General features: G+C 37.9%; 17 protein-coding genes across 17 annotated transcripts; 8 read left to right on the top strand and 9 right to left on the bottom strand.

Annotated features, from left to right (window-relative positions):
* The first annotated feature begins 59,429 nt into the window (after positions 1 to 59,429).
* HER10_EVM0000189 (pentafunctional AROM polypeptide) lies at positions 59,430 to 64,616 on the top strand. Its single transcript, XM_035469983.1, has 2 exons — positions 59,430 to 64,290; positions 64,374 to 64,616. The coding sequence occupies exons 1-2, from the start codon at positions 59,650 to 59,652 to the stop codon at positions 64,446 to 64,448; spliced, it is 4,716 nt and encodes a 1,571-aa protein (XP_035328729.1). The 5' UTR covers positions 59,430 to 59,649; the 3' UTR covers positions 64,449 to 64,616.
* Positions 64,617 to 64,803: 187 nt separating this feature from the next.
* Positions 64,804 to 68,177, bottom strand: HER10_EVM0000114 (uncharacterized protein). The gene is made up of 2 exons (XM_035469909.1): positions 66,914 to 68,177; positions 64,804 to 66,853 (listed from the first exon to the last, which is right to left on the bottom strand). Exons 1-2 carry the CDS (start codon positions 67,830 to 67,832, stop codon positions 65,676 to 65,678), a joined length of 2,097 nt encoding a protein of 698 aa, XP_035328720.1. The 5' UTR covers positions 67,833 to 68,177; the 3' UTR covers positions 64,804 to 65,675.
* A 10,941-nt stretch (positions 68,178 to 79,118) lies between these two features.
* HER10_EVM0007984 (uncharacterized protein) lies at positions 79,119 to 79,974 on the bottom strand. Its single transcript, XM_035477522.1, has 3 exons — positions 79,781 to 79,974; positions 79,579 to 79,716; positions 79,119 to 79,520 (listed from the first exon to the last, which is right to left on the bottom strand). The coding sequence occupies exons 1-3, from the start codon at positions 79,788 to 79,790 to the stop codon at positions 79,357 to 79,359; spliced, it is 312 nt and encodes a 103-aa protein (XP_035329679.1). The 5' UTR covers positions 79,791 to 79,974; the 3' UTR covers positions 79,119 to 79,356.
* Positions 79,975 to 81,617: 1,643 nt separating this feature from the next.
* On the top strand, positions 81,618 to 82,744 carry HER10_EVM0008536 (histone H3). The gene is made up of 3 exons (XM_035478053.1): positions 81,618 to 81,837; positions 81,900 to 82,093; positions 82,152 to 82,744. The coding sequence occupies exons 1-3, from the start codon at positions 81,819 to 81,821 to the stop codon at positions 82,347 to 82,349; spliced, it is 411 nt and encodes a 136-aa protein (XP_035329746.1). The 5' UTR covers positions 81,618 to 81,818; the 3' UTR covers positions 82,350 to 82,744.
* Positions 82,745 to 83,622: 878 nt separating this feature from the next.
* Positions 83,623 to 85,523, bottom strand: HER10_EVM0001871 (pre-mRNA processing factor 3; the record flags this gene model as incomplete). Its single annotated transcript, XM_035471606.1, has 1 exon — positions 83,623 to 85,523. Exon 1 carries the CDS (start codon positions 85,078 to 85,080, stop codon positions 83,623 to 83,625), a length of 1,458 nt encoding a protein of 485 aa, XP_035328921.1. The 5' UTR covers positions 85,081 to 85,523.
* Positions 85,524 to 85,773: 250 nt separating this feature from the next.
* On the top strand, positions 85,774 to 91,102 carry HER10_EVM0006688 (RNA polymerase Rpb1; the record flags this gene model as incomplete). Its single annotated transcript, XM_035476267.1, has 2 exons — positions 85,774 to 86,108; positions 86,170 to 91,102. Exons 1-2 carry the CDS (start codon positions 85,927 to 85,929, stop codon positions 91,100 to 91,102), a joined length of 5,115 nt encoding a protein of 1,704 aa, XP_035329511.1. The 5' UTR covers positions 85,774 to 85,926.
* A 3,917-nt stretch (positions 91,103 to 95,019) lies between these two features.
* On the bottom strand, positions 95,020 to 97,406 carry HER10_EVM0013040 (uncharacterized protein). The gene is made up of 2 exons (XM_035482412.1): positions 95,603 to 97,406; positions 95,020 to 95,532 (listed from the first exon to the last, which is right to left on the bottom strand). The coding sequence occupies exons 1-2, from the start codon at positions 96,643 to 96,645 to the stop codon at positions 95,268 to 95,270; spliced, it is 1,308 nt and encodes a 435-aa protein (XP_035330283.1). The 5' UTR covers positions 96,646 to 97,406; the 3' UTR covers positions 95,020 to 95,267.
* A 6,831-nt stretch (positions 97,407 to 104,237) lies between these two features.
* Positions 104,238 to 108,268, top strand: HER10_EVM0003801 (DNA repair helicase). Its single transcript, XM_035473465.1, has 9 exons — positions 104,238 to 105,294; positions 105,355 to 105,405; positions 105,477 to 105,496; positions 105,563 to 105,694; positions 105,752 to 106,005; positions 106,068 to 106,184; positions 106,247 to 106,577; positions 106,637 to 106,734; positions 106,796 to 108,268. Exons 1-9 carry the CDS (start codon positions 105,278 to 105,280, stop codon positions 108,149 to 108,151), a joined length of 2,376 nt encoding a protein of 791 aa, XP_035329137.1. The 5' UTR covers positions 104,238 to 105,277; the 3' UTR covers positions 108,152 to 108,268.
* Positions 108,269 to 108,430: 162 nt separating this feature from the next.
* Positions 108,431 to 111,550, bottom strand: HER10_EVM0005770 (DDHD domain-containing protein; the record flags this gene model as incomplete). Its single annotated transcript, XM_035475374.1, has 2 exons — positions 108,431 to 110,291; positions 110,343 to 111,550. The coding sequence occupies 2 exons, from the start codon at positions 111,548 to 111,550 to the stop codon at positions 108,431 to 108,433; spliced, it is 3,069 nt and encodes a 1,022-aa protein (XP_035329386.1).
* A 4,026-nt stretch (positions 111,551 to 115,576) lies between these two features.
* On the top strand, positions 115,577 to 119,168 carry HER10_EVM0001543 (dual specificity phosphatase). Its single transcript, XM_035471287.1, has 2 exons — positions 115,577 to 118,332; positions 118,393 to 119,168. Exons 1-2 carry the CDS (start codon positions 116,562 to 116,564, stop codon positions 118,698 to 118,700), a joined length of 2,079 nt encoding a protein of 692 aa, XP_035328885.1. The 5' UTR covers positions 115,577 to 116,561; the 3' UTR covers positions 118,701 to 119,168.
* Positions 119,169 to 119,363: 195 nt separating this feature from the next.
* On the bottom strand, positions 119,364 to 122,336 carry HER10_EVM0008765 (protein-vacuolar targeting protein Atg18). The gene is made up of 4 exons (XM_035478274.1): positions 121,338 to 122,336; positions 121,097 to 121,251; positions 119,895 to 121,030; positions 119,364 to 119,818 (listed from the first exon to the last, which is right to left on the bottom strand). The coding sequence occupies exons 1-4, from the start codon at positions 121,396 to 121,398 to the stop codon at positions 119,770 to 119,772; spliced, it is 1,401 nt and encodes a 466-aa protein (XP_035329772.1). The 5' UTR covers positions 121,399 to 122,336; the 3' UTR covers positions 119,364 to 119,769.
* Positions 122,337 to 123,466: 1,130 nt separating this feature from the next.
* Positions 123,467 to 125,901, top strand: HER10_EVM0000658 (leucine carboxyl methyltransferase; the record flags this gene model as incomplete). The annotated part of the gene is made up of 6 exons (XM_035470430.1): positions 123,467 to 123,526; positions 123,600 to 123,635; positions 123,690 to 123,874; positions 123,939 to 124,300; positions 124,350 to 125,374; positions 125,434 to 125,901. 6 exons carry the CDS (start codon positions 123,467 to 123,469, stop codon positions 125,899 to 125,901), a joined length of 2,136 nt encoding a protein of 711 aa, XP_035328782.1.
* A 177-nt stretch (positions 125,902 to 126,078) lies between these two features.
* On the bottom strand, positions 126,079 to 127,923 carry HER10_EVM0003617 (major facilitator superfamily transporter; the record flags this gene model as incomplete). Its single annotated transcript, XM_035473286.1, has 4 exons — positions 127,460 to 127,923; positions 127,385 to 127,399; positions 126,650 to 127,323; positions 126,079 to 126,583 (listed from the first exon to the last, which is right to left on the bottom strand). The coding sequence occupies exons 1-4, from the start codon at positions 127,637 to 127,639 to the stop codon at positions 126,079 to 126,081; spliced, it is 1,374 nt and encodes a 457-aa protein (XP_035329111.1). The 5' UTR covers positions 127,640 to 127,923.
* A 1,238-nt stretch (positions 127,924 to 129,161) lies between these two features.
* Positions 129,162 to 130,681, top strand: HER10_EVM0012563 (uncharacterized protein; the record flags this gene model as incomplete). Its single annotated transcript, XM_035481956.1, has 1 exon — positions 129,162 to 130,681. The coding sequence occupies exon 1, from the start codon at positions 129,833 to 129,835 to the stop codon at positions 130,679 to 130,681; it is 849 nt and encodes a 282-aa protein (XP_035330225.1). The 5' UTR covers positions 129,162 to 129,832.
* A 746-nt stretch (positions 130,682 to 131,427) lies between these two features.
* Positions 131,428 to 133,296, bottom strand: HER10_EVM0006934 (uncharacterized protein; the record flags this gene model as incomplete). Its single annotated transcript, XM_035476505.1, has 3 exons — positions 131,428 to 132,135; positions 132,195 to 133,053; positions 133,109 to 133,296. 3 exons carry the CDS (start codon positions 133,294 to 133,296, stop codon positions 131,428 to 131,430), a joined length of 1,755 nt encoding a protein of 584 aa, XP_035329547.1.
* A 2,068-nt stretch (positions 133,297 to 135,364) lies between these two features.
* Positions 135,365 to 136,676, bottom strand: HER10_EVM0007180 (uncharacterized protein; the record flags this gene model as incomplete). Its single annotated transcript, XM_035476745.1, has 4 exons — positions 135,365 to 136,129; positions 136,186 to 136,335; positions 136,401 to 136,474; positions 136,529 to 136,676. 4 exons carry the CDS (start codon positions 136,674 to 136,676, stop codon positions 135,365 to 135,367), a joined length of 1,137 nt encoding a protein of 378 aa, XP_035329576.1.
* Positions 136,677 to 138,851: 2,175 nt separating this feature from the next.
* On the top strand, positions 138,852 to 141,693 carry HER10_EVM0007070 (FAD binding domain-containing protein). Its single transcript, XM_035476636.1, has 4 exons — positions 138,852 to 139,519; positions 139,577 to 140,199; positions 140,255 to 140,548; positions 140,603 to 141,693. The coding sequence occupies exons 1-4, from the start codon at positions 139,474 to 139,476 to the stop codon at positions 141,557 to 141,559; spliced, it is 1,920 nt and encodes a 639-aa protein (XP_035329561.1). The 5' UTR covers positions 138,852 to 139,473; the 3' UTR covers positions 141,560 to 141,693.
* Positions 141,694 to 144,179: the final 2,486 nt, after the last annotated feature.

Genomic DNA, 144,179 nt, shown 5'->3' with positions numbered 1-144,179 from the left:
ATACTAAATATTTTCTTTTTTTACTAACTTTTATATTTTTAAACTTTATTATTATTCTTATACTTCTATATTTCCTTTTTTTAATAACTTTCTAGCTATTATTTACTAATTCTTTATTATAAATATAATTTCTATATTATAGCTCTAATTAACTATAAATACTCCTTAAAAAGGGCTTTATTAGCCTTTAAATAAGTACTCTTTATATAAAATATATTATTTAAACTTATTATAATATTACTAAGTTTATTTATTATATTAATAAATATATTAATATTTATATTAGTTACGTAGTTTTAAAAAATATTACTTTAAATCTAATAATAGCTTATCAAAATATTAGTTATTAACCTTATATTTATAAATTCTTATTAAGTTTTATAAAATTATTTAAACTTATTAAAATATATTTATCAACTTTTACTAAGTAAATATTTATAATAAGTACTTATTATACGGTTATAATATTATTTTAAATACTCTTAATAAAACTAATATAGCTTAAAACGTAATAAATAAGCTTTACTAACTCTATATATACTAAAATATAAAGGGTACCCTAAATTAGATCTAAGTATAGGAGCTTATCATAATTTATAAATATTTTTATTTTTAAGTCTTAGTTTCTATATATTTATTAATCCCTTACTATATATCTTTTTATTAATTATTATATTTAAATTAATCTATTTATTAACTCTATTATTATTATTAATTACCTAATTAGCTTGAGCCTCTATATCTATACTATAATAACTTTTATCTACTTTTATAATATTATTAACTAACTATATTATAATAATATAACTATTTTTATCCTTACTTCTAAAAAAATAAAATTAAAACTATTACTAAGTTCTCTTTATAAAATTACTTTTATTAAAAGCTACTAATTCTAAAAAAATAAAATTAAAACTATTACTAAGTTCTCTTTATAAAATTACTTTTATTAAAAAGCTACTAAGTATATTAATAATAATATTCCTTAGTATATTATTAATCTTACTAATATAGTACTAATTAAGTGATTTATTATATTATTAACCCCTATTAAAAAGCTCTTAATACTATAACTAATCCTAATATTAATAATAAAAATAATAGTTTAAACTCTAAGTTTAATAATAATTATCCTTTTAATAATAATTTAATAACTAATAATCTTAATAATAATAGTCTTATTAATAATAAATCTAAAAACAAGAATTTATATAAACTCTTTATTACCCTATTTTATTTTAATAATAATAATAAAAATAGTTTTAAAAATAATAATAAACTAAGTAATCGTTTTTAAATATTATTATAAAATTACTAATAATAATCTTTTTCTTAGTAATTTTTATAACCTTAAAATTATTATAATTTCTTTTATATTAATAATATTACTTATTTTAAAATTAATAATAATATTAATAAATACTTATTAAAATATTACTAATTTACCCATTTTATTCAAGACCCTCTTATTATTTTTAAAAAATAAAGCCTTATTTAATAATAATTAAAAGGTTATTAAAAGAGTTTATTAAAAACTTATTATTTATAGTTCTTTTATTTATTTATTTTTAAGCTTTAATAATCTCTTTTTTAATTAATTTAAAATATAAATACTTTATTATTTATTTTATTTTTAATAATAACTCCCTTAATTTATTAATTAACCTTACTATTAATTTACTAAATATTCTCTTTATTAATACCCTAATTCTTTTATTATTCTTAATTTTAATACTCTTACTCTTCCTTCTAAGAATATACTTATTAAAAAAAAATTTAATTTTAAAATAAAAAGTACTTTTAAAAGTAATTAAAAAAGCTAAATAAGCTAAAAAAAAAAAACTCAATTTAATAATAATAATTTATAAAAGTATATTTATTTTGAAAATATTTAGCCTTATTAAGTTAATAAGGTTTATAAATATAATAATATATTCTTAAATTATAACTTATTTATTAGCTTTTAAATAACTTTTAACCTTATTAATATTACCTTTTAAATTATAAAATAATATCTTCTTACTAATTAACTCCTTATTTACTAATCTAACTTAATAATAAGATTTTAAAAAGTATATTTATTAATACGTTTATAATTCTTTATTTATTTATTAATATTTTAATAATCCTTAGTTTTATTATTTATATTCCCTTTATATACTTAATAATATCCCTTATTATAAAAACTCCTAAAAAAGTTTTTAATTAAATTTATACTTAGGTTATTTATAATATTATTTATTAAATAATTACTTATACTTATTAAGAAAATCTCCTTATATTTATCTTTCCTTTTTAATAATAAATATATTATTATATATTTTAATAACCCCGATGGAGTAATCTGCCGGGCTATATTATATATTACGTATTAAGGAAAACTAGGTATATTATGCTCCGTATTTAATTACTAATTAAAATAGTTAACTAACTTAACTATTATCTCCCTTTTATTAATAGCTCTTAACCTTTTATTACCCGTTTATAGAGCGACTTTACCTATTTTAATACGTATAGAACCTCCTAGTATTAGCATATAAGTAGCTAGGTTTAATACGATCTTTTTTTATAAAATTATTATTATTAGGGGGCTTATAAAAACTATTTAAAATACTAGTTTATTATTTTAATTTTATACTCTTTTAGCTTATTTATTATAATTATTATAATTAAACTAATATTAATATATTAAATCTTAATATTTATATTAGCTTAGCTATTTATAGTATTTATAATATTACCTAACTAAATTCTATATTATTAAAAAGTACTTTATTACTTTTTAAGTATACTTATTAGTTATAATAATTATAATATTAAGCTAGTTAAAGTAAATACTTAGCCGAGAGGGTAAACTTATTTAATATTTTTAAATTCTTATTAAGGTAATAGTTTATATATTAATAAGTTTATTTAGTAAATTTATTTAATTTAAATAAAGTAGCTTTAAGTAATATTAAAAGTAATAAGGATAAAAAGAATTTTTATAAGCTTTAATATAAGTAATAAATATTAGCCTTTTTAGCCTTTTTTAAAAACCTTTATATTATTATTAAAGTTTAGAACTTTTATAATTAAGGGCTATTTCTAACCTTTATAATTAATTATTACGGCTAACTATTATAACTAACCTCTATTATTAACTTTTCTAACTAGTACCATACATAAGTATATTACTTAGCTTATTATTAATAAGTAGTAACTTATTTATCCTAAATTAAATAGTAGTTTTTATATTAAAATTATTATATTATATTAAGTACGTACTTAGGGTATATTATATATATTATATAGTTAAAAGTATATTATATTATATAATTTCTTTTAAAAATATAATCCCGTTAAGGTCGATCTTTTATACTTATAAAGCTAGAAAAAACCACTATATATATTTTAATAACCTCTTTATATATTATTTTATTATATATTATTAAATTTAAAACGAAATTAATAATCGTTTTTTAAAAAATTAAAATAATAAGTACTCTCTAAACTTAATTAAGGTTTTTATTAATAAGCTTTTACTAAATATTCTCTATTTAATTACTTTTTATTTTTAATATTAAAAGATATTATAGCTTAGGTTTATAAAAATATTAATTATTTTTAAAAATATAAAGTTATAAAATTAAGGACTTATATACTTAGATATTTAATTATTTTTTATCCTTACTTTATAATAACTAGTTTTTATTATTTAGTTATTTTATTTATTATAAGACTTTTTAATTATATTTTAAGTTATTTAATTTTATTTTATATATTTTATAAATAGTTTTTAGTTCTTATATATTATATTTAACTAGTTATTTTACTTATTTAACGAAATAATATAATTATTTATTATTTTTTATTATATAATTATCTTTTTACTTTTTATTTATCTAATTTATTTTTAATTTTAATAATAAGGGTAATTATTTATTAATATTATCCTTTAGGTTTTAAAATTTAATTAGTACTATAAAGAAAATATTATATATTTTATAATATTATTTTAATAAGTATACTTAATAAGCTTAAAAACTAACTTTTTATAATAATTATTTTAATAAATTAAAGTATTAGTTTCTTATTTTTAAACCTAAAGTTCTTTATTAATAACTTAATAACTTATCCTTAATAAAAATCTTTAGTTAATATTTGTTATTATATTTTTTAACCTAGGCTTTTATAGCTTTTTATTAATATTTTTAAGCTTTTTTTTATAATAATAATAAATAAATATTTCTTTGTTTTTAAACTAAGACTTTTAATATTATAAATATATATTAAATATATTTAGGTAATAACTATATATTATTTCTATTAATAATATACTCATTATAAAATATTTATTATTATTATATATAAATTTTATTTTTATAAATTAAATAGCCCCTTTAGGGTCGGGCCTGCCTTATTAGGGGCTAACTTCGCCCTATAAGTAAGCTAGTTCACGAGGGTTAATATCGAGTTTTTATTACGTATATTACTTAATAAACTTTATAACTAATAATAACTAGCCGTAATATATAACTTAAACTATTATTAATAACGTAATATATTAATTACTTTTAAATAGCTAAAAACTACTTTTTATTTTTAACTTATTTAATAACTTTAGAATATCCTTTTTTATTTTTTTAATTTACTTTTGTATTACGATTTTAAAATATTAATAATACTTTAGAGTTAATTAAGTATTTTAAGGCTATATTATATAAATTAAGTATTAATAAGGGTAATATTTATATTAATATACTTATTTTAGATTTTTAAATTAATAATATTTAGGTCGTATTTCTTAAAACGGCCTTATTATAGTTTGGGGTTTTTATAATAATACTTATAAGATTAAATTTCTAGTTATTAAAAAGCCCTAGGGGTTAGAGTTTTAATAATAATAATATATATTTAAAAATAAGTAAACGATTTAATAATATAATAATAATAAATAGCGAGGAAGTAGTATTTTTAATTTTAATAAAGGAAACGAGGTAACGAATATATAGTATATAAGTTAATATATATTAAATATTAATAAGGTTAGTATTATTTTTAATAAATTATTTTTAATAATAATAATAAGATATTTTAGTATTATATTATTATAAACTATTGTTAATTTAGAGGATAGCGAACTTAGCTAGGTACGAGGGTTTATAAAGTAGCCGTTTATTTAATATTATTATTAATCCGTAATTATAAACTTTATAAGAAAAAAGTTAAAAGTAAAAAAATTATAAAAATAGTTTAATAAGATAATAGAGTATTTATTAATACTATATATTTATATTATATAACTAATACTAAGAACTACTTAAGTAATTAATAAAAGTAAAATAGAAAATAAATAAATTAAATAGCTTATTAATTTAATAAGCCTTTAATATATATTTAAAAATATTTTTTAAAATTTAATATACTTTTATTTATTTATTTATTTATAAGTAATATATAATAAATAGTTAGTAACGAATTACTCTTTTCTTTATAAATTCTTTTTAAAAAGGCTAATAAAGAGCTTATCTTTATTATTTATAATATTTTTAAATATCCTAAATTTATATTTTATTTATTTATAAAAGTACTTAGCTAGTTATATTACTATAAGGTCTTTTTTATTAATTAAAAAGAGTAAACTTTATTATTTAGTAAATAATAATTAGAATATTATTATATTTTACCCCGTTATTTTATATATTTAGTAATAATTTAGTAATAAAGTTTAAACTAATTTTTAAAATAGGTAAATTAATAATAATAATAATTATAACTATTTATATAGCTTATATTCAAAGACTTTAATATTTTAATAAGTATTATAGTTACTTATATAATCCTTTATATTTCCTAAAAGTTTAGTTAATAAATTTTTTAATATTAACTTAGTTATTTTATTTATATTTATATACCCCAATTTTAAATTATTATAATATTAATAAAGGATCTTATTATAAGCCTCTTTTAAAATTATTAATTATTTTTATGAAATAGTATATTTTTATTATTTTAATAATATCCTCTCTTTTTATAATAGTTCTATAATACTTTTTAACTAAGATTAATTTATTATTAAAGTTTTAAAGCTTTCTAATCAATAACTTTAATATATTTATTAATTTTTTAAAATTTTTTTTTTAAATGATTATGTTATAACTTCTTTTAAATTCGCCCTTTAATATTATTACTTATTCTTTTAAATTACCGCTCTAACTTTTTCTAATTCTTTATTATTATTATAAAAATATTTATTATAATACTATTATTTATAATTATTTTAGTAATTATTATAAAACTTTTATAGATTTATTTTTTTAAAAAATTATTATACTCTCTTATACCTTTATTAAGAGTTCGCTAATTAAATTAAGTTTACTTATTAATATAAGTAATATATTTTTATAATTAATTTCTCTTCTTATATAATTTAACTTTTAAATAGCCCGTTTATTAAATTTATTAATCTTAAATAGTACTAAATATCGAAAAAAACTAATAATTTATATACTTAGTATATAAAACGTTCTTTTAGGTCCCTTATTAATATATTAATAACCTCTTTTAGTACTTAATAATTAATAAATATTATACATAATATTATTAATCCTTAAAAATATTTAACTTAATAATCTAAATTCTTAATAATAATTAGAAGTTTTTATTACCTTATAGCCTATTTCTACTTTATTTGAATGAAAATTTAACTAAAATAAGCTATTAAGTACTATTCTATATCTACGAATTAAGATAATATACTTAAAATCGCTTTTAAAAAGCGTTTATTTCTATTCTTAATTATTTTATTAAGTCCTAATAATATAATATTATAATTAATATAAAAGCCTTTTAACTTATTAAATATAACTTAGGCTTTATCTAACTAAATAAACTTATTATTTTTTATTCTAACTCGTTTTTGTTAAAAACGCTTATTGTTAATAAGATTATACTAAAATACTTAAATATAAACTTATAATAAAATTATAAAATTTTAAAAATACTTAGATTTTTTAGAATATAATTAAAAATTATTATTATTTAATAATAAATCAGACCCGGTTTTTATTTTTATTTATTAATACTCTTTTAAGGTAATTATTTATTTTTATTCTACCTCTACTACTCGCTCAGGCAGTTCTTAATATTAATTATATAGTATTAATATATAGTATTAATAAATACCCTACTATTTTGTTAAATTATTTTTATAATTTTCTTTTACTTTTTAACTTTCCTCTTATAAAGTTTATAATTATAAATTAATAATAATATTAAGTATAAGACGTTATTACTTTATAAACTTATTTACGTACTTAGCTAAGTTTGCGGCTTAATTAAGTAATAATAACTTATAATAGTAGTATTAGAAATACCCTCGTTATTATTATTAAGAATAATACTAACCTTATTAATATTTAATATATATTAACTTATATATTATATATTTATTACCTCGTTTTTTTATTAAAGTTAAAAACGTTATTTCCTTATTATTTATTATTATTATACTATTATTATTATTATTATTATTAAATTATTTATTTTAAATATATATTATTAATATACTAAGACTTATTAACCCCTAGGGCTTTCTTAATAACTAGAAGTTCGATCTTATAAATATTATATTAAAAACCCGAACTATAATAAGGTCGTTTTAAAAATATAGCCTAGATATTATTAACTTAAAGATTTAAAATAAGTATATTAATATAAGTATTACCTTTATTAATACCTAATTTATATAATACGGCCTTAAAATACTTAATTAACTTAGGAATATTATTAATATTTTAAAATTATAGCGTAAGAATAAATTAAGAAAAATTAAAAAAAGATTTAAAGTTATTAAAAAGCAAAATATAAGAAGTAGTTTTTAGCTATTTAAAAGTAATTAATATATTATAATAGGGTTATTAGTATTTTAAGTTAATTTAGTATTAATAACTATAGCCGGCTATTATTAATTATAAAATTTATTAAGTAATATACGTAATAAAAACTCAATATTAACCCTTATAAACTAGCTTACTTATAGGGCGAAGTTGGCCCCTAATGAGGCGGGCCGGACCCCAAAGGGTTTAAAGTAATTATATATCCTAAAAATTCTACTTTTTATTAATAAAAACTATGTTTACTTAACTTAATATATAAATAAAATACCCTTAACTTATTAAAAACCTTTTAAAATCTTTTATATATTAGTTCTTATATATTAAATAAACAAAAATATTATTTATATACGCTATATAATAAATATTTAATAAATTAATAAATACTTAATAAATATATATTTAAAAAAATATAAGAGCGTTTATTAAACTAAATAGTATTATTATATATTTAAAATAACTATATTTTATTCTAAACGCCGTTTTCTACTTATTTAATAACTTAGTTACGATATAATAATATATATTTTTAATATTTACTTTTGAGATTTACTAAGCTCTTTTAAGCCTATTTAAAATTTACTAATTAAAAAAGGGGTACCTATTTTTAATATAATTTTATTTAAGCCCTTATAATCTATATATAACTTTAAAAGCTATCTTTTAAAAATAAATATAACTAGGGCTCTTACTTGCTTATTAAAAATTATTTTCTTATTTTCTAAATTCTTAATAATATATCTCCTTAATTTATTAAATTATTATTTATTTAATAAATATATAGGCCTATATAATAGTTTCGTTCCCTTAAAAATTAATTTTATACTTAACTATTTCAAAAATTAATAAATTTATTATTATATTTTTATTAAAAATAGCCTTTTTTTTAAAGTTCTATAAAAATTGTTATTATTAGACCTTTATTTATTTTTTTAATAATATTATTAAGGTTCTATATTTATTATAGCCTTTATAGCCTTATAAATATAAAATATATATATTTTCTCTCTATTTTTAATAATCTTTTATATAAATATAAGTAGTTTAGTAATTAAAATTTAAATATAATACTAAGTTTTTATTTTTATATTAATTATTATACCTTTTATTTTATAAAATATTAAAATAAAAATAAGTCTTTTATTCTTTTTAAGTATAAAGCTTTAGTAAATAATTACTAAATCTTCTTAAGTTAGCTTTTAAATTTATAAATAAGAATATTAATTAAAAACTAGTCTTATTTTTCACCCTTTATTATTAAATCTATATAAAGAGGGACTTTAATAAATATTAATTAAAAACCTAGTTTTTATTAATCTTATATTAATTAAGTTTATTTAAAAATAGCTATTTATATCTATAAGAACTTTTTTAATAAGTCCTTAAATTATTAAAATATATCCTTTTATAATAGCTTTAATAAATACTAATTTTTAAAAATATAAATAATATTAATAATATATTTATATTTCTTTATTTTCTAAGCTATTTATTTCTATTATTTAGCCTTTTAAATAGCGTTTATTATATTAAAACTTTTAATATATCTAGCCTTTATCTTATTTGAATATTATTTAATAAACTATAATATTACTAAACTAAATATTTAGTTTTATTATAAGAATAATATATAATAAAACTCTTTCTTAATTAATTACTTATTAATAATTACTTAGTATTATAACCCTTTAATTATAAAAACCTTTATATTATTAAATATAACTCTATTATCCCTTTAGGGTCCGGCCCGCCTTATTAAGGGCTAACTTCGCCCTACGGGTAAGCTAGTTTATAAGGGTTAATATCGAGTTTTTATTACGTATATTACTTAATAAACTTTATATTTAATAATAGCTAGCTATAAGATTAACGAAATATAGCTACTATATTAATTTAATTTAATAAGTATATCGAACTATACTAATTACTTTTTAAATAGCTAAAAATTATTCTTTAAATTTATCCTTTTAAATCCTCTAACCTTTTAAATAACTACTCCTTAGCCTAAACTTAGCTATATAATTCCTTAATTATATTAAGGAATTAATTTTTATTTTAACGTTAATATTATTAAAGGCTATTTATAAAACTAATACTTTAATAATAATAACGCCGATTTACTCTTTTCTTAACTATTTAAAGTTTTTTTAAATCTAGTTATTTAAAGCCGTACTTATAGATTTCTATTTTTAAAAAGTAATATTAATTAATATTATAGCCTTAGGGTCGAATTTCTTCTTATAAAAACGGCACTATAAATTAATAATAATTTATCTTAATATCTTAAGTATTAATTATATATATTTAAAAAGAATTAATAATAATAGCTTATAATAGTTTTTAACTTTAATAAAGAAAATAAGATAATAATCGTATAATATATATATATATATATAGGAGTTAAAAATATATATTAATAAGGTTAGTATTATTTTTAATAATAATAATGAAAGTATTTCTAGTACTATATTATTACAAATTACCGTTATTTAAATAGCCATGAACTTAACTTAGTATATAAATAGGCTTATAAGGTAATATTATCCCGCACTTAATATTATTATTAATCTATAATTATAAATTTTATAAAAAAAGTTAAAAAGTAAAAACAAATTATAAAAATAGTTTACTAAGATAATAAGAGTATTTACTAATATTATATATTAATATTATATAACTAATATTAAGAACTGCTCGAGCGATTAATAGAGGTAGAATAAATAAATAAATAACTTTATTATAATAAATATTATATTAGGTCTTAATAGAGCTGGCCTTTTAAGAATACTAGTTTTATATTTAAATACTTCTTATTTTTTATATAAGTATTATTAATATCGCCGTTAATCCGTGGTTATGAACTTTATAAGAGGAAAGTTAAAAGGTAGAAGAAAACTAAAAAATAGTTTAACGAGATAATAGAGTATCTACTAATACTGTGTATTAATATTATATAATTGATATTAAGAACTGCCTGAGCGAGTAGTAGAGGTAGAATATAAAATAAATATAAGTATTATTAATTAAATAATTTAAATAAAATATATAAAAGTATTTTACCTCTTAAGCTACGATTTTTAACTTATTAATAATAATCTTATACTAAATTTTTTTAAACTTAATAAGGAGGCTAAAGAAATAATTATAAACTTTTTTTATTATTTTAAAAATAAACCTAAGTTATTATAAATCGTACTCTATTTAATAATAAACTATAATAATATTTTTATTTTTTATATTTTTAGAATACTTTTTCATATTCTCTTTTTATACCTCGAGGTTAATATATTTTCTAATAAATAAAAAAATACTTCTTAATTTACGCTTTTTATAAAGCTTATTTAATGTTTTTATTATATTTAAATTACTAAGGCTACTTTAAAAGTACTTATTCTATTTTATACTTATCTAAACCCTAATTAGAAATCGTTTATTTTTTTAACTACTTTAATCTAATTATTTATTTAAATTATTACTATATCTTTACCTAAAGTTTAGTAATTATAATTTAGGGGTTTATATTTTTAAGTCCTATTTACCCTTATTAGCTTTTAATAAAAAAGTAAATAATCTTTTTAATAATTATATTACTTTATATAAAGTAATTTTATAAAATTATTAAAATAATTATTATTACTAAGTTAAGTCTCTTATTTATTATACTTAATTAATTATTTCTTTATTAAAATAATAATATATATACCCCTTTACCCCCTAACGGAGTAATCCGCTGGGGCCGTACCGTATATTACGTATTAAGGAAAACTAAGTATATTATACTCCATACTTAATTACTAACTAAAATAGCTTAGCTCCCGACCTTTTATTATAATCCTCTTAAGTTCTAGCCGTTTATAAGGCAAGCTATACTTACTTTAATCTATATAATACTTCTTAATACTAGCTTATATAAATAATTAGATCTTATATTATATACTCCTTTTATTAAGTTAGGGGACCCCTTATATAATCTTTTATATTTATAATATAACCCGTATTAAAAGTTTTTAATTCTATAAAATATGATTTTTAAACTAGTATTAATATATTAAATTTTAATATCCGTATTAGCTTAGCTATTTATAATATTTATATTATTACTTAGCTAGATTCCGTATTACTAAAAAGTACTATACTATTTTTAAAGTATATTTATATTAACTATAATAATTAGGGTATTAAGGGGCTAAGAATTTATTAAGCCTAAAAGGGGCCTATTAAAGTATCTTTAATAAAATAGTTTTTATAAAAGTAATAATTTATATATTAATAAGTTCGTTTAATAAGTTTATTTAATAAGTTTATTTAGTAAATTTATTTAGTTTAGATTAAAAGTAGCTTGAAGTAATAAAAATAATAAAAATAAAAAAAATTTTTATAAGCTCTAATACGATAAAAAAGTAGTAAATATTAACCTTTTTAGCCCTTTTTCTAAAAACCTCTATATTATTTAAAGTTTAGAACCTTTATAATTAAGGGCCGCTTCTAATTTTTATAACTAATTATTATAGCTAACTATATACCAACCTCTATTATTAACCTTTTTAACTAGCGCTATTATTAAAGTAAGTAACCTACTTATCCTAAATTAAATAGTAGTTTTTATGTTAAAATTATTATATTATATTAAGTACGTATTTAGGGTATATTACGTATATTATATAATTAAAAAGTATATTATATTATATAATTTCCTTTAAAAGTATAATCCTATTAAAGTCGATCTTTTGCCTATAAAGCCGAAAAAAACCACTATATATACCCCTTTACTTTCTTTTTATTTATTTTTATATCTTAATTCATAAATCCTTAGCTTATTATTAACTACTCTTATTATTTAGTACTAAAATTTAATCTTTTATTATTTTGATTTAAATATAGTATGGGATAAAGTATATTTTTAATAAATAAAATAAAAACTCTAATTATTTTAATACTAACTAATTATCTATAACCTTTATAACCTTAATTAATAAAAATACTTCTAGCTTATTTATATTAATATTTATTATTTTAAAAACGTTGATATATTATTAATATATTACTTCTTACCCTAGTTATTTATATTTTATTAATTCTATATTCTATTCTATACTAATTAAACTAAATTTATAAAAGCTTAAGAATTATAATAATATAATTAAATATTATAGTTAAGAAAAATATAAAAATAACTATAATATAATATATAGACTTAAACTTAGTATTTTTACGAGGCTATTATAAGAATTTAGCCTTTTATTTTAATAAGGTTTTACTAAAGATCTGTTAAGAGCCTAGCTATAATCTCGTAATTAAGTTAGGCCTAGCTAGGTAGCCGTGTATTAGCCCCCTTATAATTATATTATATAATTTCTTTTAAAAGCGTAATCCTATTAAAGTCGATCTTTTATACTTATAAAACTAAAAGAAAACCACTATATAACTAATTATTATAATTAACCCCTATTATAAACTTTTCTAGCCAGTACTATTATATAAATATATTACTCAGCTTATTATTAATAAGTAGTAGTAGCTTACCTTTCCTAAATTAAATAATAGTTTTCGTATAGAAATCACTATATTACGTTAAGTACGTACTTAGGATATATTACGTATATTATATAATTAAAAATATACCTATTATATAATTTTTTAAAAAATATAATCTTATTAAGGTCGTTTTCTTATGCTTATAAAGTTAGAAAAGAATACTACTATATTACTATTAAGTTATAAATATAATTAACAAGTATAATATAATAATTTAAACTTTTATTAAATCCTTTGTATTAAAAAACGAGCTTTAGGGGTAGTTACAAATTAAAAAGTATTAAAACTAAATTATAATCTAATAATAATACTACTTATATTGAAAAAACTAATAACTAAGGGCTATCAATATTAAAAAATTAAAATAATAAATTATTCATAATAAACTATTTATAATCAATAAAAGGCTTACTATACTTAAAAAAGGCCTCTAGCTATTATAGTAATTTATTAAGAGCGATTATTAATAAAAGCATAGCTATTTTCTTATAATAGCCTACTTTCCTACTATTATGTTATTAATAACCTTTTAAAGTTATATATTAATAATAGCCGACTTTTAACTTTTAAATAATCATTATATTATTACTAAGTACTAAGTACTTTATTCCTTAACTTTTAATAATCCCTAAACTTTATTTCTAACGAACCCGATTTCATAATAATACCTTCCTCTCTAGCCCTATTTATTATCAATATAGTTTAACTTCAATAGTTTAACTTCAATAATAATTACTTAACTACGTACTATATACTAGTTTATTAAATACTTAGGCCCTTATAAAGTAAGTAGCCGTTATTATAATATTAATAAAAATATTATTATTAATAACCTAGTTTTTAATTGAAATAAAAACTTTGATTAATTCTAAGTTATTTAAATATATTTTAGAATACTTAATATAAATACTACTTATTCTTAATATAATAAAAAATAATAAAAGGTTTATTTTTAGGAAGTATAAAAAGAGAAATAGGTATTATTTAATGAAATATACCCTTAAGAATATAATAAAAGTCGAAGTTAATAATAGAGCTATTTAAATATAAGTAAATTAAAGTAATAATATTAAAACTAAGAGTTATAAATAAGTTTAGTAAGTTATTTATTATATTAAAATAATTTAAAAATAAATAATTCGAGGACTTAAAAATATAAAAAAAGGATTAATTTTTATTTAATAGCTTAATAAATTTTTATATTTATTCGAGAGTATTAAGGTTTTATAAATAAGGAGATTTATAATATATTAATTATATTATAAATAATTTAATATAACGTAAGTTAAAAGTTTCAAAAGCTATAATAATATGACCTTAATTAGCTCCGACTTTAAGTATTTTAATACTCTTTACTTTAAGCTAAGAAGCTATTATTATTTAATATATTATACTATTATTTTATTAAACTTTACTTTCAACTAACTTAATCTAATAATAATACTTTCTCTCGTTCTAACCCTATTTACTATTAATATAGTTTAGTTTTAATAATATAATAACTTAATTACGTATTATATATTAGTTCATTAAATACTTAAGGCCCTTATAAAGGAGTGATTATTATTATAATATTAAGAAAAAATAATATTATTATTAATAGTTTAGTTTTTAATTAAAATAAAGATTTTTATTAATTTTGATTTATTTAAATATATTTTAGAATATTTAATATAAATATTATTTATTTTAATATAATTAAGGTAAATGATAAAAAGAAAAAATATAAAAGGGAAGGCCTCTAGTTATTATAATAATTTACTCAGAGCAATTATTAATAAAGCGTAGCTGTTTTCTTATAGCGGTCTATAAGCTTATTATTACTTTATTAAGAACTTTTGGGTTATATATTATAGCTAACTTTTAACTTTTAATTTTTTAAATAGTAATTATATTATTACTAAGTACTAAGCGCTTTATTATTCGATTTTTAATAATTGTTTTAAACTTTATTTTTAATTAACCCGATTTAGTAATAACGCCTTCTTTTTATTAAAATCCTCGTAATAGTCTTATTTACTATTAATAGAATTTAGCTTTAATAATACTTAATTATATATTATATACTAGTTTATTAAATACCTAAGGCCTTTATAAAGAGTAGCAATTATTATAATATTAAAAAAATTAATATTACTATTAATAACCTAGTTTTTAATTAAAACAAAAACTTTTATTAATTTAAACTTATTTAAGTATATTTTAATGCGTTTAATATAAATACTATTTATTTTTAATATAATTAAAGTAAATAATAAAAGGCCTTTTTAAAAAAGTATAAAAAAAGAAATAAAGCGTTATTAAATAAAATATATCCCTAAAAATATAATAAAAGTTGAGGTTAATAATTAAGCTATTTAAATATAAATAAATTAGAATAATAACGTTAAACCTAGGAGCTATAAGTTAATTTATTAAATTATTTATTTAAAACTAACGATATAAGGAACTTACATATTTAAATAGCGATTATTATTATTTAATTTATTAGATTTTTATATTTATTTAATTAATAAGGTTTATTTTTTATACTTTAATATTAACCTTTTTATTATTTATAATTATATTAATAATAAATAGTATTTATATTAAACATTATATATTCTTAAATAAGTTTAAATTAATAAATTTTTGTTTAATTATAATTTATTTTATAACCTATTAATATATTTTACGTTACTTATTTTTTATTTTTATATTATTTCCGTATTACTCTTTAATTATAGTTTTATTTTATATGATACGTCTTGGTCGTATAATTACCTAATTAGGCTATAGTTTTACTCCCTTTATTGAAGTACTTTTATTAAGGAGACTATATTAAGTAGTAATATAATTACTTTATAATTTAGGAAAGTTTTTATTTATTTATGTTAGTATAAGCGTATAGAACCCTAAAATACCCTATTTAATACGATTTTTATACTAAATAGTATTCAGGCAGGCTATATTAAAGCTTATTAATAATTCATATTATATTTTTATAAATACCTAGATATTATACCGTATTACTTATTAATAAATGAATTTTATAAAGTTAATTTCGAGATTTTATATCGTACTAATTAGTATAATAATATTTTTTATTATAATAATAAGTAACTTAAAATTTTAAAAAGTTATTTATATTATTAGGACGAAAACCGTATAATACTATAATATAAAATCTATAATATAGTAAAGGTAATTAATAGAGTATAGGATATACTTATATTTATAAAACAGCTCTATAATACTTTTTTAAAACCTTTATTTATAGCTTTAATTTATCCCCCCGACAGAGCAATCTACCGGGGCCGTATTATATATTACGTATTAAGGAAAACTAGGTATATTACGCTCCGTACCTAATTACTAACTAAAATAATTAACTAACTTAACTATTATTTCCTTTTTATTAATAGCTCTTAACCTTCTACTACTTCTAGCTATTTATAAAGCGAGCTTTACTTACTCTAACGTATATAAAACCTCTTAGTACTAGCCTACGTAAGTAGCTAGGTTTAGTACGATTTTTTCTTTTATATAAGTATTATTATTACTTAAGGGGGCCTATAGGAGCTATTTAAGGTACTAGTTTATTATTTTAACCCTATACTTTTTTAGCTTATTTATTATAATTATTATAATTAGGTTAGTATTAATATATTAGATCTTAGTATCCGTATTAACCTAGCTATTTATAATATTTATAATATTACTTAGCTAAATTCTGTATTATTAGAAGGTATTTTGTTACTTTTTGGGCGTGCTTATGTTAGCTACGATGGCTATAGTGTTAAGCTAGCTGAAGTGGGTGCTTAGCCCGAGAGGGGTAGACTTATCGATAGGTATCTTTAGAGAGTTCTAGCCTACTAATTACTAACTATATACTAGGAGTAGAGTAGTAGTTTATGTATTAATAGGTTTATTTAGTAGGTTTATTTAGTAGATTTATTTAGTTTAAATAGAGAGTAGCTTTAGGTAATATTAGAAGTGATAAGGATAAAAAGAATTTTTATAAGCTCTAGTACGAAAAGTAGTAAATATTAGCCCTTTTAGCCCTTTTTCTAAAAACCTTTATATTACTATTAAAGTTTAAAACCTTTATAATTAAGGGCCGCTTCTAACCTTTATAACTAATTATTATAACTAATTATTATAGCTAACCTCTACTATTAACTTTTTAGCTAGTACTATTACGTAAATATATTACTTAGCTTATTATTAATAAGTAATAAGGTAGCTTATTTATCCTAAATTAAATAGTAGTTTTTATATTAAAATTATTATATTATATTAAGCGCGTACTTAGGGTATATTATGCGTATTATATAGTTAAAAAGTATATCGTATTATATAATTTCCTTTAAAAGCGTGATCCCGTTAAGGTCGATCTTTTGTACCTATAAAGCCGGAAAAAAAAACTACTATATAGCTTTAATTTAGAGCTAAGACCTAATTATACTACTAATAATTTTAAAAATAATATTATTAAAACTACTATATAAACCTTTAATAGTACTAGATATTATTATAATAATATTATATTATATACTAAATAAGTACTGAATATAATAAAAGTAGAAGTTTAAAAAGGAAGTAAGTAGTAAGGATTAAATATTTATATTATTAACGATTTATTATAATTTTTCCCTATTTTTTATTAAAAATTCTAGTATTTATAAATTAAATACTTAGAAATTATATAGTAATAATAAATAATAATATATATTATAACTATATTAAGTTCGTTTTTATAAACCTTTTATTTATTAGACCTAAGGGGAATAAACCTAGCTTATTAAGTTACTAGGCTATTACTTAGGTTTATAAATTAATAGAATAATATTATTAAATAGCTTTATAACGTTAATACCCCTAGGAGTACTGCTAGGATTAAGCTAGTACCTAGGCTAGTTACCCTTTATTTATATTAGCTAGGACTCTATTCCTCTTTTTATAGACGAATTTATATAGCTAATTACCTTATTAACCCTATTAATAATAATAACTATAATAGTATTTTTTAGTATATAATATACCTATTATAATACTTCTCTTTCCTATTTAATTACTTAATAGGACTAAGTTTTTAATATATACTTATCCCTAATATTAACTATAAGTTACTATTTAGAAATAATAATAATTATTAATTTTATTAGAGCTTTAATATAAGCTAAATAATATAAAGAATATATAATATAATACCCTAATTACGTAGTTATTATTAAAGAATATAAGCCTCTTTTAGTTAGATCTTTTAAAAATAAAGTATAGTTTAGAGCTTATTTTTAGTAAAGTTTAAATCACTTTTTATTATAATATTAAAATATAAATTTAAGTTATAAAAGATTTAAACTAACTTATATATTATAAAGTTAATCGTATTAAGTTTTTATTTTAGTTTATAAAAAGTAATACAGAGTTAATAAAATTATTAGTTTTTAAACTAAAAAAATAGTACTATAAAATACTAAATAAATAGTTATTTATAAAAGCTTTATAAACGGTTAAGAGCTATTTTAATAAAAGCTAAAAATAGTTTAATTATAATTATGTTATTTTTATAAAAGTCCGTAGTATTAATAAGATCCGTTCTTATACTTAGGGTTATTTTAATATACTAGAGTATAAAAGTATGTAATTATAATAATAGTTTACTCGATTTTATAAGAACCTCCTTTAAAATTACGAACTTTTTTATAAGCTTATAGAAATTAATATATTCAAAAGGTATATAGCGCTTATTAAAAAAACATAAAATACTATAAAATCCTCGAATACTATAATAAAAGTTAGGTATACTTATAACGTATATATTAAGTATTAATATACTAATAAAGAAGAAAAAGTAAAGATTTAGCTTATTAGGGGTTAGTTATTAAATATAGGATTATATAAATTAACCCTTATAATTATTTAAGGATAATTACTAATAATATAATTAGTTTATTTAAAGTAAAATAGATACTAGATACCCTAAGAGGGACGGGTTATATAATTATAATAACTCTTATTATTAAATAAAAGCTTAGTAACTATTTTAAGGCTTAATTTAGGTAATAAAAGGCGTTATAGAGGTTATTATTTTAAATAAAGACTTAACGATTTTATAAATATTTAATTTATTTAAAAGATAAAGAAGATATAAAGGCCTATATTAATAAGTTAATTATAAGGGATATTTTTTTAATTATATATTTATATATAAATAAAAAAAACGATTATTATAGTAATTACTTAGATAGTACCGTTATCTAAGTATATATAGAGGAATATAAGTTAAGAGGGGACTAATTTAGTTTAAAAAGAAATAAATATTATTATAATTATAGTACTTAATTTAATAATATAATAGAACGATATTATTATAGTACTAGGCGCTAAGCCCTTGTGCGCTCGAGCTTTAAATACTAAGCGGACCCCCTACGGGTTACATAATTACTAAACTACTAACCTTAAAAACCTAGCGCCTTAGATTTTATTTATTAATTTATTTTTTTCCTTTTTACGTTAAGTTATATTTATTAAGTTAATATAATAACGTTCTAACCTATTTTAAGTTCCTTTTATAATACTACTTAATATTATTTATAACTTTTATTCTTTAAAGATAGAATAATAATATTTTAACTTATTAAACTTACTATAATAAATAGTTATCTTTATTAAAAAAGTACGACGTTAAATAATAGTTAATTAATTAATTATATAGAGTAATTAATATTTTTAAATATATATATATCCTCTTTATTAAATATTATAATTTAAAATAAGAACTAAGGAGAATAAATACTTTTATATTAATAACTTTTAATAAGGCTATTATTTATATAAATAATATTAAAATATAAGAAGCGTTAATAAGATTATTAAGCTTTTTATATTTAATTTTAAAATCGACTTTATTAATTAACTTATTAAATAGTTCTTACCCTTTATTATATAAAATAATTACTCTGATTTTTTTTATATTATTAATAAATATATAACCCTTATTTAGATTTATAATAAAGGATTTTTAATAATATTAAATAATACTTTATTAATTTTAAGTTTATTTAAGATTTATATATAAAAATAATAGTATTATTTTTGATATTTAGATTAAGAGCTAGCTAAAGATATATATTACTTAGTATTAGCTTAAATAAGTATTAGTTTTTATAATTAGTTAACTAAATAATAATACTAAATAGTTTTATAAAATAATTAAAAAAATATTAAATTTTTAATAAAGCTAATATAGAGTTTCGAGGTATTTAAAAATAGTTAAAAAGGCTTTTATATTAATATTATACTTAACGAGCGTACTTAATAATTAAAAATAGCTCTATATTTAATATTAATAACGATAATAGCGAGGCTTATTATATGCTTAAATAGCGCCTTATTTACCTCGAAATATAAAATAGCCATAAGATTATCCTAGCTTTAATTTATTAACCTTTATTAAATTAAATAAAATACTTAACGTCCCTATTTTTATTAATAATAATAATAATAAGGGCTTAAAGTTCTCTTATTAGCTTTAGTATATTATAAAGCGTTTTAAAAATACGAATTATAATACTTATAGCTATTATTTAGAATATATTATTAATAAAATTAGTAATAGTGCGGCTAAGTTTATTTATTTTATATTAATTATATTAAAATCCGAATTATTAATTAGTTATTATATAAGCTAAAGTCGGTTTATATTAGCCTAATTACTATAAATAATACTAATTAAAACTAAATACTTTTATTATTACCCTTAAAAATATTTATTAAAAGCGCTCTATATTTATTAAGCTCGTTTATATTAATGAGCTCTTTAAGTCCTAATAAAAACGCTATTTTTATATAAACTCTCTATATACTTTTAAAACTAAACTATTTTTAAATATTTAAATAAGGATATTACTTTTAAAAGTATATTAAGTACGTTATTTAGCTTATTAATGCTATATAGCCTTTAATAATTAATAATAAAGTTTAAAAATATTATACTTATTTATATTATCCTTATTAAAAATAGAGGTAAAGGAAGTAATATTATTAAATAATATATTTATAATTAAATTATTAATTATAAAATTATTTTTAAAGCCCTATATTAAAACTTAAGGATAATAATACTTATTTTATTTATAATAAGTTTAGCTATATTTTTCAGGATTACCTTAAGAAATTAGTTATTATTATAATTATTATAAATATTATTAATAAGTAATATACTTTAAATTTAAAAACTAGGCCTTAATATAAATAACTTTCTAGTTAGGGAAGTATAAAAATAGAAAATTAGTAATTTATTTAATAAACTTATAGAACTTTATAAAAAGTAACTTTTAAAATTAAGCATAATAGTATTTAATAAATATAGAATTTATTTAAAACTTTATTTAATACGGAGTTAATAAGTATAAATTTATAAATAACTACGTAACCCTATTATTATAAGATTTTTATATAACTTTATTTAGTAAATTATTATATTTTATTTTTATTATTAAATTTAATAATAAGTAATTAAAAATATTAATATAATATAGATTACTAACTGATATATTAATTATTAAGTCTTTTAAAAAATACCTATTTTAACTTAATATAAGGCGTTATAACTTAGTTTTTAAATAGAAATAGTTTAAATATTATAAAGTTAACTTAAATATACGCTATAAGTACTTAATATAGCCGAGGATTTATTATTATAAAATATACTTTTATTATTATTAGAAATATAAAAACTTATATACCCCTAAAGTTATTAAATATATAGTACTAAATTAATACTAAATAATAATAAGAAATATTTAAGATAAATATAATATAGTATAATAAGTACTTATAAAGAAAGTAAATAATATTTAAACTTATTAAAATACTTTATTAATTATAAAGTTTATAAAACTAATATATATAGCGGTTTAATAATATTAAAAATATTTTAAAAATAAACCACGCACTTATTAATACTACGTTAATATTTATAAAAAAATAAGACCTATATAAACTTTTATTTAATAAAAATAATAATAATAGTACCTAAATATCGCTTTTATTAATACGCCCGTATTTAAAATTAATTTAAAACATAGGATATAAAACTAGGCTTTATATTATATATAAATTAAATTATATAATTAAAAATAAAAAGACCCTAAAGAGTAATAATTAAGAGACTTATAATTTTATTATTACGAAGTTTTTAAAATACTAAGGCCCTAAATAGACGTATTTAATAAAATAGTTAATAATATAGCGCTATATTATAATTATAATTATAAAATAGAGCTTATAAAAGAAATAAAAAAGCTTACTTATTACTCTTTATAAATAATTAATACTTATATTAAAAGTAATTAGAGCTTATTTCTTAAAATATTTTTATAAAGGATTTATTAAGCTTAATAACGCCCTTTTATATTATTTATATTATTTATTAAGAAATATAATAATAGTTTATAATTTTATATTAATTTTAAGAAGCTAAATAAGATTTTAAAAAACTAATACTTTTTTTTTTTTATTAATAAAATATTAATATAGCTAAGTTAAGCTAAAATATTTACTAAACTTAATATTAAATAAGCTTTTTATTATATTCGCTTTAACCTTATTTTAAAGGACCTTATAACGTTCTATACTTATTATAGGGTATATAAATATAAAATATTATTTTTAGCTTTTATAATAAGCTAGTTATATATTAATAATATATAAATAATATATTAATAAAGTATTTAAACGATTTTTATATTATATATATAAATAATATTCTAATTTTCTTAAATAACCCTTTATAATATTATAAATATATTAGAAAAGTATTAAACTATTTATAAAAAGCTAAATTATCAACTAATATTAAAAATACGAATTTAGTATTAATATTATAAAGTACTTAAGCTTTATAATTAGTATTAATAATATATAACTTAATAAGGATAAAGTTTTTATTATATAAAACTAAAAACTACTTATATTATTTAAAAATATTTAGTTATTCCTTAATTTTTATAATTTTTATAAGAGGTTTATAAAAGATTATAAATACTTAGCTAGATTATTAATAAAGGTAATTAATAAGGGCGTATTTTTTAATTTGATATTAATTATAATAGCGCGTTTAAAACATTAAAATTATCCTTTATAATAGTATTTATATTTTATTATTTTAAGCTTAAATTTCTTATATACTAAAGATTAATATATTAAACTTAATATATATTAGTACCCTAATTTGATAATAAATAAATAATAACTTATAGTACTTAGTAATATTTTATTCGAAAATAATAAATAATATAGAACTTAATTATACTATATATAATAAAGATATTAATAATAATAATTATTTATTTAAAAAATAGTATACTAAGCTTATTAATTATTATTAAAAGTTCGATATTATTATAAATTATTCTCTTTGGGTCAGCCACCTTATTAAGGTATTTTTACCTATAAGTAAGTTAGTTTACGAGGGTTAATATTAAGTTTTTATTATATATATTATTTAATAAACTTTATAATTAATAATAACTAGCTATAGCTATTAATATAACTTAAACTATTACTAACGATATAATATATTAATTATTCTTTAAATAACTAAAACTACTTTTTATTTTTAGTTTTTTAATAACTTTAAATTTCTTTTTTAATCTTTTTAAACTTCTTATTTTATTATTATAATATTAAGGTATTAATTATATTTTAAAATTAATTAAGTATTTTATTAAGGTTATATAGTGGTTTTTTTGGCTTTATAAGTATAAAAGATCGACCTTAATAGGATTACGCTTTTAAAGGAAATTATATAATATAGTATACTTTTTAATTATATAATACGCGTAATATGCCCTAAGTATACGCTTAACGTAATATAATAATTTTAATATAAAAACTACTATTTAATTTAGGATAAGTAAGCTACCCTTTACGTAGTAGCGCTAGCTAGAAAGGTTAATAGTAGAGGTTAGTTATAATAATTAGTTATAATAGTCGGCTATAAAGGTTAGAGGCGGCCCTTAACCATAAAGGTTTTGAACTTTAATAGTAATATAAAGGTTTTTAGAGAAAGGGCTAAAAGGGCTAATATTTACGTACTAGAGCTCACAAAGATTCTTTCTATCCTTATTATTTCTAATATTACTTAAAGCTCTATTTAAATTAAATAAATCTACTAAATAAACCTACTTAATAAACCTATTAATATATAAACTACTACTCTACCAAAGATGCCCGTTAATAAGTCTGCCCCTCTTAGGCTAGGCGCCCACGGCTAGCTCGACGCTATGGCTATCGTAGCTAATATAAGTATACTTAAGAAGTAGTAAAGTACTTTTTAATAGTACGGAATTTAGCTAAGTAATATTATAAGTACTATAAATAACTAGGCTAGTACGGATACTAAGATTTAATATATTAATACTAACTTAGTTATAATAATTATAATAAGCGAGCTAGAGGAGTATAGGGTTAGGGTAATAAGTTAGTATTTTAAATAGCTCTTACGGGCCCCCCTAGGTAATAATAATACTTATATAAAAAAAAAGATCGTACTAAACCTAGCTACTTATACGGGCTAATACTAAGAGGTCCTATGTGTATTAAAGTAAGTAAAACTTGCCCTATAAATAGGTAGTAGAAGGTCGGGAGCTACTTTTGATAAAAAGGAGATAATAATTAAGTTAGTTAATTACTATTTTAGTTAGTAATTAAGTACGGAGCGCAATATACCCAGTTTTCTTAGATCCATAATAGGTCAGTGAGGTGATTATAGAATACAAGGACTACAAGGTCACCAAAGATCTCACCCCAATACGTAATACACAGTACGGCCCCGGCGGATTGCTCCGTCGGGGGGATTGATTAAGGTTATATTATATAAGTTTAGTACTAATAATAATAATAGTTATAAGGGTATTTATGTTTTAGATTTTTAAGTTAATAATAATTAATTTATATTCTTTTAAACAATTTTTATAAATTAGGATTATTAAGTATAATATTAATAAAATCGAATTACTAAATATACTTTAAAGTATTTTTATAAATTAATAAGTTATTAGTATTTTAGTATTTTAGGTTTTAAAGTAAATAGTTCGATAGTAATAATAATAATAATAATAATAATAATAATAATATAATAATAATAATAATAATAATAATAATAATAATAATAATAATAATAATAATAATAATAATAATAATAATAATAATAATAATAATAATAATAATAATAATAATAATAATAATAATAATAAATAAATAATAATAATAATAATAATAAATAAATAAAAGAAGTAGCGTTTTTAATTTTAATAAAGGAAATAAAATAATAAATATATAATATATAAAAATTAATGTATATTAAATGTTAATAAAGTTAATATTATTTTTAATAATAATAACGAGGGTATTTCTAATACTACTATTATAAGCCATTATTATTCAGAGGGTAGTAAACTTAGCTAAATAAGTAATTTATAAAATAGTAGCGTTATACCTAATATTATTATTAATCTATAGTTATAAACTTTATAAGAAGGAAAGTTTAAAAATAGAAAAAATTATTAAAAATAATCTAACGAAATAATAGGAGTATTTACTAATACTATGTATTAATACTATATAACTAATATCGAGAACTACCTGAGTAGCTAGTAAAAATAGAAATATAAAATAAATTATAAATTATTAGCTACTTCTATTCTTTATAATAAAGCGCTTATTTAATTTATAATAAGCCCGCTAAGTTAGTTCCTAGTTAATTTTAATTTTTAAATTTAGTATTATTTAAAATAAAAAATATATTTATTAACGTATTATTAAAAAGAATAAAGATATTAAGACTTAATAAGTATTAGAAGAAGCTAACTAGACCTAAGTCTTATTATTATTAAAGCTATTATTATTAAATATTATTATTAAGTTATAAGTATTATTAAAAATATAATATAATAGCCTAAGCTCGTTATTAACCTTATACTAAAAAAACTTTAAGGGTACTTATTAATCAAAAAGTACTAAGGTTTAATTATAATTTTATAATAGCGTCATTAATACTAATATAAATACTAATAATTAAAAATTATAAGTACTAAAAATTTAAAATAATAGATTACTTATAATAAATAATAAGCTTATTATACTTAAAGAGGATAATTAATATATTATAATAATCTATAAAGCTTATAAATAAAAGCTCTTTATATACTTAGAGTATAATAAAGTAATCAAAATAATTAAGTAATAGTATTATTAACTTAGTTTTATAGTAAATATATATTAGTATATTAAAAATTATTATACGTATTATTATTCTTAAAACCTTTAATAAGCCCCTAGGGAGCTAAGGCTTCTATTTATACCTAATTATTTATAATAATATATCTTAATAAATTTTATAATAATACCCTTAATTAAAAGGGCTATAATATAATATATATAGTAATTAATAAGTTAAATAAAAAGTAATTTTAGTACCTTATTATAAAATTATTATAGTAAGATATAAGTTAAATATTTTATAAATAGGTATTATTAATTTTTAAATTACCTAAAATTATTATTTTTAATTATAGCCCTTAATTTATATTAAACTTTAGAAAAAACTTTATACGCTTTATAATATTAAATTATAGTTATTAATAATGAACTATTTATAAATAAACGGTTAGATTAAGATCTTAAATTAATATATCCTCTAATAGTTATAGCCCTTAGTTAATTAAAGGTATATTATTAAACTAGGGTACTATTCTAGGTACTATTCTTATATAATTAGGGATTATTATAAGAAATTATTAGTAATAAGGACTTTAAATTTATTTTTATAATTTAAGAAGGAATATTTTAAGTAGTGTTAAGTTATTTATTTTAATTATATACTATTTTTAAATAAATAGGTAGAGCGAACGGAGTAATTAAATAGTAAAAATAGTAATCTGTTTTTATATTTTTATTTCCCTAGAGATCCTATAGATTAATATTTTTTCCTAGAGATCCTATAGATTAATATTTTATTAGAATTATAATATATATTTAATAATTTATTAATAATTATAATTAATTACTTATTAAACGAGTTAATATTCGGGTTTAAATTATATTTAATATATAATTATATTAAAACCGTAATGTTATTAATGGAATTAGTTAACGTATTTTAAGATATTTATTAATAAGAAGCCGTGATATTTATTAATATTATTAGGCTATTCAAAATAATAATATAATAATAAGTACTAAAACGTAATATTTTATAAAAGCAATAAAGTATTTTTAAAGCTAGGTAATAGATATTATTTTTAAGTAAACTTAAAAAGAAATAGTCCCTAGATAAGCTTTTTTATATAATTTATATAATTAACTTATTCGTTTACGAATTAGACTTTTATTTTAATAAAATATATACCCTATAGTTTTGAATATATAGTTTTAGAAAGTACTCTAAGATTAAGACTTATTTAAAAGAATTTAATTATTACCTAATCCCGTAATTATTAATAATATTAATAAGTATAAGATTAAGCTTATATAATATAGGATTATATAAAAAAAAATACTTATTAATTAAGTATTTTATTAAATAAAGGTTAAACCTTAGTTTATAATATATAAAAATTATATAAAAATTTTTACTAAATACTAGCGACTTTATTAAGGAATTTAAAACTACGAACCTTTTAATTAAAGAGAGTATTATAAAAAGAATAAGTAGTTATTTAACGTAATTATATAACCTTAATATTAATAAAAAACCCTTTTATTTATTATAAAACTTTAATTTTTTTATAAATAATCTTAATATATTATGAAATATAAAATATTCCTTCGGGACCTAATTTTAATTTAATAAAAGGCTTTTAATTTCTTTATAAATAAAATAATTTTTTTTTTAATATACTCTTTTATATTTTTTTATATTTATAAGGACTATAATTTAATAAAATATAAAGGAAGGTACTTATTAGGGTACCTACTATTTTTATATTACTAGCTTTAATATTTATATTTACGTATTCTTATTACTTATATTTATACTTATCTACCTATTTAATTACTTATAGCCCTTAACTTTTTACTTATAATAACGTAATATACTCTTTTATAATAATTTAAATAAATTATTTATAATAACTAGCTAACCCTTCTCTTATTAATTATTTAAATTTATTATATAGCTCTTTATTAAATTATATATACTTATTAATTATAATAAATCTGATAATATTTATAAGTTATAAATACTTATTATACTGCTTTATTTTATATAAAACTTAAAATAAATAAGACCTAAAATATATAGTTAGTTTATTATTAGTATACCTAATTTTATAATATACTAACTTATTTTTTTATAATTAGAGGATTTTTAAGTTTAGTATTAATAGATTTAAGATACTTTTTGTTATTTATAGATAAACGAATAATAATAAACTTATAATTTTTTATTCATATAGGCCTTTAATATTAATAATTTTAATAATAGTAATTTTAATAGCTTTAATAAGATTATACGTAACTTTTTATATAAATTTTTAATAATTCTAATATTAAGCTTAATAAATATACTTTATATATAGATATTATAGGCCCTGAGGTTTTTATATTAAAATTATAATTATTATCCTTTTTAATAATTATATTACGTTTTACGAAATTATAAATAATAGTAATATTATTATAAAATATTATAATATTAAATAGTACCTCGTATTATATTATAAAAATAATAATAAGATCAAGTTATATTTTAGTTCTTTTTTTTTAATAAGGAAGCTCTTTTAGTTTATAAAGGACCTTATTAAAATTATTATATACGAATTTAAAGTTATTAAATATATTAAAAAAAGTCCTTTAGTAGTTCTAAGAGTATTTTAATAATAAAGATAAATTTATTAATATAAAAATAATTTTAAGCTTATAATAATAACGAGTATAATTATTAAAACTATAATAATTTTTTAAGTTTATTAATATTTTTAAAAAGTAAAAAATATTTGAAAAGGATATATTCTTTTTATAAGTATTAATTATAAAGAGTTTATATACTTTATACCCCCGAACGGAGTAATCCGCTGGGGCTATATTATATATTACGTATTAAAGAAAACTAAATATATTACGCTCCGTATTTAATTACTAACTAAAATTTTTAACTTTCCGCTACCTATCTAAAGGGCGAGCTATACCTACTCTAACGTATATAATACCTCTTAGTACTAGCCCGCATAGGTAGCTAGATCTTATATAATACGTTCTTTCTCTTTAATTATTTATAAACTTCTTAAATAGTACTTTTAGTTCTTAATTATTATTATTTCTTAATTACTAGCTCTATAAAATATAATCCTTAGCTTAATATTAATTTATTAGATCTTAGTATCCGTATTAGCCCGGTTATTAATAATATTTATATTATTACTTAGCCGGATTTTATATTATTAAAAAGTATTATATTACTCTTTAAGTATACTTATATTAGTTACGATAGCTAGGGTATTAAGTTAGTTAAAGAGGGCGCCTAGCCTAGAAGAGGTAGACTTATTAATAGGTATCTTAGCTTACTAATTACTAATTATATACTAGGAGTAGAGTAATAGTTTATATATTAATAAGTTTATTTAGTAAGTTTATTTAGTAAATTTATTTAATAAATTTGTTTAGTTAGAATAGAGAGTAGCTTTTAGTAATATTAGAAATAATAAAATAAAAAGGATCTTTATAAGCTCTAGTACGAATAATAAATATTAGCTCTTTTAGCCCTTTTTTAAAACCTCTACGTTATTATTAAAGTTTAGAACTTTTATAGTTAAGGAAGGCTATTTTTAACCTTTATAGCTAATTATTATAACTAATTATTATAACTAACCTTTATTATTAACTTTTTAACTAGTATTACTACGTAAAAAGTAGCTTACTTATTTTAAATTAAATAATAATTTTCGTATTAAAATTATTATATTACGTTAAGCGTATTTAGGTTATATTATACGTATTATATAATTAATAAGTATATTATATTATATGATTTTTTAAAAACGTAATCCTATTAAGGTCGATCTTTTGTGCCTATAAAGCTAGAAAAAACCTATATATGCCTTATATTTTGAAAAAATTCTATATTCTTTAATAATATTTATAAAGAACTTTATAAGGCCGTAAACGTAAACGTAAACGTAAATATTTATAATAAAGTTTTAAAGTACGTTAAATATAAGTTTAAGAGTATATTAAACTTTATTTTTAAGCTAAAGTTTATATATAAATTAGACTTTATTATAAAGATATATAAGTTAAAATAAGCTTTAAAAGTAAATAGGCTCTTATTTTGAATATAGTATATTATAAGGTTACTAAGGCCTATATTAAGGCTTATAAGGTATAAGAGGTAAAGAAGACCTAGACTAAATACTTCCTTTTATATATTAATTTTTAATAATATTAATATAGGTAATAAGAATTATATTAATAGTATTATTATAAGTACTTTTATAGCGCTAGGACGCTTTAATTTACTTATATTTTATAAAATTAAGTATATTAATAAAAATAAGGCGTCCGTTACGATAGTTAAGTACTTTTATTACTATATTAAGGATTATATTATTAAGGTTATTAAGCTTAAAGTCTGTTTTAATAAGATTAAGTTTAATATAATTAATATACGTATAAAAAGTTATATTTTAAGATATAATTAATATAATTAGTAACGTTAAAATAATAGAGGCTATTACTTTATATATTATAATTAAGATTTAAAAAAATACTATTTATATAATATATAACGTAAATATAGCCCTTTAGGGTCGGCCCGCCTTATTAAGGGCTATTTTCGCCCTATAGGTAAGCTAGTTTACGAGGGTTAATATCGAGTTTTTATTATATATATTACTTAATAAACTTTATAATTAATAATAGCTAGCCGTAGCTTAACTATTACTAATAATATAATATATTAATCGCTTTCTAAATAACTAAAAACTACTTCCTATTTTTACCCTAAAATATTTTTTTATCTTTTCTAATTTATTCTTACGTTACGATTTTAAAATATAAATAATATTTTTAAATTAGTTAAGTATTTTAAAGTTCTAATTATAATATATGTTAGGTATTAATAAGGGTAATACTTATATTAATATATTTATTTCGATTTTTATCCGTGGTTGTGAACTTTGCAGGAGGGAAAGTTCAAAAGGTGGAAGAAAATTATAAAAAATAGTCTAACGAGATAGTGGGAGTATCTACTGATACTGTGTATTAATACCGTGTAACCGATATCGAGAACCGCCCGAGCAGCCAGCAAAGGTAGAAATACAAAACAAATTTCGGATTTTTAAGTTAATAATATTTAGTCCGTATTTTTTAAAACGACTTTATTATAATTCGGGGTTTTTTAAGATAATATTTATAAAATCGAACTTTTAGTTATTAAAGAAGCCCTAGGGGTCGATAATTTCTAAGTATTTTAGTATTTTAATAATATATATTTAAAATAAACGATTTAATAATAATAGTAATACATAATAAGGAAATAGCGTTTTTAATTTTAATAAAAACGAAGTAACGAATATATAGTATATAAAAACTAACGTATACTAGATATTAGTATTTATAGAGGTTGGTATTATTCTTAATAATAATAACGAGGGTATCTCTAGTACTATTAAATACTATTATAAGCTACTACTTAGAGAGTAATAAACTTAGCTAAATAGGCGGCTTATAAAGTAGTAGTATTAAGTACCTAATATTACTATTAATCCGTAATTATAAACTTTATAAGAAGGAAAGTTAAAAATAAAAAAATTATAAAAATAGTTTAACGACATAGTAGGAGTATTTATTAATACTATATATAAATACTATATAATTAATATTAAGAACCGCCTGAGTAGTTAGTAAAAGTAAAAGTATAAAATAAATAATATAAATATAGTAATTACTCTTTATTAGGGATTTATAATAAGTTTATTATTTTTAACGTTTATTTTTAGGATTCATTTATTATTATAAAGGAGTTTAAAGACGATTATATAAAAGAATTATAATTAAAGCTAAGTTTATAAATAAGCTTTTAGTTTAAAGGAAAAGGTTAGTAAAATAACTACTATTAAATCCCCGCTTAGTACCTTAGTTAAGATAATTACCTAAGCTTAAGGTTATTTTTAAGTACTTAATTATAGTTAATATAAGTTCTTTTAAAGTTAAGTAAAAACTAGTACTTATTTAAATTTATTAAATAATAATAAATAAGGAGTACATTATAGAGTTTTAAGGTTAGAATATAAGAATAAAGAAAGGTTAGGATAAAAAGATATTAGTTTTTGATATAATTAAGATAGTTATTTTTATATAGGGGTACTTATAATATTTTTCTTAGTCATTTTATAATAATTATATATAATATATAACCCTATATATTTAAATAGTTTAACTATATCCCTCTTTATAAAGAGGGATAATTATTAAAATATACGTTTTATATTATTTATTTTTACTTTTATATTACTTCTATATTACTCTTTAATCGTAATCTTATTTTATATAATACGTCCTGGTTATATAATTACCTAATTAGGCTATAGTCTTACCCCCTCTATTAAAGTGCCCTCTGCTAGGGAGACTGTATTAATAACGTAAGCTAAAAAAGTTTAAAAATTATAGTAGTATAACTTTAAGCGGCTCCGATTTTAATAATCTCGCTACATACTATTTATAACCGTAATTAAGTAAATAACTTATTCCTTACCCGCTTAGGTATTATATTATATAACTATAATTTAGGATAAGTAGCTAGTAGTACGGCTTGACGTCCTATAAAGGTGCCTTTTTAATAAAAGCTCTATATATATTACAGGGTACTATTATACTTTTAACTTAATAAAATACGTATATACTAATATATACTATTAAAAGGAAACTATATATAGAGATATACTTATATAGGTGCTTTTTACGTACGTGATATATAAAATTAAATAAAACTAAATAATAATTAATAAATTAAATAATTTTAATACCTTATTATAAGACTATTATAATAAAAGTATAAGCTAAATATTTTATAAGTAAATATTATCAGTTTTAAGCTATTTAAAACTATTATTTTTAATTATAATCTTTAATTTATATTGAATTTTTAAAAAGAGCTCTATATATTTTATAATATTAAGTTATGATTTTTAATAATAAACTACCTATAAATAAGTAATTAAACTAAGATTTTAACTTTATATATTTTTAATAATTACGGCCTATAGTTAATTACTATTAAAATAATTAAAATAATATATTATTTATAATAAACTTTATTTATATAGCCTAACTTAACGAGACTATCAAGTTATTATTTTTAAATTAAATTTAATTATTAATTTTAACTATTTTTAATTAAGCTATCAAAACTTAGTATTTTAATTTAATTAAACTTTTTCTTAATTATGTAGAGGTTTAATAAATAGCCTAGCGTATTTATAAAACTTAAGAGATTATTTAGGTAATATAGAGGTTATTTAAATAAAAGATTAAAAGTATACTAACTATTACTAATAATTAAATAATTTAAAAGTTAATAATAAAGTATTTATAAATATTTCTTATTTAAAAACTAATAATATTAATAAGTTATAATAGCCCTAAGCTAGCTTATAGCCTATTATAAGTACTAGTTTAAGTAGTATATAAATTATAAAGCTACTTATAAAAAAAACTTACCTAATCTTCTATTTAAATAAGTTATAAAAAGCTATAAAAATCCCTTATTTAAATCATACTAAAACCCTCCTACTCGTTTATTATAATATGAATAAGCATAAGTATAAAATCTTATAGCTATTTTAATCCCTAATGGAGTAATTTACCAGGGCGGTATTATATATTATCGTATCAAGGAAAACTAAGTATATTATGCTTCGTACTTAAGTACTAACTAAAATAATAATTAACTAATTTAGTTATTATTTTCTTTTTATTAATAGCTCCTGACTTTTTACTACTTATTTAAAGGGGCAAGCTATATTTATTTTAAAATATATAATACCTCTTAATACTAGCCTATATAAGTAGCTAGATCCTATATAATACGCTCTTTTTCTTTTAATTACTTATAAACTCTTTAAATAGTAATTTTAGTTCTTAATTATTACTACTTTTTAATTACTAGTTTTATAAAGTATAACCTTTAGCTTAGTATTGATTGATTAGATTTTAATATTTATATTAACTTAATTATCCCCCCGACGGAGTATTCCGCTGGGGCCGTACTGTGTGTTATATATTAAGGAAAACTAGGTATATTACGCTCCGTACTTAATTATTAGTATCCCGAATTAAATAGCGGTTTCTATATTAAAATCACTATATTACGTTAAGCACGTACTTAGGGTATATTATACGTATTATACAATTAAAAGTATACTATATTGTGTGATTTTTTTAAGCGTGATCTTATTAAGGTCGATCTTTTATACTTATAAAGCTAGGAAAAACTATTATACTAATTTAATTATTAATAGCGTTTATATTATTACTTAGTTAGATTTTATTTATTTTTATTCTACCTTTATTAATCACTCAGCAGTTCTTAATATTAGTTATATAGTATTAATATATAGTATTAATAAATACTCTTACTATTTTATTAAATAATTTTTATAATTTTCTTTTACTTTTTTTAACTTTCCTTTTATAAAGTTTATAACTACGGATTAATAGTATTAAGTGTAATTACTTTATAAGCCCTCGTATAACTAAGTTTATAATTTTAAATAATAATAGCTTATAATAATAATATTAAAAATACCTCGTTACTATTATTAAAAATAATACTAACTACTATATATTAACTTATACTTATATTATATATTTACTACCTCGTTTTTATTATTATTATTACTATTATTATTATTATTACTATTATTATTATTATTACTATTATTATTATTACTATTATTATTATTATTATTACTATTATTATTATTATTATTATATTATTATTATTACTATTATTATTATTATTATTACTATTATTATTATTATTATTACTATTATTATTATTACTATTATTATTATTATTATTACTATTATTATTATTATTATATTATTATTATTATTATTATTATTATTATTATTATTATTATTATTATTATTATTATTACTATCGAACTATTTACGTTAAAAATACCTAAAATACTAAAATACTAATAACTTATTAATTTATAAAGATACTTTAAGTATATTTAGTAATTCGATTTTATTAATATTATACTTAATAATCCTAATTTATCAAAAAATCGTTTAAAAGAATATAAATTAATTATTATTAACTTAAAATCTAAAACATAAATACCCTTATAACTATTATTATTATTAGTACTAAACTTATATAACATAACTTTAATAAAATACTTTAAAACATAATTAATACCTAATATTATAATAGTAAAATAAGAGGTTTAAAAATTAAAAAGAGAAATCTAAAATTATTTAAAACGTTAGAAAATAAAAAATAGTTTTAATTATTTAAAAATTAATTAATATATTATAATAAGATTATGAATATTTTAAATTTAGTTAGTATTTATAACTAGCTATCATTAATTATAAAGTTTATTAAGTAATTTGTTCTATAGTTCTACCTCTGCGAATCGCTCGGGCGGTTCTCGATATCGGTTACACGGTATTAATACACAGTATCAGTGGATACTCCCACTGTCTCGTTAGACTATTTTTTATGATTTTCTTCCACCTTTTTTTTTTTGGAACTTTCCCTCCTGCAAAGTTCACAACCACGGATTGACGGCGATGTTTATTAAGTAATATATATAATAAAAACTTAATATTAATCCTTATAAACTAGCTTACTTATAGGGCGAAATTAGCCCTTAATAAAGCGGGCCGGACCCTAAAAGGTAGCTAGATTTTATATTATTAAAAAGTATTACGCTACTTCTTAAATATGCTTATATTAATTATAATAATTAAGGTATTAAGCTATTTAAAAAGGGCGCTTAGCCCGAAAGGGGTAGACTTATTAATAAGTATTTTTAATAAAATAATAGTTTATATATTAATAAGTTCGTTTAATAAGTTTATTTAGTTTAAATAGAGCTTTAAATAATATTTAGAATAGTAAAAATAATAAGATTTTTATAAGTTCTAAGTAATAAATATTAGCTCTTTTAGCCCTTTTCTTAAAAACCTTTATATTATTATAAAAGTTTAGAACCTTTATAATTAAAAAGGCCGCTTTTAATTTTTATAACTAATTAATATAGTTAGTTATTATAGCTAGCCTTTATTATTAACTTTTTAACTAGTACTATTACGTAATAAATAGTTTATTTATTCTAAATTAAATAATAGTTTTTATATTAAAATTATTATATTACGTTAAGTGTGCTTAGGATATATTATGCGTATTATATAATTAAAAATATATTATATAATATAATTTTAAAAACGTAATCTTATTAAAGTCGATTTTTTGTGCCTATAAAGCCGGAAAAAAACCACTATATAATATATATAATTCGCTATTAATCCGTAGTTATGAACTTTATAGGAGGGAAAGTTAAAAAGGTAGAAGAAAATTATAAAAAATAGTCTAACGAGATAGTAGGAGTATTTACTAATACTATACATTAATACCGTATAACCGATATTAAGAACCGCCCGAGCGATTAGCAGAGGTAGAATTCAAAAACAAATAATATATATAATAATTAAAAAACTAAGTAAAAGAAACATTTTAGTATTTTATTATAAAATTATTATAATATAAAATATAAGCTAAATATTTATAAATAGGTATTACTAATTTCTAAGCTATTGAAAGTTATTCTTTTAACTATAGCCCCTATTTAAATTAAACTTTTAAAGAGCTTTATATACTTTATATAATACTTTTTTTAGCTTTATAAATATAAAAATCGATATTAATAAGATTATATTTTCAAAAGAAATTATATAATACGGTATATTTTTCAATTATATATATATATTACGTACTTAACGTAATATAATAACTTTAACATAAAAAACTCGCTATTTGATTTAGAATAAGTAAGTTACCTCTTTAGCTACTTATTAATAATAAGCTAATATCGCTAGTTTTTATAATATATAATATATAATATAGCCTTAGTAAATTGCTCTATTAGGGGCAATATTAACTATATATATTTATTTTTAATTCTACCTCTACTAGTTACTCGGGTAATTCTTAATCTTAGTTATATAATATTAATATATAATATTAATACATACTCTTACTATTTTATTACATTATTTTTATAATCTTTTTAATAAAGTTTATAGTTAAGTTTTATTATTTAGGTAGTATTATTTATCTATTTAGGTAACAACCTACTTTTTAGTTAATAAGGGTCCTTTATTTAAAAGCTTAGATCTTACTTTATACTTAATTATTAGCGCTATATTTATCCAAAATACCCGCGTACATAAGTTATATAAAGTAATTACTTACAGTTATAATTACCTATTTTTAATTAAAATTACTTATTTCTAACTAGTATAACTTAATAATAAATCTAAATATTAATTAAAATATAAAATAGTAATTAGAATTATAAGTAATTACGCAGTTATTTTATATAGCTCGTATATATATAGCTATTTTACGTAAGTATTATTAAATAAAAAGAAAGTATATTAAATAGCTTATAAGTAGGTATAATAAGGTAAGTAAATTTAAAATTAAAGTAATAAGTTCTAATTAATTAGAAAAGTAAGTTATTACTTAGATAGCTAAATAATACTACCTAGATAATAAAACTCTTATAATTATAAGTTAATAATTATATCAAGTATATAATTAGTCTATAAATATTTTATACTTAGCTAAGTTTACTACCCATTTAAATAATAATAATTATAATATCCCTAATAAAGTAATTTACAGGGCCGTACTATATATTACGTATTAAAGAAAACTAAGTATATTATACTCCGTATTTAATTATTAACTAAAATACCTAACTTTTCATTACCTATTTATAAAGCGAGTTTTATTTATTTTAATATATATAAATCCTTTTAGTATTAGTTTATATAAATAACTAGGTTTAAAACGATCTCTTTTTTTATATAAATATTCTTATTATTTAAGGACTTATAAAAACTATTAAAAATACTAGCTTATTATTCTAACTCTATACTTTTTAACCTACTTATTATAATTATTATAATTAAGTTAATATTAATATATTAAATCTTAGTATTTATATTAATTTAGCTATTTATAGTATTTATAATATTATTTTTTAAATTCTATATTATTAGAACGTATTTTGTTATTTTTAGGTATATTTATATTAGTTATAATAACTATAGTATTAAACTAGCCGGAATAAGTACTTAGCCCGAGAGGGTAAACTTATTAATAGGTATTTTTAACTTACTAATTATTAACTATATATTAAAAAGTAGGTTTTTATTAGGGTAGTAATTTATATATTAATAAGTTTATTTAGTAAGTTTATTTAGTTTAAATAGAGAATAGTTTCAGGTAATATTAGAAATAATAAGGATAAAAGAATTTTTATAAGCTCTATAAATATTAACCCTTTTAACCCTTTTTTTAAAAAACCTCTACGTTATTATTTAAATTTAGAACTTTTATAGTTAAAAAAAGCCGCCTCTAACCTTTATGACTAATTATTATAATTAATTATTATAATTAACTTCTACTATCGACTTTTCTAGCTAGTATTATTACGTAACGAAGCGGGTAGCTTACCTATCCTAGTTACATAGCGGTTTTTATATCGAAATTATCATATTATATTAAGTACGTATTTAGGGTATATTATACGTATTATATAGTTAAAAAGTATACTATATTATATAATTTCTCTTAAAAGCAAGCGTAATCCCGTTAAGATTAATCTTTTATCCTTATAAAGCCGGAAAAAACTACTATATAATAATAGTATTAGAAATACTTTGTTATTATTATTAAGAATAATATTAACCTTATTAATATTCAGTATATATTAACTTATACTTATATTATATATTTATTACTCTATTTCTTTCTTTAAAATTAAAAATATTATTTCTTTTACTATTTATTATTATTATTATTAAATCGTTGACTTATTTTTAAATATATATTATTTATATATTAAGACTTATTAATTTCTAAGGCTTTTTAATAATTAAAAGTTCGGTTTTATAAATATTATATTAAAAACCCTAAACTATAATAAAGTTGTTTAATAAAATATAAATTAAAAACTATTAACTTAAAGATTTAAAATAAGTATATTAATATAAGTATTATTATTATTAATACTTAACTTATATAATATTAATATCCCCTTTGGGGTCGGCCCGCCTTATTAGGGGCTATCTTCGCCCTATAGGTAAGCTAGTTTATGAGGGTTAATATTAAGTTTTTATTATGTATATTATTTAATAAACTTTATAATTAATAATAGCTAGCCGTAGTTATTAATACTAAATTAATTTAAAATATTAATAACCCTACCGTAATATATTAATTACTTTTTAAATAGCTAAAAACTACCTCTTATATTCTGCTTTTTTAATAATTTTAGATTTTCTTTTAGTCTTTTTAATTTATTTTTATACTACGATTTTAAAATATTAATAATATTCTGAGTTAGTTAAGTATTTTGAGGCTATATTATATAAATTAAGTACTAATAAGGGTAATACTTATATTAATATATTTATTTTAAATTTTTAAATCGATAGTATTTAGGCTATATTTTTAAAATAGCCTTATTATAGTTCGGGGTTTTTAATATAATATTTATAGGATCGAACTTTTAGTTATTAAAAAGCTTTAGGGGTTAATAAGTCTTAGTATATTAATAATATATATTTAAGAATAAATAAATAATTTAATAATATAATAACGATAAATAATAAGGAAATAGCGTTTTTAATTTTAATAAAAGAAAAAGTAATAAATATATAGTATATAAGTTAATATATACTAAATATTAGTAAGGTTAGTATTATTTTAATAATAGTAACGAGGGTATTTTTATTATTATTATAAGCTATTATTATTTAGATAGGCCGCGAACTTAGCTAAGTACGTAAGTTTATAAAGTAGTAGCGTTTTGCGCTTAATATTATTATTAATCCGTAATTATAAACTTTATTAGAGGAAAAATTAAAAAGTAAAAGAAAATTATAAAAATAGTTTAACGAGATAGTAGGGGTATTTATTAATATTATATATTAATACTATATAACCGATATTAAGAACTATTTAAGCGAGTAATAGAGGTAGAATAAAAATAAATAATATTAATATCCCTAACGGAGTAATTTACTGGGGCGGTATTATATATTATGTATTAAGGAAAACTAAGTATATTATATTTCGTACTTAATTATTAATTAAAATAGCTCTTAGCTTTTATTATTAGTTCATAGAGCGAGTTTTACTTATTTTAATATATATAAAACTTCTTAATATTAGCCTATAAATAATTAAGTTTAGTATAATTTTTTTATATAAGTATTATTATTATTAGGGGTTTATAAAAGTTATTAAAAATACTAACTTATTATTTTGATTTTATATTTTTTAACTTATTTATTATAATTATTATAACTAAACTAATATTAATATATTAAATCTTAGTATTTATGTTAGTCTAGCTATTTATAATATTTATAATATTATTTAGTTAAACTTTATATTATTAAAAGTACTTTATTACTTAAGTATACTTATATTAATTATAATAGTATAGTATTAAGCTGACTATAAGTACCTAGCCCAAGGTAAATTTATTAACGGATATTTTTAAAATAAGTTTTTATTAAAGTAGTATTTTAACTAGCTAACTTTTAATTAGTAATTTAATTAATTATCTAAGTAGTAGCTTATATATTAATAAGTCTATTTAGTAGGTTTATTTAATGAGTTTATTTAGTAAATTTATTTAGTTTAAATAGAGTTTTAAATAACCTAAAAATAATAAAAAAAAAAACAGTCTTTATAAGTTTTAAAATAATAAATATTAACCTTTTAACTCTTTTTTAAAAACTTTTGTATTATTATTAAAGTTTAGAACTTTGATAATTAAGGGCCGTTTTAATTTTTAAAACTAATTATTATAACTAAATATTATAACCGACCTCTATTATTAAATTTTTAATTAGTATTATTATTAAAATGAGTAGTTTATTTATTTTATATTAAATAGTAGTTTTGTATTAAGATTATTATATTATATTAAGTGCGTATTTAAGGTGTAGTATATATATTATATAATTAAAAATATATTATATTATATTTTTTTAAAAGTATAATCCCGTTAATGTCTATCTTTGACGCTTATAAAGCCGGAAAAATCTACCATATACTAACAAAATTAATAATATTATTAATAATAACGAGGGTATTTTTAGTATTATATTTTTATAAGCTATTAGCTATTATTATTCTAAAAACGTTATAAATTCAATTAAGTACGTAATGCTTATAAACTAGTAGTATTATATTTTAATAGAACGTAGTTAATTAAGAATAGAAAAGGTATTTATTATATAAGTAGGTCTTATATTATATAGAAGCTAAACTTTACCCTACTGTTTATAAATAAAAAGTAGCTAAAAAGTAGCCCTATTTTATAAAATAATAGCCTAATAAGCTATAGTTTTTAGCACTATAATTACCCTATAATAACTATACCTTAATCAAGTAAATATCCTAATCTAACGTATAGACTATTAGGGCTAGCCGATTTACTTCTAATTTACTACTTATAAGCTACTTGATTAATCTTGAAAAGGCGCTATTACTTAGTAATTCGAATAAATAATTATAATTACCCTTCGTAACTATATCTCTAATTCTATTTATTTTTATTATTACTAATTAACCTTCCTCTAAAAATATTTTTGATACTTTAATAAGTAGGTTTTCTTGTTTTATTTATATATAATTTACTTATAAAAACTTTTCTTTTCTAATAATTTATTAGTTCGTTCTATTTCTTTTTTTCTTTTCGTATATAATAATTCCTCTTTTTTAAATTAATTTACTAAATTTATAATATTTTACTAAAAGAAATAATAATTTTAATAATTCTTTAATACTAAGGATAACGATTTTATTAGTTCGAGTATTAACCCTTTCCTTATTAATAATTTTACTTAGCTTTATAAAAGAAATTTACTTGAATATTAGCCGTATAAGCTTAATAATAATACTATAAATAAAGAATTTTAAATTAATAAGTACCTAATAATATAACTAACTGAAATAATAATAATAATTACTAACCATTTTTAATAATAAGAATAACTAAAATATTAATAGCTATTTTAATAATAATCCCTAATAATTCTAATAGCTCTTTTAGTTCTAGCTCTAGCTCTAAATTTAACGATTCTAAATCTTTTTTGAAAAGATCTTAGAAATTCTCAAATATATTTATATTATTTATAATTATTATAAAGGGCTTCTGGCTATTATAATAATTTATTAATAGCGATTATTAATAAAAGCGTATAAGCCGTTTATTTACTTAGGTATTATATTATATAATTAATAAGTAGCTAGTAATACGTCTAGACGTATAAGAGTACTTTTTTAATAAAAGCTCTATATGTATTATAGGTATTATTATACTTTTAACTTAACAAAATACGTATATACTGATATATATTATTAAAAGAAAACTATATATAAAAATATACTTATATAGGGTGAGCTTTTTACGTACGTAGTATATAAAATTAAATAAAACTGAATAATTATTATAAAGTTAGCTGAATCTTAATAACTAAGTACTTTACTTAAATTATTAATTTACTTTTACTAAGGCTAATTATTATATATAATATATAAAAGAAATAATTAATATAAAATAGTATATAACTTTTTAGTTTATTCTCCTTAAGCTTTTATTAACTTTTCTTAAATTACTCCCTTTTTTGAGTAATTTTCGAATTATATTGTAAATTTATTATAACCTTAACTAGTTAGCTTAGTATAATAAATTTATTATAATTTATAAATATCTTATTAACGTTTCTTAAGCTCTATAAAAATACTTTACTTAACTTAATATTAATTACTAAAAATGTTTTTAACCTATTTCTAAAGCTCTAAAATAAGTTAAACTCCCCCTTATATTTAGTTTTATTAAATTTTTATAAATTTAACAAAAATATTAAACTTTATACTTTTTCTAAAAAGACATTAATATATAATATAATTTTATATAGTTTATAATAGCCTAATTATTTAAACTATATTAATTAAATAAGTCGGGCTTTTAAATAGCTTTTTTATTTATTTTATTAATTTCTCTTTTATTTAAAAACTATTATATAAACCCGTACTTCTTTTTTAATTAAAGTTAATAAACCTAAGAATTATTTAAAAATACTAAGTTTATAATCAAGTCATCTACTTAATTTATTATAACTTACTTAATAAAATTTATAACCCTTATATTTTTTACTTTTTAATAGGTATTTATAAATATATTAAGCCTTAACTTAAATCCTCCCCTTCTACTTACTAAGTTATTAATGTAATAGGTTTTTTTATTTTTATATTATAATTAAGAATTACGTTTTATAATAATCTAAGTTAGTTCTTAGTTGATAAGCTTAATAATTTAGGCTAAGTTTTAATTATAATATATTTATTATATATTTAGTTTTAAATTATTTCATTATTTTATTAGGAAAAACCTTCCCTAGTTTTATAATTATGAAAGTTTTTTACTTTTTATTTATTAAGCCCCTTTTAGCCTTCTTTTATAATCTTTTATTATTTTTATAACATTTTATATATTTCCTTTACTAACTTAGGAATTCTATTTTAAAACTAACTTATTTACTTAATTAAATAAAAATAACTATTTTTAATATTATAATAACTAATTATTTAGTTTAATTCTTATCAAGTATTCTTGTTTTCTAAGTTTAATATTAATAAGGGTTCGCTATTTTTTAATTTAGTTATTTTTAAAAAGCTTATTAAAAATACTTTATAAAGTGTAAAATACTTTTAGGAAAAATAAAGTAATATACTTATTTATTTTCCGTAGTTATGAACTTTATAAGAGGAAAAAAAAAGGTAGAAGAAAATTATAAAAATAGTCTACCGAGATAGTAGGAGTATCTACTAATACTATATATTATTATTATATAACCGATATTAAGAACCACCGAGTGATTCGCAAAGGTAAAATATAAAACAAATACTTATTTATTTACTTACTTAAAGATTTAAAATAACTTAATAAATTTAAATAAAAGTTTTTAAATTTCAAGTTTTAAATAAATAAAAAAATCACTAGCCCTTTAATACTCCGGGTTTATAATAGGTATTATACTTTTTATTATTTTTATAGCTTTCTATTATAAGTCTCTTATATTATTTTTATCTAATCAAGTTTCTATAATTAATTTTAGACTTTTTAAGTTTCCTTTTAAAAGTTTATTCTTAAAATTATATTAAAACTCTAAGTAATATTTTATAAGTACTTTAATTAGCGCTTCTCTTATTATTATATTTTTATATTATTATAAATAAACAAGGCTATAAATAATAAAACTACTTAATTATCCTAATTAGCGTTAGTATAATAACGTAGGTATTATTCTAGGGTTTTATTTATAGCCTCTATTTACTTATTTATTTATAAGTAAAAAGCTATTAAAAGCCTATATTTAATCTTATTATAATAATATATATCTAACTATATTTACCTAGTAAATAATAGCTATTTATTACTTATAATACTTTTTAATAATCTATATACTAATTTTACTTTATTATAAAATAATTTTATAAAGTTAATTATAATTATTATATTACTAATAATAAAGAATAAGTAATACTTAGTAAACCTATTTATAACTACTAAGATCTCGTTATATATTTAGTTTTTATTTTATAATAAAGAGAAACTAGTAATTATATTTATAAAGACTTTTTTAAAAAGTCTTATCAAAATAAGTAGGGATTATAATTATTTATAGGGCTTATATTATTTAATCTTTATAAAATAATAAACTTTATATTTATTAATATACTTATTTATATCTCGGATAAAATTCGTTTATTAAAACTTTTTTAAAATAAGTTTTATAATCTTATTCTTACTAAAATATTTTATAGAAGAATTATTATAATAGAGGATATAATTTTTATTTTTAATAATACCTCTTTTAATATAAATAGTTTACTTCTATAACATAATAAGTCGCTTTTAATAGCTTATTATAATAGTCCCTAACCGAGCTTTATTTATACTTTAATCCTTTTATAAAGTCTTATTTTTATAAATTTATAATTATAATTTATAAAGTTTTATTTATATTAAAATTATAAACCCTCTCTTTTTGAAACCTTTCTCGCTTAATTACGTATTAGGGATTATATTTAAACTCCTAAACTTTAAATTATTATACTTAGTATTTTTCAAAAAATAAACTTTTTAATTATATTTAATAAAAAGCTAGGGTTAAGAGCTATTTAGTTTTATTTTATTTTATATACTATATATATAGAAAGCTTACTTTATATAAGTATACTTTTATATATAGTTCTCTTTTAAATATATTAGTATATACGTATTTTATTAAGTCAAAAGTATAATAATACCTTATAATATATATAAAGCTTTTATTAGAAAAGGCACTCTTATAGCCGTACTATTAGCTACTTATTTTAAAAATTACGTAACATAATACTTAGGTAAATAAATAACTAGCGATATTATTAAAGTTAGAGCTACTTAAGGTTACGTTATTATAGCTTTTAAACTTTTAGGCCGTATTATACTAAGTTATATATAATATAACTAACGTATTATAAATATCTTTAAATATAATATTAAATACCCCGATATATTAATATATTTTATAAAACCTTAGTACTTTTAAAATAAATATAAAAATCTATTTATAAGTTATTAAATAATAAATAGATCTCTTTTTTATATCCTCTTATATTTTTATATCTTCTTATATCCTTAAGTCTTTAAATTCTTAAATTACTTATAATAACTCTAATTATAATATAAACTATCCTACTTAACTTAATAAGCCTAGTTCTACTTATTAAGTTTTATACCTAAATCTAGCTTATTACTACTTAAATAAAAAGTTATTATTTTAAGTTTATATTATAAATTTAGGAGTACTTTACTTAATAATACCTATTTCTTATTTTTATACTCTTTAAGAAATAGGCCTTTTTTATTTATTATAAATATATTAAATTTGAATAAATATCATATTATATTTTTAAAATACTTTTAAATATATTATTATTAAATACGAACTTTATTTAGATTAGGGCTAGTTTATTAATAATAATATTGCCTTTTTATTAATATTATAATAATAATTACCCGCTTTATAAGGGCCCTTAATATTTAATAAACTAATATATAGTACGTAGTTAAGTTATTATTATAATTATTATTAAGGCTAAACTATATTACTAATAAATAAGGTTATTATAAGGATCGTAATAAATAAAGAAAAGGCGTTATTATTAAATTAAGTTAGTTAGAAATAAAGTAAATAACTATTAAAAATTAATAAATAAAAAAGTACTTAGTATTGTTATAGTACTAGGCACTAGGCCCTTATACGCTCGGGCCTTAAGTACTAAGTAGATCCCCTACGGGTTATATAACCTCTAAACTACTAAGCTTAAAAACCTAGCGCCCTAAATTCTCTTTATTAATTTATTTTTTCCCTTTTTATATTAAATTATATTTATTAAATTAATATAATAGCGTTCTAACTTATCTTAAGTTCTTTTTTATAATATTATTTAATATTATTTATAAATTTTTATTTTTTAAGAATTAAATAATAATATTTCAATTTATTAAACTTATTATAATAAGAATTATTTTTGTTAGAAAGAAGCATAATATTAAGTAATAATTAATTAATTAATTATATAAAGTAATTAATATTCTTTAAATATATATACCTTTATTGCTGGTAATCCGTAGTTATAAACTTTATAGGAGGGAAAGTTAAAAAGGTAGAAGAAAATTAAAAAATAGTCTAACGAGATAGTAGGGGTATCTAATAATACTATATATTAATACTATGTAATTAATATCGAGAACTACCGAGCAATTAGTAGAGGTAAAATTAAAAATAAATATATATACCCTTTTTATTAAATATTATAATTTAAAATAAGAACTAAGGAAAATAAATATCTTTTCGTATTAATAATTTTTAATAAGGCCGTTATTTATATAAATAGTATTAGAATATAATAAGTATTAATAAGATTATTAAGCTTTTAAAATTAACCTGAGGTTAACTTTATTAATTAACTTATTAAATAGTTATTACTTTTTATTATATAGAATAATTACTTTAATTCTTTTTATTATATTATTAACAGTATATAACCTCTATATTTATAATAAAGGACTTTTTAATAATATTATTAGTATTTTATTAGTTTTAAGTTTATTTCAGTTTATATAAAAAAATAATAACGTTATTTTTATACTTAGATTAAGAATTAACTAAAAATATATATTACTTAGTACTAGTTTAAATAAGTATTAGTTTTATAATTAATTAATTAAATAATAATACTAAATAACTTTATAAAATAAGTAAGGAAAATATTAAGGTTTTTAATATAATTATTATAAAGTTTTAAAATATTAAAAATAATTAAAAAGGCCCTTTATACTAACGCTATGCTTAATAAGTACGTTTAGTAACTAAAACCGGTTTTATAATTAATAATTAATAATAATAAGTATAATAATAATAATAAAGCTTATTACGTATTTAAATAACGTTTTATTTATTTTAAAATATAAAATAATTATAAGGTTATTTTAATTTTAGCTTATTAACCCTTTATTAAATTAAATAAAATACTTAACGTCCCTATTTTTATAAATAATAATAATAAGAGTTTAAAGTTCTTTTATTAGCTCTAATATATTATAAAGCGTTTCAAAAATACGAATTATAATACTAATAGCTATTATTTAAAGTATATTATTAATAAAATTAGTAATAATATAGCTAAGTTTATTTATTTTATACTAATTATTAATAAGATTTAGATTATTAACTAGCTATTATATAAGCTTAAATCGGCTTATATTAACCTAATTATTATAAATAATATTAATTAAAAACTAAATACCCTTATTATTATTTAAAGATATTTATTAAAAGCGCTTTATATTTACTACGCTTATTTATATTAATAAGCTCCTAAATCTTAATAAAAGCACCGTTTTTATAATAAGCTCTTTATATATTTTAAAACTAAACTATTTTTAAATACTTAAATAAAGATATTATTTTTAAAAATATACTAAGTATGTTACTTAGCTTATTAATATATATAGCCCTTAATAGCTAGTAATAGAGTTTAAAAAATACTATGAGTTTAAAAAATACTATATTTACTTATATTACCTTTATTAAAATTAAAAGAAGTAATATTACTAAGTAATATACTTATAGCCGAACTATTAATTATAAAACTATTTTTAAACCTTATATTAAAAACTTAAAAATAATAATACTTATTTTATTTATAATAAATTTAGTTATATTTCTTAGGACTACTTTAAAAGCTAATTATTATTATAACTACTATAAATATTATTATTAATAAGTAGTATATTTTAAATTTAAAGAACTAAGCCCCTTAATATTAATAATTTTTAATTAGGAATAGATATAAAAAAACGGAAAATTAGTAATTTATTTAATAAATTTATAAAACTTTATAAAGTAACCTTTTAAAAGCGAGCTTATAATAATATTTAATAAATATAAAATTTATTTAAAAGCTTTATTTAATATAGGAGTTAATAAATACGGATTTATAAATAATTACGTAACCTTATTATTATAAGACTTCTATATAGCTTTATTTAATAAATTATTATACTTTATCCTTATTATTAAATTTAATAATAAGTAATTTAAAAATATTAATATAATATAAATTATTAATTTATATATTAATTATTAAGTTTTTTAAAAATACCCTATTTTAGCTTAATATAAAGTATTATAACTTAATTTTTAACTAGAAATAATTTAAATATTATAAAGTAAACTTAAATATATACTATAAGTACTTAATATAGCTTAAAGAATTATTATTATAAAATACCCCCTTTATTATTATAAAAATTTAAAAGACTTATATACCCTAAAGTTATTAATATATAGTACTAAATTAATACTAAATGATAATAAGAGATATTTAAAATAAATATAGTATAGTATAATAAATAATTATAAAAAAGGGTAGTACTTAGGCTTATTAAAATATTTTATTAATTATAGGCTACAAAACTAATATATATAGCGGTTTAATAATACTAAAAATACTTAGAAAATAAATTATATACTTATTAATATATTATTAATACTTATAAAAAAATAAAACTTATTTAGGCCTTTACTTAATAAGAAAAATAATATAACTTTGAATATTATTTTTATTAGCGCCTAATATTTAAAATTAATTTAAAATATAAAAATATAAAACTAAGCTTTATTTATTTTTATATACTACTCGACTTATTACTCAGGTAGTTCTTAATATAAGTTATATAATATTAATATATAGTATTAGTAAATACTCTTACTATTTTATTAAATTATTTTTATATTTTCTTTTTTCTTTCCTTTTATAAAATTTATAACTATAGATTAATGGCAATAAACTAAGCTTTATATTATTATATAAATTGAATTATATAATTAAAGATAAGTAAAAGAAAACTCTTTAAATAATAATAATTAAAACCCGAGACTTTATTATTATAAAACTTTTAAAAATACTAAAGCCTTAAATAGATATATTTAATAAAATGGTTAGTAATATATAATAGTTTTTCTAGCTTTATAAGTATAAAAGATTAACCTTAACGGGATTACGCTTTTAAAAGAAATTATATAATATAATATATTTTTAATTATATAATACGTATAATATACCTTAAATATACGCTTAATATAATATAATAATTTTAATACGAAAACTATTATTTAATTTGGGATAAATAAGCTACCTTTTACGTAATAGCGCTAGTTAAAAAAGTTAATAATAGAGGTTAGTTATAATAATTAGCTATAATAATCGGCTATAAAGGTTAAAAGCGGCCCTTAATTATAGAGGTTCTAAACTTTAGTAATAACGTAAAGGTTTTTAAAAAAAAAGGGCTAAAAGGGCTAATATTTACTACTTAGAGCTCGTAAAGATTTTTTTTATTTTTATTACTTTTAATATTACCTAAAACTACTCTCTATTTAAACTAAATAAATTTATTAAATAAACCTATTAAATAAACTTATTAATATATAAACTACTACCTTAACGAGAACTTAAAAATACTTATTAATAAGTTTACCCTCTTAGGCTAGGTGCTTATAGCTAGCTTAATATTATAGCTATTATAGCTAATATAAGTATATTTAAAAAATAATAAAGTATTTTTAATAATATGGAATTTAGCTAAGCGATATTATAAATATTATAAATAGGGCTAATATAAATACTAAAATTTAATATATTAATATTAATTTGATTATAATAATTATAATAAGTAGGTTAGAGGAGTATAGGGTTAGGGTAATAAATTAGTATTTTAAATAGCTCTTATAGGCCCCTTTGGGTAATAATAATACTTATATAAAAGAAGAGATCGTACTAGACTTAGCTATTTATATAGGTTAGTATTAAGAAGTCCTATATATATTAAAGTAGGTAAAGCTTGCCTTATAAATAGCTAAAAGTGGTAAAAAGTTAAGAGTTTTAGTTAGTAATTAGGTACGGAGTGTAATATACCTAGTTTTCCTTAATATATAATATACGGTACGGCCCTAGTAGACTACTTTATTAGGGGGACGGTTAGTAATATATTAGTATTATATTATAATTATAATTATAAAATAGAGTTTATAAAAGAGGTTAAAAAAACTTATTTATTATCCTTTTATAAATAATTAATAAGCTAAAGTAACTAAAGCTTATATTTTTTAAATATTTTTATAAAGGGTTTATTAAGCTTAATAATACCCCTTCTATATTATTAATATTATTTATTAAAAAAATAGCTTATAATTCTATATTAATTTTTAAAAATTAAATAAAATTATAAAAAGATTAATACTTTCTATTTTTAATTAATAAAATATTAACATAACTAAGCTAAGTTAAAGTATTTACTAAACTTAATATTAAATAAGCTTTTATTATATTTACCTCGATTTTATTTTAAAACCTTATAATATTTTATATTTATTATAATATATATAAATATAAAATATTACCTTTAGCTTTTATAATAAACTAATTATATATTAGTAATATATAAATAACGTACTAATAAAATACTTAAATAATTTTAATACTACGTATATAAATAATATCTTAATTTTTAAATAACCTTTTATAATATTATAAGTACGTTATAAAAATATTAAATTATTTATAAAAGCTAGATTATAAACTAATATTAAAAATACGAACTTAGTATTATTATTATAAAGTACTTAGGTTTTATAATTAGTATTAATAATATATAATTTAATAAAAATAAGGTTTTATTATATAAAATTAAAAGCTACTTATTTTATTAAAAGGTATTTAGTTATTCTTTAGTTTTTATATTTTTTAAAAAGGGTTATAAAAATTATAACTACTTAGCTAGGCTATTAACGAAGCTAATTAGTAAGGGCGTACTTTTTAATTATTATTAGTTATAATACTATATTTAAAGTATTAAAACTAGCCTTTATAATAGTGCTTATATTTTATTATTTTAAGCAAATTACTTATATATTTAGGAATTAAGATATTAAACTTAATATATATTAAAGCCTTAGTTTAATAATAAATAGATAATAGCTTATAGTACTTAACAATATTTTATTTAAAAGTTATAAATAGTATAGAGCTTAATTATATTATATATAATAAAGAGATATTTATAATAATTATTTATTTAAAAAGTAGCGTACTAAGCTTATTATTATTATTAAAACTTCGATATTATTATAAATCATTAACTACTTCTATTTTTATAATAAAATACTTATTTAATTTATAATAAGCTTATTAAATTAGCGCCTAACTAATTTTAATTTTTAAATTTAATATTATTTAGGGTAGAAAATATACTTATTAACGTATTATTAGAAAAGAACGAGGATATTAAGATTTAATAAATATTAAAAAGGCTAATTAAACCTAAGCTTTATTATTATTAGAGTTATTATTATTAAATATTATTATTAAGTTATAAGTATTATTAAAAATATAACATAATAGCCCGAGCTTATTATTAAGTCCTTTATATTAAAAATAAGCTCTAAAGGTACTTATTAACAAAAAATATTAAAGCTTAATTATAATTTTATAATAATATTACTAATATTAATATAAATATTAGTAATTAAGGGTTATAAATATTAGAAAATCTAAAATAATAGATTATTTATAATAAATAATAAGCTTATTATACTTAAAAAGGATAACTTATATATTATAATAACCCTTTAGAGTCGGCCCGCCTTATTAAGGGCTAACTTTGCCCTATAGGTAAGCTAGTTTACGAGGGTTAATATCGAGTTTTTATTACGTATATTATTTAATAAACTTTATAATTAAATATAATTAGTTATAATATATAGCTTAAATTATTATTAAAATTATTATTAATAACGTAATATATTAATCGCTTTTAAATAACTAAATACTACTTCTTACTTCTCTTTTAATTTTTAATAATAGTTTTTTAATATTCTTATTTAATATGCTTATTTATATTTTTTTAAGTTTTTAATTATATTATTAAGTCTAAGCTTATTTATATTATTATATTATATTAAAAGGTACTATTAGGGCGATACTTATTATAATATGTTTATTCGTTTTTATAAATTAATATTATAAAAGTAGTATTTATTAAAATAGTTTTTTATAGTTCAGTTATTTAATATAATAGTTATAAGATCGAATTTTTAGTTATTAAGGAAGCTTTAGGTTAACTAGTTATTAATATTTTAGTATTTTAATAAAATAAGTTTAAAATAAACGATTTAATAGTGATAGTAATAGTAATAACGGTAGTAATAATAATAGTAATAAATAGTAGGGAAGCGTTTTTAACTTTAATAAAAAAACGAGGTAACGAATATATAATATATATATATATATATAAGTTAAAATATATATTAATAAGGTCAGTATTATTATTAATAATAGTAATAAGGGTATCTCTAATATTATTATTATAAGCTACTATTACTTAGAAAGGTAACGAATTTAATTAAGTATAAAATAAGCTTATAAAGTAGCCGCGCGCTTAATATCGCTATTAATTTATAATTATAAACTTTATAAGAGGAAAGTTAAAAATAAGTAAAAGAAAATTATAAAAATAGTTTAATAAGATAATAAGAGTATTTATTAATATTATATATTAATACTATATAACTGATATTAAGAACTACCTAAGCGATTAGTAGAGGTAGAATTAAAAATAAATATATTATAATAATCTACGAGGCTTATAAATAAAAACTTTATATATTTAAAACGTGATAAAATAATTAAAATAATTAAATAATAATATTACTAGCCGGGCCTTATAATAAATATATATTAATATATTAAAAACTATTATATATGTTATTATTTTAAAACCCCGGGGCCCTAAGGGAGCTAAGGCCTCTATTTATACCTAATTATTTATAATAATATATTTTAATAAACTTTATAATAATACCCCTAATTAAAAAGCTATAATATAATATATATATAATAATTAATTAAAAATAAGAGAGCTATTTTAGTATTTTATTATAAGATTATTATTATAGGATATAAACCAAATATTTTATAAATAAATATTACTAAATTTTAAGCTACTTAAGATTATTATTTTAAATCGTAATCCTTAGTTTATATTAAATTTTTAAAAAGCTTTATATACTTTATAATATCAAATTATAATTATTAATAATAAACGACTTATAAATAAATAATTAAACTGAGATTTTAAATTAATATATTTTTAAATAACTAAGGTTTTGATTAACTATTATTAAGATAACTAGAGTAATATACTACTTATAATAAACTTTATTTATATAACTTAATTTAATAAAATTATAAGGCTATTATCTTTTAAGTTAAATTTAGTTATTAATTTTAATTATTTTTAATTAAATTATTAGAACTTAATATTTTAATTTAATTAAAAGAAGCTTAATTATATTAAAATTTAGTAAATAGCTTAGGTTATTTATAAAGCTTAGGAAATTATTAAAAGTAATATAAAAGTTATATAAGCAAGATATTAAAAATATACTAATTATTATTAATAACTTAATAATTTAAAAGTTAATAATAAAGTATTTATAAACGTATTTTATTAAAAACTAATAATATTAATAAGTTATAATAGCTCTAAGTTAGCTAGCTTATTATAAGTACTAGCTTAGGTAACATATAAATTATAAAGCTATTTATAAAAATAAAGCTTACTTAGTTTTTATTTAAATAAATTATAAAAGGCTATAGGGATCCCTTATTTAAATAATATTAAGACCTCTTATTATTAATTTATTATAATACTAACGAGCTTAAGTATGAAATTTTATAAATAATTTAGTTATAAGTATAGTATAATAAATTATAATATATAATACTAAGCTAATTAAAAGGGTATAATAATAATTTAATATAATATAATATTAAGAGCTTTTATTACGTACTAATAGTACTATAAGTTTTTATAAATAATACCCTATAGCTATAGGACTATTATAGAATTCTTTATTATAAATAAAAGTAGTAGCTAATAATAGCTTAGCTTTATTATAAGTTAATAATAACGCCGTAATAACCCTTATTATAGTAAATTTATTAATAAATATAAATACCTAAGGAAATTTTTTATAGCTCTATTAAAAGCTATTATTAATAAATCTAAAATTATTATTTAGAAGCTAACTTTTTTATAATATTATATATTTTACTAATAATTTAATTAATCCTAGAATTAATAAAGAATTTCTTTATTTTAGTAATTAATTATAACTACTACGGCCTACTTCGATTTATTATTATTAATACTAAATATGTTTAATTACTTTAAAGCCCTTTAATATAATAGAGGCCTTATATTTATTATTAAAAATACTATTTATTAATAATAAGATTTATAATTTATATTATAATTACTTAGTTAATATTAATAATTATAATATCCTTATTATTTTTTAAACTTTAATATTTAATAATTATAAGATTATATTATTTAGTACCCCGTTTAAAAATTAAATTAAAATAAAGATTTAAAAATAATAATTAAAAAGTATAATAAAGAATTAATATACCTAAGCCGTAATAATAATTAAAAATACTTAGTAAAGCTAGTACTTCTTTATTTATAATAGTAATATAAAAACGTTAATAATAATACCTAGATTATTAATATTTTATAAAGCTTATAATAAACCCTTTAAAAATAGGCTTTAACTTATAATAATTTTACTATTTAATACTTAAATAATTAGAACTATATTAATACTAACTTTTATTTTATTAATATTTATAAAAAGCTAAGTACTAAGTTTTATTAATAAAAAAACGATAGACGTTTAGTTAGGTTTTAATAGTTTATAAAAAATAATTATAAAAATTAAATACTATAAATAGCGCTTTTTATTTTTTTGGGGGTAATATTATAATATTAATCACTAAGCTTTTATATATTTATACTTTAAGTACTAAGTAGATCTTTTATAAATTATATAACCTCTAGATTACTAAGTTTACAAACTTAGTACCTAAATTTTACTTATTAATTATTATTTTTATATTAAGTTATGTTTATTAAGTTAATATAATAGCGTTCTAACTTACCTCGAGTTCCCTCTTATAATAATACTTCATAGTAATATAATTATTCTTTAGAAAATTAAAAAATTAAAAAGTTAGTTATAATATATAACCTAAAAGGTTATTAATAAAATAATAATAAGTAAGCGGGCCCTATAACAAAACAGCTATACTTTTATTAATAATTATTTTTAATAAATTATCGTAATAACTAGAGGCCGGGTTAAGAATTATATTATTATAATAATTAAGTTTTCTAAATAACTTATTAGCTAAGTTTTACTTTTAAGTTAGTATTTAATAATAAAACTATTAAAAGCGAAATGTATATATTATCTCGCTTATTTCATAATACGGGTATAATTTATAAATAAATAAAATTTTTAATAATTAATTAAAACCTTTATAAAAGTTATAAATTTCTTTATATAATATTACTAGGTCTTAAAATCTTTTATAATAGTATATATTTTTAATTTAAGATACCTAATTAAGTTTAATATCTTTAAACTTCTTAGATTGAAAAGCTATTAAATACTATTTATTATTTGAATATTTTTAAAAGGATTTTCAAAATAGCGTAATTCGAAGCGTTTATTTCGATTTTAATAAGTAAATTATTAATAAAATATATTAAAAGGCGCTAATTAAAGGCTTATTTAAAAATTAAAAGCTAAGATTATATTATAATTTAAATAAAAAAAATTTATTTTTATTTTTACTACCCTTAAAAAGATTTATAAAAGTTTAATAATTTTAAAATATTTATAAATAAATTTTTAATAATAATTATAAAATAAAATCCTAAGAATACTTAAACTTTTCTATAAATAATAAGTAAAAACTATTTTAAAATAGCTTTTATTTTATTAAGGGCTATAAAAACTTCTTTTATTAATAAAATAAACCCTAAGAATTTAACTTCTTTTTATAAAAGTATACTTAAAAATATTAGTATAGAACTACGTTTTTGTAACTTATTTATAATTTATAAAAACTATTTAATATAAAAACTCTATTTTAAAAAATTTAGGATATTATCTAAATACATTATATAAAAACTATTTATAATCTTTTTTTAATAGTTTAACGAGATAGTGGGAGTACCTACTAGTACTATATACTAATACTATATAACCGATATCGAGAACTGCCCGAGCGAGTAGTAAAGGTAGAATAAAAAGTAAATAATCTTTTTAAGCACCGTATTAATATAGTTTTAAAGGTTATTAAAGTATTAATAAAACCAAATAGTATTATTAAGTACTTATTTAGTTTTATTTTATTTTACATACTACGTATATAAAAAGCTTACTCTATATAAGTATATTTTTATATATAGTTTTTAGTAGTATATACTAATATATACGTATTTTATTAAATTAAAAATTATAATAATACTTTATAATATCTATAAAGCTTTTATTAAAAAGGCACCCTATATATCCAGCCGTATTATTAACTACTTATTTTAAAAGTTATATAATATAATACTTAAGTAAGTAAACGGCTTATAAAGTTAATTATTTAGTTATAATTATAAACAGTATATAATAATATTATTAAAATTAGAGCTATTTAAAATTATACTACTATAGTTTTAAACTTTTAACCACGTTATATTAGATTATTTATAGTATAACTAATATACTATAAATATCTTTAAATATAATATTAAATACCCCGACGTATTAATATACTTTATAAAACCTTAATACCTTTAAAATAAATATAAGAGATCTATTTATTAACGAGATCGAGTTATTAAATAATAAATGAATCCTTTTTTATATCCTCCTCTTATCTTATATCTCTCTATATCTTAAGTCTTTAAATTTTAAATTATTTATTTTATTATAATAATTCTATTATTTAATATTATAAATAATATATATTATAATATAAATTATCTTACTTAACTTAATAAGCTTAGCTCTATTTATTAAGTTTTATATTTTAAATGTAACCTATTATCATTTAAATATAAAAGCTATTATTTTAGGTTTATATTATAAACTTAGGGCGCTTTATACTTAATAGCGCCCTATTTTTAGTTATTAATAAAGTAGTAATAAGTAGGCGGTTATTATAAAAAAGATAATTATACTTTTATTAATAATTGCTCCTAGTAAATTATTATAATAGCTAGAGGCCTTTTATACTTATAAAATTAAAAAAATCTATTATATAATATATTATAAATACGTACTTAATATAATATAATAATTTTAATTTTAGTTAGGTATAAAATAAGTTTATAAAGTAGTAGTATTAGTGCTTAATATCGCTATTAACTTATAGTTATAAACTTTATAAAAAAGTTAAAAAAATAAAAACAAATTATAAAAAATAGTTTAATAAAATAATAAGAGTATTTATTAATATTATATATTAATACTATATAACTAATATTAAGAACTACCTGAGCGATTATAAAAACAGAATTAAAAATAAATAAATAATTTCAATTTAAAAACTGTTATTTAATTTAAAAAAATAAGCTACTCTTTAGTTACTTATTAATAATAAGCTAAGTAATATAAAAAATACTTATAAAATCGAACTTCTAATTATTAAAAAAGCCCTAAAAGTTAATAGTTTTTAAATATCTTAGTATCTTAATAATATAAATTTAAAGTAAATAATTTAATAATAATAATAAATAATAAAAAAAGCGTTTTTTAACTAAATAAATATAATATATAGTACGGCCCTGGCGGATTGCTTCGTTGGGGGAGGCCCTTATTTATTTTATAAAGGTTTTTTTATCTCTTAAATAAATATCTCTTTTTAAGTAACCTGCCCTCGCTTATTAAGGTCGCTGAAAAGCGCCACAGACAGGTCCGGGCCAGCCACACGTGGCTGGCCACTTCGGCAAAATGCACACCAGCGACTTCTGTGGACCCTGTCGTCTCCGTGCTCTGAGGAAGTCTGAGTGCTCAGACCCCGGGGCTTCAAAAATACCATCCAAGGAGAACCACCGCAGAGTCATACTCTTTCGGCAGCTCCGGTATAGGCGGCATCTGAATCCACTAAGCCGCAATAAAAGAGCCGTTCCTGATCCCTGCTCGTGCCATCCCCGCCCCCGCCAATTGTCCTTGTCCGATGTCGTAAAAAAAAAAAAAAAAAAAAAGGTGAGTCTTCTTGGGAAGAGTCACTGGCTCCATGCACCGCCCTACGCCCACATGAGGTAGGCGCACCCGCGAGTCTTTGCACATTTAACGTATTCAATTCACTTACCGTTGCAAACTCCACGACAGAGACCAACCCGATGTGCAAGAGCTCTAAGTAAATAACGACTTTCCACCCTCACATCTGCTGCCATCGATCATGGGCTTGGTCAATGGCCCAGATTCGGGCTCAGGCCCGACCCGGATCACGATCCTGGGCAAAGACGATATTGTCGTTGATCACGGCATCTGGCTTGACTTCGTGACTCAGGATCTCCTCCATCATCTCAAATCATCGACCTACGCCCTTATAACCGACACGAACCTCTTCGATACTTACGTCCCGCCTTTTCAGAAGGTCTTTGAAGCCGCCGCGCCTGCTTCGGCAAGACTGCTCACGTACGCAATCCCGCCCGGCGAAGCTTCAAAGAGCCGCCAGACCAAGGCAGACATTGAAGATTGGATGTTGTTGCAAAAATGCACGAGGGACACGGTTATCATTGCTCTGGGCGGCGGTGTCATTGGCGACATGATCGGCTATGTCGCTGCCACTTTCATGCGGGGCATTCGCTTTGTACAGGTGCCGACGACGCTGTTGTCTATGGTTGACTCATCCATTGGTGGCAAGACTGCCATTGACACTCCAATGGGCAAGAACCTTATCGGTGCTTTCTGGCAACCGTTCCGTATTTATATCGACCTGAGCTTCCTCGAGACGCTGCCAGCGAGGGAGTTCATCAATGGCATGGCCGAGGTCATCAAGACGGCCGCCATCTGGAGCGAGGATGAGTTCACCGCACTCGAGACCAACGCACCCGCTATACTGGCTGCTGTCAAGTCCCAGGGAGAAAAGAGACTTTCACCCATTCGAGACATTCTCAAGCGAATTGTCCTTGGCTCTGCTTCAGTCAAAGCTGAAGTTGTCTCCAGCGATGAAAGAGAAGGTGGCTTAAGAAATCTGCTCAACTTCGGACATTCTATTGGTCACGCCTACGAAGCCCTGTTGACACCTCAGCTTCTTCATGGAGAGGCTGTCGCTATTGGCATGGTCAAGGAGGCAGAACTGGCCCGCTTCCTTGGCGTGCTTCGTCCTGGCGCTGTAGCACGACTTGTCAAGTGCATTGCGAGCTACGAGCTTCCCATCTCGGTACACGACAAGAAGGTTATCAAGCTGACAGCAGGCAAGAAGTGCCCCGTTGACGTGCTGTTGGAGAAAATGGCGGTTGACAAGAAGAATGATGGAGCCAAAAAGAAGATTGTGCTCCTCTCCGCCATCGGAAAGACCCACGAACTAAAAGCCAGCGTAGTCCAAGACCACGTCATCAGGGTAGTCCTATCATCGGCAACTCAGGTCATACCTGGCATGCCGAAGTCTCACAGCACCATAGTCACGCCCCCCGGCTCCAAGTCTATTTCCAACCGCGCCCTCGTTCTCGCCGCTCTCGGGCAGGGAACGTGCCGGATCACGAACCTGCTGCATTCTGACGATACAGAGTACATGTTGTCAGCCATTGCTCAGCTTGGGGGAGCAACATACGCCTGGGAAGATGCCGGGGAGGTGCTGGCTGTCAAAGGCAAAGGCGGCGAGCTCAATGCTAGCAAAGAGGCGTTGTACCTTGGCAACGCTGGTACCGCATCTCGATTCCTGACGACTGTTGTGGCTCTTTGTGCGCCGTCCGGAGTGTCTTCCACAGTACTTACCGGCAACGCTCGCATGAAAGTTCGTCCAATTGGTCCTCTGGTCGATGCTCTCAGGGCCAATGGGTTGGGAATCAAGTACCTCGGGCAAGAGAAGAGCCTTCCTCTCCAGGTGGATGCTGCCAATGGCTTTGAGGGCGGTGTCATAGAATTGGCCGCTACTATCTCATCGCAGTATGTGTCGTCAATTCTGATGGCTGCACCTTACGCGAAAAATCCAGTCACCCTGCGACTCGTAGGCGGAAAGCCCATATCACAATTTTACATTGATATGACCGTCTCGATGATGCGGACCTTCGGCGTGAACGTCACGAAATCGACAACGGAGCCCAATACTTACCACATTCCGAAGGCGGTGTACCAAAACCCAGCCGAGTACGTCGTGGAGAGTGATGCCAGTTCCGCAACATACCCCCTGGCTATTGCAGCCATTACCGGCACCACCTGTACTGTGCCCAACATTGGTTCAGAGTCACTTCAGGGCGACTCTCGGTTTGCTGTTGACGTGCTGAGACCTATGGGATGCACGGTCGAGCAGACTGGAACTTCGACAACTGTCACAGGCCCGCCCATTGGCGGTCTCAAGGCGATTGAGCATGTCGATATGGAACCTATGACAGACGCTTTTCTCACAGCCTCCGTCCTAGCAGCTGCGGCATCCGGAACAACCAAGATAAGCGGCATCGCCAATCAACGCGTGAAAGAATGCAATCGCATCGGAGCAATGCGCGAGCAACTAGCCAAGTTTGGCGTTGAGACCGACGAATTTGACGACGGGATCATCGTCACCGGCCGCGCCGTGCAGGGGCTTCAGCAGCCTACCGAAAGTATTTATTGCTACGACGATCACCGCGTCGCCATGAGCTTCAGCGTTCTTTCAGTGGTATCCCCCAAGCCTGTGACGATTCTTGAGAGGGAATGCACTGGCAAGACATGGCCAGGTTGGTGGGACACCATGTCGCAGTTCTTCAACATTGAGCTTGACGGCATTGACGAGCACCCCAAGTCAGTGGCTACGGGACTTCCCACAAGATCTCGTAAGGATAAGTCTGTTGTCATTATTGGTATGCGTGGCGCAGGCAAGACGACTGCGGGAAGATGGATGGCCGCGACACTCAAGAGGCCTTTTATCGACTTAGACGAGGAGCTGGAACGGCGGTCAGGCATGACAATTCCGGAGATGATCAGAGGTTCCAAAGGATGGGCAGGCTTCAGAAGCGACGAGCTTGAGCTTCTCCGGGATGTCCTGGAGAAACAGAGCCACGGGTATATTTTCTCATGCGGCGGCGGCATTGTAGAGACTCCTGAAGCTCGGAAACTGCTTGTTGCTCATTGCCAGAACAACGGCACTGTGTTACTCGTCCACCGTAATACCAAGGAAGTCGTCGACTACCTTCTACAGGACAAATCAAGACCGGCCTACAGAGAAGACATTGAAGATGTCTACTGGCGCCGGAAGCCCTTCTTCGAGCAGTGCAGCAACTTTGAGTACTTCAGCCCTCATCCTCCAGGAACATTGGCCACACGGGAGCCGCCGCTAGACTTTCGCCGCTTCGTCAATGTTCTGTGCGGAGAGCAGATACAAGTCAATAAGGCACTGGCGAAGAATCCCAGTTTCTTTGTTTCCCTTACGATACCAGAGGTTGCGTCAGCTCTCACTCTGATACCGGCTGTTGTGGTCGGTTCTGACGCCGTGGAGCTCCGCGTGGACTTGCTCCAGGACTATTCTGAGGAGTTCGTTGCACACCAGGTTGCGCTTCTTAGATCGGTGGCAGACGTGCCCATTATCTTCACTCTGCGCACACTGTCTCAGGGCGGAAAGTTCCCTGATGACGCCCATGATCAAGCCCTTGGTCTGTACCAAAAGGCAATTCGCATGGGGGTTGAGTTCATCGATGTCGAGATGACTCTTCCAGAGCGAGTCATTCGAGCAGTTGTGGAGAACAAGGGACCTGCGCGTATCATTGCCTCCCACCATGATCCCCAGGGCAACTTATCTTGGAAGAATGGTTCTTGGATCCCCTTCTACAACAAGGCCCTTCAATGGGGTGACGTGATCAAGTTGGTCGGTGTCGCCAAACGAATCGAAGACAACTATGACCTAGCCCAATTCAAGTTGGAGATGTTGTCTTCGCACAAAGTCCCGATCATTGCGCTGAACATGGGGCAAGCTGGAAAGCTCAGCCGTGTCCTGAACGGCTGCCTCACCCCCGTCTCCCATCCCAGTTTGCCATTCAAAGCAGCCCCGGGGCAGTTGTCCGCGGCTGAGATCCGGCAAGCTTTGGCGTTGCTTGGTGACATCAACCCGCAAACCTACTATCTTTTCGGTAGCCCCATCGCAGCATCGAGATCACCTGCTCTGCACAATACTCTGTTCGATCTGGTCGGATTGCCGCACCATTACCTGCGCAAAGAAACGACTGACACAGCCGATGTACGCGAGTTGATCCGAGCTCCCGACTTTGGCGGCGCTTCCGTCACAATCCCGCTCAAGCTCGACATCATGAAAGAAATTGACGAAGTCTCGGAGGCTGCTCGCATCATTGGCGCTGTCAACACCATCATCCCAGTATCAACCGGCGGAGACACGGCTAAGCTCATCGGTGACAATACTGACTGGTCAGGTATGGTTCACTCTCTTCAGTCGGCAGGTGTTTCGTCCCAATCGACAGAAGACGTTCAGTCTTCTGCCATCGTTATTGGCTCAGGTGGAACAACAAGAGCTGCCATCTTCGCATTGCACGCACTTGGCTTCGGGCCTATCTACGCTCTAGCACGCAACAGTGGCAATCTGGAAGCCCTGAAGGCGTCGTTCCCCTCAGATTATCGCATCGAAGCTCTCAAGAATGCCAGCGAAGTTCCTGCACTAGCATCCTCGCCTACCGTTATGATCAGCACGATCCCTGCCGACAAGCCAGTTGATCCCTCGCTCCGAGAAACTCTCATGGCGGTATTGCGTCAAGACACGACAGTCGCTAGGAAACGCGTCCTTCTTGAGATGGCCTACCAGCCTCGTCATACACCACTGATGCAATTGGCCGAGGACGCCGGGTGGGAGACCATCCCTGGCCTCGAGGTGCTCTCAGCTCAGGGCTGGTATCAGGTAAGTGGATATTTGTGGACGGTGGAAACGTGGCACCCAAGTAGATGAATGTGACATAGGCAGCTAACTTGGATTCAATTTAGTTCCAGAAATGGACGGATATCACCCCTCTCTACCAGACCGCTCGCGCAGCCGTCTTGGGCGAGGAAGCGGCGTAAGATGGCTAGGGCACACAGCAGGAGCCGACCATTGAACATGCGTGCCAGATATCATTGGTGCCTTGTCTGTCTACCTATGGGTACTGGAGTAAAAGAAGGAGCTGTAGGGACTAGCATCAACCATATAGACCTAGTTGCTGAATAGATAACTAGACTTTGAAACTTCACCTTAGAGCTGGCGAATTGATGTTCAAGTTGTAAAACACAGTGCATGCCTTTATAGAAAGTGTATATCTGAGCTGAGCATCGTCGTGAAGGAACATAGTCTGCAATCCATCTCTGATATTTTCAACCAATTAGCGGCCGTTTATACCGTAACACTCACTGGTGAGGTCAAAGAGGGGCACGGAATCATCGTGGGGATGGTGTTGTACATATTAATACTTCTATAATGCATCATTCCTCCCTCATCATCACATTCGTAAAAACCAACGACGCCTGCGTGCCCTTGGGCGTCCCATTCCCTTCCCACCCTTTTTTTTTATCTAGCCTTGCGGTCTCGACTTGGACCATGATACCATAATGTACAATATTTCATGCGTAATCGCCTTCTAGGAGAATGAGAGATGTGAAAAACTTGCTCCTTATCCGCCAATCCCAAAATCATCGCAAGAATCAAGTAAATTAAAAGTTGAAAAAGGAACGCTACTGCTCGAGACGGTCAAGATGCACAAGTCCCGGACAGATCCATACTCAAGTGCCATAGATTGCATCATATGGGTAGAGTACCACAAGTTTTGAATCGGGGCTGGTCGGGGCCGTCCATATCGCTCAAATGGGAAGAAGCCTGTGGCAGGGACGTAGGTGATGTAGCGTCATGATCATCCATCCTTCCCAGCACGTCCCATCAATTCCCGATTTGACGGACTCAGGCGAAGGTGGATGATGATGCCAAGGCTCATGATGATGTCGTTGAGTGGAGTCGGGCAAGTTGCACGACGTCTGGCAATATGAACCTAGTTGGGAATGAGAGCGGAAAATGATGTCATTGCGGGTCATATGGATCGTCAGGGTCGCTGTGCACGGACTATGTGATGTCATGTTGCACGACCCTTACTGCACCATCGAGGACCCTGAATTTCCACCCTTGTTGATTCGCCCGACCTCCCCGCATCCCTGACTTGCTCCTCATGTTCGGAGACGACGCATGCTGTTGCCGGTGCAAAGACACCGCGAAGAAGAAACCATCCGAGCTATGTGTTATTGCCAGTGTACGACGTGGCGCATTCAGACATTATGCCCTCGGCGTCGGTGCTTGCCTGGGAATTCAACATCCGGATGACAGACTCGGTAGTGTCGCGTGAGCGCATCGGCACGGCTAAACGTCTTCTCCTCGGTGCAAAGATTACAGCGCACCTTTTGCTTCCGCGCATTGTGAATAGTATCCTCGTGACGAGTCAAGTCGTACGGGCGTGAAAAGATTGTGTGGCACGGTTTGCCCGTGCTAGGATTGATGCGATCGCAGCGGTGAGGTCCGGCTTGACTGTTAAGCATGCTGTCGGGGGATGTGGCAACTGCTTCAGGCCTTCTAGGCCCCCCAATACCCTGAGTCTGCCGATGCCCCTCGCGCTTGTGCTTTTGCAGCAAAGCAGGGGTTTCGAATCGCATGGTGCAGCCGTGGTATGTGCAAGTGTAAGTGCCGCCGTCAGCGGTAGCACCCACAGGCTTGGATATCGGTGCCGCATTTGAAGTCGAAGTAGCATCAGATCCCCCAGTGCTTGACTCGGCAGAGCTAAGTCGAGGAATCTGCTCATGAGACTGTCGTGGATGGGCAATGAACGGGTACTGCTGCGGAATGTGGACAGCGGTCTGAAGCTGAGCGGGCATATAAGGGAACGTTGCCCCATTTTGTATAGCAGACCTGGCAAAATTGACCTGCTGGTCTTGCGTGACCACTGCCTTTGCAATGTCTTCAAAATCCACCGTCTCCTGGGATGGAAAGAGTGAAAATGATGATTCAGCATCGCCGTCGTGGAACTCGAGCATGGCGTCCTTTGGGGAGATGGTTTTAGGGGTCTCCGGCTCCGACTTTACGGACATTTGTTGTCGCATGATTTGTGCATCTTGCTCCGCCTTCTTCTGTTCCCGAATTTGGTGGGCCGAGTTGAATCGTAGGCGAGAGGCCTGGACACCTCCACCAAAGTCATGACTAGGCATCGGTGCCAACGGTGAGCCCTGACGGAATGGCGAACGGTCGCGTGACACACTAGAGACTGGCGACTGTGCTGCACTCAGGTGCTGATTGTTTGCAGCGCTAAGTCGTTGCGCGAACACGTCATTGCTAGGGGATACAGCCATCTGGTTTTGGGCCGGAGCTGCCGAGGTAATGGTGAAGTTGGGGCTATATAGTTCATCATTATAGATGTCTGTCATTGTGCGGTCTAGCTTGGGTACGTTGCTGAAGACTGTGTCGAAAGTATTGAGTAAGCCTATATTCAATGGCATTTGTATGGAAGATTGCTTACCAGCTTTCCGCCGCCTATCATCTTCGTGCTCGAGATGTGATGGTGTTGCGGGTGAGTCCCCAGCAATGGAGCTTGCCACAGAATTTGGGTGGGATCTGCTACCAGCCATAGAGAGTTCAGGCGCAGGTAATAACCCACGGTCAGATCGTGGTCTTTGAACATTCAAAGCTGAGGCGTAGCCAGCCATATCCGACGATATATTCTGCAATCCGTTGTAGTTGGGATACATGTTGTCGTGAGACACCGCCATTGACTTGTTGGACAGCTGGTAGAAAGCATTACCGTCGTGGGTCTGCATGTCGTACAGACCGTCGGGTGTTGAATCTGTAACCGCGATTTGGGGATTCGTTGTGCTGTGACTGAAGGGTGACGCGGGACCGGCTGAACCGAGCGAAGACAAAGATGACTCCCGCTGATGAGGTAGTCGACCAACGGTCTTGGGAGCGTACTGATTCCCGAGAATCCAAGCGTCTGACTGCATGAGGTTATGCTGATTATTGTGGTTCAAGGCAGAGTCTTCGAAGCCTGAAGTGCTTGTCGCCGATCGTCTTGGGACGGCCAGGTGGGACGAGTCGTAGCTTGCAAGGCTTGCCGAGTTATTTGCCAGAGAATAATGGGAGGGGAGGAAAGATTGAGTCGAGAGCGGAGACGAGGTAATACTCGACGAGGTGAGGTCGGGAGCAGTGTCGTCAAAGGAGGCTTCGAGGTCAAAATCGATCGAGTGAGGATAGAATTGCTGTGATTGTGTCTGATACTGGTGGTGTAAGTCGGAGTGATGTTGTTGGTATTGTTGCTGTTGCTGATGTTGCTGGATTGATTGTGAAGCAGTGGGTCGAGTCAACAGCATGGTGTGGTAGTTAAGAAGTTTGGATATTTTGTAGGTGTGATGGTAGGAGAGGTAAAGTGAGTGGCAAACCATGGAGGGACGATGACTTATAAGGATGGAAAGACTAAGGTAAAGAGAGGCAGCGGGTTGGTAGCTACGTAGGGGACTTGCAATGAGGTAGCTGGCCAGGTACGTACACCAGAGGGTTATGGGGCTTAGGTACCTTAGAATGGAGGGGCCAGGGTGTGCGGTAAGGTAGCGCGCTGTAGGTACGTACCGCTCCTCGCAACGCGGACGAAGAGCGGAGGTACCGGGTGGAGGACCCGAGGCTTGGACAAGTTGTGTTGGCGGTCCCGGGGATGGGATCAGTGTGGTAAGTAGAGCAGGGTTACAGGGGGACCTAGGGATCGGGACCGGGGAGAACACCTTAAGGTCTGGATGCAGGAAGGGGAGGGCCCGGAAGGGGGGGGGGGGACAGGGAGAAATTTTTTTTAGGCGTGTGGGATGATGACCAAGTCGACCAAGAACATGCGGTATGAGTCCTTGCATTTTTTTTTTCCTCGATTCCATTTGCTAGAAGGTCGAGGAACCCTCAAGACCGACAACAGCCCAACCGGGGGTTTTGAGTTTTTGTCTCCATTAAGCAGCCTAGCGAGCAAGCAGTTGCTTGAATAATGCACTTGCAATGTGACACGCATGGGGCAAGCAAAAAGCGCGAGAAAGGCTCTCTCGGCATTGCCCTCGAATCTAGGCAAGGCGTATATTCGTAATTCATACCTAGGTACTGGCTGACATTTCCCTACCTTGGCCTTTGGATGCACATCATGTGAGCAATGCACGGAGTAGTAAAAGGCAGCAAAGGAAGTGCGCCGAGGTCGACAACCGAATCATCCGGAGTTAACGCAGAAGGAACCAGCGGGACGTCGCTGAATTGGCCGCAGGCAGACGGAATAGTGTGCTCCCAACAACGGACTACTAAACAGCTGACGCGGATGTAAACTGAGTCACATGATGGAAAGACAGATCGAGAACAGCCATGGCCCAGTGTGGTGCGCACGCAGTAAGGCGGAGCAAGGTAGGTAAGGTAGATACGCAGAAAGCGAGTGTGGGCAATAGACCACCAATTTGCATTTGCAATGCAGCGTGAGGCAGCGTAAGGTAGGTACAGCGGTGCAATGGAGGTGACGAGGGCCCTGCTCGAAACCTCTGGAAGTTTCTTGGGGTTGGGATCATTGTCATTCACCCAACAAGTATATTGTCCGCAGCACCGCATACGATTGATTTCGCCAGCTTGGACCCTCAACTTAACAAATGATGAGTGAGCATACTCCGTACCATAGACAAACATTGGTCGTGGCACTCACGCACAGTGGGTTGAGCGAGACGGACAAGGCGGGAAGATGCGAGGCGGGAGATAGCACGGAAGTAAAATCGATGAGACAGACTTTGCTCTCGTTCGATTTCACCCCCAAGGACCCCTTCGCAGGCTCGCAGACAGGACACTCAAGACTAGGCAGGTTGTTGGCTAGGCTTGCGCTTGATGCTGCGCTGAGCGGGTGGTTGCACTCAAAGGGTCATGAGAAACAGCGATCAAGACGTAGGTGGACTCCATTCTGGCGACGGAACGACATCGATAATCCCGTCGATGGCTGGTGGAGTGACGTAGGGCGAAGTGTCGGGACCACTGAGGTCTCAAAGCTCCCCGCCATGGCACATACCTTACCTTAGTAAGAACCGGTATCTAATCACCTAAGCCACCTAACTCTGTATCCTGTCACTCCTGTGCAGGTATGGATTTGAGAGAACCGAACCTACCTTATTGTATCGGAGAGGCTTACCTACGTAACCTACCTACCTCACAGGCTCATACTTACGCAGTGGCAGTATTAGGTATGGTACTCTCCGTACCCAAGGCGCAGGACCTTAGTCGATACCTCCCACATTTGGTCGTAGATTCCCGCGGTGCAGAACTTACTGTGTCACTGTGAGGAGAGTGGAAAGGGTCGATGGGGTGCCCGGTGGGCCCACCCGATGACATGCTGGAACGCACACAATGCGTAGGTATGCACACCTTTACCACGTTACAACTATGCATTACATATCCCAGAGTCCCTCGATGATGCCACACGGATGCATCTTATTCCTGGACCAACACGGGCCATCCGTCACTGTGCTTGCAGGCTTTATCTCTCACAGGCGATTGATCGTCAGCGACCATTTCCTCGTTCAAGGTGACCGACACAAGGTGGGGAGAATTTAGATAAGAATCTCCAGTTCCAAGCTCCTTTCCCAAGTAGTGTATGCATATCCGGACGGAGTATACATCTTACCTAGTACCATATCTTGTAGGCACCTACCTGAGGTAGACATGCCCACACCTGGTTGCGATAACCTGACCTCTACACAGTATGTGATCAAGCACTGACACTTATAACATGCAATGGCAATGACTATTATCCGAGATTTTGGCCTGCCAGCGATGGATGTCATCCAAGAACCCACAGCAGCATCCTTACCGAAGCTCCTTCACTACGTGACTGCGCAGTTTCCGGCTGTGCCAGCCCACCCGGGCGGGCAAACGCCGATGGTCAAGGGTGGGCGGACCGGTTCAGGGAAGAGTGAGGGGGGACGAAGATCGCTTCCATGCTCGCTGCACCGGTCGCTTGTACCATGCCGTGGCCCCACGAAGGCTGCATGTTTGGAAGGGTCCTGTCGGGCTGGATCATGGTTGTTCATGTGGGTGTGATGGGAGTGTTTGGTGGGCGCGGCCAGACAGGGAACAAGGGTTCGAGGCGAAAATGCCATGACCTCAGTCTGTGCCGGTTTTTCTAAAATGCAATGGGTGAGGGGGAAGGGACGGCAAAAAAACATTTCTTGGGATTTCTCTTCGGCGAAGCCTCGGAGGACGGAGGGAGAATGTCGCTCGTGCCCCGCGGTCCAAAGGGGAGAACCCCGCGAAGCGAGGGCCCGCGAGACAAGAGTGCAGAAAAAAAAGAGCGAGACCACCTGTGCGGATAGGTACTTCCATCCTACAGGTGCACTGCACTCATTGGTCAAAGGCATCGGGCTCAGCCACACTGCCACACCAGCGGTTCAGCGCGCAACTGTCCGTCTTGTTCAAGCCGAGATAAGCCACCCAATCACGAAACGTGTCGATGTGTCAATTCACTTGTCCGTAGGGACTGGCGCTTTCTAATTATGCAGTGCACCTCCTCTCTGGCCTCGGCCTCGTGGTTGTTGTCTGCAGGTACACGCTGTCGACAAACGAAGCGGAGATTCCATACCTGGGTAGAACGAATGCCCGATCGGCCCCCCTGTCGATGCGCCATCTCCCATTCGCGCACTTCGAGCGCACTCCAGTGCGGCAGTGCTCTACGAGAAAGCTGGGGGAATAGGCAAGTAAGGTAAGGTACGGACCGGACGCCATACAGGTATATTTTTGCCTACACTGCATTACATCGTCGAAAATGTGCAACAATACGGTACATCTTTCTCATCGGCATCTTGACTAACATCCTCTGTCGATGACAAATGATCGCAACGTTTCATGTTCAGAAGCTACCACTTGTTCCTCTTCTCGTTGGAACGACGTACCTCGCAGATGATGTCATATCCCGTGGTCTCACAGTGGCCCTTACCTTAGTAATTGGAGAACAAACTGGCCAGGCTGGTGAACCCAACAGCACCTCAACGTACCTATCATGTGGCTGGTGGCTGGTGGCTGATGGCTGGTGGCTGGTGGCTGATGGCTGGTGGCGGGCTCCCTCTCTGTCCCTAACCTTGCGTGCCTTGCTCATGGCACATTGGCACGTATCGGCTTTGGCGAAAGTAAGCATTCCAAACCTTACCTACTAACCGATCCATCTAGATGAGGTTTGACTGACGCTCAATATGAGAACCACTTAGAGTTTACAGCCAACGTCATAGTAAACAGCAACGGAACAGGATCTTGGTTCGCTTGCACAATTGTCCTCCGTCGTCCAATCACGTTATCTTAGGTACCTTACAACGCTACGGCTATGCATCACTGCAAGTCCGCAAAACTTTTGTTCAGGTGATAATCTATTTTCTCGCAACGCATCTCATAAAACAGCTCGAATGCGTCGGCACTGCTAGGAGCCATGCCTGACCGCCATCACTTTGAACAGCATGGTGATCTGCCATTAGCCTTTTGTTATTCGTAATAGTCCGACGTATCCACCAGTTATTTAGCATGGCAATAGTGGTGTGAGGACGTTGGCAGCACGCCGCAACTTGCAAGCTGAGATGTGGCCAGGCAGTGCTGTTTGCTATGCATTCTTGACGACCACGTTCGGTCATCATTCCGGTCCACTATATCTGCCTCCCTATAATGTACACCCCCGCGTCCTCGGATAGGCGTGTTTGCTCTGAACTTGTGACTCGTGCTCTCGTCTCAGTGAAGTGGCTCAACCACGAGAGAGACAGGCCACCCATGGCCGGTGGTCCCCAAAGAGCATTTCTGGTTCACAGATACCGAGGTATATTCCAGCCACACATGCCGATCTTCAATGTGGCTTGCCCACCTGCACGTCGGGCCCCGACCGAGCGGATTTCCTCGCATAACTACTGTGAACCGGTCCCGCACTTCTCACTCACGGTGCCAAGCTGCCAGGGGATGCGGGAATACACGCATTGTCAGGCTTGAACCGGGGCGTTGAACTGAGTCCTTGCCCGCCACGCGCAACGCCGAAGAGACGGGGCTATGAATGCCACGAATCAGTCATGCTGGCAATGCCAGCTGACGGATGAGTCTGCTCAATGACTCCTCTCAGCAGCCGCAGCCGCAGCCGCGCCAGCTCTAGGCGTAATGGATATCGATTCCTAGCTGCAAAGGAAGTGACTCGGACGAGACCCTCTTCATCACGCCTCGTAACACCCTGCTACAGACTCTTTTTTTCCATTGTCAGCTGAGGGTTGTGCCCCGGCTTTCGTCGTATTCCTCTCGTATCAAACTTCACATGATACTTCATCGCTCTGGATTGCCAGGTCGCGTCTATTGCAGCTACCATCATGCTCAGCGTCGCCGTGTCAAGAGTGCCCCACCCGGGTCTATGAAGACCTAGAGCGGTCTCGACCCCCGTTCCGTCGGCCGTGGGGTGGGCCTAATTCATCCGTCGGCAGGTCCAGCCGTTGGAACTCTCGGGGGTCTCAATTGCACGAATACGGCCCAGTGCGTCGGTGTCCGAAAGTTAAAGAAGCATGAAGAGATTTGCGTCGCACATCGCGAGGCACGCGGTCTGTAAGATTAGTCGCATACATGCTTATTTGTACCTGCAAACGTATCTCCAGAACTAGCACTCCCTGTGGTGCTGAGGGGTATGTTCGTCGGGGTTCCATCCCATTGTATGAGCTGAACTTCGCGGCATCATCAGCGCAGGAACTCGACTCCTCTCTGCTGTGCTTCGTTTAGATGCATGCGCGTCCTTCACTGCATTGCCCGAGCTCATCATGTTGAGCAGTGAGATGAGCGAGCATGGCAAAGTGGCTGATTGGTCACCCCTAATTTTCCTCTATTCTGTGTACTCAAAGAACAAGATCCTACTGACTCATCCGCAAAACTGACCACAGCTTGCCTCGCCTGGCGGGTGCGCATGGGACACACCGAACTAAGTCCGTCAAGTTCGCAGTAGCATCTTTGAATACAAGTCTACATGTATAGCTTCAGGATTTAGAAGTGTAGAGCAAATCAAGTCTTATGGCAAACGACTAACAATGAGAGAGGAAACTTGTCTGATGCAGGGATTGACAACGATGCCGCGATGGCCGAGAAGCGATGGTGCCGATGCCGAGAGGTGTGAGAGAGACCTGACAAGTTGGCAAGCTGGCTGTGGTGGGAGGAGCCTGTGCAAGCCTGCAGGAAAATGCGGGAAAAGAAAAATTCTCGATCTTTTCTCTTGCATGCAGCCAAGTGCATGGTGCGGCCCAGTCTTCGGCTTCTCCATGTCTTAAGGTTTTCTCTGTCATCCAGGGATATTCAGCCCTCGTTTACCCTCCCGCCTCTGAGCAGCCCGATGCCCAAAGGAATCGGAGACGAATATCCGTACCTAAGGTAGGTTCCATAGCTTTTGCTTTTGTTTGGGCCCTTCAGCGTTGCTAAATCGTAGAAATTGGCCATTGTTTGTTAGCCATCAATTTGTCAAACGCAACACTGTGGGCGAAGTGGCACAATAAAGCTGACCAATCAGCAATGCAAATACTCCTTGGTGTGGCTGACGCCGACTTGGCGATCGGCGTTAAGCCACAGCGCTGTGCAAAGGTTGCAGCACTGGGCACGGAGCACCTTAGACCTTACGTGACCACAGTCCACAGCTAACGCGGAACTGCCGCCCCACCACCCGAGACTACCCGTATTCACTCACACTAGGTACCTATACCTCAGAAATTGGGAGTGTGGCCATGCTTACAAATGAACCTCTTGTGGGTCTCACCCGCGTGAGATCCGTACTCCGCACCGGTCAACCCAACGCTGCACGTATCGGTGGCTCCGGCACGTAGCTTCCAGCTACCACCTCGGGGCCTCCCACCCTCCCAGATCGTACGGAACATCAGGACCACTATTCACGAATACGATGAGGAATCCAAGTTCTGTTTCCGCACTTTCTTGCGGCATCCAAGTGCAACCCGCAGCTTGTGTCCGGCTCCGAGGAGACCCCATGCTTGGCCATTAGTACCTGATTGAGACACCACTGCAGGGTGCCATGTTTTCTACTCTAATATTGTGCATCGTGACCGACGGCGCAGTCCGGCATATCCGCTGCTGTATGGCCTACTAGCTCCCCACTGGACCAGGCCGAGAACTCGGGTAGACTAGCTTCACTTTACCTAGAACAAAATCCAAAGTGCGAGACGTAGAGTAACGTTTACATGTGTTCAGTATCCGTTACTTGGCAGACACACAGATGACAGAGTCCAGGATCCATGCCGACTGCACACTACTCCACTGAGTAATGCCCGGCTGCATGGGCCACGAAACATGACTGTCCTACATTAAGGAAGTATTGACATCTGGATGCTGACTACGGATACGTCTGAGAATTTTGAGAGGTGAGTCCCCAAGCCCAGGGATCCAGATTCAGCACGACGATGCCGAACCCTAGACGAGAGTGGGTGAATCGGCAAGCAAAGAAAGGGGAAAATCAGGTCCAGCGTGCATACACAGGCGCACAGGCATGCGCGAAACAAGGCAGGTGGCGAAAAGAAGGACATCTTTTGGACCCACTGCCGCCCAGAGTGCAAGATCTCTCCGTGGGCGACGCAGATCCATTCCTTGGCCCAGGCGGCCGGGTTCCGTTCCGTGGAGAAGTTGACTCAGGGTCCTGTCGGAATTCTAAATTTAGTGGATTCCGTGGCTCCCCACCGCCAGTGACAGCACTCAGGGCTCACCTCCCCTCGGCTTGTGCGCTGGCGGCGCTGCGCTAGTATCCCCCCAACGGTCAAGGAAGACCCTGATTGTCCGCGGGATGGCTAAGAGGATCTGCAACTTGTCAGCCGGCATTTAGCCGCGCCCATCGACTTTTCCATCTCGCTTTCCACTGCTTCTCAACTTTTCCATCTTGCGCGGTCGGCACCATCCGAAGTAATGCCTGCACATTCATTACCTTACAGGTGACCTAGGTTCCTTAACTTATGTAGGCAAGGCCCAGAAATACGTCCACCTTCAGGCTAGTTTTGCTATGTCGGGCTAACCTGGCTTCCACAGTCCACTGAAGATAACTGACTATCCTGCCAGTTAGCTCACTTTTGACAACATCACCATTCCTCAAAAATCAACTTACCTTTGTCGCCATCGAACCCATTCCGGCTCCTCGGATACCACCTCCTTCCCGACCCCCGACTTCCCCAATTCCACAACCCGGGCTGCCTCCCCCTCTCGCACTGACCAGAAACATGTCAAGCTTGTGGCTTAGCTTCTGTCTCCCGTTTGCACCACCTTCAGCCACACAGGTGTCTTCCGAAAGCATTAGCATATGTCTACGGGTCTGTACCCAGCCAACCAGATGAAGTCTTACCCTGGCAAGACTAGCAGCCATCACTCGCCTAGCTTCATCGATGTGATCGTCGTAGCTGCTGGCTTCCTCGTCACTATCGCCAGGCTGCCTCGACGTTGCTTAAGCCTGAGCCTCGGTCTCGTGATGAGCCGGTCTCTCAGTGGCGTCCATATTGATCCTTACTTTCAGGCAAACCCGATGCCTCTGTTAGAGCAACTTGTTAGCAGGTTGGATCGCCAAACTCGGACACTTCCGTTCTTGCTACGCATGAGCGTGACGACCTCTCTCTTTGGCTGCTGCCGCGCACGCTCGTGACTCATCTTTCCTTGCCTCAAGCTTAGGCAGTCACGGGCTATCGTTCTACAACCTCGGCTCGGTGAAAAGGGGATCAGAAAACGACATCGGGGCCATGTACGGGGGTTAAGGTCGCTAGCGGAAGTAACCCAGTTGTGAATTGCTGGGTACGAGTGACGGCGAAACGCCACGATGCTCTTGACCTTATTTTTTTTCATTTTGCAGACTCAGTTTCAGACGGCTTCCAATTTACTGATGACTGTGTTCTGCCTGCTGTGCGAGTCTCGTCCGGCAAAGTGAGGAACCAATTGATCCCCTCGAATAATCTAAGATACTACCTACGTCTACCTTCGCTACATGTACCATCACGGCTGCTGCTCGGCCTAGTCAAACCCCTTGGTATACTCTAACACTGCAAATATCCTGCGGGACTCCTTGTGGTAAATCAGCCATGTGGGTTGAGGTGATGAAGAGAGGACGTCGTTTATGCATGTGCTGAGCGGTGGGTGATTGTGTCACCCACTCTGCCAGGTATCGTGCATACTCCATCCAAGTGCTAACGTCTCATTACATCGTCATGATTTGGACACATCATTCTCAGGCGACTCTCCGCGATTCCGGAACTGCCTTGCTTCGCGACGTTAACTATGTCAAAGCTCGGCATATCATCGGGCCATATATCCAACAATACAGTGATGAGCTATTTGGGCGCTTTTGTGTAGTTGTTTGTTTATTGGGGAATAAGACATCTAGGAGGCTTTGAACCCGTCCGTGGCGAGTATATGTGATGATAACGGGGAATATCATAGCTAGTGGAGGGAGAGGCCGTCGCGACTGTGACTCGGTCAGACCGCCTGTGTAATCCTAAGGTGCGATGTGGTAAGCTGCAAGCTATCTGGGCCCAGTCAGGGCATCGGACGACATTGATAAGGTATATACGATAATTACCTGATCTCAGCCCCGATTCTGTGGTGCCTCGTTCCTACGCGATGCTTATTGATCAGGAAGCACTCATCTGGCGTGCAGTTGAGATGAAGTCCGATAAAGTCTTCACAAGGAGGCATCCAACGTGGCCAGCCATCATTCATCCCCGTGCAAGCTGCCTGATGGAACAGAGTACCATTCCGTGTCATCTTTATACTGATGTCTAGGCTTGCGCTTAATATCCATGTCAAGTCGAGGATATGGGTAGAGAAGCCGATATGGGGTATTCCAGCAATATCTTGTTCGTCGCGTTACTTCGACGCAGTAATATGATCATCTACTGACTTTGCAGTAGGATGAAGTCTCCCTCAGCTATTTGTTGCATACGGTACGTCGTGCAGTGAGACCTCATATGCGCCTGTCGATTCCGCAAGTCTGGATATCCCAGTGTCCAGTGCGTATGCTGGTGTAGTTGGCACAAACTACCGATGCATTGATTCGGCCTATATACGATGCCGACGGGCCGCACTCGTCTTCGCGCCGTGTTTGTTTCTCTTCGGATGGTTTTCCACGCAGACTCGGGGCTTCAAGCTATTACGAAGGGTCTTTAGGCTGTGCCATGAGGCACGTCGGTGATTCAGCGACGACGATGCGCATGTCCACATCCTGTGGACCACGCACGATCACATCGCGCATTTCTCGCTGCATTTACTCGCAAGACAACATGACATACCAAGTTTCTAACCATGGCCGTGCGTTTCATGCTCTGCAGAGGTCTTGTGCTGGTCGTGAACTTTGCATTTTGCCACGGCGCTTGCTGCTTGCTCGGAGATGATCGCGAGGCCGAGATGACACTGTCCTGCCATGATTAGAGACAGTTCGGGCAGGTAGCTCTCCCTCTTGTTGTTCTCTCCTGGTCCGTTGGCGACTTCGGGCCTGTGACCCCTTCTAGGCGACAGATCTTGCCCCCGGTTGCTGAAAACACTTCTTGACCAACTTTGTAGGTCAAGATACCGGACCATACGCGTTTGTGACTCTTACTCCCTCTCTCTCTCTCTTTCTCTCTCTTTCTCTCTCTTCATATCATCTTAGCTGCGGCTAAGTTCTTTGTGAGACGCCTACGCTGATTTCTAATTTGGCCCTCCTTTGGGCAGCGTGTACTGCATGCGACCGTTCGGTTCGTGGGATATTGATTCGCCCGATATTTGATATTTATTAACTTGTACAGAGTAAACTGTGCCTCGAGTCATGTTTTGGTATCAAATCCGATGTGTTTAAGGTGGTGTTGCTGAACAACCAATTTTTTGATGTGTTTTATATGAGATGTTGAATTTGGCAATAAACAAGTGACATAGAGGAATAAAAATGAGACGCCCATCAACGCAAGTTTCCGCCACAACACACCTAAAGCACAATAGAAATGCAACATGGAAAATGCTTCGGAAGCATTTGATTCTCCAAGGGAGAGACGGCGACAAGTGCAGGTTTGGGCAGCAAGAGCCTTGCCGGCATTAGATGATGCGTTCAGCTTCACCAACAACTTGGTAGCCACAGGCCCCAGAACGATCAAAAACGTCAACAGACCACGAAGAAAAGGCACCACGAGAATAAACGAGGCACCAGAAGCATGAGGTCATAGCAAATGATGCTGGTGGAAAACTAGGTAAATGAGCTCGATCATATCGGGCAATGGCAGATTGTACACCCATCGAGATACGAAACTTTCCAAGACGAGGGGTTATGAATACTAGGAAGAGACATACATCATTGCGCACACACAATGAAAAACAACGGCAGGGGGACAGCAAGTTCTACGATGCCCTATGTGGATTGTATTATTGAATTGTTCATCACCAATGAATGACTTGAACCTGCCATGTGCAGAACCCTCATACCATAGCCCACCCAAACAAGAACACTGAAGGTCAGCAGCCTGGCGCCAGCACAGCTTCAGCAGCAGCCTGAACGAACACATTTAAGACCAACATGCAACAACAACCAGAGCAGGCAGTTGCCACCCGCATGGGACGCGACGCGACGCGACAGCAGAAACGCAGAGTTAGATCACATACCCATACAGTGGAGAGTAACACCTCACACACACAATAAACAGACGCGGCACACAGCATTCACTCGCGAAGATGCAGAAGGGAACCGAGAAAAATTGATCAAAACGTGCCTCGGCGAGGGATTATGTCTCAAGCCAACCAAGCCATCCGTATAGAACCCCATTTCCCGTATGGTACAGTAGAACACCCCAAACCAGCCAAACCCATGATCATTCGTGACAAAACACTCCACTCCCAAAGTCCGCATGGACCACCGCGTCGTGGGTTAGATCGCGTCATGGCCCAAGAAAGATTCGTAACAGACATGCAGAAATACGACGCTTAACCACCGAAACCGTACAGGGTGCGGCCTTGGCGCTTCAACGCGTAGACAACATCAAGAGAAGTGACAGTCTTGCGCTTGGCGTGCTCAGTGTAGGTGACAGCATCACGAATGACGCCCTCGAGGAAGGACTTGAGGACACCACGGGTCTCCTCGTAGATCACTGAAGGAATGGCATGTTAGTCTCTCGCAAGCCGAGACGAGCTGGGGCTAAAACTTACTGGCAGAAATACGCTTGACACCACCACGACGTGCGAGACGACGGATGGCAGGCTTCGTGATACCCTGAATGTTGTCACGCAAAATCTTGCGGTGACGCTTGGCACCGCCCTTGCCGAGGCCCTTGCCGCCCTTGCCGCCTGATCACACCAAGTTAGTATACCGGGGAAGATAGAAGAAGCACGATGCGGGATCGGTACGTACGTCCAGTCATTGTGGATTGTGATGAAGTTGAAGTGATTTAAGGTTGGGGTATGATGAGGCTCTTCCGAGGGAATGGCGTGTAAGATTGTTTTGGCAGAGATGACGTGGGGCTGAATAGTAAGAGGGAACACGATCGTAGTCGCGCAGAGGGGGGCGGGCATTTATATCAAATGTCCGTGGGCCAAGTCTGATTCGGGATCAGCCAGAGAAAAGCGGGTACGTCCATCACGCTGGATCACACCTTGTCGCGACGCGAAGCGAAAATAAAAAAACAACGCCAGGAAGGCACAACCACACGGGCCACACTGGCTTTCCCGGTACTTCATCAATTTCAGGCTCTCTCAGCTTATTCCCAATTGGAGCATCAGATGGATATGTACGATTAAATGTAGCCAACCAGAAAGCGTCCCTCGTCTGTCCCTGCCCCCTTCCTCCTCCTCCTTCTCTCACCGTTCCTTGCAAGTTGCCACTTTGCTTTTGCAGTGTTCACCGTGCCAGACCTTAGGCGCGCTGCGTGCCATCAGAACCGTGTTTCCGGCTTCGGTGCCATCTGCAAAGTGCCAACGCCAGCATTTACCCCTCCGGCTGTATTACCTGAGCGCAAGGGACCGATCATATCACAGGCAGTCACCTGCGTGGCAGGCACCCACTGCTTTCAAGTTCAATGCTAAAACTACGGACCGTGTTGGTCAAAGACAGTAATCTCTCATATGATGTTGCCTAAGGTACTGACTGCATCGGTAATTGTCTTTCACGTCAGCCGACACATAGAAGCATCGAAAAGGGTGTTTCGATTCGAGTCTATTGACAGACTGACCGGTGACGTGACGATAGGTAGGCGCTCTTTCTATCGTCGTGCGCCTGGGTCATCTATGTAGGCCAAAACGCACAAGTTAAATCCTGTGCTGTCTCCAAACCCAAGTTGAGGCGTCGCTGCACCCACTGCCCCATCTACCCATCCACAGGCTCCAGCTTTGGTAGGTAATACACCAGAGTGACCCGGAGACCGAGAAATCATCTCACTAAAACCTCCCCACTAGTCGCGCAAGGATTCACGATGCCGCGGCCGCGCAGAGACCAAGTCACGTCTAACACTCTGTAGATATGTAGATAGTATGCAAAAGGCCCGAGGGATGGGCATATTCCGGGCAGAGATTCCTTGGACTGGCTCATGGCCATTGATGTCAATCTGCACGCCAGGCGGGTAGGTGAATTACATAGGCGTATCCCGGAAAATCTTTGTTGATTGTTCTCGTCTTCTATGGCAAACAGCCTTTGTTGTTCACTGGTAGAACGTACGAATAAATGACAGCACTCTTAGTAACAGCCTGTCTCGATGCTCATTCCCTCACGCGCGTTACTTCTAAGTCCCAACGCGTAAAGCGGTCGAGCATTGGAGCAAGTGCCTTTGGTAGCTTTTGCCCGTCCCGCATTTAGATGGAAATTTCCGCAGACGGGGAACACTGGGCTGAATCTTGGATGGGCATAGTCTAAAGGAAAAAGGTAAGGTACCTATTCCGCATATGCAGGACTTGCCTTCAGTGCCTTGCGTATGATCACAGTGGGCCCCGGAGAGGCGCTAGACGCTAGATACGTACTCTTCCCTACCAGGTGTTTGAGAGAAAAAGATGGGGTGGCGTCTGACTTGATGCAAGTTTTCCAGCCAATCAAAAATGAGCAAACTATCCGTTTTGATAACAAAGCGCAAAAACCCGCCCAACTGCGCCTGCCTTGCAAAGCAATCGCGCCTACCAAAACGGCATTTTTCCAAAAAAGAACCCACGCCTGCCACGCTCACACCTGGCACTTCCCCTCCACCCGATCAAAACCAGGAAGGTGCGCACTGGCCACCTTCCATTTGGCGCACAATCACTCCCCTCTGCACGCGTTCCGTCTTCCTACCTATTTATTCCCCTCCACCCGTCACCCACTCCTCATCCTTTTCTTCTACATCCACTCACAACACATCCACATCAACCAACAAGTACATCATCACCAACAAACAAACCCATCAACTCCATCATCACACACAGCAGCAATGGCCCGCACCAAGCAGAGTAAGTCATTACTTCTTTGCGACATTTTTGATAAATTCTTTTTACTGACTTTATTTCCACAGCCGCCCGTAAGTCCACTGGTGGCAAGGCTCCCCGCAAGCAGCTCGCCTCCAAGGCCGCCCGCAAGAGCGCCCCCTCCACCGGAGGTGTCAAGAAGCCTCACCGCTACAAGCCCGGTACCGTCGCTCTTCGTGAGATTCGTCGCTACCAGAAGTCCACCGAGCTTCTGATCCGCAAGCTCCCCTTCCAGCGTCTGGTAAGTTGAGATCCATCCAACGCGTCTCCTTTCGCATCGTCTAACACTCCCCTCCTAGGTTCGTGAGATCGCCCAGGACTTCAAGTCCGATCTTCGCTTCCAGTCCTCCGCCATTGGCGCTCTTCAGGAGTCCGTCGAGTCTTACCTCGTCTCTCTCTTCGAGGACACCAACCTGTGCGCCATCCACGCCAAGCGTGTCACCATCCAGTCCAAGGACATCCAGCTCGCCCGCCGCCTCCGCGGTGAGCGCAACTAAGCGACTGTCTTTTGATTTTCTCTTTTCACATGGGTGGCTCATGACTCGCGCGTTTGGGAATGCTTGACGAAGGGACCGTCTTGGTTTTGGGGGTAATCTGGCGTTTAACGATGCGTTCTTCAGAATAACGCAAGGGTTGTACATTAAACAAGCAGTAAAGGATGACTGCATGCAATGGCAAACATTATGAACTACTCTACATTGTCCCGTATGAAGAACGTGAAGAACTGCGCAATCAGTCGTATTATCGTCGCAAGTGTCAGAACACGTACCTTTGCATGCAAACCTCGCCATAACGCGATTGGGCCGAATCGCGAGACTGGCGAGAACAGCACCCGGGGTGCGACGCGTATACAGTGATCGACAGGATGGCAGGCGCATTCTCCCTGTCGCAGCCAACGGAAGCCCCGTTGTTATGACGCTATAGTGCTCAATAGATAACTCATTTTTTTTTTTTTTGAAGGTGGACAATAGTAAATACTGACAGGACGTATGTTGGTGATGTTTCTATAAATGCATCCCGTCTTGACTAAGTCCTTGAACATTTCCCCCTCCCCTCCCCTCAAGCACTTCTTGTTACTCTTGTCTGATAGATTGAGTTTATCGTGGTCCCGCCTCTGCGACCTTTGGTAAAGCTGCTTAGCGGAGATGTCGCGGAAACAGAAAGGAGGGAAACGCTGAAACAATGCGAGGGGAGCAAACCGCTCAGGTAGCCGTCCCACCGGCGGGACCTCAGCGTTTCCTAAGTCTGATCGCGCTCCTTCTAAGAAGCAGGCTGCTCTCGCAGTTCCAGAGCTGCGGATATGACGAGGCCGTTGCGATGCCGGTAAACCACGGCCAGACTTTCTCCGTCCACTGTTGGGTGACAGCCAAGCTGACTAAAATAGCACGTACCGCATCGGTGTCATACCTTATTTCAGTAATCGACAGCCTACTTTGCAGTGACTTCAGAGGCGTTCAACATTGACGGATCAAGGTACAGCTCGCAAAAGAGGTGGGCGAGAAGAACAATTCTCTCAGATAGAATAATCTGGAACAAATTCTCGATAGGTTCGACCAGACTGTTTGTCCAGGGCGAGACTTTGAGTGCACTTGATTATCAGGTTGTTCACAAGTAATGATTACAGGCACATCAACAACGAGTGAAGCTGAGCGAGAACGCACCAGCTGTCCGATCTGACCTACGGGTTTAACACAAAAAAAAAAGGTAAGTCTCCTTGGTATTCTATTCTTCTGTGACAGTCTTTCGTTGATTACTGGTGAGGTTCTCTGATTACATGTTTTTCGCGACGGCCCAAAAGTTGTCCATCTTGGCTCGGGCCAACGCGTCCCTGGCTTCGGCATCAGATTCGCAGACCTTGCTTCCCCACTTGCGGTAGGCCCTCGTCTTTTCTTCGCCTTCAAACACCAGCTTACACTCATTATGGGACATGTCCTTCAAGTCGCCACTCTCGTTTTCCGCTACCAGCCATTCGCGGACCTGTTGTTGCGTCTTTCCCTCTTGCGAATGTGCATTTTCAGTCCAGTTGATTCGCTCAAGCATGAGCTTCTTGTATTTGCGTATGCTGTGCTCACCGCCTTCAACAATGACAAGATTCATCCTTGGGTGCATGATGCAAATACCCGTGAGAGCATGCTGCTCGGCGTTCTTTTGGATCCTGAATCTGTTCCGGCCGTTGGCGAGACTGTCAATCCTGAACACCAAGATATGGATGCCTTTCGCGGCATCTTTTTCTTGGTTCGTAGCAAGCTTGACGTGCTTCTCTTCCTTCGTGAGCTTGCGTTCTTCATTGGCCTCCAAGTGATTCTGCTGGCGCTCAGCGATCTGCCTGTTGACGAGATTCTCCACAGCCGTAGGATCCTTCACTGCAGAGTCTGCGTAAACACGCATCATGTTGCTCTTCTTGACTTTGGGGGGCGGAGCTGGGACTAGTCCAAGTCTAATCTTTGCTTGCTGCTCCTTGAGTTCGGCCATCCTTCTCTGCCTCCTGGTCTTGGCCATTTCTTTCGGTGTCAGGTACATTGGCTTCAGGGCTGGAGTATTCTTCTCCTGCGGCGGTTCCAACGCGACGGGGTGCTGTACATATTCCGTGATGATGGTATCTTGTTTGATCTTCAGTTTGGATTCGTCGTCGATACAGTCGTAAGAGGTCCCGTCGACCAGTCCACCGTCGAACCATTCTATGTCCGGAGGAGGGTCGACGACAAGATTCTTTTCCGTCTCCAATTCATCTTCGATGCCGGCTTTCCTTGTTTGCGCCGCGATTCTCTTCTTCATCTCCTCGAGGGCAGCTTGTCGCCGCAGCGCCGCGGCTTGCTGGATGAACTTGCCCTTGGCATGGAAATTTAGCGACCGAGCCTGACGTTGTCTTCCATTTGCGGGCTGTGCTGCCTGCTGGTCGTTGAAATACGGGTTGGATAGCGGCGCATCGCGGCCTCGCCCAGCAGCATCTGGAGCTTTGAATCCAGTTGAGAACTTCGAGTCAGAGTGCGGTCGACTGCCGGATGGCTTTACATCGTTCGCTCTAGCTGGCGCCTTTGTCTGACCGAGACTCTCGAGTACTGGATGTAATCCGACGTTAAGGCCTCCTTTAGCCTTGGAGACGCCGACTGCCGCAGCGACTCTGGCTTTGAGCGCAGCCATCTTATCGGCGGCCGATTCAGGTTTCGAAACCCGGGAGTTGGGGTCGTGACGAGGCCCAAGGCCTAACGAGTCTGACTGTCGATCCATTATGACTAGGCTGATATGCTGCCACTTTTCCCCACGACTGATCGTAGGAACTAGATTACGGGATGCACGTCTTTCCGGAGATACACGTGCTTCGTCGGGAGGATGTCGGGTAAGTCTGGGCGCTCACTCGTTCTGAGTCGGTCGTCTTCGCGGAGTTCGCTGATTATGTATCGCGGTCGAAAGGGTAAATCATTCGCAGTGACCCCAAGGCAAAGAGGATGAGGAGTAGAGGTCCGTAAGAGGATTCGGTGGTGGCCCCGTTGCACGGTTGACAGGGGTTGTGGTTGAGGAATACGGAATGTGTCTTGAGAGTGGGAGGGAGACGCCCCTACTGTGGGCTCTGGTCAAGAGAGTGGCTACGTAAATATCCAGTTGACTCTGTAACCTCGATGTTATCGTATTGCCCGTTGTGAGGTAAACACAGGCACGCAGGCTAATATGCAGCACGCAAGTACGTAGGTGGTAAACACTGTGCTATGTACCTTACCTACCTAGCCTAAGGTAATCGCAACCTGGAAGGTCCCGTTCCTTCAAGCATTTTGGGGTGCCTTGCTGCCTTGCGCCGATAGCACAGTGGCAGAAAAAAAAAAGAGTGAAGGACCCGCCAGATAAAGGCGGGTTTTCGTTCTGCCGACCACCACCGCCAAAAAAAAAAAAAAAAGTTCCCCTCGGTCTCCCACCGACGGTTGCTGCTCTGGAACGTCCGCCCCGGTCGTATTGAATTTGCGATCGAGCGAGTGCCTCATTGAAGCGGAAGCTGTATGGAAAATTTGCTTCGGACACCACACCTTCTGCCGTTCCGACTCAGATTGGTGCCAGGCTATTACCTGACGCCTCAACGGCAATATGAACATCTCTCAACCCATTTCGTCGTCTGTCGAGACGGTCGAATTCACATTCCTCACCGAGGAAGAAATCAAAGCAATCTCGGTCAAGCGCATTGAGAACGACAGCACATTCGACAACCTTCTGAACCCCGTTCCTGGTGGTCTCTATGATCCTGCTCTTGGATCATGGGGCGATGCTCTGTATGAAATGCCCCGAATATCCCTTGTCCTTTGCTCAATTGACTTACACGTCTCTTCACAGCTGTGCAACCTGTAACTTGAATCAGTCTTCATGCCCGGGCCACGCCGGCCACATCGAGCTCCCAGTGCCGGTATATCATCCTGTATTCCTCGACCAGGTTCTCCGTCTTCTGAGGTCGCAATGCGTCTACTGCAAAGGTTTCCGCATGCGCCATCGCGAAATCAATCGATACTCCTGCAAACTTCGATTGCTGCAATATGGCCTCTTGCACGAGGCTCACTTGGTTGATGCTATAGGAGAAGAGCTCAAGGGCCTTGCACTCCCGGGCGTGCCCACCGATTACGAGAGCGAGGCAGAAGAAGAGGGCACCTCCACGGTCGACAACATTATCGGGGCCCGAGAGGCATACGTTCGCCAATCTCTCAAATCACACAGGCTCAATCTGGGCGAGGTCAGGAAGGGCAAGCACGAAGGTGCTATTGAAATGAGGAGAGAGCTCATCAAGGACTTCCTGACGCAAATCACTAAGTCTAAACGATGCGACAACTGTGGCGGTATATCGCCTACCTACCGAAAGGACCGCTTCGTCAAGATTTTCGAAAAGGCCCTTAACGAGAAGGATATGGGTCAAATGGCACAGAAAAACCTACACCTCAAGGACTCCATGGCGACAGCAGCTCACCAGCGCAAGTCGAAGCGCGGCAACACCGACACCGACGAAGGTGTTGCCGACGTTGATACAAACTCATCGAGCGAGGAAAACGACGTTGACATGCGTGATGCTCATGACGACGATCTCGAGAAGGAGGAGGCAGAGTCTAGAGTTCATGCCGTCCGTCAAAACCCCGGTCAGCAGCGATACCTAAGTGCCATGGAAGTTCGCGCCCGTCTGAGGGAGCTGTTCGACAAGGAACAAGACATTATGTCCCTCGTGTACAACTCGAAGCCAGTGACCAAGAAGGCAGCTAAAGTATCTGCCGACATGTTCTTTATCCGAACTATCCTTGTTCCCCCTAACAAGTTCCGACCCGAAGCTCGAACTGGCGATTCTCAGATTTCTGAGGCCCAGCAGAATTCCCTCTACAAGATGATCATGCGAAACTGCGGTAGCATTGCGAGAATACACCAAAGCGTGGGTGGCACAGACCAGTACGGGAGAGCAAGAGACATCAATGATTTGCACCAAGTATGGACGGAATTGCAGGAGTCTGTCAACTCTCTGATCGACAAGAGCAAAAACCCCGTCCAAGGCGCAGCTGCGAAAAGGAACGAAGACGGCATCAAGCAGAAGCTGGAGAAAAAGGAGGGCCTTTTCCGAAAAAACATGATGGGAAAGCGAGTCAACTTCGCTGCCCGCAGTGTCATTTCCCCCGACCCTAATATCGAGACCAACGAGATTGGTGTGCCTCCCGTTTTCGCACGCAAACTTACCTACCCCGAGCCCGTCACGAGCCACAACTTCAAGGATCTGCAGCAGGCCGTTATAAATGGTGTCGACAAGTGGCCCGGCGCGGCTGCTATCGAGTACGAGAACGGACAAATCGTCAATCTTCGATCCAAGTCTGCAGATGACCGCCAGTCTCTTGCCAACCAGCTCCTCACGCCGACCAACGCCCAGCTGAGTGGCATGAAAGGCAAGAAGGTTTACCGACATTTGACGAACGGCGATGTTGTTTTGATGAACCGTCAGCCGACACTCCACAAGCCATCAATCATGGGTCACCGAGTTCGCGTGTTGCCAGGAGAGAAAACAATCCGAATGCACTACGCCAATTGTAACACGTACAATGCTGATTTCGACGGCGACGAGATGAACATGCACTTCCCCCAGAACGAGGTTGCTAGAGCTGAGGCTCTTCAGATCGCCGACACAGACCATCAATATCTATCTGGCACGGCAGGCAAGCCTCTCCGTGGTCTGATTCAGGACCATCTTTCAGTCTCTGTTGCTCTTTGCAACAAGGATACCTTCTTCGACCGAGACTCATACCAGCAGCTCATCTACTCCGCCCTCCGCCCAGAGAGTGGTCATATCCTTGGCGAGAGAATTGAGCTCCTTCCTCCGGCAGTCATCAAGCCAAGACCTAGATGGACAGGAAAGCAGGTTATCAGCACGATCTTGAAGAACATCAAGCCACCAAATGGAGAAGGGCTCTGGATGGCTGGAAAATGTCAAGTCAAAGGCGAGCAATGGGGAAAAGGTCATCTGGAAGAGGGCTCAGTCTTGTTCCAGGACGGACAGTTCCTGACTGGTATTCTTGACAAAGCCCACCTGGGCCCCAGTTCAGGCGGTCTGGTCCATTCCATTCATGAAGTCTATGGGCCTGCTGTCGCGGGCAAGTTGCTCAGTGCTATGGGCCGCCTCCTCACTCGCTACCTTAACATGAGGGCCTTTACTTGCGGCATGGACGACTTGCGGCTCACATCGGAAGGTGAGCAGGCTCGAAAGGAGGCATTGAAGGCAGCGAAGGACGTCGGACTCCAAGTTGCAGCCAAATACGTTTCACTGGAGGACAAGGCACCAACGAGCACAGACCGGGAACTGCTTACTCGCCTGGAAGAGGTCATGCGCGACGATAATAAGCAAGAAGGTCTCGATCTGCTTATGAACCAGAGCGGTGGCGTCGTTTCAAGCGCGGTCACAGCAGCTTGTCTTCCCGTCGGTCTGGTGAAGCAGTTCCCCAAAAACCAGATGCAGTCTATGACAACCTCTGGTGCTAAGGGCAGTCAGGTCAACGCTAACCTGATTTCATGCAACTTGGGACAACAAGTTCTTGAGGGCAGAAGAGTCCCTTTGATGGTTAGCGGAAAGTCTCTACCCTGTTTCAAGCCATTCGAGACGAATGTTCGTGCAGGAGGTTACATTGTTCAGCGATTCTTGACTGGTATTCGACCGCAAGAATACTACTTCCATCATATGGCTGGTCGCGAAGGTCTTATCGATACAGCTGTCAAGACCTCTCGCTCTGGTTACCTGCAAAGATGCATTATCAAGGGTATGGAGGGACTTACAGTGACGTATGACTCGACGGTGCGAGATGCCGACGGCACCCTCGTGCAGTTTCTCTATGGCGAGGACGGTCTTGACCCGACTAAGCAGAAGTACCTGACCGACTTCAGCTTCATCCTCCGCAATGTTGGTTCCGAGTCGGCCCAGCTTAATTTCAGCAATGGCTTCAGGGAACAATTTGCCGGCACCAAGGACGAGATTCTCAAGCATATGAAGAGTGCTATCAAGCACGCAAAGCTTGATAGCCCCGGGGCCAAGGATCCCATTATTTCCCTGGTCAACCCTGCGAGAGTAGCATTTGCGACATCCGAATCCTTCTACGAGAAAATGACGAAGTACATCAAAGACAACAAGGATGGTCTCATCCGCGACAAGTCGAGCGGCCCATCTGGTCTGGTGGATGCACCCGCTGTCAGCAAAAAGTCGGCAGAGCTTGTTTTCGCCGCCAAGTATATGCGATCACTCGTTGAGGCTGGTGAGGGTGTCGGCATTGTTGCTGGCCAGAGTGTGGGAGAGCCTTCGACACAGATGACCCTCAACACATTCCATTTGGCAGGTCATTCGGCAAAGAACGTTACGCTCGGTATTCCACGTCTCCGTGAGATCCTCATGACAGCAAGTCGATCTATCTCAACACCAGCCATGACACTACTTCTCCATCCTGAGTTGTCCGCAGCCGAGGGAGAGGTGTTTGCAAAGTCAATTAGCGTTTTGCCTCTTGCCCATGTGCTTGACACGGTGACCGTTAACGAGCGCATTGGAAAGGGCATCAATACTTCACTGGCCAAGCTGTACGACGTGAGGCTCAACTTCTTCCCTGCTGCGGAGTACACCAAAGCCTACGCCATCGATCCCTCTGATGTCATGGATACCATCGAGAAGCGATTCCTCGATCACCTCTTGAGGATGATGGCCAAGGAAATCAAGAAGCGCAGCAGCGATTCCACCTCGGCTACGCCTGAAGTTGGCGTCAAGTCTGGCGTAGTAGAGATGGTCAGTGGCAACGGTGAGGCAAGACCTACCAACAACGACGATGATGATGACGAGGAGGATGGCGACGGCGACGCCACGAGTGCCAAGAACAGGGCAAATCGGGACGAGGCTGTATCATATGGTCCAAATGATGATGAGGACGACGCGATTCAGCGACAGATGGAACGTGAAAATACCGAGGAAGAAGATGAAGGGTTTGAGGGTAGCCCACTGCCGGCAGCCGACCAGGACGGCTCTGAGGACGAAGATGACGGGGACAAAGACATGGATAGTGAGGATGGTGGCTGGAGAGCCGAGCGAGTGAAGAAACTCTATGCTCCCGTCACCAAGTTCAACTACGACAGCGCAGGAGAGTGGTGCGAGTTCACTCTTGAGTTCACGGCAGATACCCCCAAGGTATTGATGCTCAACATCGTGCAGGCGGCGGTCAAGAAGTCAGTCGTCCAGCAAATTCCTGGCGTTGGCTCTTGCACCTTCACGGCCGACCACAAGATCACAAACGCCGCTGGCAAGGATGTGACAGTGTCCGCCATCTACACATCGGGTTGCAACCTCGAGGCCATGCAGAAGTACGGCGACTTCATCAACCCGAACCAGATCACAACCAACGACATTGGCGCCGTTCTCGACGTGTACGGAGTGGAGGCATGCCGAAACAACATCGTGTCTGAATTGGCCGGCGTCTTCGGCGGTCACGGTATCAGTGTTGACAACAGACACTTGAACCTCATTGCCGACTACATGACGCGCAATGGTGACTACACGCCGTTCAACCGCAATGGTCTGCGTGGCAATGTTAGTCCCTTCACCAAGATGAGTTTCGAGACGACTCTGGCTTTCCTGAAAGACGCCGTTCTTGATGGCGACTGGGACGATCTCAAAACACCCAGTGGTCGTATCGTCATGGGCCGCCTGGGCAAGATTGGCACGGGTGCCTTTGACGTCTTGACGGCTTTGCCTACGCATCACATGTCGTCCAACATCGAGTAAGCTTGGGCCTCTGTCTGTCTACTGGCATCTGTCTTGCTTTGGGTTCTGGGATTAGGAGTCGCTATGGCAAGTTGTTTATTGACCAATAACTGTACTTTGTATGCGGGATTGATAGAGGTGACATTCACCTGAAAAGTAATTATGAATTACCAAGATATTTGTTCATAAAAGTTTGTTCAAAAGACGTTTACCGATACAATTGTACAAATACGGCCACAAGAAGAGGGGGATGACGCGGAAAGTGAATTGATGATCATTCGCAGTGCCTCCCCACCCCTCCTTGGCGCCTGAGCGCGCAGTCTCGGTAGATTCGATAAGGTGATAAGGTTATGTTCGTACGTATGCGAAGTAAGGCAAGGTAAGGTCGCCTACGTGCCTCGTACTGCAATTGCGGTTTGCACAGTGTTCAAATATCGTCGTGTCCACGAACCGTTAAAATGTTCTCTTAATACTGATGCCATACCTAGATTTTAGGCGTGAGTTTTGAACACGACCTGATACTCTTGCTGATGGCCAGGACCGCAACTGATTACCCTGCCTCCTTTGTCAGACCGACGACGCATGCACAAGTGGCGCCCGTTGTGTTGGCGAATGTGTCGAGCCAGCCCTACCAGGCAGTAGAGCCGAGACATGACGGAACTTAACAGAAACGGGGGTGGGAAACGCTCTCCGGGGCAATCTGAGAACGACCAGATCCATGTGAGAAGGGGGCGCGGTGAGGGTAGGTGGCATGAACGGCGGCCAGGCGAACGCGATGCGTCTCACCTGCCTGCATCCCATTCCATCCCCTCGACTGAGCGATATGTGACCTTTGGGTGTGGGTACGGAGTACAGATGTTTGGGTGACAAGCTGCATGCATGGAGATTCTACACGCGGGCTCGCAGGGCTAGTGAAGGGAGAGACGAAGATAGGCGCCGAGAGAGACGAGAAAATGCGACGCTACCGCGTTTGGGGGCGGTTATTGGAGGGTGCATGATGCGGCCATCCATGACCATGACTACGACTGTAACCCGGAGATCCTTTGGCAGAGTCTTTGAGTACGTAGAGAGGCCAAGGTATAGGGTACGAGTACCTCAAGGAAAGGAAGAAGCCGTTGGACGGACTGATTCGAGACTGAGCGTTATAGAGTTGTTTGGGTTGGAGATGTAATCATCGATCGGCGCTCGCTTTGTTGGTGAGCCAAGTTTACCACAGAGTGAACTGGGTGAGCAGGTAGATAGGTGTGTGTGAGGCGCTTGCCATCCGGCTGGCGAGACGGGGACGGGTACGGGGACGGATGTGCACATTGCCTACCTAGCTTACTAGTAATTGGCAAAATGCGACTTCAAGGGTGTTGATTGCGTCAATGACATGTTAGAAAACATGGCCTTGAATAATTGTGCGGCGTGAAGGATGACAAGAAAGCTCCGTCTAATGAGTTGATACCTGCGGGGAGGAAGAGGACTGGGGGAGAGCTTATCAACTTGGCATCTTTCGATTTGAAGAAGCATCGAATGTCATGATGTGCATGGCTTTGGGTTATTCCTCAAACCAGGCTGAACTGAGCTACCATAATGGCTCAGTACAATATAACACACGCACGGAGTAGGCAGTCGCGCAGTGAAGACACTTTTGTTCATTCATTGAAAAGCCAAAGACACCAACAGCCAATGCAACGCTGCACCAACAGCGAGGAGATGACCGCAGAGGAGATGAGCATTGAGCAGTAAGGTACCCCGTACTACCGATACCTATGTACTATATAATACGTATCCGCAGCCTGTATCCGTAGGGGACTCGGGGAGAGCACACACCACACCTAGTACGGACCCCAGCCAGGCCCTTGCCCTTGCCGTTACCTACAAGTACGCGAATCCCCGCCGTAGCGCGCCCCGCTGAGACCGAGGAGGCAAATCAAAAAGGGATTGCTGGACAGTTTCCGGTGTCCAGGATGCTGTAAGATGTTCGATACAACGTGCCATCGGTCCCGAATGGAGTATCGTACAGGGCAGTAGTCAGCTGTGAGCCTGAAGCAGGGTAGTGGGTGCAAGACGGGGGGTGGGGGGAGGGGGGGGGGGAGCGCGAGAGTACTGCTTGTAGGTGATGTAAGTAAGGTAAGGTACCTGGGCAGACGGGTGAAGATGTCCGGGTACGTAGTTGAGTGTCAGCTGTTTCCTGGATGATGTAAGCCAAGGGGGAAAGAGGGAAGCAGCAGTTCACTACCAATTCGTGAGGCGACACGAGGTTGGAATAGTTCACTAGTCCTGGTGTTATATCCGTCAGGTCTCTACAATTTAATAGTTAACAGAGTCCGAAGTCAGTCGCCAATGTGTCTGTAGGGAGTAGTAGGAACTCATTGCGCAACGAAGTGACGAGGAAGTTTGGAATGGAAATGCAGTGAAGTGATGCCGGTGGAATCCGTGCAGGGTAGGGTAGTAATGTATCTGTATCCGTATCCGTAGGGTCTCTTGCCTTCAGCCTTCTCTACGCAGTAAGGCAGTGTACGGATCAGGTACTGAGTCTTTCCAAGTTCCCCAGGAAGTCCAGGCAGCGCAGTCATTCACTAAGGTAGCAGGCCGTGGGTCTCGTTCCAACTGTCAGCGCGCGGTGCAGCGTGCTGTGCAGAGTGCTCCACGCAAAGTCCCGTCTGCCAAGAGCTGCAATGGCCGGATCTGGTCAGGTCACGATACCTAGGTATATATCTGTACTGCGGTGTGGAGCGGTACGTCCTCCTGGCAGACACGGAGGAAAAATACTTCTTGCCATGTACTTCTTGCCATGTGCTCTCCAAGAGACGGGGTGAAGTGAGCAAGGACCACCCGTCCACGTCCAACACTTGCCCGCCGCCCGCCGCCCGGTGCTGTTGGCTCCAGCTCCCGAACTCCCGGTCCCACCCAGCTGCTAGGTAGGTACGGCCCTGTGTGGAAAGATGCATGCCTTTCATGCTCCAATCTTCAACCCCGTTTGCCTGCAAGTTCACACCCCTCACTCCCCCCTCCCTCACCCTCTTCTGAGTTCCAAGCCATGTGCCATCCAATGTATTTCCATGCGATAACATGCTGCCTCTGTCAGTCTTTGCTGACAGCCGGCTTTCCTCGCTCCCGGCGAGGGGGTCAACCAAGAGGAATCGCACCTCTTACGGACAACACCATCGCCCAAGATTCACGTTGCAACTCTTCGTCAACCGCACCATAACTATTAGCCTGGCGCTTGTATGGCCAATCGCATACTTGCCGTTCGGCCCTATGGCCTATGTGGCCTGTAGCTCTTTCTCAGTGGTAATGTGTGGCAGTATCCCAGTCTGCGTTGGTATTAGCCCTACCTACCATGCTCAAGCCCACCTTTGACACGCTGTAGTTCACGTCCGTAGCAAGCCTCTTTAGACCCAGATTTCTGCATGCACTGCGTCGAACGTCTTGTTCTGCAGCAAGTATGCGATCCTACATCGCCGCCTTGTTGGCCTCAGTCTCTGTCTACTCGTGCTGGAAGATGCCGTCCGACGTGGCATGCTCAATCGTGTCGTCCAACATAACTCGCGTCTCGTAAATATCTTGCATGTCCAGCCCAGGTTCCCTCGCACTCCCCGTCACCACGGAAGCTGACCTTGCCGGGCGTGCCCTGACCTCAGTAGGTTGTCTGTTGGAACTTTGTATAGCAAGCCAACAAACAATCACGAAATTTGGAATTCCGGGCCATTACCCCTTATCCTGCCATATCTTGCCGGTGCACCCTGCTACTTGGAAGTCGTCTGCGGCCTCAAGCGAGGCCAGGCTGCTGCCTCCATGCCACCCACATTATAAATCCCGGCCTCGCAATGTAGAATCCACGGTATGTGCCAAATTCTATCCGATTGGTCAAGGTATAGTCGTTTTTTTTTTTTTTTTTGAGAACCGAAGGCCTTGCTCGGCCGTATAGCTGCTACTGCTATTATTTGACTTACCCTTATCATGCCCATCAAGTACATTCCGTCATTACAGTAATTCCTCATGCCGTGCCCGCTCGATGCTCCAACGCCATGATATAGACATTTACAGTATCTCCACAGCAAATAATTTGCCGTGCATGTAAATCAAACCAACTCCCCCAAAGCCAATTCGAGTTGGTGTTACAGTGATCCCTTAAACGTTGTGAGAAAGGCCTGGATGCCGCACAGCTCCTTCACGAGAGGACCAAGTCGCCGTTCCGTTACCGTTGCCAACTATCGCCATGTGTTCCATCGCTCGCGCCAGACAAGACGCTTCTACTCCTGCAAGCAGATGATTCGGGATGTAACAGGCTACTACCGGCCCCCACCGGCGCGTTGATGGGAGGCAGAGGCCCTGAGCCAGGTCCCATGGCATGTATCGGCCCTCCCATGCTACGATTGACCGGCGCTAAGCCTCCAAAACCCTCCACACGAAGGTCGCAAGTGCCAACGTCGAAGCGTTTGGAACATCCATCATCCATGTGCCTGAAGCCTGGGTTAGTAGTTTCTTCTTGACAGCCACTATGCATGTCTAGCTGTATCTCCCACAACTTACCTGCGAAGCGTGTCCTTCCGGGCGAACAACCTTCCGCAATAGTCGCAACGGTGGTTTTTTTCCTTCATGTGAACGCTTTGATTGTGTCTCTGAAGGTCTGTCTTCCGGACAAACCTCTTGTTGCAATCAGCTACTGGACATGGGAATGGGTATTCCCGCTTGTCGTCGTGTGTATCCAGATGTGCCTTGTAGTTGTAGCTGCGGCTGAAGAGTTTACCACATCCTGCAACTTGACACTGGTACTGGGCGTCCGCAAAGGACGTCATCTTCCGTGGCGCTCGTTTTGGGCGGTTGTGCTTTCCGTCATCTGCCCGCTTCGACTCTCGACTAACAGGAGCTGGCTCCCCCGCAGGAGAGTTTTGGTAGTACTGCTCCACGCCATATTCGACTTTGGACCAGCTTGGAGATTGGTTATCTGATAGATAGTGCTGGTGGAGATTACCGTATGTGCTTGATTCTGTCATGTAAGGCGTCTGCATTGAGCGTGGAGAAGCGTAGTGCGAGGCGTCAATTCCAGATCCGTACTCGTTGGCGTTCTCCATCTTGATCCTCGGCCCCAACGAACTCGAGGAATGCGCAACTTGTGCGTAGGACAGCGAACTTCTGGATGAGGATGGCCCGGGTGAGCGTCCCGGGGAGTCTGTAAGAGAATGTTGATGGTGGCCTAGCACGGACGAGTGGGGTGGCGGCGGAGGGTATGAGTCGGATCCGTACGAGGCGGACACTTGCGAGTCGTACTCAGCAAACGGGTCGTATCCTGTAGATAGAACATTCGGGATGGAAAAGGATGAGGATGAGGGCGCCATGATGTCGGTGGTAGTCCAATCTACCGGTGGTCGAGGATCCAAAGGTGGCAAGGAAATGTCTGCTTCGGCTGCCTGATCCAAGGAGCAGAGTTGGTCGGCAGCGTATAAAGAACTGATCTTGTACTGTTGAGCCGCCAAGTCTGGAGACGGATAATCAAGCGAGGAACGCTCCGATGGACAATAGGTGTGAGTTGGAGATGCTGGCGATCTGGTAAGAGATGGTGGTGTAAGATCCATAACTGGTTCGGCCGCAGGCTTGCTATTCTTTTATCGTTTCGACGGGCGGTTGGTTGTTGGGCGTAAAAGTTTGGTTTATATACCAACAGGGCGTTGGATCAAGACGCAATCAGGCCTCGAGGGGGGTGGAGGATGCCCGGTTGGGACTCGGGTAGATTTGTGTGAGTGGAGGAGCGTGTGGATAAGAACCTGATCGGGAGTGCTCTGATTCTGATTGGCAACCTTGTCTAAGAAGGCTGAGGGACAATGGGTAAGATGGGGAAAGAGGCGGTTATAAAGGAATTTGTTCACAGATGGAGAGGGGGCAAGACAAGGCAGCAAACTCGAAGCTGACAAGGATTCTGCTGAAGAGAGAGAAAGAGGTGCGTATAAAGGTGTCAGGGTGTAGATATGTATGAGATTAGGTGCGTGGGAAAAAAAAGGTAAGGTATCCGTGAGGTGTTGAAGTATCCAGAAGATGGGAATAACCTAGTCGACAGCTATCAGGGGTGGATGAGGCAAATGGGTCGAGATGACACCCTCGATCATCGCCAGCAGGGCTGAAGGGGGCCGAGAAAAGACAGAGACAGGAAGACAAGGCGGACCGGACGCTGGGATACTGCAACGTCCGAGGCAGACTCTTGGAAGATGATATACAACTTGTTTCTATCTCGGGATCCTGCTTCTGCCTGGGCCCAGAGTAACATGGAAGACAGAAGTCAAGACTAGGTGCAAAGGTAAAGACGAGGAAAGCTAACAATACATTGACTGGCCCCGAGTCCCGGATTAGCAAAGAAAAGAGACGCAAAGGGCTTGTCGACCTGGCAGCAGCGGCAGCAGGCAGGCCAGAGTGCCTGTGGAGTGGTGTTGGACCGTCCCGCGAAGGATTCGACAGACCTAGTCCAGCCAGAAGTACCATTGGGGGCGGCGCGAGACGTGGAGGGGAGGGCAGAAGAAAAGCAGGGGTGGATGAGAAGGGGCGTCGTCAGGCCAGGAACCCACCGAGAAGGGGGTGAGAGTAAGAGAGGGGGGATGTGACTAGAAGTCCGAACAATGAGAAAGAAACAGATGAGCAGCGAGCTCGCTAGGTGTACGGAGTACGGAGTCTTGTTGGATCAGCGGACCTTTTTTTTTCCCTTTGGGTATGGACGAGACTTGGTTGTAGCCGAAGGGCATCGGTGGATAGGACCGGGTTCGCCGTAGGTGCTAGGGGTCCATTTGCAGACTTGCAGAGAGTACTCGTCGTAATTGAGACTTGCCAATCCAGATGCTGCTTTCCAATAGGTCTCGACTCAGATGACCAGCCTCGAGTGCTCTCTGCCTGCGGCTTCCTGGTCTACGGCCCTGTCATCTGAAGCCTGAAGCTGGCTCACAGCTAAAGTGACTGGGACTCTGGGAAAGTCGAGAGGGGCCTGTAGGAGTATGAGAGAGGTGGAAGCTGAGCAACAAAACAGCTTGTGGGCGGTGGGCCAGGTGGTACGATGAATGCCTGCACCAACGCAGGCGAAGCACATTCATCCGTCCATTTCCAGGGTTGTGAGTGGTCGGTCCAGCAACTTGGGAATGAGAGAGGGCCTTGCCTAGAGGCTAAACAGGGATGCGACCTTTGAGGCTTGACCGGTCACTGGCACCCTCTGCGCCAGGGGTCCGGGGAAGAGATGGGAAGGAAAGGAAAGGGAAGAGGAGAGGAGATTTGCAGAGAAGGGGGAAAGTACAGAGCCTTAAAGAGAGGCACTGGTTTCAACGAATAGGATATGCACGGGATACGGATACGCAGTAGTATATCCAGGTCCTTCACCTTGACCTTGTGTGTTGATATACAGTCAGGGGGTGGGGGCTGGGGGACATTGACTGCCCTCGGTGTTGATTTTGTCTGTATGATTCCTCATTTTCTTCCCATGGTGCTTTTTGCTGGGCTATCTGATCTCTCACGCGAAATGGGCGTCCTGCGTCTTCTTCAGTTACCCTCAGGTCGGGTACAGGATGCGAGCGAGGAGCAAGCCCACCTTGATGTCTCTCACGCACGAGACACACGAGACACGCCCACAAATAAGCACACAGCCCTCGGGTTGTTGGTCGACGATGGACAACAAAAGCAAGACGATGAGAGAGAAAAACTTGTCGCCGTTTGTCGTTGGTTGTTGGAACTGTCTGAACCAACCGTTTAATTAAAGACTCGCCGGGAACATTGACCTAGACCGGACGGAGCCCGTGCGTAAAAGTGGACACCCAACGATCGATTGAGCCACATCGGCCGTGGTGGAGCCGTCGGGCGAGCTACCTAAGTGAGGTACTTCAGCATCAGGTACCTGACCTTTTCGTTCCTTCCCAGCCATTGTGCAGAGTACCGCCCGCTACATAGCGACTTCGGATACTTGAAGTATTTCGAAGCATTGCTTTGCCTTCCAGCGTTGGAACTTCGACACGCCTACGGAGTGCGGAGTGTGTCAAGGCAAGGTAATAATAAAAACAACGGCCAACATATTAATGCAAATATGCTCGGGACATTCAATTACCAATGGTCTCTTGCTCTGAGATGACTTGGATCGCGGCATAAAGAAGGAGTTGCGGTGGAATGAAAACCACTATGGGTTTTACATACTCGTGTGTTCGTACTTGCGCACTTGAATCAAGGTACCCACAGACTAGCTGCCTCTTACTCCCGTCCGTCTTAGATTCCTTCCCTCAACTTGTTTCGAGGTATCAATACATCGCGGTTCGCTAGGGCAGGTCTCGCTCTAGGCCTGTAGCCGTTACACCCACCCGTTGTCCACCGTGGCGTTGGCGCCCGCGCCTGCGTTGGTTCTGATGTTCAGAAGAATACTATCAAGGGTATCCGCAGCCAGTACCTAGGGCAAGGCCAGGTACAAGCATCTGGACTCCCCGCCCGTTCCTCGACGCCTTTGCAGGGTGAGCAGCCTAATGGTACCCTATCTGTAAGTTGGAACGACCCAGCCGTCCGCAAGATGAGTACCTTGTCTGGTGTTGGAGGCCAAAAAAAAAAGACTCCCTGGAAGAGAAAGAGAGAAAAAGAGGGAGAGAGGGGGGAGAGGGGGGGAAGAGGGGGAAGGGGAACAAAGCAAGTGTAGGGTAGGTACCGTACAACGACTAGGTATCCGTACTTGAGGCGCTGATTTGAATACTCTTCTCGCCTTCGCGAAGCTGCAAATGACGGGCCGATGAAATAACCTTTGAGAGAAGGAAGGGGGTGGCGCTCATCGGCGCCATCAAATATTAACTTCATGGCTGCACGTATTCGAAGACCAGAGCAGGCACTTTGGCACACTACTTTGCAAACGGGTCAGCGTTGCCGCTTCCAAGCAAGAAATCATCATCTATTATTTCCAATTAGAGAATGCATCAGAACGAAACTCCATCAGCCGGCAGACTGTGCTCTTTCACCAGCAAATGCTCTCACCTCACTCGTTTTCTCAATTCCAACGTTAGCGTTACTCCTTGCGCCCCCCCCTTCCCCTCCCCCCTCGGCTCCAAGCACCTCATTACCCTGTTCCTCCCGTGCTCCCATAGGTGGCCATGCGCGCCTTCGCGCCCGTATGCATGGCGTCAATGCTGGGCTTGGGATGCCTGCTGCCAATCGCCATGCCAAGTCTTCTTGTCAGGACTAGGAAGTCAGGAGCAGTTGGGTCTTCAATCGTCATGGTGTTGGCCCTGTCTCCAGAGGGTCCGATTTCCATGGCACCGTCAGCAATACGGATGCGACAACTCCCCATCCAACAATGTACGACGTTTCAATTCGATGGCCTCGAAGGAATCAGCCAAGAATCCAATGCGCGCACCTTATCGAATACCCCTGGCTTCTTCGGGCAAAGTGTGGAGTCTAATCGTCCGTGGGCGGGTTAGAATTCACCTACTACAATTGATGTGAAGATATTCGCAGTGGGTTCCGAGTCCTCTACGAGGCAACCCAATCTGTCATCCTCATGCTCCGTGAATCTATGACTGCTTTTCATGGTATTGAGTTATGAGTCTTTACACAGTAAGGCTGGCAATGGTTCATCTTGGTGATCGCTGCAGACGTGAGTATTATTGGAGACATCGCGAGTGGGGGACACGGCTGCATGGAGAAGTTTCTGCCATGTCTATGGACTTTCAAACCTGAAAGAGCAAGAGTTCATTAATAATCTGGCATTCTCCACTTATAGTAAATGCTTTGCTTGAATTCGATGGTTGAATTCGAGTCGATCCGTTATCGTGGTACGTTTTCACCCACCTCGCACTTATGAGGCCTTCGGGGCAGTCACTTTGTTACGGTATAGTAGAATAACGTCTGTTAAGATCCACGAGTAGCATCATTCTGCCCGGTAGGCGGTTCCAGCCCGCGGGGAAATCTACCCAACCATGCCTGTCCTCCCGTCTTTTATACCTCTTCCCCAGCCACATCTGCTCGTGGCAGCTGTCAAAGGGCATGGCGTAAGATATCCGTACCTTCTGTAAGGTAGAGGCAACGCAGAAAAGTTCCATCAAAGTAAGGCCAGGTTCCAAATTAAGGTAGGTGTGTGCCATCCAAGTCAGGTGCATGTATATCTGGTCACCGCGAGGCTGGTTGTGCCTGTCGTGCTTTCCTAGGTACTTGGAGGTACCGTGTGGAACTCCGTAGGGCTTTCAATGTCAGGGGGGGATGGAGCACGTCCCTCGGCCGCCGACAAACTACAAATACTATGTAGGTAGTAATACCAGGTACTCTCTTCAGGCTCTGCAAGGTACTTTTCTATGGGCTGGATGGAAACGGTCAAGACGCGGCCAACGGCATCCCCCATCCCATCCATTTCCCAAACTGTTCAGAGGCCCCTTTCGCTGCGTTTTTTTCCGCAAGAAGATAGTTCCATCATATTCGCATTCGCTGGGCTGCACTCGAAGACATGAGGCCCCGCTACGGGTACCCGAAGTTGTGGCGCTAGAAGCAAGGTGAGGTGATGGGAAACCTACGACCGGGCGCTGCGTGGATGGTACTTGGTTGAAGAGCGGCAGTCTGGCAGTGTTTTGACCGAGGTGTTCTTTTGATTGTCATGGTCATCGGAGAACCGAATAATCTGTGATACCCGGTCTGCCAGTCCATATGCTCTCGACTGTTTCCTTCATTTTTCGTATCGTTTTTGTGGTTTGAAGGATTTCGATAATCTTGTCTTGCGCATCTGGCCCTGTATAGAACATACCACGTCGGCATATCTGTCCAGACTATGTAAGGACTGCTGATTCCAAATTAAACTGACCCTACGAGACCTTGCGATCTCCCAACTCCCAGACCTCCAACTGCCTACCATGTTACCGTATACAGTACGCTACTGCGAGGTGGACACTGAATGAGCAGCATCCTTGCGTTCAGTCTGGCGTCTGCGAATCTGAAGCAAGGGTCCCCAGAAGCGAGACCGCAGCCGGGCGTAAGCAGAGCAGCCAGGTGGGTGCTTGATAGGGAACTTTGGTGAACAGGCATTCCATCTCAATTCCGAGCAGTGCGAGCTTTAGTTGAATCTCCCACCCTTCAACATGCCACCTAAATCGGAAAGCTGTATCTGCGTTCCTTCGCGCAAGCATCCGTGCTGCCAAAGGATCCGGAGTGCCGTCTGATTAAGTGCTGACTGTGACTCGGTCAAGAGATTGCGTCCAATGGCATGGGAATCTTACTTCACTGCGAAGAGATCATCGTTACCTACATGTACCTACAACGGCCGCCCCCAGGTTGTCAGCGAGCGGATGTACTCCGTATACCGCGAAGACCTTAGCGAGCCAAGCCATGCGTTGCCAAGTCATTGGCTGGCCTAGGCGAAGTGGACGATACATGCGCTAGATTTCCCCCCAATTGAGCGTGATGTGCAGTACATCATCAAGCTCTGCCTCGCAGTCCATTAGAGCTCGAGCTGCGCTTCCTTGTGTAGGGCACGGTGTCATAGGTGTAATTTATTTTGGATTTCTACCTCTGTCTCGTTTCTTTTATTAAAATTAAAAACGCTAATTTTATTATTATTATTATTATTATTATTATTATTATTATTATTATTATTATTATTATTATTATTATTATTATTATTATTATTATTATTATTATTATTATTATTATTATTATTATTATTATTATTATTATTATTATTATTATTATTATTATTATTATTATTATTATTATTATTATTATTATTATTATTATTATTATTATTATTATTATTATTATTATTATTATTTATTATTATTATTATTATTATTATTATTTAATCCGTAGTTATGAACTTTATAAGAGGAAAGTTAAGAATAAATAAAAAAAATTATAAAAATAGTTTAATAAAATAGTAAAAGTATTTACTAATACTATATATTAATACTATGTAATTAATATCGAGAACTGCTTAAGCGATAAATAAAGGTAATATATAAAATAAGTATTATTAATATACTAAGACTTATTAACCCTTAAAGCTTTTTAATAATTAGAAATTTAATTTTATAAATATTATACTAAACCCCGAATCATAATAAGGTCGTTTTAAAAATATAAATTAAATATTATTAACTTAAAAGTTTAAAATAAGTATATTAATATAAATGTTAATATTATTAATATTTAATTTATATAATATTAATATATTCTAAAATACTTAGTTAACTTTAAAATATAATTAATATTTTAATATTATAATAATAAAATAAAAGCTTAGAGAAATTAAAAAAATCTAAAGTTATTAAAAAAATCTAAAGTTATTAAAAATAGAAAATAAAAATAGTTTTTAACTATTTAAAAAGCGATTAATATATTATATTATTAATTACTATTTAGGTTATATTAATATTAATAATTATAGCTAGCTATAATTAGTTATAAAGTTTATTAAATACGTAATAAAAACTCGATATTAATCCTAATAAGACTAGCTTACCCGTAGGGCGAAGATAGCCCCTAATGAGGCGGGCCGACCCCAAAGGGGTTATAGGTATAATAGTGGATATAATCTCAACTCGGCTCATAGCAAAAAGCAAGACTTGATGAGATGCGAAGCTACGGACAGGCTAAGGTGAATATGCAGCTCTGACGACGTATTTACCATGAAAGCAAGGTCATGTTTTATCAGATTTTGTGGCAAAGACACCGGTGCCCTTGAGCATCCAAGGAACAGTTCGGGCCGGGACTATTTTCGGTGTGTCCTGACGTCTTGAGAAACGTCCATGAGCTGGAATCCTCTGTTTTATTCATGTTGAAGTCCTTTCCGTGAATGAGCGTGTTACAGGTAAGCGCTCCTCCTGTGCTAGTAAGTTCTTCCACATGCCGAAGAGAAAGTCTCACTCAGGCGCATAGCCATGCCGCAGAACCTGAACTTGCGAGACTGGGCACTAACCATGTGGCAGACCACTGGAAACGTATCCAGCGAACATACTACTTTCAGAACAGCTGGGCAGCTTCGTGACACTGAGGTAGTCATAACAACCTCCTGCCGTCTCAGTTTTGGTTCACACTAAGTTGTAGGTTCCGTATGCCTCTGGCTGCATCATACACCGAATGCATATATGGGTGGTAAGCTTTGCATCAACCTTTGAGTACACGTCACTCGACCGCAGAAAGTTGGCTGACAAGTCCTGAGCCCCCATCGTCGTGGCATCCCACCTCGTCCTTCAAAGTGAGAATGTGCCGCGCATATACGCAGGGTGTGTTCGATTCCCATCAGCCTTATGCTGTGCCGGGCGGGTAGCCAAGAACAATTCTCCGCCTTCCCGACGGATTCGTCAGCCATCCCGTCAAAGACGTCCTACCTTAAGTATCCGAACTAAGTATCCGAACGCTAGGTGGGCGTGATAAAACCACTACCGGAGAGTCACCACTTGCTGAATCACGAAAGGAGTGGCCGGTGCTGTGAGTAGTACGAATAACCAGCATCGCGTTTGACGTCTCTGTGCGGAAGAGCGCGAATACCCGAACCGGTTGGAAATCTGATACGAATCAAACAAAAAAGGGACCAAATGATGATTGACGGCGACAAAAAGTGGCAGGAAAGTGCCAAAGCGACTCTTGAGCGGACTACCTTAGGGCGCGCGCGCTGAACCTGGAAGTGACAAGCACCTCAGCCAAGCACCAGCCAACCCGAAACAAGATGATGACCAACGTGGGATGACATAAGCTCATTCATCACGTGAGGCCGCGACTGTTTGGCATCAAAGACTGGGAAGCTGTAGCCTGTCGGAATCGATCCCTCAGGTTCGCTGGGTCCGCCTCACGTCACTCATCGAGACAACTTTTCGGCACGGCAGAAGATGGCCATTGAGCTTCGCACTTGACGACCTAGTCTCGACTGTAACCACGAACTCCTTCTCAATCTCGAACTCGACCTCGGCCCCAACCTCAACCTCGATCTCCACTACCTCTGGAACAACTCTAACCGTAGAGCCGCTTCTGTAGCACAAGATTGCACTAGTCTGATGAGATCTGCTTCGGAATCTGGCGCCCGTGACCACGCTCCCGCTTTACTCGTCCACCTGGTCCATTTCCTCCTCAATCCACTCCACCTCCCCATTAATCAATCTCAATCCGTCAGCACATATCCTTGACCATCACGACCTTCTCTCATTATTCAGAATCGCTCCTGCCTCTCCTTGCACTCACGTTGAACGATCAACTTGACTGTATCGCTAGCTGCGGCACTCTTGCCGTCTCAAGATGAAGTTCTTCATCGAGTCAGTTACAGTCCGCGATTGCAAAAGAATCCCGCGTCGCAACTAACATTGAGGCCATAGCGAATTGCCAGTCCTTTTCCCATATCCTTCGATCTACCCTGAGCAATATGCGTGAGTTAGGCCCCGTGCGAGCTGCCCTTAGGCCAAGTAAAACGCTGACTAAATGCTAATATTGGCTTCAGATACATGTGTGATCTCAAAAGTGAGCAATAGTCCAAACGGGATTGAACGACGATCGATGTCGCTGACGTGCTGTCCCAACCCACAGAGACCCTGGACGCAGGGGGGCACTGCGTACTGGAGATGCCTTCAGGGACAGGAAAGACGGTTTCGCTGCTCTCGCTCATCGTCGCTTACCAGCAACACAACCCCGAGCACCGAAAGCTAATCTATTGCTCTCGTAAGGATCATACCGTCTGTATTTATACGCGTCTGATCCGCAACTAAAGGTTTACAGGTACAATGTCTGAGATCGAAAAGGCTCTCGCCGAGCTCAAGGCTCTCATGAAGTATCGAGCACAAGAGCTTGGCGAGGAGGAAGAGTTCCGTGGCCTGGGCTTGACAAGCCGAAAGAATTTATGCCTTCACCCATCTGTAAAACAGGAGAAGAGTGGTTCCGTCGTCGACGCACGCTGTCGTAGCTTGACAGCAGGCTTTGTCAAGGAGAAAAAAGACCGCGGCGAGAACGTCGACGTTTGTGTCTACCATGATGTACGTCTCGGCTACAGTCCTATTCTCTCCCTTGGATCTAACATGTTGCTGACTTGTGGCAGAACTTGGACCTGCTTGAGCCACACAACCTGATTCCAAACGGAGTTTGGACGTTTGAAGGCCTCTTGAAGTACGGCGAGCAACATAAGCAATGTCCGTACTTCACCGCAAGACGCATGGTAAAAGAGCCAATCACTGGAGACGATGCTTTGTTTGATACAGTGGCACTGACTTCGAATAGATGCAATTCTGCAACGTTATCATCTACTCGTACCACTACCTACTTGATCCTAAAATCGCCGAGAGGGTATCAAGGGAGCTCTCAAAAGACTGCATCGTGGTTTTTGATGAGGCTCACAATATCGACAACGTCTGCATCGAATCTCTCAGCACAGACATCACGGAAGACTCTCTACGGAAAGCCACAAGGGGCGCGCAGAACTTGGAACGAAAGATTACAGAAATGAGGGACACCGACCAAGAGCAACTGCAAAACGAATACCAGAAACTGGTCGAAGGACTTCGTGGCGCAGATGAAGCACGGCAAGAAGATGCGTTTATGGCGAATCCAGGTAGGCAATACCACCCGCTAGCTCACCCGCTGACTGAACATGGACTGATGTATTCATAGCACTTCCCGATGATCTGCTCAAAGAGGCGGTTCCGGGTAACATCAGAAGAGCGGAACACTTTGTATCCTTCCTAAAGAGATTCATCGAGTATCTCAAGGTATGTTAGCTACACTCAAGGACAGAGTCAGGCGTGCAGTTGCTGAACTTTCTTTCGCCAGACTAGGATGAAGGTCAGGCATACGATATCGGAAACACCCCCGTCTTTCCTCGCCCATCTCAGGGAATACACATTCATCGAAAAGAAGCCACTCAGATTCTGCGCCGAAAGATTGACGTCACTTGTACGGACCCTTGAGCTCACCAATATTGAGGACTATCAACCCCTGCAGGAAGTTGCTACATTCGCAACGCTTGTGGCGACGTACGAGAAGGGTTTCCTGCTCATTCTCGAGCCTTTCGAGTCAGAAACGGCAGAGGTACCCAACCCTGTCCTGCACTTCACGTGTCTCGACGCCGCCATCGCAATCAAGCCCGTCTTTGACAGATTCAGCTCCGTCATCATCACGTCAGGAACAATCTCACCCCTTGAAATGTATCCAAAGATGCTGGGGTTCTCAACCGTTGTGCAGGAGTCCTACAGCATGACCTTGGCCAGAAGATCATTCCTGCCAATGATCGTGACTCGTGGAAGCGACCAATCTTCTATTTCGACCAGTTTTCAGGTCCGGAACGAGCCGAGTGTCGTTCGTAATTACGGCACTCTCCTAACCGAGTTCGCCAAAATCACGCCAGACGGCATGGTCGTTTTCTTCCCCTCCTACTTGTACATGGAGTCCATCATCAGCATGTGGCAGGGCATGAATATTCTCGAAGAAGTCTGGAAGTACAAGCTGATTCTGGTTGAGACACCAGATGCACAAGAGACGTCGCTCGCGCTAGAGACATACAGGACAGCCTGCTGCAATGGCCGCGGCGCCGTACTACTCTGTGTCGCCCGTGGCAAGGTCTCGGAGGGCATCGATTTCGATCACCAATACGGTCGGACCGTCTTGTGCATAGGCGTGCCGTTCCAGTACACCGAGTCCCGCATCCTCAAGGCCCGTCTCGAGTTCCTGCGAGAAACGTATCGCATCCGCGAGAACGACTTCCTGTCCTTCGACGCTATGCGCCACGCTGCGCAGTGTCTGGGTCGAGTCTTGAGAGGTAAGGACGATTACGGCATCATGGTCCTCGCGGACCGTAGATTCCAGAAGAAGCGGACACAGCTGCCCAAATGGATCAATCAGGGCCTGCTTGATGCCGACACAAACGTCAGCACGGACATGGCCGTCAGCAGCGCCCGGCGTTTCCTCAAGCAAATGGCCCAGCCGTTCCGAGCAAAAGATCAGGAAGGTGTGAGTACCTGGAGTTACGAGGACTTGATGAGGCACAAGGAGAAAATGGACTTGGAGCGAATTCAGGAGCTCGAAGAGGTTGGTGCTGGTGGGGACGGCTACGGCGCCGACGGAGGTGACGAGTATGGCATGGATGATGACCTCGACCATGACTTGATGGAGATTGACGACGGGTTTTGAGGGCATTATGCCAGAGGATCGTCCACCTCGCAATTATGGTGCAAGGCTCGAGGTGGTAGAGATTCGTCACTTTCGCTGAGACGGTGCGGACGAGGATACAGAAATCTGAGAACGGGGTTAAAACTAAAACAAATTGACACCTGTATATGAGAACGTAAGGATTCTTTACATTGTCTTAACATTTCAGGAAACTCCAGGGCTCTCTACCACACCAAGCGTAATTTAAAACCGTGACCTATGTACGTGAAGCTTTCTGAGAAGGACGGTCTGAGCTGTCTATCACCCAAGCGGCCTCTTAGCCGCCTTCTGAGCTCTCATGGCAGGTATCGTGTTCTCCCTGCCAGGTTTCCTGCCCACTTCCATGCACAACATGCGAATGAAGTCCTGACTCGTCCAGTAGCAAGTATGCGCGCTCAGCATGTTGAGGTACTGGATCTCCAGTGGCCCGCCGCCGAACCTGAGGTAGTAGTCGATCTGGCCATTGTCATTGAGGAGATAAGCCTTTCGCTCGGCAATCTCCTCTCGCGTGAAGTCGTGAACCTCAAGCTCGAGCTGCGAAGGCAAGCGCGCAAAGTTTGGCTTTGGGGCCGGAGGAGGGGCCATGGTGGCTGGCGTAGGTGCTGCGCCGGGCACAAGACTCTTCACTGCATTGCCAACGTATCTGAAAAGGGAGGTGGCGCTTGACGGGACATGTGCTGTTCTCAGACTGGTTGCATACACCGGATCGATGGTACCATTCAGGAGGTAAGCGATGGGATCCTCCTTGGCCAGTACGTTGTAGATGTTGTCTACGGCGATGCAACCGTATCGACCGGCCTCGCCCGTTACTTCTGGCGCATTAATGTCGGCGGGATCAGCTCCAGGCTTCACCCTGCCGCGCCGAGGTTGAAGCATGCCTCGTTCCAAGAGCAGGAAGAAACCAGCGGGGCTTCCGACCAAGAATAAGTTCTTCGTGTCGAACTCAAAGAAGTCGGGCTTCGGCATTCTCGTCGAGAGGTCTAATTGCGGAACACGTGCAGGTTGTCGAGAGAGAATTTCAATAGCCATGGCGCTACCCAGAGAATGCCCGATGAGGTGAGTGCGCCCTCTATCTGCGAATCCGGGGTTGTTGCGGCACCAGAGGCGGTACACACGATTGGCCTCTGTCACCAGCGCGTTGATCATCTTGCCCTTGTGGTGAGATAGATAGAAGGGTATGTCGAACATGACATCCGATATCATGCTCCTCACTGCGGGAATACTGCCAGGCTCGATATCTTTGAGACTGAACCCGTCTGGCACGTGTTGTGCTTTGTCTTCCTCTGTCATTGGGCCGCCTTCCTCGAACGAGAGTGTATGTCGCCAGTTGATGGGAAGTACCATGATACCATTCTGGCCATCTCTTAAAACCCCCTTGACAATGGGATTCGCCAACTCCGTGTTAACATCACGCCGAAAAGCATTGATAGCGTGGGTGAAGTGGAAGCTTTCGACTCGTTCCGCAAACTTTTGGCCGATTCCATGAACCACCAACACAAGGTCCGTAACCTGGCCGCGCTCTTTCTCGGCCTTGCAGGCCGCGCAGACGTCTTGTCCGACTGCCTCGGTCGTGTTGCTGGCGGAAGAAGCTGGCTGCTTGGTTGCTTCTCGAGGCCGATTTTTGTCATGTGTACGCTCCCACACCGCACGATCGAAGCCGCGTACAACTGGAATGCCGACAGTCATCCCCTTCATAATCTTCGCAACAGGTCTCCTGCCGTAGTAGGCAGACGGCTTGAGGCTAGGTTTGAGGAGAAAGGCTTTGGAAGCATCTTTATAGATGACATGATAAGTTGCGTAACTTCGATGCTGTTGCGTAGCCGAGGCAGTCTTCAGGTTTGGGTCGATGGCACCCTCTGCTGCCGCCTCCCCACGGAAGCAGCTTGCGGCACAGAACGGATCTGATGAGATACGAGTATCCGAAACTGGCTCCTTGTCTCCGTCGCTAGGTTGACTCACGTTTTCTGGCCATAATCGATGTGAGACTTTCTCCTCGCCAAGAGGCCCTACATCAACGGCGCAACGGAGCTCATCATTCCACGTCTCGGTGTGAGGCTTGAGCTCTCGGTAGCCAGCCTCTAATTGGTTCGCCACAGCTGGGGGTATTGGTAGCATCGTATCTCTATCTATCTGTTAGAGCCTTATAAACATTTGAGAAGTTAGAACAACGAACCTGTAGAACCAGGTGGCACGTAGGACCATTGCAATGTCGTTCACAGGGGACCAGTAAATGGGCTTCATTTGTAGAGCCGGGATGGACACCATATGTAACCGCGAGATACCGACAACAACGTCAATAGCTTCTCTCCTGTAACTTTCATCGCTGACAATTTTAGCTTGCGAAGTGTTCGATCTGGCTCTGGGCGGCTCTGGCATAGTGAACGAACGCCTTGCATCTTGATTTTCGACATCATTCGATTTCAACTGTTCCGAAGGAGGGAACGACGTCGCCAGCGCATCTTGGGGTCGCTGCCGGAGTCCAGCACGCACAAACGGTTTGCCAGAGATACCATCGTCTGCAGCATGCTGCCGGAACGAAGTGCCCAAACCCGGCGTGGAGGGCCGAGATGTTTGCTCGCTTGTCCGAGAATCAGATCTAGTCCTCGACCCAGACTCCAACCCCGTGTTGCCAACCTCTCTTCCCATTCTCTGCAATTCGCTCGCTGCTTCTTGCCGAGGACTGAATGAGCTGACAATCTCCATTTGCCGCGAACGAGCCGAGTCCGCTCGTGGCCGGGAAGAAGAGACACTCCCGAATTGGGAGCGCGTCTCGCTCGATGCTACGAGACCCCTGAGTTCCATCATGACTTCTTGCACGACTCTCTCCTGGCCGAGCGAAGGGTGATGTTTCCTGGCCAGCGCACAAAAGGTATTCTGGAGCTCCGTAGAGACGTCAATGAATAACTCCGGGCAACATGTAGATATCGGGGTGTCCGGAAGCAGATCTGAAGCTTCGCCGGCCGTGGTCGATGTTTGAATGATGCCACCATGCTTCTGGAGGTGCTTGGTAGCTAAGTGTCGCGCTAAGAGGTTCAGTTTATGCGCGTTGGCTTTCTCAGTATGGGGACTCAGTTTCCTGTCTCGAACCAGCTGCTCGTGAGCTTGAATATCATCGTTAGACAGAAAGCTAAGCCATGCCTTTTCGAGGGCATTGTTGTCACCGAGGGAAAATGGACGAATCGGGCCACGAGCAGTTCGGGCGTCGGACACACCAGCGATTGTCCCAGGAGACAAAGGGTCGTCTATAGGTAAGATTGAAGAGTAGAAAAACTGTGCAGCCACCGCTGGAATGCCATCTTCGACGCCCTCAGTTGATGGCTGGGACACCGGGGCAAGGCGGCACTTGAGGCCGTACGTATGGTTTTGTTCTGAAAAGTCCATCTTGTTCCGCTGTTATCATTCGAGGTCGGGCTTACTATGCTAAGTTCGTCAAGTTCGATGATGTGAGGTTTCTGGATGCGTCACAGAGGACAGTGAACGGGGATACCACACGCAGATCGGAGACAAGTGAGGAAGGCCAGGCGTCGTGGTCAAAGGCGTGGTTGATTGAGGTATCACGGGTGGCTGTCGGTGAGCCTGCGGAGCGATGTGGACTTGAGCATGGCTGGAGCAGTGTTCTATGAATTTCGCGATAGCCAAGGAGGAGAAGCGTGGTATGGTAGAGGCAGACTTTAGCTAGTAAAGAAGACGCGTTAGTCATCTTTCAAGCGGGATCGAAAAGTGCGTGCCGCGATCACTGACGCGATGCAATAGAAGGCTTACCAAGGCTACCAGCGCAGAGGCCAAGAAGGACTCAAGAGGGCTGATGCGTAGACCAAGCTTCCGCTCGAAGTCCACAGCTTGAGGAGGGAAGTAGAGATGCTGTTAACGAAGCTCCAGGGTTGGGTGGGAGTTGTCGCTTCGATTTCGCGCCTCAGGATCTGTAGGGTGTAGGTTTCAATCTAGGTTCTTGACAACTTGTGGTTGTTAGCTCAGGAACGAGCAGGAGTGGTGCGTAATACTCTGGGCATGCGCAGTGTTGCCTTAGATTGACTCGCCTTTCGCCTTACCTAAGGAACAGTAAACGGTAAGGCGAAAGTCCGAAAGCATGTGCTCCTTTCCGCAAGTGTTTTGCTCTCGTGCCTCTCAATGACGTAAGATGGTTGATGCTTCTCGTCCTAGGGAAGACTGGCCTGCCTTAGGTCAGCATCAATTGAGCTTTAGTGGCACCAGCCACATGAGGCATGGAGGGATTGATCTACCCACCTTAGCCTTTAGGTATCCGAGCCAGTAAGTTGTGACCGCGGTAGGTCATATCTTAACGTGAGGTCCCTAAGATAGTGGGGACTTCAGCCCCACCCCCGCAACGGGTGCTCCAAAATAAGTGCTTCTGTGACAAAAGTGGGAGGATGCCCAAGTAGCTGCCCTGCATCGATCTTGGAAATTTTGATATTGGCGCTGACGGCTTTCGATCTCGTTGCTGAAGCTGTACACCGAAGCTCGTAGAGTAGGGAATCCGCTATGGCGACATCGTCCTCTGCGGACGTTGACTGACTTTACTGTGCACAAGGACTGGAACATGACCAAGTAGTTTGAGGGCTTTGGAAAGTTGATGCAGAGCCGCTGTTTACTACCTAGAAACGTTGGGGGGAGGGGTCTAGAAGTCGCACTCTTTTCTTTTTTCTCATAGAGGCGATAGTTTAGTGTCTTGCAGCAAGATGCCAGAATGGTGCTAGATATTGTCCACCGCTGGGATATATGGATAGACAGGTGTGTTCCCGGCACTGCTTGCTAAATGGAACGATCCAAGAATCACCAATGTATGATGTGGAGCCCCTCTCGTGCTGAAGCCTGAACCTAGGGCCCGACCGGAATACCTAGTACCTATACCACCACGTACCTAGTTATCTAGTGCCTAATGCCTTAGACATGCATCCGTCCCGGGAACCAGCAGTCAGGGAGATGTTCTGCCACGGTTTCATCCATCTCATCGCATCTAGCCTGGCCCTTACATCTGACGTTGAGCTTCGGCTGAATTAAAGATGCTGGCATATGTCCTCTACCAGTTGTGAGTATGCGTGGCTTGGTGTTTTTCCGTACTCACAGGTAGCAGGGAAGAATTAGCACTTGATGATTTAAAGGAAGAATTGGACACGTACGAAAGGGTCGAATGCAACCGGCTGAAATAGGTATGGCCCTGGCTCCGCGGATGAGCCGGACAGTGGAGACGGAATGAGACGACCATAGCAACGTGCCGTTGAGTTGGACTGAACTGGAGTGTGGTGCCAGGTCGCACGTGAAGTGTTCAGTAGATAAGTTGGTAAAGTAGTTCAAGACGTCGGTAGAAGATTTCTTGGGCATGAGACCTCCCTCTCATTCCGTCTCTGATTAAGAGCATTAGTCTTGAGTAACTCTGGTGCAGATAGGTAGGAACTCGAGTCTCTTGTCGCCACTCAACATGTTTCAAGAAGGGCAGACAGGCAGGGATGTCGCGAAATACAAACAACTTTGTGCCAACGAACTCAACGATAGGGTTACATAAGCTAGGGTACCGACCTTACCTACGGTGCCTTGGAACATTAATGTGCAATTCTGCAAGAACCGTGGCCACTCGCAGCAGTCCCAACTCCCAATTCCTTGCCCACCTACCTTACCGTTCACTCACATTATCCGGTATCTAATCGTACCCTGCCTTACGTCAGCCAGTACTAGAAGTATCTTCCATACCTCAAGGACTATGACTACCTTACCAAGGTGCCTATTTCACTACATCTTCTATTCGTGTGTACTGTCGGGCGATATGATGATCATAACGCGGCAAATTGTGAATGCACACAGGCATCAAAACTGAGCAAAGCACAAGAAAAAAAAAAAGAACGGAAAGAAAAAAAAAAAAAAAAAAGCAGAGGGAAAGGCAATCGAGTCATATCATCGTGGTTCTCGATGGCATGCTCTGAGTCTCACCGTGTCTGTTTGATGTATGGCGGGTGCGGTGCAGCGGTGCGGTGGTGGCACTCAATCCGTCGACCCTCAATGGCTGAGACTGGCGCTACGACCACATGGATGCCACTGGATGCACCAGCCGTGCAGTAGCGCCTTGCTTCTTCCCCACTTGGAATGTGACACCCCCGCCCGTCCCCACCCCCGATTTCCTGGGTCCAACCAAGGGGCCCCCGGGACTAGGTCTTGATGTCTCGACCCTTTGAACGTTTGGTTCACCACTTTACCACCTCTCACACTGCTCTCACACTGGTACAAACAAGTAGGCACTGGCCATGGTGCCGTCGTTTCCTACGCAAGTTGCTAAGGTGGTCGTGTAAATAAATGTTATCTGAGTTCTCAATATTGCCGTCGATACATTGACCGAGCACCAGACGATGGGTTTAATTGCCAACACAAGCGATGGCCCCGGCTGCATTCGACCCCGAGTCTTCCGCTCCATTCATTTCTGACGTATGCTTTGGAAACCTCTGTGTTTCCTCTGTTGCCTGGCAGAATCAATCTTTGCCTCAATCAATTGAGAATTGGACGACTCGGAGGCCTAGACCAGATCGACAAAAGACATGTCTATCCGTACGGATACGCTACCTTAGCACGGTTTGGTTGGATATCGTTCCTTAGAAGCCGAGGTGAGGGGTAATCAAACCCGGGGTCCAATATCGCGCCTCGCTCCCTAGCAGCACGCCTGGGTATCTCGAATGGAAGACTCAATCATTGCCAGGTTGGTAGCTTTCTTCTTTGATGACAGCCAGCAGTCAAAGAAATATTGAACAACACGATAGTGAGCATTCAATCCACGAACCTCAGTAGCATCAAGAGGACTCCTGTGTGACGGTCACAAGAAATGATTACCTGGGTAATGAAGGTAACCTCCCATACTCTGTGTACCTTGGGTATCGCGACCATTAGCGCTAACTTGCCTTGTTGAAGCCCTCTGCGGCCGTGCTCCAAGCCAAATAAACGCTGCCCACCATTGGCACTGGTCCCCCTTCCCCCCTTCCCCCCATGTCCCTCTCCAACCCCCTCCCCCCTCCTCTACTCATGAGAACTCCACATCTTTTAGGCTCCTTGATTGGACAATATGGGATGCCAGGTCAAGTGGCTTGGGAGTCGGGGCGCGGACATGGGCTTGGTCTCGCATGTTGGAGAGAGCTGTCTGCCCATCTCGTCGACGTTGGACAAGCCTAAGATACATACCTTGCATTACCTGAGTATGCCAGCAGAAGGTAGGTGCATTTATTACCTGATACCTGAAGGTACGGAGAAGGTGGTAAGGTAAGGTAGGGTGATGTGTTTGAAGGTCGCTTCTCACCACCGTGACGCCGGCACTGTACCTGGCGTGTCACGACTCCTTTCAAGGAGCTTAGCACGCAACTAAAACCTTCATTACTTCAGTCTAGGTATCCCACGGCTTCCTCGCTCCCCCCTGTGCGTTCGCTCCTTTACTCTTCTTTCCCAAATCATCCGACACCTTTTCGTGACATGATGCCGCCCGCCCCCCTCCAACCATCATCCAAATAACCCTCCTCCGCCTTTCATTCGGAAAGCATTGTTCGTCCATGTCCTCGCTCGTACTGGCAGCTTCAACGTCGGCCTTACACTCGACTCATGTTCACAGAGCCGTTTGTATCATTCACAAACAGCGGAGAGACGATAGGCACTGACTGCCGCCCCAGCTTATCACGAACTGGCGCTACTGCATTTCGCTACTACCGGAACGTACCTACACTACCACACTCTACCTAAGCCGAACTGAAGCTACCCTGCTGTTTGGTTGCTTTTGGGGCACGCACGATAAGGATCGCCCATCACCCCAGCCAGTCGATCCAAGGCCCAGCCGATTTACGGTTAGTTCGAGTGCCTTCCTTACCTTACCGTTCACTGCCTCCAGATGTCATCTCTCCCTCCTGTCGCCCTCCCCAAGTGCCCTTTCCTGGTGCCCTCTTTCTACCCTCTCCACCCTGTCTGTCCCCCTTGTACTGCCCCCGTGCTCCCACGCCTGTCTAATTAGTACCCCAACCTGTCATGGTAACAAACATTCTCCTTCCTCCTTCCTTCCAACATATCTCAAACTCGGGTCAATCAGACGGACGATTCGAGCATCTTTCTCTCTCATGCTCATCTCATGAGCATTCGAAGGCCTCCTCTATCATTCGTCTGTTGTGTCTGTTACCAACTCGACGTCTAACATAGTTTGGTTGGATTGCAGGTATTACCAACTTGGCACAAGAGTCGCGCCCCGTTGTACGCGTGGGTTTAGGCCTTGATTGCAGCTCCACCGTCTTTCCAACCCAGCCCCGACTGTTCGCAGACAGCCGGTGCACAGCTTCAATTGCGAACAGCTGCCGGGTCAAGGCAACAAAGTGAACGAGACAGGAACAGAGAACAGAAAGAACATTATACACACCTCAACATGGCGACGATTGCCCTTCCGAGACCCATTGCCCCGCACCGCCCAACGTCGACGGTGGGATCCGTCCCAACCATATCGCTCGAGTCCATTGGCACTGCTCAACTGCCCGTACCAAACAAGCATCTTCCAGTTTGTCCTCCAGGTCCTGTTCCCGCCGAGGAGCCAAATACTCCTCCTCCATCACCTCCTCGCGACGACGATTTGATTCAGCAGACTTCGTTGTTGTTCCCCCCCGACAAGTTCTCCAAATTCGAGTCGGGCCCGGCCACCGTATATACCGTGAGCGCCGCCGATGTGGCTGCTGCTGTCGACTATATCTCCCGTCAGCCCTTGCCGGATCCAAACCAAGTCTTCCCATGGTTCCATGGTCTTCATCCTCACAATCATATCCAGCAGGCTTTTTTCATCGCCCGCCACCGTTCACTCCGCAAAACACCTACATGTGTTCGAGGGGTCACGCTCGTCAAAGCGGACGGCGATCTGAGCGTCGCCCGCCTCAAAGGTGCTATAGCCCCACAGGAGCTCATCAATCTGGCCGCCGCCGAACCCGAATTTCTCGATGTCGATCCTCGCGATGGCTTTTGTGTAAGGAATTTCCAGATTCAGGCTGCAAAAGCTGCCATGGTTTCGGACATTGTTGTTTATGGTCAGGATGAGACGGCTGTTCGCAAAGTGAGCCTTGATATTGCGACGGCACAGCTTCGATGGCGACAGAGGCACGAAGCTCAGGGCCACACTGTTCCGGAATACAACACGTTCATGTGTTGTTCGCCATTCAACAACTTTGAGAACAACCACAAGGAGATTGTTGCTGTCGACGCCCAGGGCCACTTGACTGGCAATGTCCTCGACTTTTTCCACCAAGAGCGGAAGGAGATGTATGACATGACCAGAGCATCGGAAATATCCCACAATGTTTGGCTCGGTCCAACACCAGAACCTTCCTCAGGGGAGGACCAACAGTTCGATGTTTTGATCGAATGTAGTGATGTCGGTCGGCTTAACCCTTCGGCACTGAGGGCCTTGGCTGAGTCCCGCATTGAACCTACTCAGAGGCCCTACATTGACTTCCCCTCTTCTGGAAGCATCTTACCACCTACATGGTCACAAGCCGAAGCTGATGGCATTTTGGAAACCTGCAAGTGGATTTATCACTTAGCCCATGGCACGCTTCCAGCTACAGACAGCACCGATATCGATAGGGACGGTGACACCGGTATGAACGGGCAGGCTCTGTCGCCTGTTAATAGGAGAGAGAGAAAGATTCTTATCCACTGTGCCGATGGATACACCGAGTCTACCATGCTTGGAATCGCGTACTTCAGCTACAGCACTGGCAGGGGCATTCCCGATGCTTGGCTGGACTTGCATACCATCAAGAAGCGGAATTTCTTCGCCTATCCTACTGATGTTGCTCTTCTTACCTGTATCGAGGCCCGATTGCTACATGAGTCGCCTATTCACTCAGGTAAGGGCCTCGGCGAAATCACATCGCTGATCAAGGAACCAGCATGGCTTCCCGGTCTAGATGGGTCATTGCCTAGCAGAGTTCTTGAGTATATGTACCTCGGTAACCTATGTCACGCGAACAACCCCGACCTGTTGAGGGCCATGGGGATAACTCAGATTTTGAGTGTTGGCGAGACTTCGATGTGGAGGGAAGGCGAGCTGGAGGAGTGGGGTCCAGAAAACGTCTGCATTGTACAAGGAGTGCAGGATAACGGAATTGATCCTTTGACGGATGAATTCGAGAGATGCCTCGATTTTATTGGTAAGTCGGTAATTCTTGATCTTTTGAAAGTCGGAACACTGCTTATTCGTTTTACGTCAGAGCGTGGCCGGCGCAACGGAACAGCCACATTAGTACATTGCCGCGTCGGAGTATCGCGCAGTGCAACCATCTGCATCGCCGAAGTAATGCGGTCGTTGGGTCTGTCATTTCCCCGAGCATATTGCTTCGTCCGAGCCCGCAGGCTCAATGTCATTATTCAACCCCACCTCCGTTTCGCGTACGAGCTTCTCAAATGGGAAGAGCTCAACCAGTCGAAGAAGAAGGGCTCATCTAGGGTGAAGCGGGAACTTGAATGGGGTGAAATCGCCAGGGAGATCGCTCTGATGAACCGTCCTTACGCCAGGTAAACTCGACTTCTTTCCCGACCCGGCGGCGTGACGCGTATTCTTCTCTCTTGCGTCGACTCCGAAACCTATATCTCTCGTTTACTCGCCCACGTGGATCGTCGGACATTCTTTAATATTACATTGATACCAGTCTTGGATACATCACAGACAGCTGAGCAACCGGCCCCAAGGTCTGGTCGGTAGCTGTGAACTTGGGTTTGTATCCTCAGTGGTGAAACTTCACGTGGAATGATATGTGCGGATATACGACTGATGGAATGGCGCTATGGTATGATCTCCTGTAGGAGCGAGTTTTCTTAAGGGGGGGAGGGGTTTACTTTGGGATGGACTGCCTGGCGCATGATTTTGACAGCTGTATTTCGGCTGGCCTGGTGTTTACGTGACTATTTCTATTTTAGGGTGGTGGCGGGGGCATCTTCAAAGCCTTCGTGCATACAATCTTTTGATAATAAAGGATACTTGACCGCCAAATTATCAGGTACTCGCGATCAGTAACGACCACGGAATTTTGCTAGAGGCATGAAGAGTGTACCACAAGCAATAATCCACACCTAGTAACAGGTCACCAACTTCCTCTTTAACCATGCGTGGTGTCCTGAAGCTAGTTGGTTGCTACAACATATATTTGGCAGAACAGCTGCTGTTTTGACTTGATTTCAAATTACTTGGTTATGCTTTCATGACGAGAAGGTACTGCTGCTGGTCTAGTATATGATCTGAACCGATCCTGTGCCGTAGACCACAGATTTACTTGTGGGACTCATGATAGCAATTAGTCTGATGTGTAATTGGCACTCGAGCAAACAAATGCGCGCTCTTTCGTAGCAGTCAGCCACTGGGCAAGTAAGTTGCTCCAAATAACCTGCGTCAAGAATGCAAGGTGCCGTAGCCTCCTCGTGGACCATGCCGCCTCCTTTGGGTACAGACCAAGATAAACGGAAGTAGGAGAAGATAGATAGAGAAATTTGTCCGGACGCCTCATAATGCTGAATCGGGGCCCCCATCTTCTACTCCCACCAGTCCCAACTTCAATTCACCATCTCAATTCATGAGCAACGTCAACAGCATTTCATGTGCCGTACGAGGACGCGTCTAATTTGTCATCGCCATCAATGACTCTGCCAAAGATATCTGTTTTTAGTATTGTGAACCACAAGCATATAGCGATGACGAGACAACGGTGCGATAACTTACGAGAATTGTTTGACCAGGTAGCCCTCTCCACCATGCTCCATGTCAATATTGTACACATAAAAGCCACCGTCACTAGTGACTACCATTACTTGAGGACTGCTGCTGCTCATGGCCACGACACTTCGAAGCGGGCCAGTCAGCGGCTGCGACCCGCTCCCGTTGTTGTTCCCACGGGCTTGGCCCGTCGGTGCGTTAGAAGACTTTGGAATCTTGATGTACGCAAAGTCTCTGAGGGGCTCCCACATCTCTGTCACCGTCTGCGGCAAGTATGAGCCAACGACGCCGGCCACGCTGCGACCCATAATCTGCGACGAGCGCCGGAGCATGCTACTAAAGGAGCCACTTTGCCGCCTGTTGATCTGTTGCTGGGGATGAGAAGAGCCGCCGTTACCTAGCCCAGCGGGTTCCGCCAGGTCGCTTCGTGGAGAACCAGCCGCACTCCCCACAGGCGACTCATTGTTGCTGTCATAGCTGCGTGACCTCGACCAGCGATCCTGGCGAGGTGAAGCAGGTGTCTCTGCTGCGGCGGCAGCGGAATTGTTGCCTGGAGGGGGGGCTCCGAGACGAAAGATGTGAACTGTGTCGGAAGTTGAGGAGACGCAGAGAAGGGTAGAGCTGAGGTTGAAAGACATGCTGTAAATAGTGGAGGGATAGGTTCCCCGGCGGAACTGGTAGAGTTTCTGACCTCCCGGGACCGAGAAGACGCGGATAATGGTACCAGTCTCGCTTGCTGTGGCCAAGAGCGTTCCTTCACTATTGAGGCAGATGCAGCACAGTGGTGAACGATGAGCCTCGATGACATTCACAGCCTTCAACGTGAGTGTGTCGAACACCAAAACCTCTCCTGATGTCGGTGCAACGTACGTTGAAAGGGGAGGCGCATGGGCTGGTCTTTTGTCTCCTGAGTCCTCCCGAGGTTTCGGTAAAGGATACGCAATGTAGCAGTTCTCTGAAGAAGGTGATAGAGCGCAAATTGCGCCTGGGTTGGGAGACGTGGGAATCGTGAAGAGAAGGCTCATATTAGAAATGTCATATAAGTAGATTTCGGATTCGAGAACCACGGCGAGACGTTTCCGGTTGAGACGCACGGCGAGCACGGCTGATGGAAAGGTAAGTTCGCAGATGACTGAGGATCTCTATTTATCGTCAGAGGAGTATCATAACTTGGCATGAATAATTGCCAACAAGTGGTCAGCACTCACCTTTGTGTTTTGTATTATCAAGTGTCGAGGGGACAGGATCAGGGCGACAAGAGATGTCGAGAATAGCATCTCAATAATAGCAATGTTGCCATCATCGCTGCTGAAGATTTTGGAGAACGGGTCGGTGTGGTAGATTCGGAAACCCTTGGAAGTACCTAGCAAAGTGGAACGCAAAACAATTAGTAAATTTGATCTGGAAAACCCGTATGGGACCAGGAAACCAGACAGCAAGGGATCTTACCGACGGCCAGACAGCTATGGTCCTGATTAAAGGTAATAAAGTTGAGGGCGGTATTCGCCATGGTGCGCTGCTCGGATCACGGTGGAGATGCGGACGACGATTCTGGAACAGCAGGTTCTGTAACGCCCGGGCAGCGCCGGCAATCGATGAGGACCAGGCAACCCAAATGTGACTTCTCACACTATTGGGCAGGTTTTGCGGGTTTAGGTGTTCGCGATACTATGCACGTCGCGATAGATGCTCGTCCAAGCCCCACACTGGTAGAGGATCGGGATCAGTGGCGCAAGCAGGAAGAGATTCAGCGGCGGCGGTCTGGGGTCGAGGTAGTCGACGATATGCCAAGAAGAAATCGAGGATAGACGGCGTGAATAGGATACGATGTATGTTTCCGCATGTACTCGAAGGCAGAGGATTATTTGCTGGATCGAAGTAGGAAGCAGCGGCTCAGCGACTGCTGGCGGCTCTCAGCTGCCAAAAAGTCCGAAAGGATGATGGTAGTCTCAAGATGAGGCGAAGTTCGGTTTGACGGCGACGAAAACGACAAGGGATCAAGTGCTGCAGTTGAAAGGTCGGAGGAGGTTGGCGCAAGATGGCGGCAGCACAGCGGCAGAAGAAAGTTGAGGTGAGGAAGATGCCGTTGCGGTCAAGCAAGGTCAGAGAGGTCGGGCAAGGAAGGTCGATGTTGGCGTACGGTAGCTTGTGGAAGTAGATCCAGGCGGGACGGCTCACAACGCAACGTGAATGGAGGAGGCACTCCGATGTCAATCCAGTGGGGGGGCGGCGGGGAAGCTATGTAATCCCATGGTCCTAGCGCCTTAGTAGCCCAGAGCTCATCGCGGACGGATACAGACCTCAAGTGACAGAGCACCATACTAGGTAGGCACGTATGTAGGTAGGTTGCCTATCCGGACGTGCCGTGTGAGCTTACCTACCTAAGACGGAATGTACGACGATGTATCCAGGCATTTTACTTCACTTTGGCGCAGGCATTCGAAAATCAAAGTACCTTGGTTGCGATACCTACCTACCCGCGCAGGGGGGGGTTTTCAACATTGCCCCAAAAGTATGTACCCTTAATGCCCTTAGGCATCATAAGTATCTACTAGAACAGGTAGGAGCCACATCAGTATGTGTGCTGAGTTAAACATACAAACACTGTTCCTTCCTCCTTCTGTTTTTGTAGTTCAGAATGGACCTACTCTGTATATATATAATCACTCCGAGTGCTCGAACAGAGGAGAATTAGAACAGATGTTGAGTAATATCGTGATTTTTATTAGAAATGCTGACCCTTGGGCTCATTCTAGAATCTGTACATAGTTGGACCATTATACGGGCAGCAGGGTGCACATACAGCATAGTCCATTAAGGGGGCAGAGGGATGGACCACTTTTGAAACCCCCCCCCCCAACCCGCATAGGTAGGTAGGTATCTTGAATCTTATCGTCTTGGGTGTTCTCAGCGAGGCAGGGCCGCGTGCAGCTGAAATGGCTGGGTGTGTTCGTGGCACATGGCGCGTGTGGCTCAAGCTCTGGGCAGCTGGCGGAGACTCACGACAGGTGACCGATTGGGCCAACCTGCCCAGTGGAACCTGGAACTCGAGGCACCTCAATACCCAGGTGCCTATCCAGGTACTTCGAGGCAGGTACCTAAGCACGTACTGTTTTGGGGAACATCCCTGATAAGATAAGGCAACCTACCTGAAAGACTTCCGTGCTCCAATCTTAGGTTTCATGAGGACAAACTATGAGGTGATGTGGGCACAGCCAGGAAATAATTAGGTGAAATCACCAAGCCTACGTGGAATATAATACATCTTCTTGGCTGTGACTTGAGTGTCTTATTCAGAACAGCTCTGCTCTAGCCCGTCTTTCACATTTCTTAACGATGTTCTAGAGCCTTGGTGACGAAGAATGTGATTCAACCACCTTTGTCCCGCAATGGGGTTTTAGAAGCTCGGAGCCCCGTTGTTTGGCGCCTTTCACCGAGGAGAGAACTTTCTGCAAATTTCAGTCTGAGTAAAAAAAAAAAAAAATTAGCGGCGCCAAAACCAGGACTCTCGCGGATATCGTAATCCACTACATGAGGCGTATTGAACCAGGCGCAAGCTTCGTTGTGATCCGTTCAAGATGGCTCCCTCTACCCAGGACGTTCGAAAGTCTCGGGCTTCAGACGATTTGATCATGGCCGTGAGTGGGTTTCCAGTGTCCATTTATCTGTCTGATTCCTGACTTAATGTCACTCACACCCTTTATTTCGCAGACAAACAATAGTTCTATCGTCTCAAAACGCAGTGTCGTAAGTCTTGTTGCCGCACACTTGGTTGAAACGGAATCCTGAAACCCATCTAAGGAACATCTTTACTATCCTGACGAGCCTCACTACTTTCGTTTCTTCGTGAAAAATTTCCGGAGAAGGGCGCCTCTCGTCAATAGAGGCTATCATCTTAGACTCAAGGTTATCGACACCCTAGTTCGCCGATTTCTCCAAAAACAATCAAACCGAAAGAAGGTCGTCGTGAATCTTGGCTGTGGAAGGTGAGTTCCAATCTGCTGTCCTACATGTTCATGGGGCCTTTACATTGATAACCCTTCACGAAAGCGACGTTCTGCCGTGGCAGTGTCAAGTGCGCTATCCCGATTCATGCCAAGATGTTACTTTCCTCGATGTCGACTACCCAGATCTTATTCAGAAGAAGCGGCAGATAGTGCTCGAGACCCCCGAGCTGCAAGACCTGATGGGGACTTGGGAGGTAAATGACGATTCCCCAATCGTCCTCAAAAGCCAGAAGTACTGTCAAGTGGGATGCAATCTCCAGCAGCTCTCGGTTCTGCAGAGTTGTCTCGACACGCTCTTCGACGTGCCAAACACCGAATTCCTGTTCGTGGCCGAAGTTTCCATTACTTACATGGACACGAAAGGTGCAAATGGAGTCATCGAGTGGGCAGCCACTGTTGGAAATGGTACGTTTCTTACCTTAGACTGCACGATACACTCTAACTAGATACCTAGCTGAATTCTGTTTACTGGAGCAGATCCTGCCAGATGGGCCTGATCATCCTTTTGCTCACACGATGCTTGGGCACTTCAACAAGATGAACGCTCCACTCAAGTCGGTCCAACGCTATCCCACTGTGGCCAGCCAGGAGAAGCGATTTCAGTCTCTTGGCTGGCCATCAGCTGAGAGTTGGACACTCTGGGAAGCTTGGTCTGATAATTTGTTCATGACTGCTGCAGAGAGGCGAGCCCTCGACTTGGTTGAGTCCTTTGACGAGTTGGAGGAGTTTGCTCTCTTCGCCAGCCATTACTTTGTCATCCTTGCTACAACTCCGAGGTCTGAAGCCCAGGGCCACGTGTCCAAGGTCCATGAAGAAGCCGTCATTTCATCCTTCCAATGTCCGATGACCATGAGCGCCTACGACTCTGCTCAGGGGCACCGCCGGCTCGGCGCCGCAATGCTTGTCAGAGAGCCCAACAGCGGTGAATTCATCTCTCACAACTTCGGTCAGGGGCCTGTTGGACGAATGAATTCTGAGGATCTATACCAAATTTCTAGCCAGCCAGTGGCTCCTCTCCCATCCGCCAATATGCCCTCTGCCAGAGTATGCCATAGCCTTACGGACTTAGGCAACGCTGGTGTTCTTCTCGCGGGCGGTCGCGCGTCCCCCTCAACGGCGTTCGGAGACTGCTGGCTATTCAACAAGCAACTTTCTGCCTGGGAACGAACAAAGAATCTGCCCGTTCCCCTTTTCAGGCATTCTGTTACTCGACTGGGTTCTTCGACCCTTGCCCTCCTCGCCGGCGGTAGGAAGAACCACTTCGAAACGTCAGCCGAATACTTCCTGTTTGACCCTGCAAAGGGTTGGGAAGAATGCCATGTACAGTCTGCGCCACCTGCACTTTACAGTGCTACATTTGTCTGCGTAGGCGAAGTGGGATCTCGAGCTTTCACGGGTTTCCTGTCCGGGGGCAGCCTTGAGGATAGCGTCATCAACCAGAAACTTTACACTTGGAGATTGGACATTTCTGCACCCGAGGTACGTGCCGATGCGACTCCTTGAATCATTTCTCTGCATTCGCTAATGCCCATTTGTAGCCCGTACTTTCGTTTCAGCAACGAATTCCCAAGGATGGGGGACTGCCCGGTGCTCTTGCCAGGCTTGGCTCTTTCGCTATTCAGTCTCTTGGTCACACTCTATTGCTTGGCGGAGTGATTGAGGGGGTCCAGCTTCCATCAGTATACGACATCATCGTTCTCAAAGCAACGGTAACAGAGGTCAGTGTGGTGGCCAGGCTTGATGGCACAGACAGCTCCGGCGTGATGCGCCCCTTTCTGATGGGGTCTTCCGTCGTGCACTATGGAGATGGAAAGCTCGCCATCCTCGGAGGTGGCGCAACGTGTTACGCCATGGGAACTTTCTGGTCTCCTGGAAGCTACAGCTTCCGCTTCGATCCAAAGCTTTTACCTCAGCACGGCACAGGGCAAGCAGCCTCACGACCCGAGCCGGTCCAATACCAGGAGACGATTGAGTTCTCGGAGAGCGAGAAGAGGCCCGTCGAATAGAATGAGGCCGTATCACCCCTCTTCAACATCACTCATAACCTCACATTCTGCATTCACACTGCAATCGGCTATGTCCTCAACAAACTGCCGCACCTGGCAGTAGTTGGCTAGTCGTGGGCCATCTGCACGGAAAGATCGGGAATTATAGCAGAGCAATGTGTTCATTCGATAGAAGGATTAGCCTCGGCCTCGAAGCAATCGCTTCATCGAAGAAAATAGACTCTTGACATCGCTACCAAGGCCCTCTTTGTTCTCTCGTGCCCTCTCGAGCCCGCCTCTCTTGAATCCCCCAGGAACACAAAGCCACAAGAGTAGAAGAAATATTAGAAGGGCCAGGATTATTGGCTGTAGCACCTGGACGCCTTTGCTCTGGGCGATGGCCCCGATGGCAAATGGGAAGATCGCTGCACCGCCGCCACCAAAGGCCGCAGCAAATCCAATCACGCCCACATGGTAGTCGTTGGGGAGCAATTTGGTTGCGGTAACGATCACGGCGGGGAAAAGGGGGCCAAGAAAGAAGCCGAGGAACGTGATGAAGATGACGGAGGCGACAAAATTAGGAACGAGCCAATAGAGCAGTTCAAGAACGAGTGAGATGACAAGGTAGATGGCGATCGCGCGCTTCTCTCCTATGCGCCCCGTTATGAAGCCCAAAATGACTCGTCCTATCGTCAGTCCCAGCCTGATGGGGAGACAGGTTAGTAGGGATTCCTTAAGTATAACAAAGCTTGGAGAGGAACATAATTACCAGAACAGCACCACGGTGACGCCAGCCAAGAAAGGCTCAGCGTGCCTTACGCGAAGCATGAAGGTAACAACCCACCCACCCAGGCTGACTTCTGCTCCGACATAGCCCAACAGAAACAAAGCCAGAAGCCAGGTGAGTGGTTGACGCACCACAGTCATAGTTGTCGTCCTCTTCTCCCCCGTCGAAGACTGGTGGGTTTCCCTGTGTATCTTGCCAGTGGCGCCCCAGAACGCCGTGATGGCGGCCACGAAGTTCACCGCGGTGACGCCAATCATGACATAGTAGAAGGAGTACCACGGCAGCTTGCCCTTAGTCACCATAGCGGAGGCGACCAGAGGGCCGATGGTCGCGCCCAGTCCATATGCACCGTGAAGAAACCCAAGCAGCTCGTTGGCGTTTTGCATATTGCCGACCCATGCGTTCCAGGCGCTATCTTCGAGGCCGTTTCCGAAGCCTGCGAATAGCAGGACGACAGGGAGGACTGGGTAAGGCGGATGGGAGACAAGAGGGATGTAACCGATCATGCGGCTGATAGGGCCAAGTACTGCAACGCCTCGCTGACCGAGCTTGTGATGTATGAGGTTGTTGGATAGGGCCGCCACCAAGTAGCCAATGAATGGCGAGAGGAAGAGTAGGGCGACGACGGTATACGTGATGTTGTAGTACGTTTCGATCTGAGCTCCCAACGTCAGGCTCATGCTACTGGGTGGAAACTGAGGGTTTGTGTGAACTCACATAAGGAATTAGGGCCTATAGACAGAGAGTTGTAAGTATTTGATATATCTGAGTATCGCACGTATGTAGGCTTACACCGACGGCAGCGTCATTCATGCCCATGATGATGAAGCTCCAACAGGTCACGAAAAAGCGATAAGTATTGATGCGGGTCCCGTTCCAACGCTCTCTGGTCTCCTCAAGAGTGTTAATTGGAGGTACCTCTGTTACGTCTTCCCCGTCTAGGACAGGCAATGGGGCAATTTTCTCGTCCATTGTGAGCCCTGGCTGGTTTGACGAGATGCCGTAACGTTAATGTATAGACGAACGACTGTCTTTGGGGGAAATACTGAAAATTCGGATCTCCGAAATATTATAGTTAAGCCAGACAGACCTTAGGACGATCGCACGAGGTGCGCGGAGCATCACGACTTTAAGATGGTCGAAGTCGGGAATACAGTCCCAGCAGCCGGCAAAAGCCCGGAAATTCTGCCGTGCAAAAGGAACGGTTCACTTTCCTGAGAGGAGTCTCCATGACCTATTGAGAATAGGGCGTGAGACCATCCAATGAAGTTCGCGGAAGTATAGAATAGACGGCCTTCTCAAATGGAGGTGGTGGGCCTCTACTACGAACCGTGGAGCAACATGCAGCCGATGTTTAGCCAGAGCGGTACGAACTACCGGGTGGGATGCGGGCGATCACGAATCGGTGATGAGCATGTGCGGAAATGTCTGAGGTCGACGGCGGTGAGTGGTTTTGGAATGAACCCACTTTGGACGATAGCAATGATGGCCGGAGAGGGCATCCGCTGTGGGGCCGGTCCGGTGTGCGGGGCTGTCTTCCTCCGGTGAGCCGATTCTCGGGGGGGTTGTAAGGGCTGACTTCGGATTCGTTCGCCGAGGTATCCTTGTTGGGAAAAGGGGGGTGTTCAGTTCACTCAAGGCTAAGGTACTCTTGAGTTCGTCAGCGAAGATTCGCTGCATTTTCGCATATCGGTGAGGTGTGCCGTGAATGCCTCGTGGAAAGCCTGCTGATTTCTTACCGATGTGAAGCTTCGGAGGGACTGGCCGCGCATTATGATGGCCAATGGCAGGGCCATTTCAAGGTCATGCCACCTAAATTAGCAAAGGTGGCGGGGCCATCTTCGGTGAGCTGTCCAATACCCAGCCTTTTTTTTCCTTCCTGTTGTCGCCATTTCCTTCCTGCAACTGCATCACCTCACACCCAGCACCAACCCAGCAGATGGAACTCAACTTACCACAGCCGTTTGTTCGGGCTGTGGAGAAGCAGAATTACGCCGATGTAGCAAGTGGAGTGATTGTGGATGAGGCTCAACACGGCAGTTTGAGAAGAGTTCCGTAACTCTGCATCTTGCACTACCTTGGACTAAGGTAGTATTCATACCACTCATGGCTCGCTCGCAGTAGGATAGATAGGAGAGTCAGGCTAACTACATGGTAAGGCTAAGGTACCTCGAAAATCCCACGTCAGCAACGCTCCGCGTCTTTCGAGTAACAAGTTGCTCTAAGTACGCTGGTAGCACATGCTCAGGCAGTTCCCATGTTCGCTTGAAGTTGTGAATTTCCCACCGAGTGTCATGTCCTTGTCCGTTCCTACTCACCCATTATGCGTGACATCATCGCACCACCCACCTCTCGAATATGCGTGCGAAAACCCTGCACTTGACACATACCGAAAAAGGTAAGGGAACGACATCGGACCGCGTTACCTTTAACCTGACGGTCATCTGTAAGAGAAACGCGGTGTGTACCCCGCCCATTTCTCATAGAAAGCAAACCAGAAAAGGTCGAAGATCTCCAATCTTTCATAGGCCCTGGAGTGCCATGTTGGTCAGCGACGTACCTAGATAAGGTACTCCTATTCCCCGGCCGACTTCGAGTGTGACGGCGGTGCAGCAAACCATCTGCCGTGTTACAACCGCACACAGGCACGGTACTTCACTCAAACGCTGTGACCTCGACCCTCTCTGCCTCAATCCCGCGGCCTTCTTCTAAGTCCCGGGACTCTTTGACCTAGTCATCAGACTGAGCTTACACAACCTGAAGATTTATTTGCCCGGAGCTAAGCTCAAACATTTTCCCTCGCTCATTCTGAAATCCCTTTCTCGGCATCGCCACGGAAGAAGCAAGTCCTTACATCTACGGCCTCTGCTGTGTTTGTACGACTTTGTATTCCGCGTCGGCTAGCGATTGCAGCAAACTTCTGACTACCAACTGCATAAAGATCTCCTGCCATCACTCCTTCGGTCTCTTGCAGCCGAGGTCCGCCTTACATCAGTGCCGCCAGCCTCGCGGAGACTCTCTACCGCCGAGTTCATTAGATCTTCCAAGACTGTACAAGTCTTCTTGAAGGCTCGATCAACTGGCTTCGAAAACCTCTGATTCCATCACCAGCGCGCCAGTCATCCCGTCAAAAGTTAATAGTCTCGCACACCACTTGGCATAATCATGTCTAGGTACTATGAGCACGAGATTAGGGAGGACCGCCCCCGCAGCCCAAGCCACCATCGCCGCGATGACCCCCCTCCCGTCACGAAGGAGTACTCCCCCGAGTACTACTCCGGCGGCGGCGCCGGTCCCATTCAGGTAGTCTATCCGGCCCGAGGCCCCGTGCCGATCGCCAGCGGCCCTTACATCTCGGGTGCCATCCCCGTCGACGCTCCTCCTCCTCCAGTCCATCCATACTACCCTCCCGAGTCACCACTCTCTCCCCGTGACTCAAATGCCCTACAGCTCCCGCCCCAACCCCGCTATCGCCCACGCTCCCTCCCACCTCAAGCATACGCAGTAGGCAGACCACGCTCGCGTTCACGCCCGCGAAGCCCTATCGGCAAAGCCCGTCACGCGGTCGACCACGCCTTCACCCAGTCATCCTCGGGCATCGGCGTAGGCCTCCTAGGCGCCGTCGTCGGTGGCCTGGCAGCGCGCGAAGTCTCCGACGCCACCGTCCGATCGCGGACTCGGAAGGAAATGGAAAACGGCACATACCGCCCGCGCTCGCCACGCGAGGCGGAGAAGGCGCGGGTGATATCCACCGTCGTCGGGGCTCTCGTGGGCGGTCTCGGCGCCAACGCCATCGAGAGACGCTTCGAGGCTGCTCGTGAAAGGGATAGAGAGCAGCAGCTGGCTTGGGAGAAGAAATGGGGAAGGGGAAGAGATCACGAGGTGGATCATGGCAGAGGGCGTCTGCGCAACCGGCATCGAGACGAGTGGAATGACGGATACCCCGACTATGGATATGAGGATCGTCGTGGCGGAAGACTGCGAAGTGAGGAGCGCTATTCGTACAGGAATTGAGATTGCCGAGACAAGCTTCACTGCCGGCGTTACTGTAAATGAAACCCGTTTTACGACCTGATGACTAAAGAGTGCTTTTCCTTGAGTTGATGACTGGTCGATGTCCGGATATCTTCTGGCAGGCGGATCTTCGAACGTTTGATTGCTTTGCTGTGTACGGAGTAGGCTGAATATATCTGCCTTGTCATCGATCCTTACCTTATCTCTTAGATATGTATCCGTACGGTACGTCTTCCCACTTACCTATAGAAGGAACCAACCCTATACCTGCTTTCATTTCTTCTCTGACTCAACCGATCTTACGTTCCAGGCTTCTTGGCAGAGAGGGTTTCCCGAGGAATCTACAACGTGAAGTAAGACCAGATATATCGCATGTTATACACCTTCCTTACAAATATCTCAACAAAGTTATTGCTACAATCATATGTCTTAGTCTACAGAATCCGTGCCGCATAATACTCATTCTCATCAATTGCCACAGAAGCAGTGACAAGTTCATAATGCAAATCCCATGTGACATCTCGCAGTAAGAGCAGTGCAACAGCTGGCTGAAGCATACCAAGCTCAAACGGCAGACACTCAGCAAGGCAAATGGCGGCAAGACCTCGTTTGTATCCATCTCCCTTTCGATTCATACCGTGCAACCATTGCCCATCGACCGCACCTTTGACCTTTCGTAAACGTTGTTAAGCCCATTTCAGCTGTCGTAAGCCATGCAGCATCGATAAGAGCCAGACCGTAACGGCTCAGTTGTTGTACCGAAGGGTCTCCTTACCAACATCGTAGCCGTCAGGGATCAGGTGAAGCCCACCGTAAGGATCCGCGCCTTCGATCAGCTCTCTTGATGGTATCCACGGACGATCACCCTGGCCATGCGGCAGTGTTTGCGCAGAGTTGTCGCGATCCAGCTTTGCTCGGTAAGCCTGCTCCCTCTCCACAATGACCTTGAAGAACTGGGCTATCTCGGCAATTGCTATCTGCTGCGCCTCTGAGCATCCAATAGTGTTACAGAGAGATTGTGAGTCAACAAGCTGCTTAGCGATGACGGAATCAGGCTGGCAGTAGGTACGAATGCGCAAAGATCGTGCATTGATTTTCATCGCGTGAAGAAGACCAGCGATCTCCATCGGGTTCCCTTGACGGCGGCCAAAGAACTGGAACTCATCAATGTGTAGATGAACGAGATCGAGTTGTGTTTCAAGGTCGTAGCGAAACCCCACAACTCTTGGGCGGCCCTTTTGCGTCCACCCATCGGCAATTTTCTTGAGTTTGTCAGGGTTCAGACGACCATGGTTCAGCTCATTAGTGATGTAGGCATGCAGTGCGTTGCTGATATGGAACTCGAGCTCGCAGTAAAGAAGACTCTGCTCACGGGGGTCAAGAGAGATTGTGACTCTCTGGACTTTCGCCTCTCTCTCCATCTCCCTAGGCTTCCGAGTAGCCTTGTTCTCAGTCTGTCGGTTGGTTAGCTAGATAACTCGAGATACGGACGTTGGAGTGCAGGGACGTTTACCATTTCCTTGGCAATTTTCTTGAGGTAGTCAAGAAGTCCGGGCTTCTTTGGGGATCCGTCCTTTCTCTTGCGGTCGGGAGTGTTGTCAGGTCGCTCAAGCCATCCTTGCTCGCCAATCAGGGTCTTGCCCGCGATTCTCTGTACGGGAAGTTCCTTATAGGCGAAGTAGGGCCGTAGAGGAGAGTATATATCACTTGCGTCCATGGCTGGCTGTTTGAGAGCTTCCAGTCTACCCTTGGGCGGGCTACGGCCTTGAGCACTCCCTCCGCGACCGCTTATCTCGGGAACGAGTGCCGGAGCCTTTGAATCTTTCCAGCCGCTGTACGACTCCAACACATGCTTAATGTGTCGCGGGATGTCGTCTCTGTGAATCCGTAGAGGGCTCGGATGGCCTTCACTCTGAGAGTAGATAGAGGATGACTCTGCTTGGACAGTTCCTGCAGAAGAAGGGCTATCAGGGGTCATTGGCGGACGAACAGAGGGCATGCCGCCAGCATTCTCCACGATAGATCCATACTGACGACTGTCTTGAACGTTGACAGGTTTGGGTGTATGTTGCTGGCGACGTTCGGCCAGACTCGATGCCAGAGAGCCCTTGGCCTTGTGGCCTTTGGGAGGTGAGCTTGGCATCAACTCTGAAAAAGTAGTCGAGTCGCTTTCGTGGCCATCCTCGAGAGGCTTGCGATAGGATTTGGCTTTGTTGGTAGACTTCTGATGGTGAGGGTTTCCATGACCTCGAGGCAAAGATTGGGGTTCGGTAAGAGCTTCAGCGAAGTCCATGTGTCGCTCGGGCGACCTAGGGCGACTGAAGTTGTCCACTCGGCCACGGCGAGATGGCGACTCGCTTGTGCTATTGAACCTTGTCACTTGTCAGTCGCGGTTTCAAGTCTGGATTCTCGGAAGAGAATACTCACACGTCGGTCAATCTGTCCATCTGGTTTTCAGTCAAATTCAGATTGATTTGCACTGACTTGTTCGGCTTGTGCTTCTGAGGCGACGGTGATCGATGTTTCTTGGGCGAAACTGGAATGAAGCTACCCTTGATTGCGGAGGGTACCGCCACTCGACCTTTGCCTCCCGTCATCTCCGAGTCCTGGGTCATGATGGGGAGATCAGTCGATGTCGTTGACGTTGTTTCTCGAGTATGGCGCCGATCAGAGAATCGAGAGCCAACAGAGCGGGATCTCCGTTGACGTTTGGTTTCGATAAGGTTCCCAACCCTTGAGCGGAATGAGTCCTCGCGGAAGTCAGGTCCCGTACGTCGATCAATTGGCAGTAGCAGAGAGCGAGATCTTCGGAGGACAAGCCGAGGAAATGGCCCGACAAGTTCAGGGTCTTCGAATTGACTCGTCCGAAGTTCCGAAATCCAAGCCTCGATCCGACTGCGATAAGATGAAGGGTCTGAGATGAAGAAAGTCAGTTTTCAGCGTATTGCTGAGTATCAAAAAGGAGGAGAAATGGGTGTTGGGGGAAGAGGAACTGGATTTCACGTGGCAACCTGCCGGAAGATGAAGCAAGCGTGTTTGTTTACATACCTCTTTGTGGGAAAATGGCTTCCAGGTCAACTGGATGTGCTGCCGGATCCGATGCGGGGCGCTGGTCTATTCGATTGGAATACACAACTTAGCCACAATCTGGCCCAGCGGGATGAAGAGGGATGACGATGGCCAACGACGAAAAAGCAAGGACGACCAGGGACGTAGTAATAGCAGCACAATGCCTCTCACTTCAACGGGTCACCTACCTTCAAGAATCAGGGAGGAGTGCCGCCCATTTGAATCTTCCGATAACGAGACATTGCCAGTTCTTGGTCCAGACTTGTGTTCCATCGAGGATAATGACTGGTTCCTCGCATCGCCAGCTACTTTACATTAGTCATGTCTTCTCACGCATATTGCATAACACCTACGTAGAAAGGATTGCTCCAGTGGCTGTGTACCGAGACGCGCCAATGGTTCAGAGACAGTGACCTCTTCTAGGCTTGAAGATGATCGTGTCTTGCCTTGCCCTACCCATATATCCTCCGCTTGATAGTCGCTGCAGGATGCCCGAGATCCCGGGACAACGCCAATATCTACTAGCGAGCCATTGTTTGAGCCTGAGGGAGAACCGTCATGCTCAACATAGGCGTAGAAGGCCGAAAGCGACGGTTGGTGCCGCGCTTGAGCGTCGGGTATTAGTTCAAAAGTCTCAACTCAGCTTACGAACATCAGAAAACACCTACTAGATCTCATGGCATCCTGCCCTTCAGACAAACTTGGCCTTGACGACGTCCTGGAGCGAGAAAGCTTCTCCGATCGATCGCTCGAGTCCATCCCGCTGGAGCGAGACCCCCGTCCGACGTCACGAAGGACGGGTTGTTGCTTTGTGATGGTCAGCTCTCGAGCTTTCCCAAGCATATCTTCCGTGGCAATTTTCCGGCCTCCGTCATGATCGGGAGGGTTACAGATCTTGGATAGAACCGAAAGTTTGGTTGGAACAGTTGGGCCGCGAAGTTGGTCAACTGATGGAGCAAGCCGTAGTTTGTGGGTCTCGATCTCGACGATGGTGACAGGGTGTATCCTTGGTTTGTCTGCTACCAGCCATCGATCATCAGGAACACCACGCTCTCCGCCGGCGTGGGAATCCTGCCATTTCCCAAAGTGACGCGCAGGAGACCGGATGGTCTGTGAGTTCGAACGAAAATTTGTTGGCGCTTGTAATCCGTCGCTCTTAGCGGCGACCCCGCATGGTGTGCGCACCACACTCTTACAACGGGCGCGATCTCGGTCTGACGGGCTCGTGCCGACATCGTCGTCTGCGATACCATCCAGGCCGAACCAATTACTGCTATAGAGAGGATGATTTTTGCAGTCGCGCTTCATGGAGTCGCCACAAGCCATGCCTGGTGACCTTTCGACGCCGATGCTCCGCGCATGGGGACTCTGTCTTTGAATATCGGGCCCTGGAGTAGCGGTATCAAGTCCGAACCAGTCGTGGCCGCGTTGGGACTTTGGTGTTCTGGTTTGCTTGGGGGAACTAACATCGCTTTGCCTACGAGGGACGGCATCTGTCTCGTGAGATAGGAGTCGGTTTGCGCGAGATGGCACAGCAGCATGGTCGACAAAGATCCGCCGATGGTCTAGTCCACCATCAAAGCCAAGTTGAGGCGTGAATGGGCCACGAAACTCCTAGTGAGGGCCCATCACTCCCTGCACGGCAGCATCCGCCAGCAATTTTCTGGCCTTGATATCCGCTGTGGGCATCATCTCGTGAGACATCGACAACGGCAGAGGCTGATTGTCGGCTATCAAAGAAAATTTCCTAGCGAAAATAGCATGCGGCGCCACGCAGCCTTCGGGCAGCGGCACAGGCTTTGGATCAGGAGATTCCCGAAAGGAGAGAACGGTCTCTAGTCCAAACATGTTGGTGAACCAACTGAGGCGTTTGCTCTTAGGCGCCGGTCCTCCGCCATCTAGAGACATCAAAGTGTCTCTTCTCTTTCTAAGCGCGCGAAGGAGAGACAGAGATCTTCTGAGGTCTGATCTGTCCACGGGGATATCATCGTCATCTGGACTGACGTTCAAGTCTCTTATCCCCACCCCTTGGTGATTTGAAGTAGCCGGGATTACTTCTTCTTCTTTGATAAACCTGCCAGCCCTCTTGGTGCCAAGCTGCCATTGCATTTCATGCAGCTCCTTGGGGTTGGGACTGCGAAAAGCACAGGTGCCACCCTCACGGGTGGAAACGTACATGGTATGGTCAATCATCCAAGCTTTGCGACTGCGTATGCAACTGGGCTCGTTCGAGCTCACGCTGATCGACGGGTAATAGTCTGAAAGTCTGGTAGGATATCGATGCGGATGCTGCTGACGCCATCGCACGAGACTAGCTGTGGGCCGAATAGACGAGGTGATTGTACTCATATGAGGTATATGGGGCAACTCAAGGTTGGACTGCCGTGTTGACGTTAGTAAATATGGATGGCAGTGAATTTGCGCTGCCAGCTTACATGTCGATTGAGATGATCATGCTTCCAGCGTTGGAACTCGGCACCAGAATCATCAGAATATTGGCAGTCAATTTCGATCAACTCGTATAGCACACCACCAGCTAGATCCAAATTTTCGTCTCCGAGATGCTCGCGCAGAACCAGAAACACCTGCCATGGAAGGCGTGAGCTACGCATCAGTATTGCCAGAGTAAAGCGAAGAGGTCCTCACTCACAAGTTGAACACCGTCCCGGTATTGATAGTTCCGGGGTATGTGTGCACAGTATCTTACGAGGACGTTGCGACACTCTGCGCATACCTTAGTAAATACCCATTGTACTGTGTTAACCAAAGTCAACCTACTCCCTTCATCATACCCGTTCCGCGACAGAGTGTCCTGGGCAAACTCATTTTCCATCTTGGCAAGCCTTCGCCGCCATTCCTCATCATCGGCTTGTGCAGCTGTCTGAATAGACTCAACCCAGGCTTGAAGGCTCAACCGGTTCCGCATTGTTCTAGGGCTCTCCGGAGTAGCCAGAATGGTTGGCAGTGGTCAGACGGTTTAGACACGGCGATGTGCGTTTCGTGGCGGGGTATTCGTCAAAGCGGGATGCGACTTTGTCTACTACTTGCTCTATGCCATGGCGGCATATAGCTGCGCGTAGGAAGACGTTCTTGTCGTCGTCGTAGCAATCGACTGTATTATTGGCGCTGCACTAATGTAGATTCTTGGGTCCTTGGCAAGTCTTGGGAAAGAAAACAAGAAAGGCAAGCTATAGAGACACGAGATGTAAGATCCCCCGCTGCCTTCGCATGTGGACGAAGACGTGGAAATCAGGTCAACGCAGAAATCAAAGAGAAGGCAAGTGTGGTTGCCATCATTAGGCAAGTACGTAAGGTAAGGTAGGCAGTCGAGGAAAGTACACATCTTTTCCAAAGTTGGAAGGCGCAAGTATCCCGCCCTCTGTCCCCAAGTTGTCGGCGATACACTGAGATGGAAGGTTCATCCGGGTAGGAAATCATCTCATCTGACCTGGTTGTAATGTTCCATAATATCGGGTACTGCGTGCATCTTAATTGTTGAGCAGGCTTTTGTCCTTGATGTGGCAGGTCACTCGACCAGCTGTGCGACTCTCAGGCCTGATCCCTCAGATTGTACCTTATGCGGTGCTCTCTCAGCATGCCTGTTGCTGGCTAAACCAAACATTGCTCTCTTTGAGCCACAGTGCCTTCACTTGAAGCAAGTGAGAGAACCTTTCTCGCCGAAACAAATGATTAACCTAAGGTTTGAGATCTAGCGGTACTGATGATGCTGATCGTTTGGGAGGAGGTTTACATGTCTTGAGGTCACTAGACGTAGACACATAATGCCGATACTATCCAAGAAACCCTTGCAGGTTGCCTGTCCGATGTTGACTTTTTGAGGCTTCCCTAAGGTAATCTCGAAATGGATGCCGATATGACACCCAGGACGTTCTGCTGAGCAAGAAGACGGCATACCGCGAAGTTGGGTCTTGCAAGATAGTTTCGCACAAGCAGTACGTGATTCGTCCCAGTCTCAATGCCGAGATAAAATACTCCCATAGGGGCAATACGCTGTCTGAGGTTCTAAGCTCTGGAGGACATGCTGATTGCAATCAAATGCAGAGCAGGCGCCTACCTAGGCTTAGCCTCGTGCTGGGTTGATCCCGTCTCTGAACAGATGGCTAGCGCATGGAGCATGGAGAACCGCAATCCATGGTGCGATGCAGAATCTGCAACGCTCTCGTGTCCATGCATGTTTTCATGACTTGAGATTCCGTTTGGTGAGTCGACATATGCGTGATGGTAGGAGGGCCGTTGGCGAGGCGGAAGGACATCATTCTGGAAACTTTGATGGTGCCTACGTAGGCAGGGGCTTTTTCGGACAGCTTCCGTCCAAATTTTGTACCCTACGTGACTATGGGGCTCCAACATGAACATTCCTGCCATTTCAAGCTTTAGCTAGTGACGGGAAAGTAAGGTAAGGTAATGTAACTCATTGCAAATTCGATGCGCATCGCATGCGCTCTCTTGACTGAGGAGCTTGGTGCCTTTAGTCCGTAAGGTACAGAGCTGTGTACTTGCCTTCCAACCGGACGCATCAGCCGCAGTCACGTGTTTTCGCACAGCGCCTTGCAATACCTTACATAAGGTACCTTAGGTACCACGTTAAAACGATGTCGCTTGATTTGTAGAGTGCGGTGGGGTTGAGGCAACTCCAAAGGTACCCTGTCGCTCATTCCTTCTTCGTTCCACAGTCCACTTCATTGCGATTGACATTTCGGTTCGGTCGGTGCCAGCGGCAAGTGCCCTCGGGGTGCAGCTGCACTGTCTTTTCCCCGCACTTTGCCTTCTCCAACTTCCGAGGACCCCAAGTCTCAAGATAGCCATCCTTGGAAAGAGCCAGACTATGATTGGGTTTGGTCGGGTAGGTGGGGTCGTGCGCTAAGCTTAGCTGTCCCGAAACATGTACCGACCACCTCCCAGATGCCGTCTCCAACTGCCTTTTTGGCCCTTAATCGAGGGAGTTGCTGAGGAAAAGGTACAACGACCAAAAGAGCCAATCTGGAGCGCCCCACAGCCAACTTGCCGACTTGACTACCCGAGTCCCTTTTGTCAAGTCTGAACTCCCCAAGCAGGGATGCCCAGCCGGCCAAATCAGTAGGTGGAAGCTTCACTCAGCGGCGACAGCGCCTCACTCAGCAAAGCCTCCCGGTTCCCCTCGGAAGTGTCTCCATGACGTGCCTGCCACACCTATGGGTCAAGCATGCAGGCCTGTACGGATAGCATGGCCGTCCTATTCCCATAACCCATGATTGGCTAGACTCGAGGCCCTTTGGATGGGCAGCTTGAGGCGCACATGGCCACATCCGTGACTCTGGGTGCCAAAAGCCACCCAGGTGGCACCTCAGTGTGGGGATTTGGAGTTCCCGGCCTACGTTGCCGTCCCCAGTCTGCTTCCCGATGTCGATGCCGGCCTCTTGGTCCCCTTCGGATCGGTCTCACTGTTCAGTGGTCCACGGATAACTCCCCGCCGTCCATTCCATCCATGCCCCGATTGACATCTCTCCGCCAGTCGGTCTTCCACTGTATATAAAGCCAACGCGCCGCCTTCTCCTCTCACCCCAAAGACTCTTTTCTAAACGACACCATTCTTCTCTGACTTCTGGGCGCAACGTTTCCCTCTATTGACCGAACTTTGGAAGCCCCGCAAGCTGTTCATCCGCTCTCACAGACTTGCTTTGACCAATTCGATTCGACCAAAGCTTACACTTCCTATCTGTACGATGGAGACGCAACCTGATCGCCAGTCAGGCACCTACTATGATATTGGTGAGTCCCTGCTGCCTGAATTCGCGTTGAGCTATACCCTAACATATCTTCCCCAAGTCATTGTAGGTGCTGGGCCTGTGGGCCTGATGCTGTCAACCATTCTGGCCAGATGGGGATACAGAATCAAGCACATTGACAACCGGGCCGAACCGACACCAACTGGAAGAGCTGACGGCATTCAACCACGTTCTCTCGACCTTCTTCGTAATATGGGCCTCAAGTCGGCCATCATGGCCCACAAGCCTGCTCGAGTTTACGAGGTCGCTTTTTGGGACCCACCCAAGTCAGGCAACGGAATCGCCAGAACGGGAACTTGGGCGAGTTGCCCGGAGTTTATCGATGCCAGATACCCCTTCACGACTCTTTTGCACCAAGGCCATATCGAGCGCGTTTTCCTTGGCGACCTGGAGAAGAACGGCGTGCAGGTTCAGAGGCCCTGGACCATTACGGGGTTCTCCTCCAACGAGGCCGAAAACCCAGAGTACCCTGTCGAGGTTAAACTCGAGCATGTCGATGGGACCGCCCAGGAAACGTTGCGTGCCAAATATCTCTTTGGCGGCGAAGGTGCTCGTTCCTTCATCAGGAATCAATTACAGATTGGCATCAAGCACAAGGATCCCATTTCTTACGTATGGGGTGTCATGGATGGCGTTGTTAAGACCGACTTTCCCGATATCAAGGTAAGCAGACGTGCCGAGGTTGATCCTGCTGGTTACCGTATTGATTTTGGAATAGATGAAATGCACAATCCACAGTAAGCACGGTTCCATCATGGTCATTCCCCGAGAGGACAACATGGTCCGTCTATACATTCAAATTGCATCCTCGACGGATCCAGACTTCGACCCACGCAAGACGGCAACCGAGCAAGAAGTGCAGGAGTCGGCTCAGCGGATTCTCCAGCCGTATTCCATCGAATGGGAGAGAACGGAGTGGTATTCAGTGTACCCTATTGGGCAAGGAATTTCGGACCGCTACACTCTGGATCAGCGGGTGTTCCTTGGAGGCGATGCTTGCCACACCCACAGCGTATGTGATACACACAATATTGGAAACAAGCTTCTTTACTGACTAGAACATCAGCCCAAAGCCGGCCAGGGCATGAACACTGCGTTCCTTGACGCCCAAAACCTGGCCTGGAAGATCCATGCTGTCGAGGCCGGGTTCGCACAGCGCGATATTCTCAAGACTTACGAGACTGAGAGAAGGGACGTGGCAGAGACGCTGCTCGACTTCGACAACAGGTACGCTAAGCTGTTCTCTCAACGACCTGATGCCGCAAGCGAAGCTCAGGCGGCTACCGAGAATGCCGGCAAGGAGCAGTCCGAGAACGCTTTCATCAAGACTTTCAAGGAGTCTTGCGAGTTCACGAGCGGTTATGGCGTAGCCTACAAGCCAAATGTGTTGAACTGGTCCGAATCGCACCGGGCCAAATCATCCTTGATCCACCCCGAGGGTACGAAGCTCCGCACTGGCCGTCTGTTCATGAACGCCGATGTTACGAGGGTTGTCGATGCCAATGTTGTCCACCTGGAGCAAGAAATTCCACTCAACGGTTCCTTCCGCATCTTCGTCTTTGCTGGAAAGCCTTCGATCACTCGCAAGGCCCTTGGAGATTTCGCTAGTCATCTCAACAACAAGCGTTCATTCTACGCCGCCTATGTGAGAGAAGACGTGGACAGTGTATCACATCACGAGCAGCACAACCCTCACAGCAAGTTCTTCTCATTCTGTACCATCTTTTCAGCAAAGAGAAGCAGCATCGAGATTTCGCGCGATGTCCCAGAAGTACTGGGGCGGTACCGCGATCACGTATACGCCGATGACAGGTGGGACCGCCACGTACCGAACGCCAAGGCTGCTGCGCACGCCAAGCTGGGACTTGATGAGGAAAAGGGTGGCGTTGTTGTTGTGCGCCCTGATGGTTACGTTGGTATGGTTGCGAAACTGGTGGAAGGCAGTGGCACTGTCGATGCATTGAATGAGTACTTTGGCACATTCTGCACCAAGAAGCTCGGGGAGACGCTAGCCCAGCTGTAATGTACCTGAGTAGGGTTGGGCAAGAGTGTGCGACGATGATTCAGGAGAGGTTTTCAGAGAAGTTGGTGTACAAGTACTGAGTTGGGTTACTACTTGGCGTACTGGAGCGAAACATAAGAATTTCTGCAAGAGAGGGGAGATTATTCCGATTTCACCTTTCAGGATGGATTGACATCATAGCACCGCCTGCAAATTTATTTGATCAACCAGCAAAAAATGCATGCCACTTCTCCATCGATTGTAGAGTCCAAACCACCTGCGGGGAAATAACCACTTCACAAAGGTCGAGATTCAGCGGATTCCGATGGATATAAGTAGAAGCGGCTTGAGACGGAAAAGAAGGGACTTAGATGCTTGAGGAACCCAGGGGACCTTATTTACGAAAGCTGCCTGAAGGCAAGCCGCAGCCCATTTGCGATGAGAGTACCTTACCTTGTTGATCAACAAATTATCGTGTCAATTTTTGAAGCCGTTTCGCTCCTTCCGCTGCTTGAAGCGCCGGTTGTACACCTCTTGAGCTACCTACCTTACCTTAGTGGGGCGGGAAATAGAGCTGCCAGAAGAATGAAGCTACCTTAATTGCTTAGGTTAGTCGCAAGGGAGGTACCCTAGGTACATGATCTACGTACCTTAGGTAAACACCACCTGCATCGCAACTTCCATTCTCAAATCCAATCTCCACCGTGTCTGCCGTCTGCACCTTCCATCCTCTAACGTGCAACTCTTTGAGGCGCGCATGCCTTTTCGACCTCTTGTTGCTACCTACATTGAGCATATTTCTCAAGGAACAGCGGTGCACCTTCTTCTTCTTCCTCTTCCACAACAACAACAAAAGCGCGTCGCCTTTTGAGCCCCCCCAACTCCTCCCCGATCCCCCACCTGCAACCGATTTCAACCTTCCATCACGACCGATTTCTAGCATCGCGACACAACCCGCCTTCCGATCCAGCCAAGCGCCTTCGCACTAATTCTTGATCGCGCAGCTTCAGAAGCACAGTAAACACCCCGGAATTCAATTTTCTCGCTTTCTCGCACCTTTCATATTCGCCTGCTTCCTTTCGCGCCGGGTCAAAGTTGACCTCCACGATGCTTTCTACTTCATCTTCAAGCCTCGCACCTTCTAAGCTAACCAACATGGCTCCAGACCGACAGCAGATACCGAGCCGCCGAGGCTTCCCTCCGAACCCTCAAAAACTAGCCGACTTCTTCGATCCTTTCAGACATCGTCGAGAAAACCCCACCGAGATCGAGAAGCCTAGAACTTACAGACCCAGCCCTATCCCAACGCCCCTCGTCAATTGCCTCGCCAACCCAGGCCTCAATCACCGCGGTCCCCTCTTCGGTACTAATGCTACTCAGCAACTGACCGCCTATCCTCAAACTACCAACAACTCTCACACCTTCCACACCCAAGTTCCATTTGCGCATTCGCCGATTGCTCAAGCTGAGCACCAGAAGGCCCAGAAAGCGCAGCATCTGACAGACGCTACGCTTAGAAAGGCCGGGGAGTCTTCTGGCTCAACCAACACGGTTCACTCGCCCCACAGAGATCGAAAGCCCTTGCGTGGGATTCTGAAGAAAGGACCTGCCCTTTTCACGCGATCGTCGGGACCCACCAGCTCTTCTCTCTTTACACCGGCTGCAACGAAGGTCAAGAGGTTGCGATTCCGTGCTCAATCGCGCAGCGCAGGACTGGGCCCCTCAAAGAACCGGAAGTACAATAGGTTCCCTGCAGAGGATCCCTTCATTCGTCAGCCCCCTATCAAGGCGACACCCTTCCCGAAATCAAATCAGTCCGCATATCTCAGACCGGTAACTACTCTATGGAGACCTGCGCCGAAGGCTTTTGATTTCAGCGCGACTCTTCGGCACCAACCTACTCTACACAAGCCATCCCCAGCTTCTCACGTCGCCGCCTATCGAGCACGCCGCCGTAGATTGAAGGAACTCGTTATCCAGCGAGAGGGAAGAATCGATCTTTTTGGCCCGAGTGGTCCGATTCTCAAGCCCGCCCAAAGAATACAGGGCAAGCATACTACTATCGGAAGCGTCTCCACGAGAAAGTGCTTCCAACCATCTTCGAGCTTTCATCTCTGCAACTCTAACTCAGAAGCCGAGACGGAGTCTGAGGATACTGAGTCCAGCTCAGAACCCGATTCGGAACTCAGCTCGCCATCCGTGGTACCCCCGGGTGCCTGGTCATTCAGCCCAGGCCAACAAACAATCATCATCCCTCCCAACGAACCAACGCTCATAGAAGTGAACGACGGTTCAGCAACTCGAAGGATCTTCGTACGGGGGTCGCGCCAGAAGACGATCACAGTTCAATCTATCGAACAGGAATCACGGGCTCTGGATCAAGGCTCACCCAACAGGACCCCGACACGAAAGCGACAAGCTGAGGACTCAGAGTTCGACCTCATTCTGGCGAATGCGACGGATGGGAAAGAGCCTCTGCAGGAGCCGCTCGCGAACGCTCGAGGCGCTGCCGTTCTGGACTCAAACGAAGAAGACGTACGTTGTTTGGTAATCTTACATCACGGCCGGTGCTAATTATGTGTGACAGAGACCTCGAGCTTATACGAATTGGCTCACCAATATCATGACATCAGTCCGTGGC

This window comes from Colletotrichum scovillei (assembly GCF_011075155.1).
Source record: "Colletotrichum scovillei strain TJNH1 chromosome Unknown Contig00009, whole genome shotgun sequence".
NCBI lineage: Eukaryota > Fungi > Ascomycota > Sordariomycetes > Glomerellales > Glomerellaceae > Colletotrichum > Colletotrichum scovillei.
This window is presented reverse-complemented; position numbering and strand designations above follow the sequence as displayed.

Bases quoted from the DNA above. Each gene is read 5' to 3' on its own strand.
- HER10_EVM0007984 (XM_035477522.1), bottom strand. The intron at 79,521-79,578 runs GTAAGTTTTAGC...CCATTCCTTCAG, and splicing joins TGTCAAGCGTATTTCTGCCA to TGATCTACGAGGAGACCCGT.
- HER10_EVM0001543 (XM_035471287.1), top strand. From the start codon at position 116,562: ATGGCGACGATTGCCCTTCCGAGACCCATTGCCCCGCACCGCCCAACG. The intron at 118,333-118,392 runs GTAAGTCGGTAA...GTTTTACGTCAG, and splicing joins GAGATGCCTCGATTTTATTG to AGCGTGGCCGGCGCAACGGA.
- HER10_EVM0013040 (XM_035482412.1), bottom strand. From the start codon at position 96,645: ATGGATCTTACACCACCATCTCTTACCAGATCGCCAGCATCTCCAACT. The intron at 95,533-95,602 runs GTAAGTTGTGGG...CCCAGGCTTCAG, and splicing joins CGGAAGGACACGCTTCGCAG to GCACATGGATGATGGATGTT.
- HER10_EVM0000114 (XM_035469909.1), bottom strand. From the start codon at position 67,832: ATGGTTTGCCACTCACTTTACCTCTCCTACCATCACACCTACAAAATA. The intron at 66,854-66,913 runs GTAAGCAATCTT...CTTTCGACACAG, and splicing joins TGATAGGCGGCGGAAAGCTG to TCTTCAGCAACGTACCCAAG.
- HER10_EVM0003801 (XM_035473465.1), top strand. The intron at 105,406-105,476 runs GTGAGTTAGGCC...TATTGGCTTCAG, and splicing joins ATCTACCCTGAGCAATATGC to ATACATGTGTGATCTCAAAA. The intron at 106,185-106,246 runs GTAAAAGAGCCA...GACTTCGAATAG, and splicing joins ACTTCACCGCAAGACGCATG to ATGCAATTCTGCAACGTTAT.
- HER10_EVM0008765 (XM_035478274.1), bottom strand. From the start codon at position 121,398: ATGGCGAATACCGCCCTCAACTTTATTACCTTTAATCAGGACCATAGC. The intron at 121,252-121,337 runs GTAAGATCCCTT...CCACTTTGCTAG, and splicing joins CCATAGCTGTCTGGCCGTCG to GTACTTCCAAGGGTTTCCGA. The intron at 121,031-121,096 runs GTGAGTGCTGAC...GACGATAAATAG, and splicing joins TGATAATACAAAACACAAAG to AGATCCTCAGTCATCTGCGA.
- HER10_EVM0000189 (XM_035469983.1), top strand. From the start codon at position 59,650: ATGGGCTTGGTCAATGGCCCAGATTCGGGCTCAGGCCCGACCCGGATC. The intron at 64,291-64,373 runs GTAAGTGGATAT...GATTCAATTTAG, and splicing joins CAGCTCAGGGCTGGTATCAG to TTCCAGAAATGGACGGATAT.
- HER10_EVM0007070 (XM_035476636.1), top strand. From the start codon at position 139,474: ATGGAGACGCAACCTGATCGCCAGTCAGGCACCTACTATGATATTG. The intron at 139,520-139,576 runs GTGAGTCCCTGC...ATCTTCCCCAAG, and splicing joins AGGCACCTACTATGATATTG to TCATTGTAGGTGCTGGGCCT. The intron at 140,200-140,254 runs GTAAGCAGACGT...ATTTTGGAATAG, and splicing joins CCGACTTTCCCGATATCAAG to ATGAAATGCACAATCCACAG.
- HER10_EVM0008536 (XM_035478053.1), top strand. The intron at 82,094-82,151 runs GTAAGTTGAGAT...CTCCCCTCCTAG, and splicing joins AGCTCCCCTTCCAGCGTCTG to GTTCGTGAGATCGCCCAGGA.